Here is a 135,299-nt window from a genome sequence, read left to right as displayed (position 1 = left end):
TATTTTAGTAGTGCCTGAAGTGTAATTGTCTACAAAGCACCATGTGGTAAGAAGAAACCAAAGTGCTAAAAGGTGTATCCCCCAGGTATATGCCTTAATAAGAAAGAGGAAAGGTAATCTCATCATTCAAGAGTCTGAGACTGCATGGATGTCCCCAAAACATCCATCACATTCTCAGGGTAAAAGCTTTGTCTCACTACCACAATCCTCTGGCCTTTCCTTTTGCTGCCCTGGCACTTTCCATCTCTCCCAGCAGCTACATGGGCTCAAGTGCTATGGACAAACACTGAAACAGGTTGGAGAACCGGTCCCACTTGAAACAAACACGCAGAAAGCATCCCCCCCCCCCCCCCCCCCCCCATTTTTCTTTTCCGTGGAGTCTTTTATTTGGAGATCTGCTCTTAGACCAGACCCACAAAATCAGCACTGCCAGCACAAGGCAGCATTGTCATAGACTGGGATTGCCACCACAGTGTGGGAGACAGGAGCCCCCAGGTTTGCTGGTAATCAGCTATAGTTCCTATAGCTTATAATGGCCAAGTCTTTCACTGTTAAGAAAAGCATCCTGCCCACCTGGAGTTACTAAGGAAATGCTCTTGTCTTCCTGAAGAACAGAGGCAGGGCCTCAAGCTGGATCCCCCTGGGGTCCTGCAGAAGTGACAGAGTTGGGGAAGGGGCTGTGAAACACACAAGTCTCACCCCACACTGGGTTTGGGACATTCTGAGAATGGTCCTAATCCCTGACACTCAGAAGTACTCTTTACTCGTGAATTTATGTGCAGATAAATTGGTTGTCATCTTAGCTGAGATGCACAAGAATCTAGGAAAGAGCAAGAATGTCACCTACACCATCTAGAGCCAGCCAAGTTGGTGGTTAGAAGGTGCAGGCTCACAGAAGTTCTCCTACACTGTGCTTGCAGAGGGAGTTTTGTACCCTGGGAAACACGAAGCCCATTTGCATGATGAATGTTTAAATACAGGGCTACTTCAGGACAATGTAACTTGGGAAAAAGGATGATTTAAAAAAAGGCTTTGAAATGGACAAGATAGCTCCATAAAATCTTCCACTGCATGAGATGGAAAGCCAGCAAAAATAAGCTTCACCAACAAATACATTTCATTCCAGCTCTTGCGGTGGGAAAATAAAACAAGAGAACTGCCAGAACAGTAGGTTGCAGTCCATGGCATGAGTGCATTGGTATCATTATAGTCTTGACATGAGCAGTTACCCTTATTAAGAAGTGCATATTCAGCAGCAAAATTGTTCTGTGAAGATGGGCTGTAGCCCAAGGATGTGTTATATTCCCAGTACTTACTGCTCAGAGCAACTCAAATAGGCATGAGCAAGCAAAACTCTGACCAGCTATAGATTTTTTTGCTTCAAGTCTTGCTTAGAATTTTAATTCTGTTACAATTTAATTCTGTAATAAGTCCTGTTTGCAGAAAATCTTTCTCCTCAAGGTTTTTAAACTCTCCTTGTTTGCACTCATCACTGTTCTGGGGCAAAAGAGAAGAGCTGCTTATCAACACATTGTAATATTACCCCATGGAAAAAAAGTAAGAAAATTAATTAGAAGAAGAGAATTGCTGAGTGAGAGAGAGAACTCAGATGACAGGCATAGTTGACAAGGTCACTGGCTTTTACAATGGCATAATTTAAAAAATTTTGTGTCTACATGTTCAGAATCCAAACAAGAGACCTTAAAAAGTAGCTTCAACTAGCAGTAATTGAGAAAGAACCTGCACAAACCTGCAGTTTCACCTGTGCTGTGGATGAAGTTCACTAGATCTGTAAAAATTAGAGCAAAGTCCTAGCAAGTGTTGTCTCTATTGCTGCTTACTCTGCATAAAGACCAGAGGACACAGAGGCTCTCACACTTTAATCAGCTTCAGCATGTGTTGCAAAGAGAGGGTTTGAACGGGCCATGGGCACTGGTGTATGACACACTCCCAGGAGCACGGCTGGACACTGCCAACCCAGCACCCCTTTGTGGCCGTGGCTGAGCACAGCCATGGCCCAACTGCAGGGCAGAGCAGTGCAGTATGGAGCTCACTGCCTTGCCAAAAGTTCCTTCAGAGCAGTGATGGCTCAGGCTAAAACCAGAGAAGGACTTGCATTATCTCCTCTGGGCATGCAGGTCACATAGTCCCTGTTGGCAGGGCAGAGCCAGGTGCCAAGGGCAGGCTCTGGGAAGGATGCTGCTCCATTGCTTCCTCCATTCTCTCTAGACCTGGGGGTCTTTGCAGGCCAAGGGGATTTACAGCCCTGTGCTGAGAGATGGCTACAAGGCTACTCCAAGTGACATATCCTGATATGCTGGTGAGTTATAACTTTCAGGCTGCTCCAGGCACTCCCTTGCACCATCAAGGCACCTCAGCGGTCCCTCTGTGCATCTGAGGGGAACAGAGTGGCAAGTCCTTTCTTGTGGGGCCGCCCATTGTGCCAGGCAGACTATCATGCAGCTGTCACACTCTTCTGGCTGCCCTAGATAAGAGTTGCACATAGACCAGAGGCAGTGATAGCTCTGTCTGAGGGATTACACCCAGATTAGGAGAAATTGGTCATGTGTTTGATCAAATTAGCAAAAGTGCAAACTGGCAGCCGAGAGAGGCACATACCACGCACATGGGAACAAATTATTGCCAGGGAAGAGCATGTAGGTTATAATGCATCTGTTCCTGTGGCTGCCCAAGGCTGAGGACAGGATGCTGCCCATTTGCCATGAGCAAGAAGTGCACATGGTACAACCTTCTGAGAGCTCGCTTGTGCTCTCCTAGCTGCTCTGATGCACTGCATTAGCCACTCGTGGATTTGCCCAGCTGGCAAACTCACTCTCCAGATGTAGTCCCATACCAAAAGCCCCATCATGTCATTGTCTACATAGTACAGGAGGGAGAGAGAAACACCGCACAAAGGGGCCAGAGTTCAATGTGTGCTATTTCCAAACTCACTCAAGAGCACCTCTCCAAGAGCAACTCATTCTCTTGATATCCACCACTGATCCTGGAGTGAGGTGTCACTCTGGAAGACCCCATGTTTCCCCACTAACTTGGGCCCTGTTCAAATACTGAAACTTTTCAGTAAGCTAAAGTTAGGGGCAGTGAATTGCACAAAAACTTGTCTTGGCTCAGCTCTTTGGAAAGTTCATGGGGAAGATCTGCCCACGTTCTGATTAGGATCGCACAGTTCCAGGCAAACCTGAAAGCCCAGCCTCTGTTTAGCGGGATATCATCAGCTCTTTACCAGAATGCTGAGGCTTCTTTTCGATGTCCTTCTGGCACTGGGTGCTTTTGGGCAAATGCAGATTTCCTTTCGTGATACACATATGTCTACCAGGACCTTAACTGTTATGTTAACAGCACCTGAAATTGTGGTAAATCTGCTGACTTGGAGTTTGGGTTTTCCCCTGATGAAGTGCGAGATGTCTACCCCTGTGCTTTGCTCCAGGCGCTCTCTTGTTGTCCGCTTTGTTCTTTCCCACAGGCTGCTGAAAAAGCAGCATTCCCTGGGGCCACAGCGTTAACATCGAGCGCTCCAAGAGGCAATTACAGTGGAGACAGCAGAGCGGGGGAGCAGCTCTGAGAAGAGCATGCCCCAGGAGGACGTGCTTTGCTCCCCCCATGACACCGCTCTGCACAGCGCACAGGTATCTGCCGAGTACATGCAGTACAGCAACCCAGCTCCCCGTCCCCCGGTGTGGTTTTTGTAATGATTATGTGGTATTTAGATACATTTAGACCTTGGCTTGCCAGCACATAGCTACTGTCTGCATGGGCATGTCCTCAAGAAACGATGCAAAAAAGCCCATTATGGTTAGTGATAGACCTGGGCTGGATAATTGAGATCCACCCTTAAGCCTCAAGTTCTTCTGAACTAGTGCTTAAATCCAGCAGATTCCTCTCTTGCAGATAAGAAAAAACCAGAAAAAAAAAACCACCAAAAACACCCAAAAACCCCAAAAAACAAGAACAAAAAAAACCCCCAAACAACCCAGAACCCCAACCAAACCCAACATTTTCAAAGCTGAATTTTCTCACTTCTAAAAAGCCTGAGGAATTTATTTTAGTTTGAGGGCTGTGTCAGAGTTCAGATCTTGTTCTCATATGTATATATGAATGTTCAGATGGACTGCTGGATGCATTATCTTGTTTCAAGCCTGGTCTCCACTTAAATTGCAAATGTTTAGTGGGAGAGGATAATCGTGAGTTCAGTGAATATCTGGGAAAATTAATTTTAAGGCATGTCTGTGACAGGCTTTTTGTGCCAGGATAACAATATTGTTAAGGAACAGCTCTTTTTTTTGCTTAATCTTTTTTTTTTTCCCTTGGCAGAGAAGTTGAAATTTCCATAATGACAAGAACCTTAGTGCAATATAGTTGAATCCACTTAAAAGTCTTTTTGCTAATATGTAATCATTTTTGTTTCACTTATCGAAATCAACTAATCCAAGAGAACTCTTGTGACAGCAAAAGCAATTGTCCCGCAAGGAACCTTAGCTTGGATAGCTCTTCTAGAATACCTACGCCTGGAAATTTTAAGAGTAAGACATCACTGAAGTAAATACATAGAAATATATATATATATTGCAAAGAGGTGGTGAAGAAAACAGCCTGAGTAATCTTGAGTCGATCCCAATGGACAGATGAGAAAGTTTCCAGTTCCTACATAAAAAGAGGGAGCTTCCTGTCTCTTATTTATGCCCCAATGAGTAGGAAGACAACAGTAACAAACACTGCCAGCCTTGCCTTCATTCTTTGAAGCTTATTTCCTTACAGTGTGCACACAAACCTCTCCAAGGGTATTGCTTAACTCACCAGACAGCCTCCCCGAGGTAGGTTCTTAAGAGCTAATGCATGTCACACCCATGCAATCCTCTTTTCCTGCATCTCCAGGCAAGGGCTGCACGGCCCATAAAAATATGCAAATCATTCGCTGGGTGTTGTAACCAACACATAAAAGAAAGTATTTCCTTGCCCTGAGGAAGTCAACAGCAATAAAAAGATGGAAAAGACTGGGCAAGATCTAGAGGGGATCAGCTCTTCTCTAGCTGAATTTACAGGGATCTGACCTGGAATATTGTGTGCGGGTTTTGGTCGCTGCAATGAAGGAATAAAGGAACACTGCAATAAAGGAACACTGATCTCTTCTCTGTGGTGGGAGTGACAGGGCCGGAGGGAATGGCCTGAAGCTGAGTCAGGGGAGTTTCAGGCTGGATGGTTGGATATTTGGAAAATGTTCTTCACCCTGAGGGTGACTGAGCACTGGAATAGGCTCCCCAGGGAAGTGATCACAGCTTCAAGCCTGACAGAGTTCAAGAAGTGTTTGGACAATGCTCTTGGGCATTTGATGTGACTCTTGGGGGTGGTCCTGTGCAGGGCCTGGAGCTGGACTCCATGATCATGGTGGGTCCCTTCCCACTCAGCATATCGTGTGATTCCATGCAGCTGGGTGATGGAGAAGCCAAAACCTCCACACTGGCCAGCCAGACTGGGCAATGGGGCAGAGGGTTCCCCTCGTGTCTCAGTCCACCCCGAGCTGAGCAGCTCTGGTGGCCCTTGGAGGAGCTCAGGCTGCTGCTGACTGGCAGGACTAGGATGGCTCGGGCAGTGCACCTGCCCAGCATCTGTCCCCCAGCTTGAGCTTGTCTGGCTCTCCTGGCCATCAGGGAGAGAGCTTAGAGAAATCTATGGCTTCTGGTGGCTGATGTAGTGCCCTGGGCACTGCAGAAAAACATTCTTTCTGCTGACTGACCTAAGGGGCTGTAATGGGCATGGAGGGGATTGCTTGCAAGGGGTTGGTGCTCTGCTGCTGGCCTTTATAGGCTGGACCTATTGCAGAAAGGGCCTTTCAAATGTTACAAATACTTTAAAAATCTTGCTTGGCAGCTTGAAGAAATAGCCTTTATTCTCTTCCTTAACTTTTGAGGCAACATTTTCCAGGTAAACTTACAAACTCAAAACATAGGCTTCTTGACGTAGGTGAATGTATAGAGGAAGAAGCTGGCATTAAAAATTTAGAGCAGTGCCACCTCTCAGAGAGCCACACTAGAGAAGTTTTTGCAAACCTAATCACCTACTCCTCAAGGAAGTCACTCAACCATCTCCTCTCAAGCCAAAGCACTGAATGCTTAAACAACAAATTGAGATGTTGGCTGAAATAGGAAAAGCCTTTTAAATCTATATTGACCAATGCAGTTCAAAAGGGAGGTTTATTGTTGCAAGTGTATATACTATAAACAAGGGGGATATTTGGTGTTCTGAGAATTGCATAACATTGTTTTATGTGATCTTTCAAGCAATGATTTTAGCATGAGTGAGGTGGGTGGTTCTCTGAGGTATAGGATTTCACCAGTGTGCAAAGGCTTTTGGGAGAGCTTCCACCCTAAGAAAGATGGATTTGTCATGCTGGGGTTTTTACCTCTTCCATGAGACAGAGAACAGACATGGTGATAAAAGGGCATAACCCCCTGAGATGTAGGGGGGGACTGGGGGAGAAAAGAAAAAATTGTGAGGGTAAAAAAGGACTGAGATTTTTTTTTTTTATTGCTCTTCCAATCAGGGAGTTGTCTCTTCACTTCAGTTTTGAAAATAACTTTTTGTTAATATTGCCAACACAGGCAGCAGTGGGGGCGTCAGCTAGATTCTAGCAGCATTTCCAGAGTCCTTGACAGCAAAACACAGGTGCCTTTGTGCTCTGTGGACATCCAGCAATCCTGAAATCACCCTATAATATGGCAAGGAAGAAAAAAAAGGTCACAGGACAAGGAAGGGTGTGTGATCAGATATGGGGAGGGTGCCACCAGGCAGGGTGCCATGAGGCAGGTGTGGCAAGCTGGAATACAGTTAAAAGATGGCAGCTCCCTTTCTTCACCTGAAGCTCCTCAGGACTGCAGAGGGACCTGGCCATGACTAGTATTCAATCTTGTGCTGTTAACTCTTTACATTTCCAATCTCCTGTTATGCTATGTGGAGCCTCATTGCTCAGAAACAGGGCAGTAGGTTGCAAAATGTCTCTTGCAGATGCAATGCCATTAGGAAATGTAATGGTCAGGGAAGGCTGGGACGGAAAACAACCATGGAAGTGGATGCAGGTTACACCTCTGGTTCCTGTTGGCATGCAGTGCTTGTGTCTCTGTTGATACAGGATTATTTTCTGTTTGTCTGAGGTAGTTGGGACAGGAAAGCCAAGCTCCTTGCTGTCAGTCCATTTGAGTTAATGAGTATGGACTGGGTTTGCCTCTATAAAAGGGAATGCCTTGAAGGAACACTGTAGTGTAATAAAAAAAAAAAGGTAATCCAAGTACTGCACCTAATTTTGTGCTTAGCACTGTGTAGCTGCAATGTTACTCACTCTTACTACACTTTACACCAGCTGGATTGCAAGACTAGATTTCTGCCCAACATCTGAAAGAGAAAGAAACGTTTGATCCAAAGGGTAGGGTTTAGGCCTGAGCTGTGAAGGAGATCAAGCTGTAAACTTCACAGGCATTGCCCTGCTTTTAGCCATACTTAAGTCTCAAACACCATGTACTAATTGATGAGGATTTGTAGCCCCACATTTCTCCTCCCAAAGAAAAGCAAGGCACAATTCTTCCCAAGGATTTCTGAGATTCACATTCTCTGAACCCCAGAGAAAGGAAAAACACAATTCTTATCTCATTTGCTGCGTCTGTGTCGTGCAGAAGTAGAATGAAATATGGAGATTGTTTACCCAAAGTCATGGTGTTTTGTTTCCTTGGCCTATCAGGGCCAAGTGTGTGTGTGTGTGTGTGTGTGTGTGTCGGGACTGTTGGGGGACAGTCACGAGATTCAGTGCAGTTGGTGTGCAGTTGTGTGCAGAGTTGAGTGCTTGGCAGGTTCAGTTTTAGATGTATAGAATAATTCAATATAATAAAGTAATTAATTAGCTTTCTGATATCAGTGGAGTCCTCCTCATCATTCCTCCTTCATCGGAAGCAAAAATATCCACTATAAGGATATTCATCACAGAGCCTAAGAAACTCCAGCTATATCCTAAGTGGAAAACTGTAGTTCCCAACTGCACCATGCGCTTGCTCCTATACAAGGTTCCCTCCACATTTTCTCCTGCAGTTTAGCCCTGAGAACTCTGGCTGTTGTCACCCAGCCCCACCCAGCTGTATGAAGGGGATGCTGATTGAATGCATTCCTAAAAGCCTTCTTCCAAAAAGGCCATGGGCCATGCCCAATTGCCTCACCGATTAGCTCATGGTGATCTAAGCCTCCCATTGCTCTGAGATCCAGGATACCTCACCCTCCCTCGACTGTGGAGACAGGTTTTAAAGACCGATGGGTGGTAGCCCAGCAGCACTGACTGTGGGTACTTACTGGAAGACTAGCAATCCTTAAAAACTTGAAAATATTGCCATGTTGCTCCTCTGCCTACCATAAATCCCCTTTATTGTAAATCAAGTCAGGCCTGCCTTGCATCCACGGACACGGAGAATAATGCATCACAACTTCTACAGTTGTGCCTGGAGGAAATGATGGAGTCTACCACATCTTCCTCGGAGGTCATGTTTTCTGAGCCCTCTGCCCAGTTTGCTCATTTCTCTTAAAATTTTTGCTCACCTCCCCAAGACTTTATCCTGATATAGTGCAAACATAAGTCTGAGTCCTGGCCCCTACATAAGACTCGCTGTGGCCCTAGATGAACAATTTCCCTGGTGAGAGAATAGAAACCAAATCAAAGAGGATACTTGTCACTGGGTCATTACTTCATAGTCTTTTTCTAAAAAAGACTGAGCCAAAATCCTGCCTTTATCCATCTCTGAATTCTGGATAAACTTACACTTGAAATGCACACATGGGCCCATAAGCAGAGCCTGACCCACATTAATTCCTGAGCAAGACATTAATAATGCACAAGAATTAGAAACTTGGGACACTCAGCTTGATTTACCAAAAGGTCATGTCCACAGATTGAGTTGCAGGTCTCAGCACCAAGGCCTGCGTGACTTCTCTATGACAGCAGAGGTGGAGGAGCCTTTCCAGGTGGCATTCCTTCTCCCTATCCCACCAGCAAGGACAGCAGAAGGCACGGTGTGCATTACTGCTCTGGGTTTCAGCACATCTACCTGTGGTAACCGGAGAAGCTGTGGCAGAGCATGAAGAAGGCGAGCTGAAATTGATCCAATAAACGTCCAGCCTATCCTGTTGCAAATCCCACTGAGAGGATGTCAGTACTGCTGTGTCAGAGATTATGGAACAATGGGCCTTTCATATTTTATAATTATAAATACAAAAATAAATGCAAATGAAATAAGTTTCCATATTTTGTGTCCCTGTCATAGTAACTGAGAGCCATGTGTAAGAAAGTCACAGCAAGAGCTGAATCTCACAGGTAGCAGCTTGACCTCTGAAGTTTAGCAGCCAGGAGGAAGACACACATCTGGAGTGCCGGGTAATACACAGAGGAGGCCACTCCTGTCAAGCAGCCAGTGTGCATCTCAGCTGCCAGGAGGCTTTGCCTGGCTCGAATGCATCTGTGCCTTTATCTCTTGGGACAGGGAGGAGGGAGTTAACAGTCTTGTAGCTTCCTACCCCTGCCTGAAGGCACAGGCCATGCCCAGGCAGAGAGGAGGGGTGGGCCCTCAGGCTGCATACAGAAAGGGAGGCTTGCAGGGTGCCCCGGGGCGACCTGTGGAAGCAAAGGGCTCTCAGGCTGCACACAGCAGCCTGGTGCAGCTGCATTTTGTGCCACAGCAATAAAAGCCACCCCAAGGGTGCAGGTGAAGCAGACTGGGTTGGTGATATTTGGAAAAAGTAATATCTGCGAGGCATCCTGCTTGTCTGAGCTCTGTGTCCTTCCACCCCTGGCTGAGCTGGCAAAGGGCATGGAGCCACCGGGAGCACGTTATACCTTGCAACTGTGCACCCACTTCAGGAGCTGGGGCACTTGGTACTTCTCTCAGTGTGCAGGCGTTTGCATCGGCACTTTCCTCAGAGGGCTTCTGGCCAGCCTGCCACATCCCCAGTGCTCAGGGCTCAGCTCCATCCTCCAGAGCTGGGTGTGCCTCAAGCCTTGCACAGGACTTGTGAAATCCACATCTCTGCACTGCTCTGTCTCTCCAGCTGTGCTACGGGGCTTTCAGGAGTGCTGCCAGTGCTGGAGCTTATCTTGAATTCCCAGTGCCTCTTAGCTCTGCGCCCCTTAATCATTAAAAGCCATAGGTGCTCAGAAAGAGTCTGCTGCCAGGGCTGACCTGGGGCCCATCCCACAGTGAACTTGCTGGAGGAGAGGAAAGGGTGGACCCTAAACAGTGACCTGACACAGGGTGATGGAGTCAGGGGCTGCCCCTCATGCTTGCTAGCATTGGGGCTTCACTGAGGGGCTGCTCTGTTTGTATAATCCATCACTGGCAGAGCTGCTCTGGGAGATGTGGTTCTCCAATTGCCCATCACATGGGCTGCATCCTCTCAAAATGTGCCTCCTGTCCCCTTCACAACACACCAAAGCAATGAGGCAGGCGAGAAACAGATAAGGCTGAGACTCCTAAAGTTCCTCATCTGGGGTGCCAGATGAGGAAAGCAGGACCTAGATGGCAACTCCTGCTGCTGAGATGGGAGCTTTCTGTCTGACTTCTGTATTTGCTGCTGTTCTCCTCTGCTTTACCTGTTCTCTGCCTCTTCAAATGACAAGGGTCAGTCTCCTTGTTCTCCCTAAGTCAGGTAAATGTCCAGCTGAGCATGGAGAAGGAGAATGGAAAAGAGATTGTTAGCAGCCTTGGAATAGCATATAAATAAATCATGGGCTGTATCCATTGCTCAGCTCCCCCACGGGAATTTGGAATGGATTGACACTGTTTTCCCGCTCATAAAAGAGAGATAATCAGTCTTCCTAAAACTGTTGCTGGGAGAAAGTTTGGCTTTGCTCATTACACTCTTTGAGGTTGCTAAAGAGCAGGCTCGCTGGTCTATCACCTGGCTGGAAGGCACTCTGTGCCTTGAAATACAACAGCTCCTTGCAGGGGGGAGGATCATAAATTCCACAGGGCACCAGATAAACTGGAGGAGGTGAAAACACAAAGGAGCAGTTGAAGTTTCAAATCCCTTCCCCCCTCTACCCCATCCTCTGCCTCCTTCCTCCCACCTTTGCCATGCCAACACAACAATAACATTGACAGCCCTCTCCATCACTGCTGGGGGCTAAAGGAGCTCTGCTGCACCAGGACCTGCTGCCCATGGGTAATCCCTGTTCTTCCCCCTTGGTCAGCAGGTGGACAGCTTTAGCAGCCTCTCACCTGGGAAAAACAGAAGAGGAATGGTGATAGAGGGAAGGACAAGGCTGGAGGGAGGCAGGGGGAACAGAGGGTTGCAGCAGGGGATGGGATGGAAAATCTGGAGCTGAACAGAAGGAAAAAATAGAGGTACTGAGGTAAAAGCTGGAAGGGGAGAAAGGAGCAGACATGCTTGCAAAAGAAAGGCAGCAGGTGGAAGCATGGAGGAGAGCCTGTCAATTGGAGCTGGCGTTGTACACATTTCCTGGCAAGTGGGAAAAGATGAGAGGCCACACAGAGGCTCTTTCCCTGCACACACAGCTCCAGGCAGGTGCCTGGTAGTGCTGATGCACTCAGTTAGCAACTACCTTCACCTGGCACTGCTGGAACAGTTCTGGGACCAGGCCAGAGATCCAAACAAATAACATCCCCTTCATTTGGTGCGGACAGTGCCCACTTTGCCCAGCTCCTGACTGTTTGTCTTCCCCATGGCAGGGTGGTGATCAGTCACACAGGGGTCACCCAACTTGTTCTGCTGCTTTGGTTGGACAACACAGAACAATTGCAGGACAGTTCCCATGAGGATGAAGACAAGGAAAACAAGGCTGTATTTAAAAGTGTTACCAGTGTAATCATTTTGGAAGGGGGTTGGGAAGGGGAGGGAAGACAGCACTCAGAGCAGCAACAACTCAAGTATGGGTACAGTTATACTGCAAAGGAATACTTTTAATAGGAAAGGTTATTGCACTTTTTCAAGGAAAGCCTATTTCACTTGGAAATTCCTGTAAACAACACCAACAAGTGTTTTGTGTGGAGAACTATGAATATAAGAGCCTAGAAATGCACCCAGGTCACTGTGGATGGCAAACTCCTGCTCATCAGCTGCATGTTGCCTGAGTTCACAACACATGCAGAGTCATTGCAGATAGACAAACAAGCTGTAATCATTATTTATTGGTAGTTTGTTACCACACCTAGACAGGGTTTCTAAGCCCTAAAATGTATGCTGTGCAAGGAAAATGAGGGGGGAGGCTAAATGCAGCTTTGGGAATAGCATGCAGCTGACAGACCTCTTTGGGGAAGACAGAATCTTTGCTGGTTGTTTTTCATTGCATAGAGGAATAACTGCAGTAGCTATGCAGCAAAAGACATGTCCACATGTCTTCCCACTGCTGGGAGACTGCTCTGCTAGAGATTCCCAGGGCAGGTACAGCCACAGAAAGGGGACAAAGCCGGAGAGGCTACAACAGCAAGATTGACTGACTTCAGCCTGGCTCCTTATGCCCTTGAACTCACCTCCAAATTCTCCTTCATCCAGAAACATTAACCCCAAGCCCTCGCTGACTGCATCTATTTTTCAGCAGTGATGCACGCTCAGGCTTGGAAAAACACTGGTCATTAATGAATCCTGGATCACAGGCTACTTGCAGCCCTTGGGCTGAAAAACACATTCCTCCAAATCAAGGGTAAAAGAATTTGCCTCTTTGTTTTAAGGATTGTTCTCCCCAACCCTAAGCGCAAGCTGAATATTCATGAACCTCCTATATGAATTGGTTATCTTCTAAAAGCAAATACAAAGTCCCCATTCTGCATGAGGTGCCCAGGCACCGGACAAAGCCAAGTGTCTGCTCTAGCCGTGGGTTTCCCAGGGACTCTGTGTGCTGCTTTAAACCAGTTACTCTTGCCTATTAAAAGAGGATCAAAACGAACAAAGAGGAAAAGATCCTTCCAGAGCTGTTTGAGGCAGCTGCAGCTAGTTCAGACTTCTACATCTCTTGACCTGACATGACTCCCAGGCTGCCACATTGTCTGCATGGGAAGCCAGAAGGGAAGGTAACGTGATTTTTATTGTAAGAGCTGATCACCAGTGCAGTCAGCCTAATTTATGTTAAGAGTTCATGTTGCTAAGTAGCTTGGCAGCACAGAGGTCCAGCGTCATGCCCGAGCTGTATCTGTGGTAGGAACAAATGGGTGTGTATGAGCACAGAACTGTGTAATGGCCCACTTGCAGGTGTTTGTGGTAACTAGCACAGGGGAAATGGTCATTTGTGGGTGGGAGCACTCCTGAGGTTGTTGAGGATATCTGAGAATGGTTCATTCCTTGTATAGATGATGGAGCTGACGTGATGGCATTTAAGAACTGGGTATCACTTGGGAGACAGACCCGGGACCAAGTGAGATGGCAGGAGTGTGAAAAATAAAAATAAAAAGGTGAGCACTCGCAAGTGTGTACACAAAATACACAAGACATGTCTACTGTCTGTGCTGGGTCTGTCAGGAATGGAGTTAGGAAGGTAACTTTTTTTACAGCAGCTTGTGTAGTGCATCTACATCCCAAAGGGAAGTGGTGAATGAATTTCTTGTTTTGCTTTGCTTCCATGTGCAGCTTTTGCTTTTCTTTTTAAACTGTAATGATCTTGACCACAAGGGGATTTTTTTTCCCCCTGACCTGTTGAGGTGGGGGGAATGAGAGTGGCTGAGTGGGCAGCTGGTCGTGGTTAAGTCCACCACTGTCCTGTCATTCAGGTGGCCTGCTTCCTTCCCAAGACCTTGTGTGCAGACAGTGGAGCTTTTTAGGGACTTGTTAGGGATTTTTTAGATTATTTGGAGGTCAGTTAGCAATTCAGAGGGACTGTGTAGGGAACTGCCTGGGGCTGGGCAATAGGAAGGAGTAGCAGGGTCAGACTGACCTTGTGTCTAAATGCCTGGGAACACAGCTGTCATTGCCCCTGAAAATATCACCCAGTACTGGGTGCTATATCCCAGTACAGCAAGTGCCTCTGGCTGGCCTTGCCAGACTGGGATTTCTGAATTGCCAGGGACCACTGCCTCTGTGCAGTGAGGCGAGGGGGCTGCTGAGAGGGGGGCTGGGAGGTGCTGCTCCCAGCATGTGCTGAAGAGCAGACCTGGGGCATGTGGAGACCTGCACGGCAGCCTCCCTTGCCCACATCAGTGCAGCTCAGAGCACCAGCCTTGTGTGTCCCTTTGCCTATGCTCTGTACTATCCCAGGACACCGGGGTGCCCAGAGCTGTCTCAGCTACTGATTTCTTTCCAGCTCAGAGCAGCCAGGTCTCCTGCAACCACCAAGGGGCAGAGGGGAAATGCCCTTGATCAGCCCCCATTGTATATCTTCCACATCTGTGCAAGTGGCAGAGAGACCCAAGTTCTCCAGAGAACAGTCCTGGCAGTTGTCACCAAAATTGGCGCTTTTCTGAGCTACAAGTGCTTAGTCCCCACTCACTTCCTTTTTCCAACACCCTCAGAAGATATTGAAAGACAGCGGGACTGATAGTTCCATGGGCCAACTCCACACCCTGCAGAAGCAGCAGGCACAGGCACGGTCACAGCATGGTTTATGGGGCTCCTGGACTCAGATCCCTTCTACAGCATGAGACAGAACTTGGCACACACGCACCTGGCATGCCCCAGTGCCCCTCCCATCTTCCCCAAGGGCTGTGTGTTTTTCTCACTGCCTTTGTGCCAGAACCTACTCCACCTCCAGGCCCACTATGCCTCAAGACCTTGGCAGCCTCCTCAGCCCTGGTGAGACTGACCACCTGCAGCCCCAGGAGAAGGAGGATGAAGAGAGGAGACCACAGGTTTTTTTAGACCATGGGCTATTTCTCTCTGCACTTTGTATGCTTGTAGGGAGAGGTGGGCAGAAATGGTGGTGATCTGCTCCATGTCCACTCCTGGCTCCCTATTCTTGCACTTTTAACCTTTGACCTTCATTCTCTTTCTCCCGTGAATTGTTTCCATTTCTGTTGTTTTCCTTTATGCCCTCTCCCCCCTCCAAGAGCCATATGTTTTAGTTAGGATCAGCTGACACCCAAACTGAGGGGTAGGGTTTTCCCCAGCAGTCCTTGGCTGGTGGCCACATAATTAAAAGCAGCAGGGGAGCGGCGGCAGGAACCCAATCTGGCATTAATGAGAGAGAGAGGTTGTTGTGTGACCGGCTGAGCTGCAGGAGCCCGGCCAAACAGCGGCTCAACAAATGGCACCGTGTGTGCAGGGCTCTGTGTTAGCATAACATGCATCTCCATTACACCTGGGCTGCTCAGCCTCCCAGCTTTGCCCTGTCCTCATCATCCCTTTGGCATAAGCAAATGGTAAAGACTGGATTCTGCTTGTTTGCTGCAGGGAAAACAAAACAAAACAAAAACCAAAAAAAATAACCAACCCCCCCCCCCCAAAAAAAAAAAAAAAAAAAGAGATATCTGACATTCCTACTTTGGTGGAATTTTAGGGTTTCTGTCTTGCCCATCTCCAGAGCTATTGGGATCCTGATGGGGCTGGTCAGGCTAAGTGATGTGGCACTGGGCAGGGTGGGAGAAGACTATCTCCATTCTCTTTGCTGGGAGCCTGCTTCCCCCAGCAGGTAGTGAAGCTTGCAAGGTGTCCAGAAGCAGGAAGGAACAGGCAGGGTCCAAAGAGTTGTTTGGCTCTGCCATCATCACCGCACGGATCTGACCGCTACTTGGATTTGTGGGATGCAGTTGCTTTGGGCCTTACTGCCCTTCAGACATGCAAGCCCATGTCCTTTCTTTATGCAGACTGATTACTGGCTGCCAGCTTCAAAATTCTCTTGGCTGGCCGCTCTCTTGCCAAGTCTGTATTAAGAAACTCCTTCTCAATGTAGCTCACTGCTACATTGTACAGCAAAACTTGAGGGGCTTTACAGCACCTACCAATTGTAGTTTATTTCAGCTCCTCCATGTACAGCACAGCAGGGGCTTGCTGACACAGCTCAGTGAGCCAAAGGTCTGCTTTTACACAGCCCTAACTGGTAGCAGATGTGACGAAGGTCCTGAAGTCCCTCATGTGAACGCAATCAGATGTAATTATACAGTTTAGCTATTACTATACCCCTGCACACAGCAGTGGTCTCAAACTGGAGGTCTGGAGGCAGTCCATAACCTTTGTGCAATCTTGGGAATTGATTGCAGTCTTGAGGAAGCTACAGTTGATGCAGGCCAGAGACATCAAAACAGGGTATTGCCCACAATGAGCAATCTTTTCACAGTACTAGCTGAGGAATGACATGTCATGGGTGGTCATATCTATCATCTGTTTAGCAACACCACATAATTCACACAGTCACAGAAGTCACGTCCCTAAAATTTTCCAAGTGGACAATCCTCATCATGGTTTTCTGACATCCACATGATTTTCATGCTGCTCAAAGCAGCTAAGCAAGCACCAAACTTTCAGTGTAAGAAACCCTTTGAACAAAAGCAGCACCTTAAAGGCTAGGTCACCATCCAAGAGTTTCTCAGCCTTTTCTGGAATAAGGGGATGCATGAGCAGTTTCTGCTCTTTTAGAGTATCAATTCAGAATAAATTCAGCCAGGAGCTTCAAAATTCATCATTTGGAGCTGGGAACCTCACAAGACAGGCAGTGTTTGGTCAGTGTACATCAGGAGAGATTGTAGTGGCATCTGCATTTCTGCAATAGAGGTGTGACTCATAAGAGTCACAAAAGGACTCATACTTTTTGCACCCCATGTAGAAAGCAAACCCATCACAGGTGTTTCCACAGACCTTTGCACAGATCACTACTGGAAAACTCCCATCTCAGGGCAGGAATTCTGAGTTGTGCCCTTAACAGAAGGGATATATGAGATATTTATGATTTTGAGGATGTTTCCTTTGCATGCAGCCTGAGTGGGGACCTGTGAGGTTCAATTGACCACATCTCCAAGGTCAGTGACAGAGCTGCTCTGGGGATGGAGGTGAAGCCATTCAGTGCTGAGCGCAGTAAAGCTGAGCTGCCAGAGGCACTGCTGTGCTGGTTGGTGAGGACTGAGTGTGGCCCCCACATCAGTGAACAACCAAAAACTGCCATTGGGAGATGGCACCCAGCCACCAACATGAAGTGCACCCTGGTCTGCAGCACACACTTGCTGTGGTTGTGAAAACTGCTCACCTGCTCTCAAAAGCCTCTATGAGCCCATTCACTGGGGTGAACGACAAAGTTCTCCTGTGCAATGACAACTGCATCCCAACAAAAGCCCCAGTGCAGGGGCCTCATACTGGCTTTGTAGAGCCTTCCACAGGCAGAACCTCCCCACACCTAAAAAATGCCCCAGGCTCCAGCTCTAAGGAGAGCTGTTGAAATGTTACCTGCAAACATGTTTTTGTTTTGCTGAGTACAGCAAGACAATATTGCACTCCACTACAATATTGTTGGGGTTACCTGGGTGTAAGAGGGTTAGACAATAACACTAAAGATAGGAAGTGTGCCTGTGCAATAGGTTAGATACGGAACAATGTCCTGTCATAAACAGAGTTTGGCCTCATCTACACAGAAAGAATCAGCCTAAGTTTACCGTACCATACAGCCTTGCAGAAATCAGGGACCAAATCTTGACATTTCACTACCTTCAAGAGTGGTGCTAACTCAGAAAATAATTAAATGCAGTTCTAGTTCTCTGTGGATGAATAGGATTGGTTTTCCAGTTCCACGAGGGGAATACTGTACCTGGCTGCTTCAGGGCTGTGGTAATTGCAACAGGCATGGGACTTTGGCAGGCCAAGGAGTAGGAGGCAAGAACAAGCCATGAACTGTATATGTGAGGCCACAACAACAGATGGGGCTGGAGGAAAACCATCCAAATGAAATTTGTCCATGGGTGAAGCAAAGACTGGCTTGCAAAAACCTGTCTCTGAACATGCCCACACAGAATGGGTGTTTGGGTCTCAGTCCAAGCCTTCCTGGAAGCTCAGTGGTGTAAGAGGTTAAGAGCCAGAGCAGAAGAGATCCCAGGGTTCATATCAGCAGAGGGTTCAAACCGGGTAACAGAGTCCAAATCGAGCAGCTCCTTTGTCCAGTGACTCATGATGATGAGGGCAGTTTTGCAGAATCACACCTTCAGGCCTTTGGATGTTTTGAAGAAGGCACCTCAGTGCTGATGCATGTGAACTGCTCTCAGCTGAGCTCTGTGAGTAGAGAGCATGGATGCCATTTGACTAGTTCTGGTTTTATCCACTCCCTCTGTATCACCACCATCACAGACAGTGAAAGAATTGCACAAAGGTTTGCTCAGCTGCCCCCACTGACTGCAGTGGGAGGCGAGAAAGCATGGGCTGTGTTTTCATCCTACCTGGAGGAGACTTTGAGGAGCCACTGCAACAGGCTTCAACCAGGTGAAAGGTCACTGCAAAAGGCAAGGGGAAAAAAAGAACCTGTTCTCTTTTCCCACTGGGAAAAAAAACCAAACTCATGTGCCTTAAACACACTAAGAAGACCAACATCAATACCATTAACACATGAATCACTTCCTGAGTAGGCTGGAGGGTTGTAGGGCTGTTAAATACGAGTCAAAAAGCATCTGGCAAGAGCTAGGTTTAGTTAATCCTGCCTTGGAGAGGAGAATGAGTTAGCTGATCCCAAAGTCTCATTCTATGTTCAGTGATTTCCCCATTCCTCATGGTACCGAGGAACCAAATACAGCTATTAAAAGCGTTGTAAGTTCCCAATTGGTTTGTGTTTCTTCCATTAAAAAACCCAACAACAACAACAACAAAACAAAAACTCAAAAAACCCAAACAGACTCACCCATGGTTTATTTAGGAAGGAAATAGATATTCAGGGAAGGAAAACATCCTCTATTTATTCCGTAGTCAATGCTTAAGGGAGGACTGTGAGAGGAACCAGGTCCTGCAGTGCTTTCTAAACGGAGGCAAAACTTGTCCTGTGGGAACAAAAAGATAAACCACAGCCAGCACAGCAATCTCTCCTGTAAATGCCTCCAGTTTCTTGGACTGGTAGCTTTCAACTTCTCTGATTATAGATCTTCCCATGATTTTCTCCTTTGAAGACGCAGGCCCCATGCAGTGAATTCAAAGTGGCCAGCAAAAGGCTTGCTCTCCTTAATTACCTTTCAGAATAGAGGGTCTGCAGGCCATAGGTCAAAGGGCATTTTGCTGAAGAAATTGCAGAGTTAGGCTCTTCAAAACCAAGTGCAAAGGATCAGGCATCTGAACATGGTATTGCCTGGGGGGCTCTGCCTTGGATTACGCTCTCAGGGAGCATTTTGTATTTCGGAGCCCTTCTTTGGGACAGACCTAAAAACAAGCCGTTCAGTGTAAAGGGGGCTGTGCACCGGCAGAGGGGAAAAAAAGTCTTTTTGATTAACAGTGACAGACTGGTCTATAACCCCCTTGGGGCTTGTCAGCAACCTCATCACAGGCTGCGCTGCCATTTCTCACGCACTCAGGGAAGTAGCCGGGCCTTTGCTCAGACACGGACATGGTGTCTTCTTCGGCTGTTTGCAACCCTCACAAAGTTCCCTGACACACGCATCTCAGGACAGTGACACTGCACAGCTTTCGTGGCAGGGTAGGAGCCTTGTGGAAGTTATATGAGTTCCTCACTGCTGCACTTCCTGGGGGCTGCCAGGAGTTTCTGAGTTTCTTTTTCAGTTCATGCCCCAGAGGGATGGAACGCACCATACTGCAGCACGGAGCATTGTCAGCAGAGACTGAAATGGGTTGTGCTTGGCAAGCACAGTGGAAAGGAAAAAGAGGGTGACCTGGGAGGATTGCTGTTCTCACTTCATTTTTCCATTGCATCTGCTGGCTTGTTTTTTTTTGGTTTTTTTTTTTTTTTTTTTTTTTTAATTTTTTTCTATCAAGCCCGAAGAGGGAAACAGAACAGAAACAAAATATAAATTGGTTCTCTCTCTGTAAGTGCTACAGCAGGGGAGCATTGTTGAAAAGACGAAGGTCTGGGTTATAGTCTCCATCCTTACACTCACCTCCTTCTCTGTCTTTTCCCTCCCTGTCTCGCATTCTCTCCAGCATCCCACCACTGCCTCTCAGGGTGCTGAGCTGATGCTTTGCCGATGCTTTGACAGGTTACCAAGGAATTACATCACTCACAGGCTGGCCTTGAAGAGACATTTTTGAAAGCACCTCAGCTCTCCCCACAGCATATTGTCAACAGATGCAATGGCTCAAATATAGCAGCAGTTGAAGGTGACAAGAATATCATTGTCATCTGAGCTGCTGGGAGCAGCCTCTGGCTGCTCAGAGGGGCCAAGTGTCCTGGTGAAGTATTGACCTCAAAGCTCAAACTGTATAGAGAGTGCTGGCCTCCTGCAGCACCACCTCCAAACCACCTCTGGCAGAAGATGAATCTCATTGGCATGTCCCTCCCCTAGAGAAACCCGGCCCTTGCCACCCAGTCCAACACAGCCCCTCTCCTGGCTGGCTCGGCTGAAGGTCCAAGGAGTGAGTGGTCCAGGCAGGTCCTGTCCTGCAAAGGACCTGGCATGGGGAAGGGTTGTTCTGCCACCCTCTGGGCTGCACCCTACCTCCCCAATGCAAAGCATGCAGTGTTGGGCTCAGGGACACCAAGTGTCCCTCAGGAAATCTGCTTCACCCTTCCCTACTGGCATGTCTCCCGCACCACCTGCCTCTATCCATCCCTGGGCAGCAGGAGAGCCAGAGGACAGGGGTTATCCGTGCTCCACACCAACGGGCTGGCAACTTCAATTGCCCATTTCCATGACAGCGTCACGGGCTGCAGAGAAAGGTTTACAGAGGGCACAATGCCAAGAAAGTCCCTGGAGAAGATCTACGTAGAGAAGATTCCCTTTTAAACCACAGTCTCACCCACAGCGCCCATGACAACTGATCTGTCCCAGAACTGAATACAGGGAAAAGGTATTTCTTTTTATGCCTTTGACTTGCAATGAGCACCAGGTAGACCCCTGGACTTGGGTCTTCATTCACTGGCAGAACTGCAGTGGCTGAGGGAATAGCAGCTCCCAAAGCCTCAGAGCAATCATGTGCTTGCTTGCAAGAAAAGTTTTGAAGCTGGATGACCCTTTACTCAGACCTGGAAACAAAAAAGCCAACATTTCTTCGTTCCATAGCATGCCTCTGAGAACCATAGGTACCATGAAATGCCTTGAAACCAGACAGCAGCCAAAAGCAGGCTCCCAAAGTTAGGACATTCTTCTGAATGCCAGGGAGGGGGCTGTGTGTACACCCCCTCTGAGTGTAGCCTCAGGCAAGGCACTGCCTTGGTTGCCTACACCTCAAACCTGCTAAAAGTATCCTGGTTTTGCTTTAACTCTCCAAGAGCATGAATTCCTCTGCAAGCCTAGCACATAGCACTCTCCACATTTAGCTGGCCAAGCAGACCCTCTGGAGCTGCGGCCTGGGCCCTTTAATTGCTGCTCCTGTATTTCAAATGGCTCTTGCAAACCTCCTGTAACCTGAGCAGACAAAATTGGTGCTGGCACTGGAAAGCAGTTATGCAATATGCAGGAGGTAAAAAACCCTCCTGGCACGGGCACGTGAAAGGAGATACAAGTGGGAGGCTCCAGTTGCTGAGGTGAACACCATGTCCCATGAGGAGGCTGGGAGAGAGGAGGTATATATGTCATAAAATCATAGAATGGTTTGGATTGGAAGGGACCTTAAAGATCAGTTAGTTCCAACCCCCACTCCAGTGACTGTCTCCCTCCTTGCTGTTGTTCTCCCAGCCCATCTCTGCCGTGAAGGGTGGACAGATCTGGACACAGTGAAGACACTGCTGGAAAAAGCAGCAGTCTGAATCTGAAAAGCCAGTAGACAGGAGGCCTGTGCAGAGGCTGTTCACCCTTGTGAACATGTTTCAAGCATCACTGTTTTGTGTTTAAAGCTGTCAAGTCAGCCACATGTTGACTGAGCTGTATCTTGTCTTCCCTCTCCCAATGCTACCCTGGAGCATGCAAACACAGGAGGCTCCTGAGGCAGAGTTGGGAAGGTGCTGGGCACCGCCACAGGGTGCAGCCTGCCACCTGTTGCCCTGGTAAGTGTGCCATGCCATGCCATGCCATGCCATGCCATGCCATGCCATGCCATGCCTGGCTCCTCTGCCAGCTGGGCCCCGCTGCCTCCAAGGGCAGGGTTTGGCAGAGGCAGACTGGCTCTGGCACGTGTGAGCAGCAGGGCATGGATCCTGTTTCCTTGCACTGGCATGTGCTGCGCTGTGTGGTGGGGCTGTACAGGCTTGAGCTGTCCTGTCTGAGGCTGATCCCACACCTGCTGCCGGGGCAGCTGCTCCAACCTGTAAAGGCAGGATTTTTCCCACAGCATGTTTTTCTCCAGCCATGGAAATGAATGTGGAATTAACCAAGAAGTGGGATCTCACCAGTGCTCTGCACCACCTACCTGAGTTGGAGTTGCTGGTACTCCTCTCCTCTTTTTTTCCCTGCTGAAAACCCCCAAGTTGCCAGCTCCATGGAGCTGCCCTCAGACACCCTCAGCCAGAGGTACCTGGCTCCCAACGCTGCCAGTTCAGCTGTGAACAAATGTCCACCAGTTTCTTGCTGCATTCTCCTGCATGAGCCATGCAAAATATTTGGATTTTGGCTGCAGAAGGTCTTCTTGCACCCTGCTCCTTTCTAACCCTTGCAAGAAGCTGCCTTGCTTTCCCCTGCCTGATTAAGCACATTCCTTCCTCTCTCCCTTCTTCGCTCTGCCCTGCAGCAATTTCCAAAGAATTTTTGTGGCATCCAAGACCCGGAGACAAGTTCATGAGCTGTGGAGATGTGGTTTCTGTCATGTGCTCTTAGCTCGGAGTCCTGTGTGGGGCGGTGGGTACACAAGCATGAGGGCACTCTGCTCCTTTCCTGAGGGTCAAGGGATACTGTTCCCCAGCTGTGTCTTTCCAAGTGAAATCAAATTGCTCACTGTGAGCTGATTGGGGAAGTACTGTCTGTGCATTCTCTCCCAGGTTCCTGACTCTCAAAATAATAATAATTATGTGGCCTGGAAAAATCATTGTTAACCATAAGCCTGGGAACTGCTTCTATTATTCAGCTTTATGGGAATCCATACAGCTCCCATGGAAAGGGATTATTTACCTAGGCCCTGAGAAAAAGTGGAGGAGCCTGCATGCTCCTTCTGGCTATTGTATTGCCAAATCCCACGGCAAGGCGTCCGGAGAGCGGTTTCCTCTAGCTGTCATTAATCCTTGTGGGCTTGGCGGCCTCAGCACACGGCATCCTTTGGGTCACTGGCTGCTGGGAAGCCAGACTATTGTTTGAGGGCTTTTGTCCCAGACAGAGGAGCTGAGGAACCAGGCTTTTCAGGTGTCCCCACCACAAAGTGACTGGTTTACAGCCTGACACTTGCTCGGGCCTTTCCTGGCTGTGCTGCTGGGAAGCCAGCTGGATTTTGGACCCATTTCGATGAGGCCAAAGGAAAGAGTGGCCCAGGGATGTCCCAGTATGAGCTGTGCTCATCCTGCATGAGGGAGCTTCCCCACATACCTGTGGCTGCAAGGGGATGGCTCCACCACAGCCCCCATGGATAGGATGGAACACCCACGACCCCCAACTTCCTCCTGGTCCCTAATTCCCAGCCTGATCTTCTAATCCCTGCAGGGCAGAAGCAGGAAGGTCCAGTTTCAATTCAATGCATGAACTGGAGCAAAGGAAATGTGCTCTTTCTCTAAGAACTAAAAGAAGTCTTGCAGGGATGCTTTCTAACAGGGATGTTGTCCATGGCATGTATGTGCACAAATGCGCATGGAAGGAATTGTGGCATGGAGAGAAACCCAAACAGGCCCTTCATTCCTGCCATGGGCTTGCAGAGCCTTTCTGGTTCTTTTAATGGTGACAACCTTAGAGGAAGAAACAGAAATATGTTTTCCAAGCCAGGGTTCAAAGGGGGTTTATAGCTCTGATGGGAAAGTCTCTGTTCAAGGTTGCATCTGTCTCAGCACAAACTGCACTTTAGAGACAGCTTAGAAGGAAGTAAGCTGTGATTTCTTCCCCACTCATGCTGGCAGGCAGTGCACTGCTAAGCTTGGAAAGAGCTGCCTTTTCTTTCTCTACGTGAGGCATACAGTAATGCCTTCATGTGGGCATTTCTCCCCACTCCTGTCCCTCTCAGGGCTTCAGGAAGGCCCCAGAGCAAAGCAGTCCGCCCCTACTTCCACCACATTATGACTGGAAGCTTTCCTCTTTGGCTTGCAGCTGGAGCTTCCTCTTTCTGCCCTTTTCAGGGGTGTTGTGTGCCACCACAGCTTTGCCAGTGGCAGCAATATTATTTTGATACTGTAATCACTCCTTTTTGGTAACTCATTGCTTTGAGAGGTGCTGCTGATGGACAGGAATGAGAAAGTCACTTTTTACAGCAGCCCAATTGTGACACCATAAGTGCATCCAGGATCTGAAGAAGTTCTGTCTGGTGGCCCCCATATGCAGAGCTCTGCTATTGTGCCACCCAGTGCCACCTGGGCAAGGGACACAGGGAGAGTCTGTGGGTTTTCCGAACCCACACAGTGTGGGGCTGCCTGGCCCTGTGTGCAGTGCTGGTCTGGGGCTGGGGGCACTCCGATGTGGCTCCATACCTGGGCTCCCAGCCCACACCTCCAGTGTGGAGGTGCAAGGACCCAGCTGTGCAGCTCACCAGGCTGCCTCCATGCATTGCAGGGATCACAAAGCACCAGTGTGGCCCAAGGGACCTGCCCAAGGTTCCCCTGCGAGTCTGCAGCAGAGCAAAGGTCCAAGCTCTGTATGACCCAGCCAGTGCCGGGTGGAAGCAGAGCCACCCTAGCCCCTGCATCAGCCTTCACAGTGCATGGGGGAGTGGGGTGATGCTACTCTCAGGCATCAATCCATCCATCTTCTCCCTGATTTCGCCCAGCGAGGGGCACGCAGGGCATGGAGGGACACCCATCCCCTGCCCTGTGCTCAGCGGATGGGGACCGCGGTGGCAGCCAGACAGAGCTGCTTTCTCCAGCACAGTGCTGCCATTGTCCAGCTGGGCTCTGGGCCCTCTCACATCCCCACTAGGATGCAGGCACAGCCAGGACCTCTGCAGCCCAGCAGCACAGACAACAAAGTGAAGGGGATGGATGGAAACCTCTGGAGCAGGCAGCCCACCTTTGTGTCTCCACAATGCAGCCCCACTGCTTTTTGGACTTCTGTGCAAAGTATGATACATGGGAGCACAGTAAGGTGGCGGCTAAAAAAAGGAAAATCTGAATGAATAGGAGGGGGAAGGGAGAGCAGATGATGCTGAGATGTGAGGGGCAAGACAGAGCCAGTGAGAGAAAGCTGGGCTGCGAGCCCGAGAGGAAAAGCCATGAGCCCCGTGGGAGCTGGGCTGTGGGAAGAGACAATGCGATGGAGGGGAAGGAGCCAGCTCCCACTCTGGGACAGGCACAAGGCTGCAATTAGAGAGAGGAGACAGCGTGTCTGCCCAGGCTGGGAAGTCTCCTGCCATGGATGCAGGGTCGTGCAGGGGCTGGGGCAGAAAGCCCCTGCCTGCTCTGTGCCCCTGCACACGGCTCCCCTTCGACTGCCACCCCGAGGGGGGCAGAAGCCCCAAGAGCAGACACTGGCAGTACCTGTGGCTCCAAGTGCAGGGGCTTTGCTCCCCAGGGCTGGCACAAGATGTCTGGGTTGCTTTGTGCTTGCACTGCAGTGGCACGGTCATACCAAGCCCCCTTCCCTGGGTCAGCCCTCCTCCCCTGGCTGCCCTGGGCAGTCCCCTCCTGCCTCCTAAACCAGCTGATCAAATACCAGTGTCCTCCAGGCAAGCAGGTTGTTTGACCGTTCACCCCTCACAGCTAGCACCCTTCAGTAGGCTTTTGGAATTTTCCTGGATGAAGGATGCTATGGAAATATGCAACTCCAGAGCACAAGCTCTGGTTATAGTGTCCTCCTCTGCACTGCGATTATCTAGCTCCCAATGGAAAATTTAAGTTTGTTTGGAAACAGTCTCTGGGTTTGGCTTGAAAAGGCTCAGAAAATACCATGCAAGGGTCACAAACTTTTAGCACAAGCCATGTTTGGCTGAGGCTGTAAAAGAGGAGGGAGGTGGAGGGGGAATATGACTACACACCATTTTTGCTACTGCAAACTTGGCTGGGAAACTCTGCGCTTCGCTCCCTCTGGACATAAAGGTCCAAGAAGAGTTTGGTGCTTTTAAAAGAAAACAAACGAGTCATGCAGCCAGAGGAACTGATTTCCAAATTTGCTTTTTATGGCTCATTTTCACCACCGAGCCAAGAGGCAGATGAAGCAGAGCTCCTGCAAACTTCTGCTGAAGTGACAGCAAAGGGAGATGCTTGAAAAAAGCCATCAACTCCTGGCAGGGACAGAAGAAAGAGGAGAGCCCTGGTGAACCAACAGTGGTTTTTTTAAAATATAAAATAATATACTTCAGACTTGCAGTGGTTTTTGCTTCCTGATCAACAGTTTTAAGCCAACCCAACTGCTTTCCTCTTTTTCAGGTCATTTTAAGATCTTTTCACCGAGGTGAAATTAAATACCAGGCGCAGGAGGAGACCTGCCGGTTTTCCTGCCATTCTCACCTGCGTGGGAGCAGCAGGAGTTGCGAGTTAAGGCAGCACCGTGTATTCACTGACCAGGCAGGCACAGAGAAGTGTGGAAGATCACCACAGTGTATTTAAAGCTGTGCAGCAATAACAGCTAATTTGTTTTTGCCTAAAGAGCAGTTAGGGTTGGTTTTGTTTCATTTCAAATAAAGACATTTGGACTCCAAAGGTCATTTCCGTGGAATAACAATGCTCCTTTCAGAAAGGGGCACCGGCAGGGTCTCCGTTACTCCCAGTGCTCCCAGTCTGGTTTGAAAGCCCAGCTGCAGCTCAGCCGGGCGAGCATCCCCTGGGCTGCCCTCTACATGTTGCTGCAGCTGCTGTCCCAGTGCCCCGTCATGGGAAGTGCAGGAGCTCAGGAAGAAGGTTGGTTCCTCTGCTAGGGTGTTCCTATAGGCACCATCCTCTCCCGGTGCTTATTTGACAGTAAAATGAGGATGGTGTCCACTCCATTTCACTCCTCACGCCAACCTCAGTGGCAGCCCTGTGCCTTCTGGGAGCGCTGGCAGAGGATGGTGCATCCCCAGCAGGCAACATATGGCTGTAGGTTCTCCTCATCCTCAACAGGTATGGCATGAGGAGGAGATATGATCAAAAATTTTGATTTTAAAGTAGGTCATTTGCAGTGTGGAAAGGTTTTCCATGAGCTGCTGCCTTTAAATGGCAGGTGAACGTGTTTCACTAACTTCAGTGAAATTGGTACCATGATCTGTATCCATGCAAGTACGTCAATGCTAGGCAATACAGGAAGCATTCAGCAGAGCTGGGTGAAAAAGCAGGCAACTTGGTTCCCAGATCCTGTTACATACTTATTTTCCTACATGCTTCCTAAACAGCTACTTTCTCAGGCTTTAAGGAGGCAGAAAGCATTGGAGCTGTCAAAAAGTAAACCTGAGGCTCAGGCTATTCTCTGTCTTGCAGGCATGTATTTGCCAAAAACTTCCTCTCTGCTTCAGTGCAGCCCCCCCCAGCATCACTTCCTATCAGTCAGTCTTCAAGTTACAGGGCACTTTGCTTGAAAAATACTTTATCTTTTATTCTGTGTGGGGAAAGGATCTTCAGAAAGAAAAAGCCTTTGAGTTAAAAAGAGCTCTCCTCCTTAGTGAGCACTGCTGTTTGTCACCATCTCGGAAATTTGTAAACCCTTTTCTCTGTATTTATCTAACTCTGCTATTTTGGGATTTGCTGTAACTGTCTGCACCAATGAGGTGTGTGTGGAAGGGAGAGCGTCTCTGCTGCTTGGCTGATATTTTTGGCCAGTGCAGAGCTCATTTCTGGGAACCTGGGTACCACGGGAAGATGCAGCTCTGATCCCCTGATCTCTCTGCTTCCTCTTTCTCTTCTGAGAGCCTTGATGCCCACAGTGGCTCAGCAGTCCCCAGCATAGATGCCTCTGGGTGTGCCGAGGGATGGAGGAGAGGGGAGAAGGAGACTGGGATGGATGGCCCAACTGGCTGCAGTGGGACCTCTTCTCCCATGCCAACACTTGTAGCTACAGGAAAATTCATCATGACAGCTGAAGGAGGTCTGCACAATTTTGCCTCCCAGGGGCATGATGGGACTGTGATGCTCCATAAGGGAAGGCAGTTTACTTCCTCTGCTCTTCCCAAACTACCCTGGCAACTCCCAGACAGCCAGCTCCTGTGTGGGAAAGAGCAGCATGGGCCAAATGTGGCCAGCCAGGAACAGAAAGGAAAGGACTTCATCAGCCCACAGTCCTCCCCAGGGAGATGTGAGTGCATGCATATTGTATGCACACATATGTGTATGTACCTTAATACCCTACAGCTTACAAGACACTCGTAATTTTAAAAGGGTCTTTCCAAACCAGCTCCAGACACAGTTAACCCTGTCTGCCCTATTCTGCTCTCTTGTGCTGTCAACAGAGAGACCTATCCTAGCCTAACTGAAGTTGTGTTCAGAGCCATTGTACATCTACTGATCACACACAAAGGTCTTCCAGATTTCTTGGAAGCTTGCAGGAAAAATTTTTTTCAGTTCCAGAGTTTTGATTAGGGCTTGTCTTCCAGTAGCCAGGAGGTCACAGTGTCTGCACAGATCACAACCTGAACATCTGCATCCTATTACACAGCGTGGTGATTATTTTTCAACATTCCCTACGTCTTCTAGCAGTGACAGTGGTGATTAAAGCCTGGAGTGGATTCCTGAGTAGCATTTTAGCTTCCTTTACTTTCGCATCCTGACCGTAAACAGAAGAAGAGGGTTTTCCTTGGGCACTAGGTCAGGAAGCCCGTGTGCCTTAGGGTGATGCTGACGCACTGATGAAAGCCCGGAGATGTCAACTGGTACAAAGCAGCTGAACAAACCTGCCAAGGGATGCCAACAATAGCAGGATGTCACTGCAGCTCGCAGGGAGGAGATTTCCATTCACTGATTTGGCTCCCATGCCAAAAGCCGTCCAGTGGTCCAAGGAATAAAGCCATTGTCTCCAGGAAGTGACCTGCAGCAGACTCTGGTGGCTCAGAGCAAGTGACAGGGATTTGGTTTCCCATCTGCAGTGCCAGAGCAGCAAGAGGAGGAGAAGGAGGAGGTGTGTGAGGCAGGCTCTGGCAGGGCACCTCTGGGCAGCCCCCCTTGCACCTCTCACATGGTCTGGAGCCCTTCTTACAAGGGGCTCCATAAACTGTCTTGTAGAAGACTGGGACTTAATTGTTCTCCTTGGTGGAGGGAGGGGAGACAGGTCAGGGAGATCAAGGACGCCCAGAGGAAAAGGATTGTTCGTGTTAAGTCTATAGCAAGAGGCTGGAGCTTCCAAGCAAGTATTCCAGCCAGGAGACAGTCTCAAAATTTCCTGACTGAGAAAGGATTTTACTTTCTCTGCTCATTATGCACGGTGGCATTAATGAGCCCACATTTCTGGGCTGTTGGGTTTGGCCTTGTGCAGGTCAGCTTTCAACATTCAAGAAACTTCTTTCACTGTAATTTTCCCTACAAGTCTGTGAGGCAGCCAAGGGCAGGAAACTGTCTATAAATGAGAGCAACTGCTCTGGGTAGGGTCCCAGCACTGAAAGCAGCTGATGTCTATGGTCTAGATGCAGCCACAGAGGAGAGAGGAGAGAGATGGCCAGACTGATCCAGCTTCTCACCCCTTCTACTGGGCAGAGGGGCTGTGGCACACACTAGGGCACACGCCCTGCACAGCAGCTCCTGCTGCTTCCCCTCACCACAGGCTTCTGCAGCTCCTCCTGTCTGGTCTCTCATTACCTGCCTGGTATTTCTCTGCTTGTCTGCTCATCTGTCTCCTCCTCGGCGTGTGCCAGTGTCCTGTCCCCATGTGCCTGCCTGCACGTGCAGCCCTGTCTGCATGTCTTGCTCTCAGTAAAGGCTCAGGTTGCCCGGGGCTGCCTGCACATCTACATCCATCTGTGTTTTTCTGCTCAGTTACGCTCGTGTGCCTCTCCCTAGGTCCGCCTTCCAGTGCCTGTGTCTCTGCTTGCATCTCCCTCCACTGGCCCTTTTTATCCCGGTAAACAGGACAGGCACGTGCATCCAAACCCCGTGCACTCAAGTTGGCTGGAATTGGACCGGCTCAGAGCCAAGACAAAGGACAGGGAAGAGGAGGAGGGACAGGGGAAGTGAAGGGGAGCGAAAGAGCTATTGGAAAAGGCCTAGAGGACAGCCCAACTTCTTGTTGCCTTTGCATTGCTCTCATGGAGAAGATCCTCGGATAAGCCTGCTCACTGTGATAATGACCTAGTGCCTGCAAGCCACCAAGCTGGAGGTGAAGAGAAGCTCTCCTTTCTCCTTCATCCTCCAAGACAAGAAAGGACAAGTATGAACCAAGGCAGCTGCCTCTTGGGCTAATGGGGGTCAAGGTGGGGGGCACAGATGCACATCAGAGCTCAGGCAAAAGGGGAGGGCTGCAAGGCAGTTGGAAAAGGCACTCAAGGCAAAAATCCTCCAATTTCAGAAAAATGCAGGTTGTGCAATTCAGCCTGTTAAGGAGTAACAATGTACCCCTTCCTCAGAGAAAGGGCAGCTGGCCCTGTATGACCTAGCTTGGAAATACATGCTCAGAGCCTTGCTTAAAAATTTGTTCCCTACACACTGGCAACCACATCGCACACCAGATGAACTGCCACTTGCATGAGGAGCTTCTGTGCTGTGCCCACAGGTGTGGTGGTGCAGGGGGAGGATGCTGCAGCAAGGGCATGTTGAGACTTTCCAAAAGAGTTTGCAAGGGGCAAGGGAACTGTGGCTGATGTGGGCTTTGAAGAGTGCAGAGGACCCTGATGGAACAAACTACAAGAAGCAGAGAGGTCAGGTGAGAAACCCTGGAAGAGGAAGGACTGGCAAGGTTTCTGGAGACATAGCTGGGAGGAGGGATGGAGCAAGTTGGCTCTTGCTTCTGACATGGCACATGCCACACAAGTGGTCAGAGCCACTCTGGAGCACCAGTAATGCCAGCAGTGTACACATGTGCCGGGAGATAGATGCAGGGGTGGGGAGACAGGAAGAGGCACAGAGGCAGGCACAAGAATGAGTCAGCTGTACCAGCTGATGACTAGGGGGGGTCCTGGAAGCTATCAACATTTCTGTCTCACTTTCTGGAAAATACCCAGCCTCAATGGAAAACTACTGCAGCAGAAGTTACCAGCACAAGTCCTACTTTGAATACTGGGCCAAAACCAACACAGCAGTGCTTGCTTTCGCAAATTTTAATATGACTCCTTTAGTCCTATATGGAACCAAAGAAACCTTAATGAAGCAGTTGACACGATGGAAGCAAGGGATGCCATCCAGACAACCTGGACAGTCTTAAGATCTGGGCACATCCAAGGTCAAGTTGTTGCGTCTTGTGCGATTGTGGTCATAAACACTTAATCCAATTTCAATCTCAGCAATCTCTTCTGGGAGATCAGGACAGAAGACTCTAATTGATTGAGGAGACGCCTGACGCTTCCTTTTTCGCCTGGCCAGCCAGCAGATGACAGCAAGCAGGACCAGGGCAACTGCAGCAGTCCAAAACAGCCACCCAGAAAAGAACCGGCCTTCCTCTGCAATCGTGCTATTCTCAATCTCCTGCAGCAAATGAATCAACTCCTGGTGCAGATACACCTCACGCTCCAGCATCTGTTTGGCCGTGGCTCTGCTGATGTGGTGACACTTCTTCTGGCCAGGCTGGATGATCTCTCTGGCCACCGAAGCTAGGAGGAGAGCATTTGCTGCAGCCATGGCCTGGAGGAGGAGGGAGGAAAGGGGGCTCATCAGGTCTGCATGGGAGACAGTAGGGAGCTGGGGGCACCCAGAACATTCCCAAAGCCTCTCTAGGCACCTGCTATCTCTGGGAGCTCTGAGCCTCTCTGCCCCCAGACCCAAGGGTGGCAGTGCCTTGTCCTGAGGGGTTCAGCTCTCTCTCTGTTTCACAACCCCTGGCATCTGTCCTATCCTCCATCCACCCAGCCTTCTCCCTGCATGAGCACTCACCAATACCTAAGTCCTACATGAGTGCAGCTGTGGTGGAGCTGGGGCTGCCTACTGATGCCCCTGGTGACTTCTCTCACTGTGAGACATCCTCCATGATGTCACAGCCACCAGAGCCACATCACCCAGCCAGCAAGCCCAGGCTCCATCCCTACCACTCAGCTCAGCGAGGCCTGGCCACCGCACCAAGAGCAAACCCCACCTGCAGAAGCGAGCTCCTAGGAATGCTCTTGACAAAGAGACTCCCCTCCAAAATCATAATTGAAATGAAAATGGGGACTGCAGGTGGATGTCCCTTACATAGGGGTGCAATGTTTTCTCGGCCAGGTGGTCTGACTCCAAGTTACCTTACAAAGAAGAGCTATGAGCCCTTGGGCAGAGACAGCTCTACTCCCTCTCATCCTCTTGGCTTCCTTCTGCCAGGGCAAGGCATGTGGATAACAGTTAATTTAAGAGAAATTTTTAAAAAATCAGTGCAGCCACAGCTAAAGGTCTAGTGAGGAATGCCTGCAGCTGCCAGCGCTCTCAGGTACAGCAGCAGGAGGGGACATCTTCACTGCGATTGGGAGAAAGGTAAAAAAAAAAAAAAAAAATCTCATTACTTTTCTTTCCTTCAACTACCCATTTAACTCCCCATGCCTTCTGCTTGTTCCTTGCTATCTAATTAGATTTCCTCAGATGACCATGTTTCAGGGCAGAAGGCTGGTGGAGGGGGCGTGTGCAGGTCTCCCAGTCCTTGGCCAGCTGCAGGGAAGCAGTGGGGGTGTGTGCCCCCCCCATCCTCCCTGTGTCCAGGCTCTGTCCCTGGCTGCTTTGTAATGGAGATGTAACAAAGGAAACACTGCAATCGCCACAGCAGGTTAGGAGATAAGCAGCCCTCCCTTAATGAGGACATGATATACCTGGCAAGACTGTACCCCTTGTGGGGAACAACAGGCTCTTTCACTCCCGGCCCTGGCACAGCCAGGAGCAGCTGTGGGACAGAGGGAACAACAGCTGATAAATCAGCTCAGCACCACCAGCCATAGCAAGCCCCACATCAGCTGTTCTTGGGAAGCCCTGGGATGTCCCACATTGGATTCCACCAACAATCACAGCAGGACAGCAATTTTGAAGGGCTACAGCTTTTCTAAAATTGGCTTTTCCAGGAAGGCAGATGGGCATGGGGAATGGGCAGATGGGCATGGGCATCTCCAGCACCAAGGGAAAGCTGCATTTCTTCCACCAGTATGTGCTGAGGGCAGCCAATCCCAGAGGGAAAAGGGCAGCATTACCACACTGAGAGACTGAGCTTGTTTCTTGGGAGGTAAAATCCCCACTGAAAAGAGCCAAATTGTTACTGTATGTATCTAAAGGCACTGAATTATTAAGGAGATCTCTTAAGGTTGCAGGTGAAGCAGAGAGCTTTATGGATGGACGATACTAAATGTAATGCACCTCTAATGGGAAACCACTTGATTGCCACAGAATGTTTCTCAGCTGTGGAGCAAACCCAAGCAGCTGGAGTGAGTGTGGTAGAAACCATTATTGCCCCAGGGAATGACTGGATTTAGTAGTCCTTTGCAGCATTTTGGGGTATTACAGTGAGCCTATGATGGAGACGTACTCCCTCCCACCCTGTCCTCTGAGAATATTCACAATCCAGCCTTTGCTTTTCCTGGATGAGACCAAAACAACCTTTCCCTGTCTCACCAGCGCATACTTACACGTGATTAAGGTCATATAAGAGCTGGCTGTTGTTTCCAAGCATCTAGAATTTGCCAAAATTAGGCTGGATTTGTGGAAACTGGGTTCCCGAGACCTCGGGCACTCCCTGCTTTGAATAGCAGGCCAAACACAACACAGCAACACTTGCTGTCCCAAATTTTAATATGGCTCTTAGAAAGTCTCACATGGAGCCACAAATGACAAAATTCATTTATTGGAGTGTCAGAGAGGAACCATGAAACACCGATACTTTAGGAAGCAGCAGGGAAATACCTGTCAATCATCCCAAAGGAGTTTAGACAGGGTTCTTCCCAAAAGGTAAGGAGGGTGATAGCCCAGTTCAAGTGTCTCTACACCAATGCACACAGCATGGCAAACAAGCAAGAGGAGCTGGAAACCATGGTGCAATTAGAAAACTATTACCTAATTGCTACCCCAGAAACACAGTGGGATGAGTAGCACAACAGGAACACTACAATTGAGGGCTACAAGTTTTCCAGAAGAGACAGGCTGGGAAGGAGGGAGGGTTGTTGAGCTCTAGGTTAAGGAATGGACGGACTATGGAGAATTGCCTCTGAGAAACAGCCACAGACAGTCTGAGAACTTGAGGATGAAAATGGATTAAAAGGACAGCTTGTGGGTGGGGTCTGCTCCAGGTACCTGACAGGTTGATAAGGCTTCTTGCTTCAGTGCAGAAGCATCACACCCACACATTTTCATCCAGATGGAGGCTTTCAACCAGCCAGACATCTGCTGGGAAAGCAGTGAGGCTGATCTCCAGGGAGATTCCTGAAGTGCCTAGAGGACAACCTACTGGTCCAGATATTGGACAAACCTGGCAGAGAAGTGTTGCTGGACCTGGTGCTCACATGTGCAGATGAGCTCATCAGAGAAGTTTAGTGGAGGCTGTCCGGACTGTAGCAACTAGGCCCTGGATGAGTTCTTGATCTTGAGGAAGATGGGTCTCGTAGGGAGCAGAGTGAAATTCTTCTATCTGTTAAAAAAATTGGTGGATGAGATTCCCTGGGAAGATGCCCTTAGGGACAGAGGAGCTGACCAGAGCTTTCAGGACACTTTTCTTAGCTCTCTATCCATGTGAGTCAAGAATCAAGCACCGAGTAATTCTTTAGGTGACTTAAGGAGTAGAAAAGGCCATTACAGCTGACTACTCTGCTCTGCTGTGACAAAGACGTCCTTGCCCCAAGACCTCATAATCAAATATAAGACAAACAAGAGAGGTGGAATAACCAGGGTGGAGAGGAAGTCAAGGGCTAGAGGAAAGTGTGATGTGTACCAGAGCTGCAAGGACTGAGGCTTTTTATTCCTAATTAACAGAATCACTTGTCTTGTTTTCTGCTCTGACCACCATATGAGCCTTTAAATATAGAAGGCTCCTCCCTGGCTATATACACAGCCAGCCAGGCACCACCATCCATCTCAGCTACATGGCCACAGGTCACATTTTCAGAACCACTTGATGGGTGGATTAATGGCTGCCTTTTTATTGCCAGCTCCCCAGCTTTCGGGGCGGGGTGGAGGCGGGAAGGAGAAAAATAACTAATAAAAAAACCTCATATGTGAAGTTTTGAAGTGTCATGAAGGTGGATTAAAAAAAAGCTGAGATTTTATTTTAAAATTAATCTGTAGGGGGTTTATTTGCTGCTTAGTATGAAAAATGTGAGGCTTGTAAGCTCATTTTTCACACTTTCCCCCACACACAGCCCAGGCCTGGAAAGTTACTTTATTATTTTTAAATGAAAATATGGAGCTTTACTAGAATAACTAGTAACTGTGGGTGTTCTTCAGTGCTGCCCAGTGCAGCCACCCGCACAGAAAAATCAAGGTTTCTATTACATTTCAGAAGAGCAGGGTCTCTCATCCTCTCTTTCAGGCTTTGAGAGGTAATATTTTTTAGGAAAACCCTAGAAATTATTTACAAATAACTGTGATGGTTGATACCAGTTTGATGTACTAAACAGCTGAAATGGAAGAATTTAGGGTTGTTCTGCCTTTTTAAACTATTACTATCAAGAAGGAAACTACTCTGATTTAAGCGTTGCCCTGTATGCAATGTAAATAAAACCCCAGCAGGATGCAGAAGGAGGTCTGGGTGCAGAGTAAGGGGAAGTCAGCAAACGGCATGCACAGAGCCTGGGCTCAGAAGGGGGGCTGGGAAATAAATCCGCATGCCTCTCTGTCTCCATCGCCTATGGAACTGTGGCAAAGCAGCTCTTCGGCCAGAAATCTCCTGTCCAAGCTGACGTTTCTCACGGTGGAAATCCAACCCCCCCGAAGGATAGGGAAGGATTGTTTTAACCTCTCGGGCAGAGCCAAGTCTCCAGCCGCGCTGCAACAGGCAGCACGCTGCTCTGATGCTGTTCCTGCTGCGGCACAGCTCCAGCCCCTGCTCCTGCTCCCAGCCAGCCCACGGCCGGCCAGAGGGATTTGACTGCAGCAGCGCTCCTGCTGCCAATGGACCTGAGATGGCCTGCTGCACTTTGCATGCAGCTGCTCTGCCCACAATGATTCAGCCTCACCCTGGCTGCCCAATGCTGCCTGTTATTCTTCAGCAAACCACAGTGACATCAGTCCTCTGGTCACACCAGGACAAGGCCAAACACTTCAGGCTCCCCACATCTGGCTCAGCTGCAGGACTATCCTCAGCCCTCTGGCTGCGATGGGCCATGCTTATCCTCTGTGGTCCTCAGGGCTGCAGCCAAAAGCACCTGTCCATGACATGGGGACACATAGAATCATAGAATGGTTTGGGCTGGAAGGCACCCTTGGCGCTGGAAGGTCATTTTGTTCCAAGCTCCCTGCCATGGCCAGGGACACCTTCCACACCTTCCACTAGTTTACTCAAAACCCTGTCCAGCCTTGAACATTTGCAGGGGTGGGGCATCCACAATATTTCTGGGCCACCTGTTCCAGTGCCCTACCAGCATCAGAGTAAAGAATTTCTTCTAATATCTAATCTCAGCCTACCCTGTTTCAGTTTGAAGCTGTTCCCCCTTGTCCTATCAATATGTGCCCTTGCAAATACTTCTCTTCCTCTTTCCTGTAGGCTCCCTTTAGGTACTGGAAATCTGCCTCATGGGACAGAAGATGTGTACCAGGGGCACGCTATCAAGCTTACAAGAGGTCCTCTCCAAAGCAGGGAGACATGATTTTTACTGTGACTCTTGTCTGGGAGGCACATGGAGGGGCCAGGCCCCCTTGGCATCCTATTTCCCACACCCCATCCCCTTACACACTGGGCAGGGCTGGCTGCTGCACTGCGAGGGTGCACAGGAGGAGGGCTATTCCTGCTGGGGCCACCCCTTTCCAGCTGCACCCAGGGGCTGCTGCAGGTTTGGGGATGGTGGCAGGGAGGGGGAGTGCTAACAGGGCACAGGTGCTGTCCCCAGGCTGAGCCAAGCTGCACTGAGTGCCAGCAGGGAGTCACACCAACAGCCCAATGCTCTTTGTGCCCTGGCTGCCTGTCCCAGGAAGCGCTGTCTTGAAAAATCACATAACCCAGGGTAGGGCTGACTTGCTGACACAGGGCAGGCCCTTGCCCAGCAATTAATTTGGATGCAAGTAGTATTTGCATAACTACTCTGCCTAAACAACACCATGTGTGGTATGAAGTGTGAGTGCTTTTCCTCTACTCTGAAATAACTTAATCTAGAGACAAGCTTTCCGAGATGCATGAAGCTCAAAGCAGATCCAAGGTACTGCCTACAGTTTCCACACAGCCTCATCCTGACTTTCTTGGGCTGCTGTGTGTGACCAGGGGAGTCATGACGTGCCCCAAATCAGAGTGGGAGAGTAGAAGCATCATGCTAAGCAATTAAAGGACACCCTCATCCCCCCACACCAGCTACCCACGTGCCTGGACTTTCCATCAGGCTGGCACAGCACCCACTGCCTTCCTGAGCTGGTATCTCAGCGGGTGGGAAGGAATTTGGACCCAGTGGATCTGACTGCCAGCACTGTTAAGGAGGCACATGCCGTCTTCACAGGCTGAAAGTCTAGCTTTAGGACTAGCGACCGCATCCCAAGTGCCTGGCTACATCTAGACCCCATGCTGCCTGAGGGCACCTTGATGCCAGCAAGGGGGGCTGCTGTGCTCAGCAGCCTGGAGTCTGCACCGTGGTCTGATGCAGCAGGGGGCAGCGAGTGGTCTCAATTCATCTGAGAGTTTAAAAGCCCTTCCAGAGAGAAGGAACATGAGGGAGCTGTGTAGCAGTGTAAAGGGCTGATGAGAAATATTTAAATATTTCAGTTCCCAGTGTAACTTGAGTCATTTGGAATGGAAAGTTTCCATTACTCAATAAATCTAGTGCATTCATTTAAAAGGAAAAAAAAAAAAAGAAATGAAAATGGACAACTTTTGGTGTTGGCTTGAGGAACATAACAGTGCAGCAGAGTCACAGACAAGCACCACCCACCAGCAGGTACATAATGTTCTTGGCCCAGGCTAAGGCAAAGAAGGGACACAGGGCAGACATGGAGCAATGGGCACATTTGCTGCCCAGGGAAGGCCTGCTCAGTCGTGCTGGCATAGAAAATGCAGAGAAAAATTTAGGCTTGGATCAGAGCAGGTGAAAACAAAAACCCCAAACCTGTGCAGCTTCAGATGAAATTAAATTGCATGAGAAACTTTTTAGGAAAATTTAAAAGGAGGTGCCCATGTCTGAAGCAATGCTCTGCACTACCTGACTGTGAGAACAAACTCAGGGGTACAGACATGATCACCCCTGGCTTCTGCCTAGGAAGGGCAAATACCTACTGCCTTGCCAGGCATGGCTCTGGTGCTGGACTGTCCCAAATCCCGGAGCCCCCTGCTTACATCGGCTTGGAGGATTAGCTGTACCTGCCCCAGCTCCTTCTGCCACTGCCCACCAGTGGGGCTCGTTCCTGAGGCATGCTTCACAGAGGACCACGCTCCCCACATCCCGTTTTGGGGAGAGGGAAGAGGCTTGTATGTGCCTGGACTGCTGAGTCAAGCAGCCCTCGGCCACCTCGATGGCTTCAGAGCGCGGACCCGAGCCGGGACCGAGTGGGGACCAGAGGGTGCCGGATGGCGGGGCTGCACTGCACTCCAGCGGCCGCCCAGCTCCCGCCAGCAGAATGCCTGGTGGGGAAAGGCATCCCTCGGGCTCCCTCTACATCCCTCAGACCATCCTCAGCCTTCCCACTGCGACAGCTCCTCGCCCTCCCCGGCGCTCTCTGTCACGAAGACGATTTCAGTATTACAGCCACGCTAGTGCCTCCCGTTATCCTGCTTCCCCTCGGTCCCAGTCTTTCTCCAGCAACACTGCAGCCAGAGGAAAAGCTCGCACAAGGACTGTGGCACAGGGTTTGGGGTGCTGGAGGCTGCTTGCAGCAGATACAGGAACACACGAGTAAAATGAGTAAACAGAGCAGGACCCTCGGCAGCACGTTCTTCCCTAACACACCAAAGAGGCACGGAGCACAAGGGAGAACATAACCAAGGCAACCTGGAGCCTCCCAGCCCCTTCTCCCCAGTGCTCGCAGCTCTTCCAGGGGAATAGGCAGGGGGATGGCACTGTGACACTCTAGAAGGGACCAGCTGGCATGCCGTGGATGTGAGGCATGAGCTGTGCCCTCGCCAGCTTGCACACACAAGACCCTACAAGCTCAGGAGAAGGGGAGGAGGGAAAGAAGGGCTCTCCCTGGAAGACTGTGAACAGAGCTAGAAGCTGAGCTTCCACCGTCACCCTGATGGGCACCAGAGCACCCAGCTGCCAGCAGCAGGGACAGAGTGATGCCCTACCCCTGTTGGTGGCAAAATAAATGCCCCCTTCACCTGGAGGTGCAGCTGCAGTGCAGAAACTGTTCCCAAATACAGCTGGAGTTGTTGTGGAGCTGAGGCACAGACAACCCATGGCAAGGCTCCCACCTGAGCTGGCTGGATCAGGCAGCAGAAAGGAGGGCAGAGAAGTGTCACCTCCCTGCAGCAGGATACTGCAATAGCAGAGAGCATCCACTCACAGCCCGTCCCTGTGTTTCTGGGCAGACACTGACAGTAGTCCAGATACTCGTACAGCTTCCTGCCCAAGCCAGAGGAACAGAATTACTGCAGACACTGCTTATTTCTGGTCAGTCTGAGGAATACAACCTTGCCAGTCAGTCCTGCCCTGTTGCAGGGACCATTTTTGAAACAGAGGCCAAGGCAGTGGCATAAAAAATGCTGTCCTCATGACAAATCCTGCATTTACTATTGTAAATAATATTTACATCCAAGGCACAAAAAATGTGCAGACGGAACACTGCAATTTGGCAAGAGATGGCTCTATAATCACCAAGAAGGATTTAAACAAGCAAACAAACAGAAAGGAAACCACACCATTAATGATATGAAATATCAACAGAGGGAAAACCACCACAGCGTCGCTAGCAGCAGCAGCAGCAGAAGCAGCTTTTCCACCTACAGAGCAGCCAGGCAGCCACAGATGACTTTCACAGCTCAGTACAAGTTAAGTCAGTACAAGGAGTCAGGCCAGAAGGCTGGGAGAGCTGGGTCCGGATCTGTGTACCACCCTTTGCTGCATCACTTTGGACAAGTCACAGGCCATCCTTTTGCCCTATGCACCAATACAAGTAAGGAGAAGCCTGGAATATGCAGCACCACAATCACACCTCCCTCTCTCTTCCCAAAATGGTGCACAGTTCTACCCGTGCCAAATGTCATACTTGAAAGTATGAAAAACTTCAGATCCCTCACCTAAAAAATCCTGCTAAATCCAGCTCAAGTTTTACCCAGTTCTTCCAGGTTCTCAAGATGTCCTAATGCAGGTTCATGTCTTGCCTAGGCCAGGGAGAGGGTCTGAAGATACTTTTGAGGATGTTGTAGGAATAAATTGAAGGAAGAAAAAGAGGGAGTCCTGTTGATTTTAATGGTCATCTTTCAAAGCACTACCATGTGTCTTTCTTACAAGGGTATCAAAGTAGATGCCAGCACCTGCACTTCATTTGACCAGGCTTTTCCAGCATCTAAGAACAGACCACTGGAAAAAAAAAATCAATAAAAGCTAAGCTTGAACTGCAGCCTCTAATAGAATGAGGTTTAGATTGAGCTGTTGTCCAATGTATGTAGGTAAGAATCACTGTACTGTTCCCACATAACCCTGCTGTCAGCATTACAAGATGCTTGCTAGGCTGACATTGGTGCTTCTCCCTGCTAAGCCCTAGACTTAGGCACATATTACAGTTTTCCTTTATTATTGGTCACAGATCAGAGCAGATCAGTCTCTGTGTGAACTAAGGGATGCCCCTGCTCACACCCACGAGTTTTGTGTGAAATTTCAGTGAAGGTTTAGCACAGCAAGTTTGTGGATACCTGACCAGCCTCCCAAGGAGCTATGCTTGAAGTGCCCTGGCTAAAACAGAAATTAGTATTAGGGCTCTCCCAGACTGCCTTAGGCTGTATTTCAACAACTGCTAAGTATTGCCAAGACTTCTAATTGTTTTCTAATAAGTCCCCTGTTTAGAAAAACACCCCAAGCCCCCAGTGCCCTTCTATTCACTAACCAGGTGCTACACAGAGCTCAAGCATTGGGTTTGGATGCTAGCATGTTTTTAATAAATTACATATATTTTTGATGTAAACAGTGACTATTTGTTGAAACGTCATTTTCTATTTTCTTGTTTTGACTGTAGGTTGAAGGTTCAAAGAGATTAAATTTTAGAACACCAAAAGTAGCCTTTGCTGCGGTTTCCTAAGCAAAAGGGGAATGTTACGTACTGGAACACAAATAGGGAAATGGTCCTCCACTTTAAATATAAGAACTTTCCTCTTGTTTAATCGTAGCAGATGAAAGCAACCAGTTGCTACAAGCCTCTCTGTGCTGGGATCACAGTAAGGAGTTTTGCCCAGGCTGCATGATAAGGCTGCTGCCACCTCCAAATCCCAGCCATCCCCACATCCTGACCTCTGTCACATCCCAACCTCCATCAGTCCAGTTTGCCATGTGGCTGTTTCACATGCAGCAGGAAGAAGAGTGATCATCTTAGGTCTGTGATCATGTTTTGAGGTTTCTTTAACAGCTCTTGAAGTATTTCATTTTGCCAGAGGGTTAGTACACATGTTTTTAGGTGTTACCTTGCTATAGTCCCAAATCCATGTGTATCGCGTGGTTTGACTTTGTCAGCTCTGATGTCTCACCATTGTGCTTCAGATTCCCCTCTCTCAGTGCCTGGAGGAGCCTAATTGAAAACACTTCCAAATCAGTTCCTATGTTACAGCAGCTCCAAGAGGCACAATGAGGACCAGGGCCTTCCTGCATGGGGCTCAAGCAGGACTGCTGCATTTAGGAGCCTGTAGCACAAGGACAGCGTCTGAGCACAGGCTACAGAGCTCAGAGTCACCAGGGTGACAGGCGGACAACATTTGACCAGTCTGCTCCTCTGGGCAGCTTATTTTGCACTGTACTTACAGAGGCAGTTGCCTTCAGTTCCAGCTGGAGGCACAGAGCTTGGGCTCTGTCCCAAATTAAAGGTGCCCATGTACCTCTAGAGAGTGACGAAGGAAAATACCGCCCAGGTCTGGCTAAATTGGTGCATATATTATAGAATATCTGTTGTATGCATATTGCATATGATTATCACCACTTATTAAAATCTTCATCAAGACTCGAGGTGCCTTTGCTGGAAGCAGCCTTTGTCATCACCAGGAATGCTTTTGGGAGTGTGTGGAGCCAGAGGGGGAGCAGCTTCTGGGGGCACACAGCTGCTGCCATCCTGTACAACATCGTCTCAAGCTGCCACTACACCCAAGGTGTGCTTGGCCAGCCAGGGTAGGATTTCTGCCCCTGCCCACTCCCACCACGGCTGTAGGCTGAGCAGAAAACCTCCAAGTGTTGTCAAAAGGCTCTGGCTCCTGAGCAGCTTCCCTGGCTCCTCATGGGTCCAGGCACTTGTCCAAAGTCACCATGCTGTGCAGAAGTCCTAGGAACAGCCCAGGACTATGTCTGGCCCGGAGGAAGCAGAGTCACTCCACCTCCACGCTGCTGCAAGGCTGAGGAGTGTCAAGCTAGGTGTGTGCTTTCCCTCCGTGCGAGTGCCCTTCTGCAGTCTCTATCAGGCACCAGGAGGGAAAGACAGTCTGCTGCAGTGTTTTTTTGGTTGTTAATATCGGGTGTGAGTTGCCCGAAGCCATACACGGAGCATCTGGCACTGCCATCCCCTGAATGCTGCCACTTCATCATCCTAAACCAGGGGATGTCATTAGCGATCTGCATGGCTGTGGCACTGCAAGGAGCACTCATCCATCTGCTCCTCCCCAAGTACCTCCTTATCACTCCAGGAGTTATCTTGGGTGGCTGGAAAGGCTCTGTTGTCTTTCCAGCTGTTCAGATCAGCACCTCCTTTGTTACTCTGAGGTTTTGCTAAGGGTTTGCATTGTGTTAAGTTTCAGAAAGCACAAAGAAACCCAAGATCTTTGTATGCCAGGCTCCTGCCCTAAAGTACTTAAGTCTCCAGGGACTAGAGGGCAGACAAAAGAGAAGAAAGAGGGTACAATATCAGAGCAAAAGATCAAGCCAGTGAAAGAATATATTATTCATTAAGTATATCTCCAGAACAAGTAACAGAGGGAGTGCAGGAACAGAACTTACAATGGTCTTAGGTACAGTTGTAAAAAATTTATATACCCAGTTTTATCTCCTCTTTTTTGACATCCGTTTACTTCATTTGGGATAGGACTAGGCCTAGCCACCAATTTTGAAAATGAGTGTATTTATATGTTCCCACTGTTTTCACTGTTCCTGATGGGATGTGCATGGGATCACGTGAGTAGATAATGTCCACGGAGAGAGCTGCAGAGCTCTGAGTTTGATTCTAAAGCTGGTGGTATCTGCAGTCTTTCCTGAGACTTGTCTGTTAAATGGGCTCACAACAGAGACCAAGATGCTCTGACCTGTGGTCATTTCTCTCTGGTGACACAGATGCCAGAAATCCATCTATGCTGTCTTTCTTTTCTCTTACTGCTACTTCTAATACTAGCCAAACCAGCTCAGAGGTGATCACAAGAAGACCTCCTAGATGTATATTCCCACTGTGGGGCTCCTGCTGACTTTTGGAGGGTGCCTCCTGTCCCCAGATTGCTAAAGGACTCATAGGATGCTGTTCTAAATGCACTGGAACAGGAAGGACCCAGGGAACAGCAGTTCAAGTCAAGGACCTGGGCTCCAGCACAGAGATAATGACAACTAAGTGGCTATTGCCAAGGGCAACCCCCTCCCAGAGGTACCATGCTTCAGTGCACATGCAGCTTTGGCTTCTGACATCATTTACACCTGCTGAGCCTTCCTCTCCCATGCAAGACCCCTCTTCAGGCCCTCATTTGAGAAAGGAAAGCAGTGAGGGGCTGGTGGCTGCAGAGCTACTCCCTATTTCAAAGTCAGTGCTAAAACCCTTCTGCTCAAAACTGAGCAGGGACAGTCAAAACAAATCTCCTCAGGCTGGAGCCCCCACAATCACTTTTAACCCTCCTTACCACCTCAAGCAGAGGCAACTCTGCACTGTCACACAAAATTAAACTTGCTCTTCATTCTCCAGTCTAATCTCTGTCTCCACAATATGATCCTGGGGTTTAATCTGATTATGATCCTTCATATCACACTCTAACAAATGGCCCCAGCTGCCAGGCTAAGCGGTTTAATGAGATACTGTGTCGGTTATCAAACGAAAGGCAGAAGAGACACTGCAGACAAAGGCATTGCTTGCTCAGTCCCATCCCCAGGATGCTGGGCATGGGCTACAAGGAAACACTCGTGCAACTAAAGTTGTGGCTCTTCTGTAAGAGAAGAGCTGCCCTTGTGCAAGAGTTTTGATGGAGAACCATGCTCTATCAGGCAGGGTGGCAGATGCTCTGTGACTGGCAGCTGTGAGATGTGACCACAATGTTGTCTGGCCATGAGGGTCTGAATACAAGATAGAGAAATACAGTTTGTCTTTGGTCAGATGTTATTACATCTGATCCAAACATAAAAGCCCAAGATGTGTCACATGGCAAATCAACATAGTTGTTTGTTAATCCAAATGCCATCAGACACTTTTTTTCTTCCTGCCTAGATAAGACCCACCCTTCTCCCTCAGAACTGCAGCCAGAACATAATTCCCTCTCAGTGGCTAATGGCATTCATAAATTACACTCGAGATCCATTGTTCATTTAATCCTTTTTGCTGCTATTAGCTCTGGTCACTGATTTGTTACCTCCAGTCTATGGTATTTTAATGACACAGCTAGAAAACAGCCAGACTCTTCAGCTTAGTGGTAAAAGCTGGATATGTGCTACAAAGAGGAATGGTGTCTACCACTAACTCAAGGGGAAGAAGTGTGGGAGAACTACAGGCTAGAGCTGGTTGTTGCTTGGGGAAGGCAGAGAGGAACAGGCTGGAGCAGACTCATTGATTCTGGCCTGAGCTCAGGTCTTATGGAGATGATGAAGCTGTTGGCCCATGGCCTCAGGAATATGGTTCACTTCCAAGACAACCAGACCACGGCAAGCCTTTCAACCAGCCTAACCTAGTTTGCCAAGGAAATCATTGATGATAGTCACTCTTCCTTTGAAGTTGCAGTTGTTTTTTAAGTTGTTAAACTTGACCTCTGTGTGTTCTTTCCTCTTCAGCACAGGGGTTATACTGCATGGATTAATATTATCAATGTGACATGCCATTACAGGAGATACTGATGAGACTCCATCTGGAAGGCTGCAAACCAGCCTGGTTATCTGTGCAGAGATGAATTACACTCAGTGTAGAACAAGACTGGAACAGAGGTTTTATCAGAGAGAAAGAGACCACAGAGTCTGGCACATCTAGTCATGCTCAGCTGAAGGCAAGGGAGCTTATGATTACCCTTGTGATGGTTGCACAGACAGCAAATCCCATGGAGGGTGAATAGCAGCTTGATCTGTACTGGTACAAACCAGACTGCACTGGCTGTGAACACATCTAGGCTGAAAGTTCAAAGAAAGCTCCTAATGATCTGTGTGGGTCTGAAATAATCTGCCTGCCTCAGGAGCCAGGGGCAAAGTATCTACCTACCTTTGAAACTGCTCTTGGTTAATCTGGGGGAAAAGACCAGGAAGAGCAGCAGATGGGTTTGGTGGCTGATGACATTCCTCCCAGTCCTCACACTTTTAAAATGGGATCCCAGGAATTCAACATTGATGTTCATTTCCTTAGTAATTTTTACCATGGTTTTTTAAAGTTTCCTCTGAGCTGCATTTTTGTTTCGGTTCACTACTAGCTTGAAACTGGACTTTCCTTCAGCTCTCCTGAATTAACCAAACTTTTCCCCTGGAATGCATTAGGCTAGCCTCCTGGAGTTGCCGTGCATGCACCCTTGCCCTTCAGGTCCCCCCGTTGTGTTGGTGACAATACTGTCACCAGAAGGGGCTATGGCCTGCCCTCTGCTGCTGGGATGTGCTGCAGAAGCAGATGGGTATAAGGCTGGCTGCAGCTGCGGCAGAAGAGGTTTGGCTGTTCAAGTTGCTGGAAAACAAATGGTACCCATCTCCTCGAAGGCAACAGGAAGAATGTGCTGGGCCAGATACAACTGAGCCACGGCTTGGAATCAGGCTCTGGACCACCCTGCCCGTAAAGTGGTGCCCTCCCTGGCTGAAGCAGGCTCAGTTCATGCTTCTCGGAGCTGCTGGCTTGTGTTGCTGCCTGATTCCAAGAGTGGCTTTTCTAAGAATGGAAACAAAAAGATATTAAGATTTTTAGTCCAGAAATCTTGAAGTGGTGTAGGCCACAGTTGTGCAGCTGGTAATTACCACGACCCAGGGGAGCCTAGGAAGATGCCATTCTTTTTTCTAATTACTACAAAGCCTTTCAATTTGATTAATTCTTTCCTTAATGCATTTCCTTGTAATTTGTATTTGTGAAGATGCTAATGGTAAATCAGACAGTCTTTCCTGTGAAAAATACATTCTGTACTCTCCATAAGCTTGGTCTCTGGTGGCATCTGTGCATTCTTTATCACCCATCCAGGCAATGCTTTCAAAGCCAGGTGCTGATCCTGTCCTTCCTTTCAGTTCAAAGATATTGCATGAAGCAGAACTGCCAAGTACCTGTAACACAGGTACAATGGACGAAAGTGCCGTCCATTTCTCTGTGCTGCAATGGTTTGGGTCAGAACAGACTAAAACACATTTGCTACCTGGAGCTCTTTAATTTCCTTTGAAATTGTGCATATTATTCCAGCCAGAGAAGTCAGATGCCAAGGAGGTCAAGGGCACCACAGCCTCCTACAGTAATGGCACAAGTTGGCCTGATAGGGTGAGTGGGATCTCTTACCATTACTTGAGCACTGGCTGCTGTGTCAGTATCTCACGTGACATTGCAAGACCCTCAGATGAGTGTTGGGGGTCGGGTATAACATTAAAAATATGTTTCTCCTCAAAACCAGAAATCCTAGCATTGGTAAGCAGAAAAATATTTAGTGTGAAGGCAGAATTATCCTGCCTATCATTGTCCATGTCCCAGCTTTGCTCAGAGAAGCCAGGCTGCTCCCACTGGGAACATAGCTTGCAAGGCGACCTAACTTCATTGCTGGGCACCATTTCAAACTAAAGATGGAGTGTAAGTGAGGGTGAGTAGATAGTCTGTAATGGCCTCTGTGTACACCTGAGTGTGGGGTTTCACCCCCGGATTGGGATGACCCCGAAAGATGGAAAAGTCCCTCCTCCAACCCGTGCCTTCGAAGAAAGAATCAGTAGTCTTCTGTTGTCTGTTCTCAAGGTTGTTTATTGTTGGTTATCTACAAGATTCTTCTCCCTGAACTGCTGTGGCCTGTTCAGCAGCTCAGACAAAGGCACTCTGCCCTCCCAGGGGGCTGGTGCTATCTTTTATATCATATATTACGTACTACATGTTTATGCTTTTTCTCCAATACCTACTATCTATATTGAATGGTGACTTTCTACTCTAAACCAATCTATGAGTGCCAACATCACCAAAGACATGGAGGCTGGGAAGGAGAAAGAAGGAGGACAGGGCACACCCAAGTCCCTCCATCTTAGAACCCCTGACCCCCATGTACAAAACTTGGACCCCTGTGTACAAGGCTTAAAACCCCCCTGTACAGCACTCAGAAATCCTACCCTTTACTTCGTGACTACTTCTACTATACTATCTAAACTTGTGTGTGTGTGGCTTGTAATTCTTCATACAGAGTTAGTAATTTGCTCCACGGGCTAAGATCAAAACCCCACGTGTGTCTTTGGCTGCATGCCAGGGTCTCAGAGCCCCCTGCCAGCGGCTCTGGCCATCCAGGACACCCAGAGGAGAATCCTGGGTTCCGACACCTGAGTCCCATGAATTAAAAGAGCTTTGATGTGCACTTAAAAATAACCATTCCCACCAGAGCCAAAGGGGTGGCATCAGAAAACTTGTTCCGAGAATTTTTATTTTTTTTTTTTCTGGAGGAGGGAGAAAACAAGAGGGAGGCAGAGGAGCCTAAGGGGTAGGCACACATGGGAGTCATGGCCTAGCCCCATGGAGAGAGGGCAGGACCCTAATGGAGCAGGGCAGTGGCTATTCCTGCAAGTTCCCTCCTTCCCAGAACCCGGCCTGCACTTTGCTTGTTGGTGCTTTCCCAATCAAAGGCTGTGGGGAATTACTGCAAGACCATCAGAAACAATAAATCCATATTCTGGCTCTTAGAGTGGCTTCCAGAATTTAGAGACTTTTTACCCGTGTCTTGCTATTTATTAGAAAGCTCCCCCATGGCCTCTTCTTTTTGGCAACAGATTTCAGCATTAAATCAATCAAGCTCATTTGTCTCAGCTCGATAATAACAAGATACTGATTTTAAGAGCAAGATCCTGGATCGGTGTTTGTGCTTCAGAGAGACATTGCCCTCTAGTGACTGGAAGGCAGGCTGTGTAAAAAGACAAAACATCAAGAGTTTTGTACAGTTTTATTTGTCAGAGCAACACATTCAATTGAAACTTCTGACAGATGGAGCAATGCTGACTGTGGCAAGGGCTGAGAATGCAGCAAATACTCACAAAAGCAATGAAAAAGAGAGGGAGAGAAAATGGTCATCACATTCCTTCCAGACATTCTGAACAAAGAACTTTTGATTAAACTTACTGCAAAAAAATCTATATTTGTCCAGATGCTCACTTTTAAAAAAGAAAAATTATAAATATGAAAAACATAAAACTTATTCTGTAGCCAAAACACAATGTGGTATCTCTTTTTGGAGGAAAATCTTGGGATGAGGCCATGATTTTGCAGTCAGACTTGGTGTGTAAGTGAAAAGCTATTTGCAGAAAGTTTACTGTGGTAAGAAATGTGATAAATATATTTGGCAACTTTGGTTTGTTTAATAAGAGACCTCCTGCACAACTCTCTCACAACCACAAAAAACTGCCTTACAAGCAAACCCCACACACTCAAGCAGACAGGCATGAGACAATGTGAGATTGTATCTCAAAGATACCTCTGAAAGGAATTAATTATTGTATTCAACTGCTTACATGAACACATTAGTCCTTTCCTCAAAGCCTTTTCCCTTTGCCAGTGGCCAGCTGTATTACATTTTGCAGTTGTGGAGAAAAAGCTGCAGGACTGTTCCTGTGTCTTTGTGGTTAGTAGTAATGTACCTTCCATGTTTCAGTGGTGGCAAGGATACTTCCTGCAGCAGCATATGCTAGCTGATGCATTTGCTTGTGTAAACAAGAAGAAAACAGAGCAAAAACTGATCAGACTTGGCTCAAAGCAAGGGTCCATCATTCTGTGCTTGTTTCCTGGCTTTGCTGAGTCATTCCTGGCTGTAAGAGGCTGCCACTCTGGCAGAGCAGCGGAACATTCCATGTCATGGCTGTGCAGCACACGGTGCATGCCCATGGTTTTGCTTCACAGCAGGCTGTGAACCCCTGCAGCTGAGGACTCTGACACACAGCTGCATCCAAGTTAAGGTATAACCACTGAAACACTTTTTTTCACACAGCTATAAAGGGAGAGAAATTCTTCAACAGCCACAACTAAATCCCACAAGAACCATACTTCAGAGCAGTAAAATATTAAATTTGGGATTAACAGCTCTGAATGTTTTGCACTGTCCTCAAACAGTTTGAATTGGTTTTGCCCTCCTCTAACTTCAGAAGCCAGCCCTTTAACCACGAGACAAAATCAAGATGAAACAGGAGACATTACTTCATTGCCACAGCTGTCTGACTCTGCCTGGCAGACTGGCATCTCCTTGCGCGTCACTGGAACAGCTCAGCTCACAGGAAACAGGAAAGCCACACTTGAACAGGAGGTGTCATCATGAAACTGACTCTTGAGTCCCATTTAGGGGGCCTGGAGAACAAAGGTTTAGCAAGAGAAGTTAACTGTTCGAAACAGTTCCACACAACGCAGTTACCCATGCGGGAAGGCGAGGTGACTTGCAGAGTATTCCGAGGTTGAAGCAAGGCGGGTGCGGGTTTACACGGTGGGATCAGGTCTATACACGGTGAGATCTGATGCAGGACACAGGACCACAACCAGACCAGGACCACACAGCTGGGATCCTTCCTGACCCGTATGTGCTCTTCTCAAAAAACTGTAGAAGATAGCCTGCTCCAGAGGCGGAGGCTGTGCTGGAGAACCGTGGCTGTACCGCACTCTGCCACGACGGGGAGATGCTGTGCCGCGGATGCGCCTCATGCAGCTCCCTGGAGCACGGGATGCAAATCCCACCTCTGCCAGCCCCCTTGGCAAAGGACTTGTTTACTTTCCTGCACAGATGTGACCAAAAAACCCCACCAAACCAAATCCCAAATCCCCCCAATCTTGGTTTAGTTTCAGGGATTTAATAACATTAAACCCAGCATCCTTTATATTAATTCTAAAGCTCTGTACTTTTGAAATACTAAAATCCATTTTGTTTTGAAACATCCACAAAAATAAAAGCACTGGGAGTCTTGGAGCTAACAGCCTTTGAAAAATACTCTCCTTCTGCACTGCAACCAAAAATACGTGGGTGTTAAGAAGTAGGGAAAGACCTGCTCCTCGTCCAGACTGCTGGGTAGAGCCAGGGATGGGAGTGAAATCTGCCCTGCCAAAGCCCCCTATTGTATGGCACTAACACAGCTGGCAAAGGCAAACATGGAAAAGACATATTTGAAGCAACTGGAAGAAAAATATAAGTGGAGGAGAGAAAAATGAAGAGGCAAAACCCACTGTTCCTCTTCTTGCTTCCATTGAGCTCTTTAACACTAGCAGCATGGTTAAATTCCTACTGGATTCCTACTGGAGCAGGATCTCACTGAATTGAATTTCTTCTGAGAAAGCTTCCAGCTTCCAGAACACTTTGGAAATGTTCCTCTGCCCCTCTGCAGAGCTGGCCTGTGAGGTAAGCAGGGAATTAAACCCGCTGTCCTTGTGAGAAAGGGGACTGCAGCAACAATACATGTGCTAGGTTACAGAGGCAGCAGAGCGAGACTCCTTCGCGCTGCCTTTCAGCTTAGGTGCCACAAGACTGGAGACACAGAACAAGGCAGTTGCCTGCTCTGACTGAGACACAAAGTCGGGTTTCACTGGCTGTAGCTTCCAAGCAGGCTGTCACTGTTGAAAGCAAATTAGATCAGCTGGGCATCAAGTGATACCTCCCATCAGTTTTCACCGCCCACCGCTGCCAGCTCGACACTTCTCTTTAGCACTGCATGTGCCAACTGTCTCACAGAGCCAGCTGCAGCATCTACTGGAAGGACACAGGGAGCAACCACAGGTGGGGAGAGGAGCTGGGGGATCCACTCGGGCTTGGGGTGAGACCTTTGCCTGCCTTAGTCCGGGCAGAAAACAGGGTTCTCCAAGAAGACTGCCAGCTTGCTGGCCACCAGGTCCAGGTCACTGGTGTTGGCATATTTGAGCAGATTGGTGTTCTTGAGAAAGTAATGCTTGAGGAAGTGCTGGCTTACACACTTGTGCAGTTTCTGTACCAGCCTCAGAAAGGCTTCAGGGAAGCAGCGCCAATCCTTGGTGCGTGGGTATTTTTCACACGTCCAGAATAGCACTGTCTGCAAGAAGCAGATGGGAGAGAAGATGTGTTAGAGGTTCTGTCGAGGGCTCACACAGCTTACTAAGGCACTTTTAGTGCTGGTAAATGGCTGGCAGCCTTGGAAATCACAGAGACTCATGCTGCAACCTCCCTGTGTTAACGTTTCTGCAGTGGAGGGATCCCAACTGACCAGGAAGAGCAGCTTTGAGGTGCCTGGTTGGGATCTCTCCCCAGAGGAGCCAGTCTCTACTGACTGAGCCAGGAGTGCAAGGAAAATGATCTCACTAAAATAATCTTGGCCTATTTGCCATCCTCCAGCAGGAGGCTCGGTAGAAATGCCAGGCATTTTAAGCTGTAGAAAATGGCCTATTATGCAAGGGTAGAAGCCAGTAGATGCAAGGAGGGACAGAGCATAATGAGATCAACATAATTATTTGTTAGCTTCAGCTGTATTTGTGCTGAAGATACACAAAGATCTGCATCCTAAACAGACTGAGATTCCAAGAAGCCATTGCAGGTGCAAGGCTTGCTTTCTGGTCAAATGCTGCCTGTTTTTTCTGACATGTGATAGTTCATGTCTAATGTTCTATTCCTCTAAAATTATTTTATGCAGTTTAACATTTGAGAAATACATAGTTAAAATAACAGAATGCATATGATTATTGCTCTTATAGTTATTTTTACACTGCCTATGTTGCATTTTCTCAGACTTTCCCTTGACTGAGAAGAATTTTCTTAAGCAACTTACTGTGCCAAAAGAGCCATACTGACTGCCTTGGTCAGCCTGAAATAACTTTAAAAAGTACAAAATCACCTATTCTGTGTTCAATAATTCTGCTAAGTCCCTTAACTGTCCTCTGAATCCCAATTTCATTTTGCAAATTCAGCTGCACAAAAAGAGACGCACAGACATTATGAGAGGTGGCAGAACCACAGCCTTCAACTTGGCTTTTTTTTCTACAGAGGTAGAATTTCATCTGTAGTTGTACTGCTGACAAATTTCTTCTCAAGCAGTTTTTCAAATGTGAAATTTTTTTTTGTTCACAGCTGCAATAACCACAGAGCCTTTTCTTGAATGTCACCAGGGAACAAAGACATAGTGAGGAATTCAAGCTATAACTCTATGAGAGCTGCTCCTTGAACACTTGCAGAGCAGTTACCCTCTGACACACTAAAACTACTTCAGCAGGCAGCAGTTGCAATGAAGTTTCTGGAGACAATGAAAACAGTGCTGCTTTTTCAGTCAGGAGCCCAAATAAGTGATTTATCCCCAGCATTTATGTCCCTAACCGTCAGCTCTCTACCAACAACATAGAGTTGGCTTTCAGAATGTACCTAGATCTTTTTGAAATTCCAGATCTCAAACTTCAATCCTATGCAGGTGAGCAAAAGAAAGGCAAATACATGGTTCTCTCTGGCTTTCAGAGCTCCTGGTATGCAGATTTCCTCTGTCATAGAGGATCTTTTTTAATCCTAATTGTTGGATACCTCTGACAGGGGGAGCCTGAGAATGTGAAGAAACTTAACACTAAGCCTCTGCTCAACTGCTGGTCTAACCACTGACTGTTTCTCTCATTTTTCTTTTCTTTTTTTCCTGTTTTTTTTAATGTGAATAACTTCGAAAAATTCTTGCTGTCTGGTAAACCACTCCTCTCTTGCCGTAGTTAAGTTGGAACTATAGTTACAGTAAAGAACTGAAGAGCTTCTGAATAGTTTCTTACTTATTCAAGAGTCCATGCAACAGCACTTCCTGCACATCTGCTCCTTCATCCGGGGAAAAACATTGTTCCTAATGGCTAAATGGTTTTCCACTTAGTCTTACATTTGACAGTTTCTCACCAGGTTGTTTTTACAGGCACTGAGGAGTTTGGCATTCAGCTAAGCTATAATCAGCCCCATCAATTATTTTTTTACTCCATCTTCACTTAGAGTAGTGCCATGACTGTAACAGCATTTGATGGTCACCAGCTATTTTTTTAGGAGGAATCCTAGCATTGCATCTGGTTTTGGACACCAAAAGACCAGTAACTACTGTAGGAAGCTAATGGTTTGAGGCTTCAAGGTGGGAAAAGTACAGCCTCTCCCTGGCAACTCCAGGAGGAAGAAGTCCCAGAAAACAGGATTTTTAATCTAAAATCTAACAAATGGTGCTGTCTGTGGCCCATTGGTGTCTGCAGCTGGGGACACAGTCATAGCACAGTCTTCTCTCTCTTCTTCACAAATCTTGTTTGAAGCCATCTTGGACCCTGAAATAGGTGCAGGGAGGATGCCACCATCCTTTAACTCTTCCTTCCTACCCCAAGTGAAACACCACTGGAACTGTAGTTTGCACCTAATTCATTAATAATGCTCACCTAAGACAGTTTTGTTTGGTGCATATCCACAAAGAAAAAAATCAATATCTTCCACCAGAGAGAGAGATGGATATAGGTGGCTGGGATAGTCAAGAAGCAGAAGTAAGTGTGCAGTTACAGACAACAGTACAACATGAAGTCAAAACAGAGCAGAGGCCTCGACTCTATTTATGCTGTTGCAATCATAATGTTCCTACAGGCCTTAGTTTCTTATTGAAGTTTATATGAATTGGAATACATATTTAGTGAACTCCTTGTCACCATAAAGCAATGAAAAGGTAAAGCATTTTTGACAGTTACCTTAGAAGTTACACAGATGCTACCCTGACTTACACCACAACATTCTGCCGTTACTGGATGGAAGCCACTGCAACAGATCCCGTGACTGCAGGTAGGTATCAGGGTGATGCCTACCTGAAGGTGATAAGCTGTGATGACGGGCTTATTCCCAGCACACCAGACATCTTCCTTCATCTGCCTCATGACCCTGAAGCACTTCCTGCGACAACCACCATCTTCATCAAGTCCCTCCATGAGGATGTGCTCAGCACGGGAGAAGCACAGCTGCCAGTGATAATTAGAGCGGGCTAGGAGGTCGAAACCCAGCGACTGTGGAACGACAGGGAAGTTTGACAGCAGATCAGAGGCAGATCAGAGGCAAACTTCTCCCAGCAATGCAGACTGAGGTTGCAAAACCACGTGTGACATCTCTCGAAGCCTATTCTAAACAGGGTTAGCAGAGGCAGCAAACATGAGGCACGCTCCCATCTTAATTCCTGGTTGAATAAACATGCATTTCGCATTGTTTCCTTGTGTGCTGGTATCAGTTACTGCAGGGAGATCCTGTTCTAGAGCCATCAGGCACAGTACCAGCAGTGCCAGTAAAGCAGAGGTGAAGCTCTGCATGCAAATTGCTGTGGAGCAGGAGGTTGTGCATAAGAGGGAGCAGGACTGGAAGGTGGAATGGGACCTGCAGGAACTTGGCAGCTGGGGCTGAACTGAAGTGCCAGAATCCAGCCATGAGTGTTGTAGGTAAAGATGGGATTGAGCTGAAAGGAAAACTGCAAGACACCAGCCTATTTGCTGAAGTCTTACATGAGGCAGAGCAAGAATGATGTACATCAGAGTTGCGTGATGCAGGCAGAGCTGTTTGCTACAGACTCACACAATAAAAAGTTAACTCAGATTTTTTCTATAGTACCACTGTAGGGGGGGGGGGGAAACAAAATCCAAATAAATTCTGACAGAATATTCTGAAACATTGCTTCTCTCTTTAGAGAATACATCTTCTAACCCTACTGCCAGCACCATGCAGTTCTTCCTTTTGTAAAACACTGTCAGACACCTGAGAGGTAAGTTCCATCCCAGAGTTAAGGGTGTTTTTTACACTGTTTACCTTGATGCATTGCACTTTTTCCTGAGAAGGCCAACGCTTAAGGCAACGAGGCCACCGGGCTTTCTCGGGCCAGCATGTTGGAATCTCCACAGCAGGGACCAGCTCCACCTCAACCTGAGATTCTGATGTCTCCACAGCCACCCGGACCACTGAGCTGAAGCTCTCCAGCACTGTCACTTTACCTGTGAAAGAACAACAAGAGAAGAAAACATAGACAAAAAGGTCCTTTTCCACAAGCCAAGCAAGAGGCTGTCTAGGATCTTGCAGTTCTATTGGTCTGTCTTAACATTTTCTCTTCAATAACACATGAAGAATATAAGAAAAACCTAAATCTGTGTAAGTCTATCCTGGGGAATGAGAACAGGAAGATGAAAGAGCAAAGTTCTTAACTTTACACTCAATTATCATGCCTTTTTTTTCCTTTGTGGGTCCTTTTAAACCCTAAGATCAGCTTCTTAAAAACAAAGCTAGACAAGTGCTGCAGCCTAACATTTGTAATGGTACACTACAAGGAGATCACTGCAGGTTAGAGAGGACCAGATGAACACTTTCTATCTAAAGATATTCTTCTTCCTTCAGAGAAACTGAGATCAGACCCTTGCCAGATCATACTTAGCACTGCCAGTCATTCAGAATGTTTTGTGGGGTATCTGTAAGGTTTGTTTCTGGAGGTGCACTTGCACGGAAGACAATACCAGAATTTATGGTCTGTTGTGCAGAGCAGTCACACAGAAAAGGCTAAATGCTACATCACTGCAAGTGCTGAGTGTTAAGAGGAGTTAGTTCCAAGGTGATTTGCAAGAAAGAAGTTTCCTCAGTGTGAGAGTGGCTCGTCTCCAGGAAAAACACAATCTAAGAGTACAGAAAAGAAAGTAGGCTGCAACTACTTTCCTGCAATGGACTTTGTGGGATGTTTCCTGTTGGTCCAGTTGAGTTCATGGAAGAAGTTTTCTGTCCTCGTTACTGTGGCAGGATCACTGTCCCTTCAGCTCTGCCATCTGAGCCAATTGCATGTTCATCCTCTAACCCAATGAAGTGAAAGCCTGAGCAGATGAACATAAGCAGTTTAAAGAGCAGAGTGTTATCCCACCTCATTTTGACTGGCATGGGCTAAGGAGCAATTCATGGGGTGAATTACCTTGCAAAGAGTAGAGTCTATCCCAAACAGAACCTCATAAACCTCAGAAAATCTCTATGCTATTTCCCTGCTGAGCCAAGCCTAGCATCAAAACAGGAACTGTTCTGTTCCCAAGCTTTCAACAAGGACCCCTAGCAACTGAAAAGTGTTAGAGCAACCACTGTGGCAGCATGTAAATATGTTCATGGCATTTCCAAAAGCATTGCAATGCTTATACCTATTTTCCCACTAATGAAAAATGAGACACCTCAAAAACTGATTTTGTTGGTACTGAAAGAATAAAAGAACAGGGAAGCAAAGAAATCAGTGAAGTTCTTCTGTAACTTTAGCCATACTGTGGGATGAAGGAAGTCCATTCTTCACAGAAACAAACAAAAATGGTAATTGCTTTTCCTGACCTCATCTTAGCTCATCTTCTCCCAATGGACCTTACAAAAAAGGCATCAGAATCATCAACCCAAACACCACTCTCTGGGGTCCTTGCAAGTAGCTTTCCTGCAACACTCAACTTTCACTCAAGAACTTGATGTGACTGTGAATGTGACTGCTGCCCAACACAAAAACTTTCACGTAAGTAAAGGCTCAGAAGCAAGCCTGTTCCAGCTGGTCCTTCCAGCCTCAACAGTGAAATTTCATTCCTATCCACCTTTCCATTCCTGTGATAACAAGTATTTCCCTAAAAAATGCCATTATCTAGCAGAGCTTGACTTTAACTTTTTTTTTTCCCTGTGACTACAATTCAGAGTGCGATCAGATGAGTGGAAATAGCTTCTGTTGCTCTGAAATACAGAAGACTCATTAGGCTACTGATGAATAAAGTCATTCTGGAAACATGCTATGGGAAGAGGTACCACAGGAGTAGCTTGGACACTGGGGAAAAGAACACTTGTCCAACATACTTTGCTTCTACTTAGTTCCCACCATTCCATGCTGGAAAGCTGTGGGCAGCTAAGGTTTCCCCAGAGCATTATCTGCCCTATAAATGCCTTCAAACATGTTCTTCTCAGATGTACATCTTTCCAGTATCCAATTTTCCTATACTACCTTCCTTAATAATTTAAATATATTGCAGGTGCTGCTGTAGAGAAAGATTTTTTTTCCCCAAACTCCTAAATGTTCTAAAAATTTGGGCTGCCTCTCAATTGAACTGCGAGGGTGAAGTGGCTGGATACTCCACCCAAATTCCTAAGAAAGGAGTAACATCTTGGGTACAAAGAGCCCAAGAACTACTGAATTCTATCTTCAATGCAGGTCTGTGTCTGTCACTGCAATCGCTTGAAGGCTTCCTGGTTTGGGAGAGTTTTGCTCAGCTTCTGACCAGGCAAGCCAAACACTCTGTGTGTGTGATGGTTTCCCTCAAACCTGTCCCCACCAAACTCACTGGAGAGGTTACAGGAGACAATCGACTTCTCCACCAGCTCCCGGAAGACGATAAGGACTTTGGCTGGAACCAGATCACCTTCGATGTTCACATCCTCTTCATGCCACTGCTGAAGGCTTTTTGAGAACTGCTCCACCTCCAGCCACTGATGCAATTCCTCAGGGTCCCGCACGGAGGAGAGGAGCTTGGCTCCATGCACGGTGTAATAGCGCCAGTGCCGTACCTGGCATTCCCTGTAACCGGTCAGGCCACGCAAAGGAACTGTGATGAGGAACTGGCTGGGTGCTAAGACCTAGGAGAGTTCAGAGAGATTGAGAGAGGAAACAAGGGCAGATCCATGAGCTAAAGTAAGGAAAACAGTACTTCCTACTTGAGGAAGTACTAGGTAAAAGTGGGGGCTTGGAAAAAAAGGACAAACCATGGTATGATGGGACTAACTGAACACAGCCAGGACTGGTCTAAGGGTTACCTTGGAGGCATGCAGACTAAAAGGAAGTTGTCTTAGAAGGCATCTGATGTGAAGCTCTTAGAAGATAAGAGCTCACTGGCTGATTTGCCACCACGCGTGCCATGCTTTCACCCTTTTCTTGTTATTTCTAGTCTGCAATAACATGAGATGTAATAACCAGCAGTTTCCAAGGAGCAGGAAGGCATGAGAGAATATGTTTTGAGATTCAGCCAAGGGAAACCCAAATAGTGCTAGTTATTATCTCAGAATTGTTACTTGAGATAAGCCCAGAGTCCAATACTAGTAATAACTATGGCAGAAAGTGCACCTTTCTGATCTCTTTCAAAGTCCACTATAGACATTAGCAAAATAAGGCTATGGCCCGTTAATTTTACAAGTGTTTCACTCTGTTTGACTGACATTTTAAGGGACAGAAACATAAGGCAAGTGACATGCCTGAGCCTACAGAGGCAGTGTCACTCTCAGAAACAAGTCCAGGTCTTGGCCAGCTGTAATGTATGGAACTGCATCTCCTGATGGGCATGACAGAAACAGTGTAAGGATGGAGGCAGCAACCAATGGACATGAAAGCCTTAAACAGGCTTGTTTGCAAGCCAGTTCATTTGCCTCACTTGGGGAACAACCACTTTCCAACAAAAACCAGTTCTGAGACCGTATTTGCAAGGAAAGAATGAGGTGACTCAAATACCACAAAACATCATCTGTCTGGCCCAGGGCATAGCCAGACATGTCCAAGTGCTACTTTGGAAGCATCAGTGGTTCCAGTAGGTGTGTTCAAATTCCTTCAGATTTTTACCATGTTGGCTTAGGAGCTTTTCAAGCCCACTTGCTACCAAGCCTAACTTACACTGGCATAAGTAAAGTGAAGCTGCTGCATGAGCAGGATGTGAAGTGACAGCCACTGCTGTGAGGTGGTTACACCCACGGTGAACGAAACTTGCTTGTCACTCTCCTGTAACAATCCAAAACACTCTGGTAGCCTTCCTCAGCTCAGCTCAGCTGATTTAAAGTATTACCACAGAGGTGCCAGGGCCCTGAGGGCACTAACAAGCTTTATTGTCCCTAAGCAGCCTTTCTGGGACTTTGATCCACACCTTCTGCCCATGGGTCTGGGACCCCCATTTCAGGTTAGCCCTGGGTCCAGTGAGTGGGAGAGTGGCTTGACCTCAGACCGGACTTACCAGCAGACTTTCCTGATGATCCAGACTGTTGGCTGGCCCAGCTGCCCTCCTTGTGTCTGTCCCACTCAGGGACCATAGGGCAGGAGTTACCTTGCTACACTCACCTCCTGCCTCTCTCTCTCTCTCTCTCTCTCTCTCTCTCTCTTTCTCTTGCAGGGAGCAGCTGGTCTTCTCTGCTCCCTGGCAAGACACTTGGAAAATAAAAGATGGCCAGCCAGAAGCACAGAAATAGCAAGGAAAACACCAGGATGCTGCTCTTTTGTCAAATATAAACCATAAAGGCAGGAGGATGACACTGAAGATCAAGCTAACCTGCACACATCAGGTTTGGTGGGGCTGAGAAATCCTGTGGGCAGCTCAGAAACAGAGCAATAGGCTCCATAAGGAAAAAATACAATGGCTGTCATGCAGTTACTGCTCCTCTCACTGCCTCAGCCACATTTGCAGGTAAACAACCATTGCCCCCCCAAACAAAATGCTGTCTTATACGCACTGGCACCCAATAGATTGCGAAGGGAAGAGCTGCACATGTTATGTGAGTGCCTACAAATGCAAGTCACAAGCGTCCTCCACCTGGGGCTTACCAGAAAACAACAGAATGCACAAGACTGGGATTAGCACTGTAAAGATGGGCAGTTGGTATATTCTTGGCCTGAACAAATCCCAGTCCCACACCTATGCTCTGTCACACAATGGTCTCACACGCTATGTGCAGGCCACGGGCCCCAGAAAGTCACAGGCTCAAGCAGGAGTCTCCACTTCTGGGGTGTGTAACTTGTGGCCAGTTCTGCTGTATTAAAATCCTGTCTAGAGTATGCTGGGCAAATTAAATACAACCGCATTCTTGTGAACCTGACCAGGCTGTTCCAGGGAGACAGAAACAGTAGGTTAGAAAGAATATAATTATGCTTTGAGGGGAAAAAAACCAGCAAGTCTTTTGTGCAGAGGACAAAACTGTCATGGAAGGATCAGTTTGGTGGGTGAAGTTGTGTGGAGAAGAGGATGTGTGAGGAGGAAGCAAGCACAGGGATTGTCAGGCACCAGGAAGGTTTGTACCTGGATGGATGGGTGGAATGGGCGCTTCCTCCGAAGCATAGCTGACCACTTGGCCAGTAAAGCTGGCTGATCCTGAGAGAAGCAGAAAGGAAGACAAGTACACAGAACAGAGAGAAAGCATGTGCTAGGTCATTCACTCACAGAGCAAAGCTGCAAGCTTCCCTGGATGCTTGGAGTTTGCTAAAGGAAAATCCCTTCATTGCCCCCACCTTGATTAAACACTTGGCAATGCCATTGGGCAGTGCAGTACCACTTAGTCTGGACCTCTTCATTACAACTTTACTGAAGCCTCCACAGCTTTTGCATCAGCCCTGCACAGTTGACAGCTCCAAAAATGGTGGGCCACAACAAAAACAAATACTTAGAACTTTTAAAAATTAAATAATCTGGTTTATTCTTCTGATTTTTAATTAAAGCACATTAAAGCACAACTTTTTGTTACATGGGTCTCAGGAAAACACTCAGTACCTAAAGACTTTTCTTAACTATTCTCCACTCAGCCCTTCATATTTAGAAGGGAGCTTGAGGCTTCTCAACAAATCAAGATGTCTCACCATGTTAAATTGACTCCTTTTACCCAGAAGCTGAAAGTTCTGAAAAATCCCGTAGACTGAGCCGACAGAAAAAAAGTGTTGCAAAATTAAACACGGAATAATGAATACATTGACTTTCCCTGGACAAGTCTCCTCTATGTTGAAGTATGTCAGCAACAGTATTAAAGTTTCCAATTTTTGGAGGTAGACAGACCAAACCAAAGTAATTTTTCATCAACTCATTCTTTGCTGCCCCATACATACAGAACAGTTAGTCAGGTCCTCTGAGTGTTACCTCCACAGATTTGTAACACTGGGTTCAGTTTAGCATGAACAACAGATCTGCCACTTTTAAGGAAACAGATTTTGAGGATTTCTTTCAAGCAGAATTTGTTCAGATTTGCATACTGTAATACCAAGTTACTGCTCATAATAGATTGCCTTGGTGGTTTTGTTCTGCTTTGCTTTCCAGAACAACAATTTTACCCTGACTCTGGTCCTGTCAGATCTCATTAGCCAAGCAGGTTTGTTCCAGCACAAGAGGTGGCTGGCAGAGTCTGGCACTCAGGAACTTGTGGACCAGGATGTGGCACTGTTTTACGTCACTGTGGCCATACTTACTGACAAGACCACATGCTCTGGGATACATGAAATCCCAGAAAAGCTATGAATCTGAATGTCTTCGTCCCAAGGCAATAGCCACATTTCAGACTGGGTGATTATATTTTGCCTCTACCTCCATACCCTTCCAGCAGCTTCATACAAAGACTTCTTCCCTTTCAGTTCCAGAGAGCTGCAAAAGTTGCCTCGTGCTTTTATGCATTTGCTGTGTTTTGATCTGTAAATGGCTGTGGTTTAGTATAATGGTTGACATTAGCATTTCAACTAGTTCAGATGAAAAAATTGTTTTCATCTGAAGTTGCCATGGCTGTGATTGTTTCTTGTGTCTTTACTAGTTACTTTTGTGTAATGGAGTCACAAGAAATAAGCAGCCTTCTGTCACAGCTGGGACAGGGCGTTATTATTTTCATGTCTGAAGGTCTGAAACAGGGAGGCATTTCACTTCTCCCACTAATAAGCATTTTTTTCCCAATAAAAAAGAAATTCCAATCCATGACAAGGAAAAAACATATTTTTCAGAAGAAGCTTTCTAATGTTCATAGCAGAAGAAGGACTTTTAATTTTTCTTTCTTTTGTTTTAGTGAGTTGACAGCATTTCCATCTGTGAAAAATACAGGTCATAGCTCATGAAGGTATGAACATTTTTTCTTACGTTACTGCTGGGTAACTTTTTCTTTCTGTCTCCCAAAGAGCTTTGGCTTCTGTTTGTGGATTGACAGCTCTGGCAATAGATGCTGTTTGTAAACACAGCAGCTGTAAGAGGCTCTGCTTGATTTACCCATCCCTCTCCGATGCTCCTCCGGCTGTGAGATGTCCATGAGTGAGTGCCAATGACCCAGCCACTAGAACTCCACAGTGAAGTGTCAGCACATCATCTGTGGTGTTTTGGGTGAGGTACCTGCCCATACAAACACTTACATAATGGAGAAATCACTTTCTGGTTGCCTACAGGCTGCCAGAGAGTGCATTAGAGCTCTTGTTCATACCTTAATGTTCTCATTGTGAATGCCAGAGTTGGAGATAGCCTGGAATCGCACAGCCTTGTAGCTGATTTCTGCGGTCAGCTGCTGGATGATTTTCTGTACCTCCTCCACTGCTTTGGAAACCAGGTAGTGCCGCCTTTCCACCTGTCAGTTCCAGGAAAGACACTTCATGTTACAGGTAATTGCAGTCTTTGTCTCCAGTGGGAAGCAGACAAATCAGCTTAAAGCATCCTGAAACATTTGTGCTTGTGCTGCATTGGGAATAAAAATTGTTCCCCTGTATATTGGAACCAATTTACTATTTGAGACAGAGCTGTGAACACCAAAAGGTCAATATTCAAGACTATTAAGCATTAATTGATATTTCCATGTCAACACCATTGGATGGAAGGAAAGGAGTTAATTACACAGATAAATTTGTTATCAACTACAGCTACAGTCTCAATTCTTTATCCATTTGATGCGGAATACCAGTTACACCCCTGCACATGGTAACCATTCTCAAAGTCAGGATATGTTCCAGTCCAAGAACTGACAGGACATCGAGAGTTACAGATCTGTCCATTCGTCAGGTGGCAGATGTATGTGGCATCATTTAGATGCCTTATACACTGAAAGTATCCACACTGTCTTTATGGCTGAAGTACAGATGAGACTCTACTCCTAGATAGTGTAATATCTTTCCAAAGCTGGTCCCATTGGGAACTAGGTGTTTGTGTGGCTTAAAGGGTAGTTCTTCAATTCAAGAAGTAGTAGCATAATGAATTATTGAAGACTATTTCAGTGAAATGTCTTAGTCTTGGGAGAACTGAGGTGAGGGGTGGACAACTCAGAAAAAATATAAGATGAACCTGAACCTTCACTTATGACTAAAAATGAAGGGAGCATAGGGGGACTGTCACAATCTGAACAAGGAGATTCAACAGGAGAAACATGAAGGAACCATGTTAGTAAAGGGCATTTTATTTCCCAAATATCCTTACACATTTACCAAAGTGAGGAGATTCAGCTGTTAATGAAGTTCATGAACATATTTGTCATTACTTATGCAACCAGAATTACTCATGCAGAGTGAAATATTAAGACTGTTTACTGTTGTTTTTTGGATCCTATGCTTCATCTCATTTGGTTGCAGCTTTTGCTTTTTTCTGGATTCTTCTTTTTCCTCACCATATTCTACTAAACCTTATTGTTTGCAGGCAAAAAAAAAAATCAGAAAACAGAGTTCATCACCTGACTAAAGTGAATGATAAAGCATAATTCCCAGTCAAACATAATTGCAACAGTCTTTTGTTATTATCAAAGACCAAAAGTAAGCAAAAGCCTAAGTAAAAAATTCTGTGCTGTGCGGGTGGTGAGGCCCTGGCACAGGCTGTCCTGAGAAGCTGTGGATGCCCCATCCCTGGAAGTGTTCAAGGCCAGGCTGGATGGGGCTTTGAGCCCTGGTCCAGTGGAAGGCGTCACAGTCTACAGCAAGGAAATTGCACTATATGATCTTTAAAGATGCCTTCCAACCCAAACCAGCCTATGGCTTTCTAAAATTCCAGTGTCCTGTTTACTCAGCATCTTCTTCAGCACCTAAACAACTCTCTTTTCTCTTTTAAAAATATCATTGACAAGTACTTCTTTAGAACTCCTTTTGGACACCTTTATGTCAAATGTTGAACTAACAGCCACAAACACACAAGTGTGTTGAAATGTGTCCCCAGGGCCTGGAAGGGGACAAAGATATTCACAAAAAGGGACCATTCAGTGGACTAAAGTGGACTAACAGCAACTGACTGATACTGAACTTGAAGATGAGCGGAGTTTGAATACTTGCCTCCCTCAGACAACAAAGTTAACAGTATTTTTTACTAAGCTGAATAGCTTTTGGAAGTGGGAAATACATCAGACAACAGCACCATATTTCCCTTGACTGGGCTCTCATCCACCCTTGACATCCTGCTTCTTTGCTATCTTAACAGAATGTAGTCCTTTATATAATGCCCTTTAATTTCCCTAGTAATTCACCCTCTCCCTCATTCCAATTCATTCTTTTCTCTAAGAGCAGTTTTAGCTACTTACATGTACTTAAAAAAAAAAAAAACCACTAAAAGATTTTAGCCCATATTCATTTTCACCTCCTCATCCCAGCTTTCATTCATGGCACTTCTCCATCTGTATCTATACTGTATCTATTTTCTCCACCTTATTTTTGTTCATCCAGAACAACTCCTTAGAGCAATCCAAGAAGCTTGACAAGATACCTAATGGTTTCCCCAGCAAGTGAATGGTGAGTGGCAAAGAAAGTGGTCCATGTCTAAGAGCTTTTAGACAAAAAATAGACTTTTTTTTAAACTGAAGAGTATAAAAAGTATACACAGTAGTTCAGCTCAAACTGAGACCTAGAGTGCCATCTGTATGCATTGCTCATGCTCTGTTCTCTCTAAGGGGCACCTGCAGGAAACATTTTTTGCCACCTCCAATATCCAGGGAGGAGTCATTCAACCCAGGCGGGCCTCATTTAATTCTGCCTTCATCACCTACTGGCTAGGCTACAGCAGTTGTCATGAATTCGTTATAAGAGTATACACTCAAAAAAACAGTTGAGGGAGTACCACTACACACCTCCATCACTGGGGCAGGGATAAAAGAACAATGGGCATGTGACTGACAGAGGGTGCTCACTATAATTAGCTAACCATAATTAGCTCCTTTATCATCCTGTTGGAAAATATAACCTTCCTACAGAAGGGAAGGTAGAAAATCAGAAAACAGAACTGAGTCTGAAGAGCCAAGGCATTTATCTCAGATACTTCTAGTACCAGCACAGACACATTGGGAGAAAAGACATTGTAAAGTCTTTGCTGGACAGCCACTTCTGTGACTTACTGGTATTCCCCTTACCAGGTCTTAACTCAGGGAATTGTACTAAAACAAATGCACAAAACCTGAATAACAAGGTCAATTAAGGCTTTATTAAGGGGGAAGGAAGCAGGATTGGGATTTATTATGAACTGTTAAGAACACTTGGGTTTTCCCTTATTTACCCAGGCACATCCACTCCATATGCATTCGAATTTTTCCTTTGATGAGTGGCTTAAGGATGAAATCTCTGGTATTACAGAGATTCATTGTACCAGGTGGTTGACCTGTTTCCAAAAACAGGCAGCATTTGACAAGCTGAACTGCCGAAGTTGGACAAGAGACTCAGTAGCAGGCAGAAACTAAGAATCCATCAGAGCTGGAGGGCTGCTAGAAAACAGACTTCCAGTATAACCTAAAATATTGGCAACTATGAGCCTCACTTAACTACAGTCTGCTTCTGTTCCTCGTACTTATGGCTGTCATATGAGCATTTTCCGGTGCATGGCTTCCCTCTGTTCCCTCCTTTGTAGCTCTTCTTTTTAAATCTTCAGAGAAGCATTCACTATTACAGCTCACTGAACCGATTCTCATGGAATGATTTTCCTGTGCACAAGACTGCATGCCTGAAGAAGGTATATTTCTGGGAGAACTTTCATACTTGCCACCGAAACATTTCCATAGAGAAAACAAATCTTTCTTACCAGCCCCTTCATTGTACCAGAATATGTGATCCTTTACAGAAAATAAAGCCTTACACTTTCTGATTTTGAAATTTGGTATCTTGCATTTTGTTGGGGAAAGCAGACTATAAAACAGGATCTAGCTAAGTACTGTCATGAAACATGTCAGCTTTAAAAAATGTTATGGCTCACTTAGAGCTTTTATTAAACAGTGTTGTTTCACAGAAGATTTTATTCAGTTTTATTTCATTTCATAATGGGGGAAAAATTGAGTGCTGGAATATCTTATAAAATAGAAAATGAGATTCCAGTCTGCATGTGCTAATGAGACATGTTATTTTAATCATGGTATATAGAGAAGTATCCTAAGCTGAGGTGACAGACTGATGACTGAATTCTAACAATATTGGTCTGTCTCTGCAGTTCCTACATCAATCTCTCTTAGAGGCAATGCCTGGTGTTGGTCTTGTTTCAGTCAAGCCAAGACCACCAGACAGGGAGAGAAGCAAGGACATTTCCTTAGATTTAAATCCTGGCAATTACAGCTAGTCTCACATCTGGAATTCCAGATCAGGAGCAAAAATCTCAGGGTACCTAGAAGAAGAGGACAAGCACCTTGAAAAATTAGGCTACCAGCAGATAAGATTCTGCAACAGAAACCTAGAAATCTCATTAGAAATACAGTTCTCATGAAACTTCACCCAATCTTGTCTCAGAAATGAAGACAGCAGGCAAGCTACTAACTGTCAAATTTGGCACCCTTCAGAATCAACACCTAGTGTGGGAGACAGAAAATCTGGTCAGATAAAGTCTTACCTTGCTCTGGATGTAGATTTCTACATCTTCATCTGTGAATGGTTTCATGGCAAGATGGTCTTCGCTGCTCTTTAAAGTGTGAATTCACTCTTCACTTGTTCACCTGCCTCTGGAAGTAGAGGAACACTCAGAGAGAGTTGCTCAGAGCCTTCTTGCCCTGTGAAGCTCAAGTCACCTAATATCTCTGTGCTGTGGATGCGTAAGAGAAGAGATAAGCAAGGAAGCATGCCTATTTTTAATAATTTTCTTTTTCTAGTCTGAGCTGCAATGGTGACATCCAGCTCATTCAGAAAACTATATCCAAATATTATTCTCTAAGTTCAATGGTTATTATTCATCCTATTACTTTTAAATGGTGGATCTTGCATGCAGGCATACACAAAAATATCCCAGCAACTGCTCTGTCTCAGGGCAGATCTGGAAGAGCTTTTCAGATTGCAGTGCAGCTTCAGTACATTCATGCACAGCATTATTACTCTGCATGCCACTAGTACGTCCCTGCCTCGCTAGACCTTCATTACACCCTTTCTTAAATGCTCTCAGTTATTCCTTTTTGACTAATCCACTCTTCATCTGAAAATGCATGGGTATTTTTACACTCAGATCATTCACTGGGGTTGCAGTCTGCAACCCCTGCTCCCCTCTCCTCCCCTCTCCTTATATCTCCTCTCTCTCTCTGGCTGTATTGACAGTAAATATTGTGCAGCCTGTCCCCTCCTGTAGCTTGCTTCGCTTTCTTTACAGTAAACAGATAGAAAGCTGCCTCTCGTTTTCTGCCAGCAGCTCAGCTAACAACCCCATATGGATGATTCAGAGGCAAAAACAATTGATCAGGCCTCATTGATCCAGTGAAGCTTGGTGGCTTTTAGAAAGAAGGGTACATCAGCACATGGAAGGGAGCGACAGAGTATAGAGATGAGATCCCATGCTGTTAAGCATTCCTTATTACGGAAGGCACACTCCACTTTTGGGTAAGATCACTATTTCCCCCTGAAAAATGACCTTTGACATCCCTTGACCAATTTACTGCCTCTGCAGCAGCTGGCAAAAGGCAGCACCTGTGTGGGCACTGGGTGCTACCTCAGGAGAGGCACTGTTGTTGGTAGTTATCCTTCATTATGTCCTTCATTAAGTCAAATACGAAGTACAATAATTTAAGTAATTAATTGGAGCACAAATACCTGCAGGACATCTGCTTCTCCAGCACCTACAAAGCAAACCTTTTTATACCAGACAGCTGCCACTGTCTTTTTGCTGAGGGACTCGAGGACTCCTTCACAAAGACACGTAGGCATTTACTTCCCAAACCAGCTTCCACTAGAGTTGGGCACTGAAAAAGATCTTCCTGGTTCCCCAATGTTTAGGGACTCATACCACGTTCTTGCTCACTTCAAGACTTACTGGCTATCTTTCCTCTGAGGGGCCAGCAGTTTATGTAGGCTCTGCTAGGGAAGCCAGATAAAAGGCAGGGTCTGAAAGAAGGCAAGTGAAATAACAGGTTGGAACAGAACTTGTAGGGGCAGGTTGGATGGGATTATATCCAAGTAGAGTGAACAAGAGAGGAGAATAAGCCTTTTAAATGGTCAGATTCCATTATTAGCATGCCCCTAAAACATTAAGTCCCTTGTGCCCCCTCAGATAGTCAGCTGCACATACAGCAGACAACTTCCTTAACACTCTTGACACCACCACACATTAATACTCAGAACCTCAGACATGTATTATGAAGCAAGGAGAGATTCAAGGGTCTCTTTCTTGCACCTGTAAGGTCTCTCCTCATGACAGCTGTCCAGAGACATGGTGCTGGCAGAGAGATGAAGTTGTTTTGGTCATTTTTCTTTCATATAATAACATACCTTATGTTCATAATCATTATTATTATAATCCATCCATTATTTCCATCCTATAAGTAGTACATGTTATGCTACTATTTGGCTGACAGTAAATACTATAACTGATAAAGGCCTTTACACCACCAGCAAAATACAGGTTAGAGTGGTATGGGAGGCAGCAGCCAGTCTTGACCTCACAAGAACTCGTGTTTGTCACATGAGGACCAGATAGCACAGAATGCAGCAGAAAAGTAGAGGCAGATGGCCATGTGTGAAGAGGGAATGTTACTGTGGGAAAAGCCTGCATCAGAAAGAAAGAGTAAAGAGAAAGGACAGAGCAGAAATCAGAACATCTGCATAGATAAAAGATGTAGACACAAAGTGGGAAGAATCCAGCCTTCTCTAGTGAGCTGATGTAGTGGTACTGCAGAGAAATCTCCATCAGATGGGTCCTCCTCAGGAACCTTCTACCATGACAGTGCTTGTATAAAGTAAGACTAAGGTGGAGAAAACCTGAGATGGATCCAAGCTCCAAAGGCTGATAAACAAAATCTCCTGAGAAAATATTTCCTCTGAGCCTACAACAACTTAATTCCCCAGGCACACCAGCAGAGGGAGAGAAGAATGGCTATTACTTTTTCTTTGCTCTTCAAAAGCACAGAAGGAAAGAAGGAGAGCATCAAGAGGATAAAGCCAGGCTCTTCTCAGTGGTTTCAAGCATCAGGACAAGAGACAATGGGCAGAAACCGATGCACAGGAAGTTCTACCTGAATATGAGAAAGAACTTCTTGAATGTGGGGCTGATCGAGCACTGGAACAGGTTGTGGAGAGGTTGTTGCCCAGAGAGGTTGTGGAGTCTCCCTCACTAGAAATATTCCAGAATTGTCTCTATGCAATCCTGTGCCATGTGCTCTGGAATGACCCTGCCTGAGCAGGGAGGTTGAACCAGATGACCGATTCTTTTGTGAAAAGCTCACAACAGCTTCATGGAGATAAAAAGCACTCTGCCGAAGCCAGACAACCATGTAAGACAAAACCACAAACGGTCTCTTCAGTTCTAGTTAGCTCACAATCCATCAGATATCATGGACATGAGCACTACTGAGAGCTTTTGAACTTGATTAATTTGGCAAATTAAACTCCCAAGTATACTTGTTTCTAAGGAGATTCCCGTCCACACGAAGAATGGCTATCTTTTTGACACCTCTGAATCCCTTTCTTTTCCAGTGATTGTTAGAAGTGCCTTAAGCCCCTGCTAGGGTCTGGGCATATTTTTGAGAGACAGTTTCTCTGGACAATGCTTCAGTTCTTGCTGAAGCACTGCAGCCTTCCTTCCCTCTTTGGTGGTGTCTGTTGAGGAGATTTTCAGCATCACATATCTAATTAGCCAAAACCAGACACCCAAATTCTGTTTGATGACCATCCATTGATTTACACAGTTTCTCTCAAATATTTTCAAGCCATACTTCAATACTTTGGTTTTCTCAAGTCACAGTTCCCTGCCTGCCGATCTGCATAAGATCATCACATGGAATGACTCAGCTATATTACATCACCCCATTTATATTATTTCAGCTCCAATTTCATAGTACCTTGCAATGAAGTTCAGATGGTGGCTAATTTCATTTGTACCTGCATCTTCATTTACTTAGCAGTACTCTTTTAAGAGGACTCAGAAATTTCCTAGTATCTGCAAAAACACTGAATCTGTGGTATATAATTTTCATTCATGCTGCTGGCAATGTGCAGAACTGAATATGATTTTGGATCTGCGAAACCCTTGTGAAAGTATTCTGTGAATATATGCCTTGAATGGTATTAGACTGGCTCTTGTACGTTCTGAAGATGCCAATTACTGATGCTTTCCATGCTTGCTTGGCTTTCCTTTCTTCACTCTTCAGTTTCACAGATATGACAAAGACATTTCAAACCTACAATCAAAAGTAATATGAACTGTGAACTGCACAACAATAAAGAAATCACTAACATCTTGTAAATAAGAGCAGCAGTATTAACTGCACAGGATTGTCCAATGTTGTGCCTTTTTCTGTTGGGCAACTATTTAGAAAAACTATTCATACGGAACAGTGAGCATGCATTAAAAAGCCTCTGCTAAATCACACAAATGAGTCAGACCAATGTACCACTTGTGACTCACAGATGATCTGCAGTGGCAACAAATAAGCCCTGTTGAAGATGCTGCCTTCCAGATGAAATACAGCCCTGAATTTCTAGTTGCTAATGATGACCCATCTCTTCTTGCACTAATTACCGGAGGCATGAAGTCTGTTGCATTAGCTGAAGCATGTACTTGGGTCAAGACAGACTACTAAACTAAATGATCCCAACAGATTTAATAATCTCTGACAGTTCTCTTGCCTTCTTAAACTGTTGTCCCATTTCTCCCCATTAGTGGATTAAGTGACTGTGCAAAATGAGTAATTGTAGCTTGAATCCCCTATAACATTTATGCTGTGACAGTCGTTAGAACTGTTCAGCCTCCATCCAGAGGATAGCAGCATAACATAATCAGGCTTTTTGGGGGCAAAAGTTCTGGGAATTTATTTGGGTTTTTTCCCACTTTGTCTTTTAACAAGTTGATATGAGCAAAGGGGATACTTCAATGACAAAAGCCTGGGATGGACTAGAGGGAAAAGAAAGTCCTGCTAATTCACTGTGACAGCACCAGAATCACATATTAGTGCCAAATTGAAATGCTTCTCCACTCATTCCCTCCCATTACCAATCGATACTTGGCAGGCTTAAAAATGCTCCAAATGCTTATGCTGCTTGTTCTCACTGCCACACGTTCTCACATTAGCCTTGGGCCTGCACTTCATATCATGCAGGTTAAAGGTTTATATCCTTTCCAAACTAAGCACAGGATTGTATCAGGTCCAGTCATTAATGAAACCTGGTACCTTTTTTCCATTCATGGTCATACCAGACACGTCAGAAAAAGGCAGACAGCTTTTGCTAGAAATGAGTTCTCTTAATCTGGGAAGAGATTTTAAACCCCAAATTATTTACAACCTGAATGTTTTCACGCTGCAGTGTAGTATTTCCAAAGAAAGTGATCACTCCAGGATCACCAGCTGAGGATGTGGGAAATTCTGAAAAATGCTGAGATTATAATGCTGCTACTCACCACCAACCAGCTTCAACTAGGAAATTCATCAGAATCCAGTCCATTTTGCAGCTGCTGTTAAGCATCAAGCCACTGGGCAACAAATATAAATCACACAGCAGTGCTTCTACTATTGCCAACATCACTGGGACCAAGTGTGGCGATGTGTCCAGGGTCTGGAAATTTCCAAGTTTAAAATGGTCAGCTCAGAAGAAGATGGCAGGAGAGGCAGGAAGCTGGGAGCCCTGGCTGCATCAGCTCTGAGGCTTCCAGGAGAGTTTACTGAGATGTGAGACAGGAAAACTGGCATTTTGAGTTCTGAATCAATGTACTGTCCTCTGAAAGTTCACTGAAATAGTCTAAGTTCAGTGCATCCTAATTTAAACATAAAATATTCCACTAGGCCATTCCAAGGATATTTTTCCTCTGTTTTATCCATCACTAAACTACAACTACTGTTCTACTGTTTCAATCAGGATGTCCCACCATCTTGAAAACCTACCTGCAGCCAACATCCACAAAAATGAGAGCCTTCTAGCACTTTGATTTATATGCCTAGGTAAATAGCCTGCATGCTAAAAAGGAAATACTTGATACCACTGATTTAAACACATGGTTAGAAAAACAGCATCTGGAAAAAACATGTTTGGCAGAGCACAGTGCAACTGGGAAAACTTTTAGCACTGGAAGTCTTCTTAGGTGAGAAAAAGCTGCCTCACTTTTGATGTCAGCATAGGTTTGTTGGTTATTTTCAGGTCTCAAAAAAAGGATTTTAAATTTAGGGGCACAGTAACTTGGGACAGAGAGACCAAGTCCAAGATTTAAAAGAGCCAAACTAAGAATCATGCTTGCAATGACGCTCTTTCAACAAGAGGGGCTGAATGAGACAGGATCACTGCATTTCCAGGAGCTGGTATTTTTTTTCATGACTGCTCTCAGAGCACAATGTTAGCTTGTATTATTTTTACACTTTGCTGTTGTGTCCAAATTGACCTGATTCAGAACGTATTGCTTGAGTCCACAGCAGTTTGAAGTAAATTGAGTAAATTACCAGAGCTAAGTGAGAACAGTCACTCCAACACGAACTCACTTGGGAGAGAGAAGACTCAGACTGGCATCCCTGTTTATGTGCTTCATCCAGTCACTGACTAATAAAAAATGTACAAGAGCTCACTGGAGCCAGAGCAAGAAACTAGGTCTCATGTATCACACACCAGTAATGGCTACACACTCGTAAGATCTATTGCCTTCTCTTGATCAAAATACAATTACTGCAGAACAAACAGGCCAGCTTGAGCAAGGAAACTGAGAAGGGTCTCCAGGCCCAAAAAAGCCTGGTCCCTGGGAGGGGAGTGAGATTAAAAAAAGTGGGAGGAGAGTGAGATTAAAAAAAAAAGCTAAACCAAACAAATAAAACAACAAAAAACCCACCAAAAACCCAACAACAGTGAAGCAAAAAACCCCCATCCTCTCCCACCCAAAACAAACAAAAACCCACAAAAAGCCCCCAACAGAGTGAAGACAGCTGACAACTACATTCTGTCTGAACCACATGAAAAGCAGATGTGTTTTTGTATGATCTTGGTTAGCACTATTGCCAATCTCCTATAAAAGCTGTCTGATCAAACTACTCAGCTTGCCAACCTATACAAAAGGTCAAAGATACCAAACTTCCCAGGTGATCCTTAGGATGTGTCAACTTGGAGACTGTGTTGTCTCCTGGGGCTAACGTGGCACTGTGGAGAGGATGGAAAGGAGAAGCTGAAGAAGCAGTCAGGATTAAAGGAAGATTTTGCCAATATACCTGTAGAAGTATCTCAAGAAAAGCACAGGGGAAGGCCCAGACAACTACATGCTTTGTGTGGGAAGAAAGCAGGGGAGGAGAGTCACTGGGACTCTGCAATGCATGGGCCCAGAGGGTAACAACTGCCATGAGGGAACAATTACTGTACAATGAAAACACCAGCAGAAGTGAGAAATAATTTGCTTTTTATTAGAAGTGTGATGTACGTACCACAAAGCAGACCAAGAGAATCAGCAAACTAGTGAGAACAAGACTTGTCAGAATCTCTACAGAGGCTTCAGTCGGGTATTTTCAGCGAATTTCTAGACAGATCAGATAATGACCTGCATAGCTACATACTCCAGCTTCAGTCACTGGAAGATGAGCTAACAGCCTCCAGTCCAAGCTATGTCTGGCTAATACATATGCTATTCTTTTAGTCTATAACTTCTGAAAATTTGTCATCTGAAGAGCAGGTAGCAGGAGAAAGCAAGCATGCAATTAATTTAATTCTCAAGCAAACACTTCCTCCTTTATGTCAGACCAATAAAACTATACAGCATCAAGCTCATTCCCATAATCAGCAGCCTAGCCCTTTCCCCTTTATTGGCTGTTTTGTGCAGTCAAAGCCAAACTGCCAAAGGGAGAGGGTCAATCGTTTGTGCTGTATCTGCTCCAGGCGGTGACAGGCCACGGGACAGATATTCAGAGCTAGAACTAGTTAAATGCAGATTAAGGGCACTGAAAACAGGAGTGGGGGAGGAGAAATAACAGTGGAATAAAACCAGAGCAAGTTGCTTGGCCAGGCTTGAGCATGAAGGAGCAAGCCATCTCTGCTCCTTGGGTTTTCATGGAGGGAGGAAAATGTGCCTCAAATGGAAAATTAGGTGAATAATGCTACTAGTCATCTGGTGGGAGAGGGACAGTTTGGGGCAGGAGGGAAGAACAGCATTCACAGGAGCACAGAGCTTTTCAGTTTCTGCTGCCAGGGACTCCATGAACTGCACTCTAACAAAGCAAAGGCTGGCAGAGAAAACAATCAAATGGCAGTTTAGAACAGAGCACTGATCCCTATTCCCCTACAGCCACTTTTTCCAGGTTCTGACAATATTTTCTTTGCTACTGGACAGGGGACAGGAAAGTCAGTCAAGCTATTTATCACCTCATTGCCAGGTAATGAAGACAAATGTTCAAATTTTGCCATTCCCTTACAAGATGTTTTGGCAGGAGCACTGAGGACAGGAACTATGGCCTTGTGCATTTGCATCCACTTTAAGAAGGGGTGTTTAAGAGACAGCTAGAGCTCATGGGAACTCCCCCAGTACATGTTAGAAACACCACCACAGACGTTTCGCTACGCTAAACCCCCCAAAGTGTTTCCAGTCTTTCAACATCAATCAGCACAACTGAAGCCAGTAGTAAATTGATTCTCACATTCCACTGGTGCCAGTTTTTGTTAGAAATGATTTGTGATAGATATGGTGGAATATATTGATTAGTACTGACAGTCCCAGTTTCCCAGGCGCTTTGTAGCACTGTCTTTCCAAAATGACCTGCTTTCCACCTTGTCAATTTTCTTCTGCAGAGTCCATTAGAAATATCTATTCTATTCTGAGAGCTTCGTGTCCCTCCAGAAAACAAAACAAAAGGGTCAGGCAAGTAAAAAAAATCAGTACAATAAAATAGGTTTGTGGTGTTGCAAAAGAACTTGTTTTTATTGAGACATTTTGTGTCAGGGGAAGAAAAGGCACAAAATAAGTTACAAAGACATTGGATGAACTGTACGAGTCAGAGGCAGTATCAGAGCTGTTACAAATAACCTGAAAGTTGGCATACTAACATAGGTGAGGTCTACAAAATTCTTAAAAGAAAAGATGTATTTAAAATTATTGAAATAATTCAGAAATTAAAAGAGAAAGTAAAGACAACCAATATTAACTTTCTGACTAAATTCACCTGGGCTTACCCACCATCACCCTCTCTTAGTAGACAGAGATCACTGGAAAATATTTAGTATTACAGAATTATTTTAAAAACTCATTAACACATTGTAAATTAAGAACTTGATATTGACTTTTCGTACCTCCAGTGAAGTACAATACATACATGTAAGGCAGTGTGTATATGAAGTACATTAAGAAAACAGAATAGATAAGTGCAATTATTCTGAATATTTCAACATTTGTTATGGCCCCTCACCTATGGCAAAGAACATCTAAAAAGATGGATCCAACAGCTGTTCACAGAACATATGAATATATCACCATAAAAGGTCTACTGTGGAAAAGCTTATGCTGTCTTCAGTTGTGCCTTCTCAGATGAAGTATTCTACAAACAGACTTTCCAGCAGTACAGCTCGGAGTTAACAACAGCACACTAATACACTTAAAGTAGAGAAATACTTCTGAAATATTATCAGTCCTCATTTTAACATGGGAATGCTCGTAACACTCAGTATTCCATTAATCCAAATTAAATATTTCACAGTACACACATCAACTATATACAACTTCATTTTTGAACTGGATCTGCTCCCCCTGCCCCTGTTACCAATTTCCTGTTACTCAGCTCTCAGCTGGCAAGGACTTTTGATTGTTAGTTCAAATTAAGCAGGAATGAGAAAACAATGCCGAAGTCTACAGGATATAAAGACTACACAAAGATTTGTTTTCATGATGATGAAAGGTGGAGCAGCAAAAAAAGTAGTTTACCCCTCTGGTCAAGAGAAGGTCTAAGTTCTGTCTTCTGAAATCAGCAAGGATGTAAATGCATACAGACAGAGCCTGGCTATAAATGTCTGTTTATGTCCTTAGGAGTTTCAGTTACTTGACCTAAGACAACAGCAACACATAAAGGCAAGACAGTACCAGCCACCTGTCAGCCCAGGCCAAGGACTTGACATGCAAGAAAACCCTGTGGAGTGGTGCATGAGCACAGCTGTCAGGGCTTGGGCAGCGAGGGGGTGCCGGGTGTCCTGTGAGGGAAGATGCCAGGGACCGCCTGTGCTGGTCCCAGACAGCTCAGCAGCAGCCAGCACAGGAATCACAGAGCAGCTGAGGATGGAAGGCACCTCTGGAGGTGGCACCTCTGGAGGTGCCTTCCAACCTCAGAGGACGGAAGGCACCTCCTCTGGAGGTCACCTGGCCCAACCTCCCTGCTCAAGCACAGCCAACTACTAAAGCAGACTGCCTAGGACCATGTTCCGATGACTCCTGAGTATCTGCACACATGGAGACTCCACAACCTCCTCCAGGCAAGCTGTGCCAGTGCTCCATCTCCCTGACATTAAAAAAGGTGTTCAGATGGATCCTCCTGTGTTTCAGGTAGTGCCCACTGCCTCTCAGGCCCAGTGAGCACTGACCCACTGCACACCAACACTGCCAGAGGAGCTGATGGCACTTGGACAAAAGCATGCTTAAGACAGGGATGTAAATGCCAAGAAAAAGAGATTGCAGTGCTACAACAGGACGAGAAAAAAGGATAAGCCCACACCAGCACAAGACAAATGGAGAGACAGCTGAGCAGGAGAAATGCCAAAGGAAAATCAGCTTGAGCAAAGGCTTAGAGTAGACTCAAAAGGAGCTACAACTCTAAATGGACCGTGGCTGGTGATGGAACCCACAAGAGAGCAGCAGAACAAGAAACAAAGAGCGGTGAATAAAGAGAAGCACAACAGACTGATCCCAGTCTCCTGTGCTGCCTGTTGCCTTACTGAAGGGAATGAGCATGACAAGCAGCCAAGGAATTGGAGGATGGCATGGGTAGAGAGAAGAAGACTAGTGTCTGGAGAAAAGCAGCAGTATTTTCCTTAGGTGTTTTCATTAATTTTAATTCCAATACCAAAGCAGTAACAAAAAAAAACCCCTCTAATTGGCAATAAATTAAATTGATTAAAGGCCCCCGACTCGAAACTCACTGCCCCTGAAAAGTCATGCCTTCAGCTGACATTAGTATAAAATTAAGGGCTTTCTGTCCCTTTTAAAGGCAATCAATATATATGGAAAAGTCATGTTCTAACTATGTAATTATGAAGTTCCTTGGAAGTTTTAAGTCTTTTAACTAAATTTAAAAAGCCTTTGACAAAACCTTTGAAAGGGAAGGATGACTTGAGGACTAAGTCATGGATTCCCACACAAATAAAAAAGGAAATATTTCGTTGTTTCCCCAAAATCAATTAAATACAAAAGTGACGACAAAAGCTCAACATAAAAAAGGTAGCTTAAAAAATTCAAAATACTATTTGATTCAGGAAGCAAAGGTAGTGCAATAAAAGTATCCACATGAAAAACATACTTCCCATTTCCACATTACTCAAGTTTTAACAGGAACAAATAAAATTTGGGTTGGATTTTGAGAAGCAAAAGGGATCAAATACTAGAAACCAGTATTTTAGAGGCATACTGGAAATCAAAGCATACACAACTCTCACCACAAATCACCTAGCACTTGTTTGCTCTGCAACAGTTTTCATCAGTATCTGCAAAACTGATTTTTTCTACAGACTAACATCAGAAATGTCTGTCTCCCAATCAGGCTTCCATAATTTAAAAACATTTTGTTTGAAAACAGATGTACCAGATACCTCTCCCAGGATATTTTTAAGTAAATACAACTTCCAATACTGGTAAAGGTTTTCTTACCACCATACTTTTTGCCTGGCTCCTGACAAAGTAGATACAAAATGAGCACCTCAGATGTGTTGGTGGGAAGCAGAAACATGCATGACAAAGACGGATTTCCTCTAGAAACCTTTAGTGAATGAGGGCAGGCAAGTATTTAAACATTCTCCATCCTATAATCTTACTGTATACACCCCACGGTCCCCCTTTATTCTGTACATATAGCAGAGAATGGCTTGAAAGAGATAATCTTTCTTCTGGGCCTAATCAGCCCTTGCTGCAGAAAGCTATATCCACCTGCTTTTTTGCTGACAAACATGCAGCCATGACAAGGCTGACTTGCAGTGACTATTAGTTGTAGTAGGGACTTAAAATCCATACATTATTATTTAGCAATGCCTCAAACAGAGTGTGTGCATTTTATAAAAACCTGCTAGGATCCCATGAAGCTCCAGGCAAATTGTTTACTAGTAATGCTAATTTGTAAGATTGATAAATGAACTAACAAATTCCAGTGTGCAGTTTTTAACCAGGTTTTAGCAGTCTTGGAGAGTAAACTTTGGCACTTGCAACTCAGAATCAAAACAGGCTCTGCAGATTTCTTTGTAATGGCTACATGGTATAAACTCTGAATGTTCTACAAAAAGAACACTTTAATCCTTCATTTAATTTCTTTGGTTTCTCAGAAACAACAGCTACTTAAGTGAACTAAGCAATGAAAGACAAGCAAACAAGCAAACTCTGTCCCTATAGTTTCAGGGATGGTTGTAAATACCAGTTCTCCGGACCAGTTCTGCATGGATAAAGTCTAAATAAAGGCAGCTAGAACTAGTTTTGGACTATTGCTTTCCAGTAAAAACTGTCTTTGGCACTCATATAATCCAATTCTATGATGCTACTTTACACATAGTCCCATATAAAATTGATGGAGGAAATTAAAGACTACTTTCACAAAACAGGCACTTCAAATTAGAACAAAAAAATCTGTTCCCTATTAGGCAATACAGAAGTATTTTTTAGAATGCCAGAAACAGAGAATAGTACCAAAATTAGGATGAGAAAGTTCAGCAAATTCAGACTACCCGGGTAAAAGTTTTACCCAGCTCTCCTAGCCTTAAAAAACAGTAGCACCTGGAAAATCTGAAGGCTACAACAGACTAGACATAATTAAAATACATTAAAATACACAGCATGGAAAAATTATGTATAAATTTGTTCGCCCTCCAGTTCCACATTTAGATCTGCCAGAGAGGTTTTCTTACGTAGGTGTCTTTCTACCACATATCTTGCAGTAAGATACAACAAATGAGACTCAAAATACAGCTATACCCTAAGTCTCCTCTTTGGTAAACAGCTGAATATAGACATTTCTGATACAAGCATTCTGTCAGGCCAGACTAACTTCCACCATCAAATGACAGCACTGCTCTTGGGCTTTTCTGTAAGGCTCACAGTTTGCAGTCACAGAATCAGCTGTGTCAAAGAGCATGACCAGAGAAGCGCTCATGGGGTGGGAAAATGGATAAACAGCACACAACCTTCAGCTAAAACAAAATACTGCTCACCCAATCTGCACTCAGTGATTATCATCTGCATTCAGAAGACTCAAGAACAAGAGTTTTACTTCTAATGTTCCCTTTAACACACTCCAGGAAAAATTCCTCACTTTCCCCTTTTCCTGAGTACAAGGAAAACATTCTCTTGCAAACTACTTTTATATGCTTAGGTGAAATACACTGTAAAATGTATGGCTCAACTGCATACCCCATGGCTCTGTAAATTATATCCTACTAACCACAGAACATCCACACAGTTTGGAAAAGCTGGCATGGATTGCACACTTTGAGCTAATGAACGTGTGGCTCCCATCCTTAAAGCCTTGACTGTAACTATGGTGGAAACAAGCTGCAACCTGCTCCATGTTAGCTGGGTGTCTCTGGAGGGGTTCCCTTACTCAGCATCCTGACTTGAACACAGAGTCACCTCTGGCTCTCCTTTAACACAGAGCTTCTACGTTTCTGGTATGTCAGGGGTCTCTGAACTTTCCCAATTCCTAGTTAAAGAGGACTAGCTTTGTTTTCAGGAGAAATTTAAAACTGTACCATATTAAAGGGTATTTCTATCCAACAGCTGCTGTTTTGTGTTTTCACTTACCCTTGCCCTAAAGTGTTTCAGTTGAATCCTCCATTTTTTTTTCACTTCTTCCAGCTCATTCTCCTCCATGCTGCCTCACATGACCTGTCACTCTCCTTCACTCTTAAGTGTATTCACTTATCACTTGTGAGCTCCTCAGGTAGGTGAGGTGTGTTTGGGATTCTGCTGAGACCTGACTAATCAGCACCATGGGAAAAGCACTCTTCTCTCTAGCATAATCCCACTAAGTGAGCTACCTGAAAAAAAGAAAGAAAAAGAAAAAAAAAATCACAGCCAAAGGAATCCAGAGAAGAAATTCCATCTTGGGAAAAGTGATATCTTAGTGCCTCCACAACAAGAAAATAGCTAACAGTACTGGCTACTCTAGCAAAAAACATGGCAGAAGATTATCATACTGCACTAAACTACAGCAAGAACCTTGGTCTCAGACTCCTAGCACTACAACATGTAGTAAACTGATGTACCCAGTGTTCTACTTTCCAATAGCTCCTCATGGCAAACTTATTACCCAGAGACAACTATCTCAATGTTGCAAAGCATTACATATCATGGCTAACAAGAAAAATGATCCTACAGGTTCCTGTACCAGAGGGCCAGCTCACACTAAAAATGAGCAGCCTCCGAAAAGAAACTTAATGCACCTAATGGATCTGAACTCCAGAACACAAAGCTGGAGAGCAAAGTCTGATGCTACACAGCTGAGTTCCTCCTGCAGGGATTCTCTCCTCTAAACTTTCTGAATTAACTGATAGGGGAAAGTGACAATGGAAGATTTAAAATTCCTTTTAAAATACTCCCTTTAAAATTCCAAAGGTGAAAACATGGGACAGATTTAGGTTAAAAAAAGAGCAGCAATTCCTATGCAAAAAATTGCTAATTTTGTCTTCGCTCTTGTTTCTGCAGTTTTACATATGTATACCAATGATATAAAAGTGCATGAGTGGAAAGGAAAATTTAATTTTTAGCTGAAGACTCGCAAAATCTACCTCAGGTCCTGCAAAGAGCAATCTTCTCCACCTGAACCATTAGAGCATCCTACTGTTGATGAAAACTCTATTGAGGGTCTTGTGGCATTACACAGGGTTGCCAGGAGCAGATAATGACAGTTCCTGACTTATTCCACCCAACACCCAAAGAGGGACAAAGGCAACAAACACCTAAAAACAATTTGGCTCTTGGCAGCATGTTATTACTGCCAGGCTTACTGCTGTTTGCCACCAGCAATAAGCAATCATTTTCCCAGCGGTCCATAAATTAAAGTGTGAGTAAAAAAATTAAAACTATTTGAATAGCTCAAACTTTTCCTAACTGAGCACCTTATTTGGTGAAATTTTCTTATACACAAAAGGGCCAAATAAGGCAGAAAGACTACCCACCTGGGTTAAAAACTGCCACATCTACAACAACTACTCAACTGTCTGGGGCGGGGAAAAAGTAAAGACCATGAGTGAGAATTCTTCCAGTGAAGAATAACACAGGCAAAAATCACAACAATATTGATAGACAGTTCATAGGGACTGAAGTTCCCAACTTTGCTCACAGTCAACACCTGGATCAAGTTCAGACCCAACTGGAATGCTGCATGTGTCAGACTGCAGACTCTGGGCTGCTCTCTGAACCAGTCAGGGCAGTTGCACTTTGCTCTGCATTACAGTTGCCAGTGAACAAAGTTCAAGCTAGCTGCAAACTTCAGATGCTTGTTACTTTCACTTCCTTGCAGAGTAAAGAACTTCCCACTTCAACCAGGAAATATTCAGCAGACAGCTTTTTGATATTTTTAGACCCACCTTTTTTAATTCTAAGATCTGCAAAAATGACTCATGAGCCTGAAAATATATTTACTGCCATTGTGTGCCACTTTGCTAGGAACTCAAAGTAGGAAGACTAGCATTTTATGGAAACCAATCTTAACAAAAATAAAGGCACAGGTTAGAGGATGAAGATGACAACGTCATAAAGAAAACTGAATCTTTGTAAGGCCTCATTTTTGTAGCTGGAACATTCCACATGTTCATGTTTCATACTTCAGGATTCCATACCCCTCTAATGAAGCACTTACAGAAAGTTCAGTGAAAGAGGAAAGTGAAGCTGTTTTCCTTAACAAGGTCAAGTAACCAAGTGCTTGAGCAAGCATTGGTTAAAAAACATCAAGTAACCAAAAAGGTCCAAAGAAGTTTGCTGTCTTTTTAAATGAAAACCTTAGCTACACACAAGATTTTAAAATAAACACTAGAAGCTTCCTGATAATTGAGCCCAAAGTATAACAGCACCCCACAGTTCCTCTTACCATTTCAGAGTTAAGCCTTTTCCAGAAACAAAGAGCCACAGGTCCACAAAAGTGAGCTATACATTCTATCACACAACACACACAGTATGTGATAAATACCTCACCTTTGTCACACCCAGGAAATGATACCCGTCACAGAATTAATTCACTCCACAGAGAAGGTGCTGAGCTTCAACAGTTATGGCAAAGTGAGGACAAGGTAAAAGTAAGCAAAGCTATAAACAGCCATGCTGAGATGTGGGGAACATGTGGCAAACATATGCACAAGACCAAGATAAAGCTTTGTGTGTGAAAAGAAGGAAAAAAGTCAGTAACTTTCCTTATGTTGGCAGGCTTTGTGGCTGCTCTTTTGTGTAGTCCTTCCTCCCAGCCTTCCATTATCACTAAGTTAAAGCCCAGCTCATGACTAACCACCTGCACCTGTAACTCTGCACAATTACCTTTTGTTCACAGCTGCCTCTCCTCTACTGAATATGCAAAAGCCATTTTAATAAACAATTTCAGCAATTTGTTTCCATTGGAGTAGCACACAGCACATTCTCTGACCACTTTCACCCTTATAGAAAAATACAGTGGTTGTTTCCAAGTTTACCAGTTTGTACTGAAATAAAATCCACCACCTTGAAAGTAAAATTCTAACATGTGCCCTGATGATCTGTCTAAATCTGTCTAAGCCTAGGTTATTCTCTGGGCTTCTGAAATACATCATCCCACTCTTGCTATCTCACCTGGCTTCAAATGCAGACCATGCACTGTATTCTGAACCACAAGAATTGGAATGGCTGCCTCGTATGGAGAGCAACAGTGAAGTCATCAGTCTGAACAGTACTCAAATCCCTCTCCAAGTAAGAAAAAACAGAGGCACTTGCCCAATTACATTGCCTGGCAAGCAAGGTCCCCAGCACTTGTCATGCAGCTGGACTGACTGGGCAAGAAGAGGCATAAAATAGGCCAGTGTTTCTTCTTTTCATTACTTGATCATGTGAGTCTCTTCATCAGCATCATAGAACTCCTCATCTTCACTTTCACTCCCTGTAGAGCTGTCTTTGTCACCAGACTAGAAGTAAAAACGAAGTCATTAGTTAGACTGAAGCCACTAAATCAATCTCAACATACTTGAGCATGAACCATTACACTTCTATGGAATGCTGGTATGGAAAAGGTAAGAAAACACAGGTCAAACCACTGTATTAAAACCATGTAAAAGACATGTGAATTCAGGTTCAAATCCTTGGTTCCCCCAAGTATCTTTAAAAGACATGCGGTTGTAGTGGATGGACTTTCCCTTACACTAGAGAACATACACAGGAGAGACTGGCTGGAGTGGTTCTGAAGTGGTAATCTACTAAGCTTCCTTAAATTTAGTCTAAGGTGCCTTCTCTGTGGAGAGTCACTGGAAACATAGTAGCTCACCACAGCTCAGAATACATATTACTTGTTCAGGTAAACCTCCATCCACAATTAATACTTTTCCTTGGGTAGCACAACTGAATTAAAAAGATCCCCCTGCAATACTAAATCAAATTATTATGGAAAAGGGAAGACCATTACCACACTGTATGTTCAGAAGGTAAAATCCCTATTATAAGCATACATACTCTAGTAAGAGTCCTTTTCACAACATAATTTATACCACATACCCAAAATAAAGTCAGCTATTACAGCTAAATGATTTTTATTTGGCCAGTGTAGCATTTTTCCATGGAACTGACACAAATGATACCAGTTAAAAAGGTTCTCCTGCTAATATAAATTCCATCTAGTTTGATTATTTAGGATTTTTTCCCCAGTATGCTTGCATCCATCCTAAGACCTCTGCCTGCCTAGTCCTATGCTAAGGAGGGTGAGAGAGAGGGTGAAAAATAGAGAAATGGAAATAGTGCTCCTGACTGACAGTACCATGCAAGCAAAATCTGTAGCTTTAGATCTCTCTTCAGAGGAGCTTTGCTACAGCAATGTGCGTTAACTGCAAAGGAATTTCAAACAGTTTGAGCACTACGACCTGACAGAAGATGTAAAGGGAATCATGTTAGGCTTTTTTTTTCTAGACTTCTCTAACTATTTGAGGCAAGTCAGGCTATCACTGGATGCTGTCCAACTTGAATATCACATTCATGTATGTTAACAGGAACAAAACCTCCGTTCTGGGCAATCAGAACACATGTTATCTTGAAAATGGTACAAAAGGACAATGGATTCCACAGGGGGAATTCAGGGTATGCCAAATAAATTCTAAATCCTTCTCACACAGCTTCATAAGACCTCTCATGGCCTTGTCAAATAGGGTTAATGTTTAACAGCTTTCCATTTTATCAGCACTTTCTTTGTGAGCTTTAAAATAAATCCCTAATACATTCCAGATATAACTTCACTGAAGTTACAGGATTAGTTAAGGCCTGAACTAATGACTTTTTCATTCAAATTCAGTAATTTTAATCCATCTGGGCAAAATGTTCCTGAAAACCATTCAGAACAACACCCCCTTTTGTGGGTCCTGTTCAGGTTGGGATTTTTAAGCATACAGAAGGACAAGCAAAGAAGATTTAAACTTGAGAGGACTGACTGACATAAGCTAACCAATTTGTGGGAATACTAACAGACAGTACTTATCACCTCAAAGAGTACTGACTGTACTTGGTTAAAGAAGAAATGAAAAATGTGACTTTCCACCTGTAAGCTGGAACACCTGCACTGCTTACAAAAATTGCTTTCGTTGGTAAACCATCTGCACAATTAAGACGTAATAATCATGTAATTACCAAAATAACAGCTGATGTAAACATATATGATGGATTTGTGTAGTCAGCAAGAACATGGTGCCATAACACATTATCCAGTATGGTTGAAAATGTTTATAAAATAAGCATGTAAAGTAGCTAAAGTATAAAATTAAGGGTTACAGGGCTGCCTTTTTCAGCCTTCCTTCAAGGGTGCTTTTGTCACTAAACTGTGCTGTCCTATCAAGAACTATTACAGCTAAACTTGGCAAACAAAGCAATGCACTGAAGCTTCTGATAGGAAGCAAATGTCCCTATTCTAGAAGTACGTGATTTCTGTGAAATTAATTATGACTATCTGTGAATGTCAGAGTGCTTGACCAACAACTATTCAAATGAAACTAAAGGTGTTAAAATGATCCTGTCTCATCTCAGCCTAATGGGGCAACTAACATTGTTTGTTACGAGTTTCCCTTCAAGTCTTCTGACCACTTATTCTATTTCTGTAAGTCCCTTCATACTTCAACTTTTAGGACCAGGATTTAAATTTTAAAACTTTACTCAGATTCAAACACCCACTCCCAGCTCTCTAGCTACTTCTTTCTAATCCCACTTCATTCACAGAAAATTAACTATGTCAAAAAACCTCCACGTGAGTGGAAGATACAGACAACCAGAGAGGCGTCCAGGAGTTTAACAAAATAAAGTGATCTGAAAATCACAATTCACAATTCAAGGAAACCTCATTGAAAAAACATCCTGCTGCCACATTTATTTGTGCTTATACCTGGGAGTTTTGTAGTTCCAGTGTTTTCAATGAATCTCATTTCCCAGAGTCAGTAGTGGGAGAGATCTCAGCGGTAAGTCTGGCTTTAACTCATTCAGAGCCTGTGTAGGACAGACCTGTTGACTGGCACTGCAGAATAGCTGGGGCAGGTCAGAAGTAGTGTGCTGCCTTTGAGAGCAGCCCTTCACAAACAGGCTTCTGGTTTTGTTAATATCTAAGGCTTCTCAAGCTTCAGCGTCCAGCTTTGGCTGAAGCACACTGTAGCAATCAGTCTCAGAGGTTAGAAATGCACAGACATCACTTTATCCCAAAAGGAAACATCGTAAGCTTGTGGCCTTGAAGGGATGAATTAATCCAGCTACATTTCAGCCTGCATTTCCAGAAAACATTTCAGACATGATGGTAGGGCTGCTACACTACCTTCTCCTTGGGGCCTATCCTCCACAGGCCAAGAATCACTACCCTAATCTTTTCAGAGTGGCAGATTCAAGCTGACAGCTGAAATAAACACAACAGAAAAGTACTAGGAAAAAAATTAGTATACCTGTGAGCCATCTAGGGCTTGCAGTGACATGGCTTCATCACCCAGCCTCCAGTAGGAGCACACCTGCAGGTCTGAAATAGTTTCTAGCAAAGGGCTGTTTAAGGTCTCTGGCAACAACAAGCTTAAGAGCCCAGACAACAGACCAGTTGCTCCAAACACAATGTAAGGCAGAGACCACTGTACAGATTTCTGGAAAAAATAACAGATTTAGGTTGAGATTGGTTCCTTGTAGTTCATGTTGTGTTATTAAAGGACCTAGCCTTTACAACCATTACCTCTGGCAGTGTTTGTGTTCCTATTTAGCACAAAAGTCACCAATCCTTTTGTCATGGGTTTTTTTGTTTGCTTGGTTGGCTTTTTCACCAGAATTGCAAATTGTATTTTGTCAATACTATTAGAACCCTACAGATTTTGTCATGAGCTTTAAAAGAAACGCCTGCTGAATTTGAATTCAATTCTTGCCTCTAATGTATGTACTTTTAAACAAATGTAACATTCCTCTGTAGAAAAGAATAGATACCCCAGAAACACAGACATAGTGCTTGGAGATCTCTTGAGGTCATCTAGGCCACCCACCTACTCTAAGCACAGCCACAGCTACAGCCTCAATTAGATAAGGTCAATCACTGCTTCACATAATCAAATAGTGAAAAATCTCCAAGGATGGAGATTTCCCCTCCAAGTAGATTGTTCCAGGTTGCATTAAGCCTTTCAAAAACATTATTTTCCAAATTTCTGATCTAACCCCCAAGCCAAAACTTGTGATAAACATATGCTAGCAATGTGGGATAGTGTCAAAAGCCTTCCCTGCTGTCCTCCCTTTCCTCATCCATACTGCCCTCCGTGATGAAATGGCTGACTATCAAATCAAGCTGGCTGAAAAGGAATTCTCCTTAATAAATCCATGTTCACTGATCCCAGTTACCTTCCTTGCCTTCACATGCTTATAAACAGATTCTGGGAGGTCATATCTCAATCACTTTCTGATATTGAAGACACACAAAGGATGAGCCTCTTTCCTCCCACAGGTACCAGTGATCCTTCACTACAATAGTGGTTTACCACGACTGATGAACACTTGCCTCACTATCACAACCATTCTTATGGAATCTTACCCCATGGAATGGAAAGCTTTCAGCTGTAAGTGTTCTTGAACCTACTGCTCCTCCTACTGTTTGCTGGCCTTCTGCTTCCTCAACTGTGCTGACAGGCAGAGTGTTGGAGAGAAGCTTTGTCTCTCAAGACTGAAGCACAAGTATTTCAGCTTATTCCATGTCACCCACCAACGGGATGCCTCTCCCATTCAGCAGCAAGCATGTTTCCTTCAGCTGACAGAATCCCTATTTATGGTCCTTGCTAGTTTTAGCTTCAACTGAGCTTTGGCATTCCTGGCATCACCTGTGACAGCCCAAGCAATGTTCATACTCCTCTTCTGATGCCTGTCCCTGTTTCCACAGTAAAGAAGGCTTATTTTAAAACAGGGAAAGAGTTTAGCTGTTTGTTTCAAGAACTCACATTGCTGAGAGCAATTGTAAATTGATGAAAATAACAGGCTGTGATCAAATAAAAGACCAACATTTCATCTCTTATCTCAGCAGTTAACTTCTATTTTTACTATTATGAGATCTCCAAAAAAAAGACACTGAAAATTCTTCAAAATACTGCAAGAAATTATGAAACACAAAAATTATTGATTATTTTCTCAAATCAGGGTTCATTTGTTATGTAACCAGAATTACTTTTCTTTTCATGGACCCCTTTCAAACATTATGATCCAAGATTTGTATCTCATGCAGTATCAAATCTACGGCAGACACAATATAATGAATGCCCCAACTGCCACATAAAAGCTGCCTATTAAATCCACCTGGCAGACTGGCAGCAGTCTTGGCTTTGCCTGTTGCTCCCCAGAGGTGCTCATGCTCTCACCTGCCCAGTGCTTCGTTCTGGAGATTAAAGGGCTCCCTGTGCTCACCTGCCCTTTTGCTAACCTTCTGCCTCACATGTAAAATGGCAAATGGCAGAGAGGAAAATTACCTGAGATGAAATCTGTCACATTAAAGGAATTGTCACTGCGCCTCAGCAAACAGCTGGGAAAAATTGGCACACTTTTTCCTGCATACACATAACACACTAAGCACAGGAAAGTAATGGTATCATTCCCATGTTTTGTTCTTTAGAATCTTTCTTTGCCTTGCCAGTGTATCAGCTCTCCACATCAACTTCATTTACTGAAAGGCAAACTGATTTGCTGATATTTATAACCCATGGATATTTAATGAAGTGTACTGACACTAAACCAAACTTTTTCTCAAAAATATGAGTTATTGAGCCCATATGCTTAATTTTGATGCAGTAGTTCTTTTAACCACATGGGTATTTTGCTATTGCTTGTGCAGGGTTTAAAATTTGGTATCAACATCTTGGTGATTTGAAATAATTATATTTTAAGGTCCACTAGATAGGTCCCAAAATTCTTACAGAGCTAAAATACCTTCTAACTTAAATAATGCTGAGGTTTTGTCTAATCACACAGAATATACTAAGCCTTTGGCTTACCATGATACTGTTAAGATAGGCAATTTATGTATCTTAATTTATAAATGAAATTTATCCCAAACATTCCCATCTCTGTAAGCTTCTGATACACCAGAACCACAAAACAAAAATATACGTAACAGAAGTTCCGACAAACCAATGAAGGGACGAAAGGCGCAATGATTCCACCAACACGGGAAAACATGGAGCAGGCACCCATTCCAACATTCCTATGAAAAAAAACAAAAATAATTAATCTTTTGAAAAGTGTTACTGAGCAAGGAAAAAGACTCATCAGTCATGACCCTGAGCACATTAACTGGCAAAGAAAAGTCAAATGTAACTGAAAGCATCCCAAGAACAGGAATGAAACATGTTTTTTGAAGCAAAAAATGAAGCAAAAATCCCTCTTATATTCAGAATTTTTACATACAGACATAGGCAAAACAAGTGTGATTTCAGTTCATGCATCTTGTCTGTGTCTGAAACTGGCTGAATTAATTCATTCAAATCCTACTCATCATCAGATTTACCCACTCATGAAAAAGACCACAGTATGGTTTCACTGGTGGCTGACCATCATGTGCACCCATATGGCAGAAGCTTCTGTCTTCTCTGTCAGCAGAAGCAGTGGGTGCTTTTGCCCCTACTGTTCCTCACACTCAACCTGTGAAGCACCAAGTTACTTTTACAAAGTTTATTGACCAGTCATCTTCAATGTTCCTGGTTAAGCACGTATGATGGTATTTTTGTCTGGTTTTATAAAGCACTCAGTAAAAGAAATATCTGCAGTGTTATAGTTATCCTCATTAGTAGAAGGGGAGTTGCAAGCAGGTCAAGCAGCTAAGGGTCTATTTTACTGTTACATAAAATTACAGTTAGTCTGAAGAGAACACTGCAAACTTGATGGAAGAGGGAGTGAGAAGATGATAAGGGAAGAAATTTCAGATGTAAAACTACATCTAACCATTACACGTAACTGACAAAATCAAATTGAAAACTATAGTTAATAGAAAAATAAAATAAAATAAATACAAGATTATTATGTAAAAGAACAATGAAGACATAAAATTAACTTGTGTTACCTTATGACTGTGGGATAAAGTTCTGATGTGTAGATGTAGACAATATTAAAAGCAGCACTGATTGTCAGTTTTCCCAGCAAAGACAGAGAGCGACTATTTACCACTGCAAACACTCCAGTATCTGAGAGAGAAAATGTAAGGCTTTTGAGCACTCCAATACATCTCTAATAATCTCAATCACACAATAGTATGGTGTGAAAAGGAATCTAGTGAAGAATCTAAAAGCTGAAGCTACAACTCAGTATTTTCAGTCTACCACTAATTAAATACTATATGAGTTCTATCAGAAAGTTGAAGAAGAGTATAACAGATATATTTTCTAAAAGTGAGAACATTTTTTTAAACAAGAGTCCTATTCATTGTCATTTCTATAGTATGATAATATTCTTCTAACATTATTACTTTGAAAGGAAGATGCTGTGAAGAATCACACTAAATTTCCCATCCAGCTTAGTTTGTCAGAACAGCCAGTGCTAACTGGCTTTTAACAGGCAAATCAGAGCTCATGCCCAGTGAAGACAGGTGCTGGCTTCTGGCCAGTGAGCCCTTTCACTTCCCAAGGCACAGCACCCTTGCCTGACTTGGGCAGTTCAGTACACAGCTGATTTCCTGGGGTCTCACAGTTCTGTCTTCTCTTTTCACATCTTATGTTTGGAATGACATGAAAAAAATACTTGGTGACTGGTATATAAATTTACAAGTGTCCATGCTCAAGCACCTGGAATAATTCTGAAAACTTGAGTTGCATCCCTTTAAAAAAGCTTTACCTATTAGACCCACTATCATCTAGAGCAAATGCTGTACTCTGTCATAGATGTTTAACTTCTTGAATCACTCTTCATTCTGTTACTTTATGAAAGGTAATATACATGCATAGAGCAAGATGAATTTTTCTATCTCGTTTTAAAAAGAAAAATTGCTATGTAATCTGAAAATTAACATTAGTGCATCTTTACACAAAAGATGTTTAATTTCACATTTTTTAAAGACTCCCCAATTCAGAAGTTTATCAGAATGCTCTCCTGAGCTGTAATTTATGTGGCCACATTACTATTACCACAAGCACACTACTTTTGAATACGACAGTGCAGTGTGGGAAAGATGGAAACTTGCTCCATCACTCGGTTCTTCAGATCTTCTGACATTGATCTTCCACTTGGAGAGATATATCCAAGCTACATGGTTACTACTTACACTAACCTGTCATCTAGCTATTGGGAGATAACCCAAATGAATATTTCTTGTGGTGTGTCAAAACACTGGAAAGGAGCAACTGATGTGAACAGAAGTAAAGGGCAGAATCCAAAGGCAAAAATTCAAATCCAAACGTTACTAACAAGTTTTCTCTAAGGTCTTAGGGAGGTTAATGCTTATTCTTTTTTTCTAATGAGTTGGCTTCTCTGGCTTCAAAAATTGAGACTCACACGTGGTATAAGCCCAAACTTCCAGCAGTCGTCAAATTGTTATGCTAGAGGATGCTGCTTTTATCAGTTCTTATCACATACTTCAGAAACAAAAAACTACTTACCTCTTTTCTTAGGCAGAAACATGACAATAAGACAAGCCAATCCTCCCAGGAACAGAAATGCACTCAATGTTCGCTTCCGACCAAACCTGATACACAAAGATAACAAAGGTTTATATTCTGCATTAGGTTTGTGGGCTGCAGAGTAATGAATCCTCTGAATTCACACTGACTCTTTCTTTGCAGTTGGGAATTCTGAATTCCATCTTCCACCAACACTTCCTCTCACACCGTTTTTAAACAAGCTTCTACTGCACACTTAACAAAATGAGTGCCAACTTTATACAGCGACTGACAATTTCTAGGATTTGTGTGTGACATCTGTAAACCTCCTCAGGAGACACAGAGCAGAGACTGGGAGGAAATTCTACAAAAACTGGGAGGTATTGTCCAGAATATTGTGATTAAGGAAAAGGCAGAATATCTGCTCTGCTCTCACAGTAGCTCACAGAGGTACTGCTATGCACGAGACCCCAGGACAGGCCGAGCAGAGCGGAGTCGGGGTTGCTGTGTCCCAGCAGCGAGGAGGCGATCACGGGGCAGCGGTGGGAAGGATGCTCTCTAGTGCTAGCCCGCAGGCAGCGCAGGCTCCCCCGAGCTACATCAACCCCACCCAAGCCAGAGGGATGGCTCACCGCGAGGTAAGCAACTGAAAACAAGTTAAACTATTTGAAATAGACATAAATTAATGGCACTTTCACATTGAAGGGGGAAGCCTCACACAACAGATACAAGCTACGAGGTGTGATACACAGAAAACCTATATTTGAGAAAAGTTATAAGGAAATCCTGAATGGGTTAATAAATTCCATGCTTACCATTTCTGGTTGATCAAGTAAATACAGATTGGGTACGCTGGGATTTCTATCAGGCCTGACAAGGCTAAATTGGCATAAATACTTCCACCTAAGTCACCCACATTAAGGGTAAGACCGTAGTAAACCAAGCTGCACACAAACCTGCAAAAGAGAGGAGAAAAAAAAAAGCGAAATCAGAGCTGACACTGCCTGCCAAATCGAAGCACTGATCTGGCACAATACACTATAAACTATATCTAGTGTTTCAGCAGATAAGTCTAAAATGTTTCTCTGTAAGTGTATGATGCCTACTAGGGAAAGAAACCATTTTGTCCCAGCAAAGACCCAATTCCTGACTTACTACTGAGTAAAACTTAAAACTACACTTACGAACAATGTGCATAAACCAGTATAAAGTTAAAATACAATAATGACTCCATTATTTAACTTCAGAAATGTCTTTGTCCCCTTTTTAAATCAGGTTACACTCTGATCCACACTTTTTCCAATTGTGTGTAAACCAAATTTCTCAAGCAGTTCAAACAACACTTTAACCTTCTTTTAATTTCTACACCCTAGTCCAGTTTTATTCATTCATTCTCCAACTCTGTTTAACTTCTCTTTTGTAACCCTATTGTCATGTTAACCCTTGTAAAGGGAGTTGTTTTTACAGAGAGGAAAGAAACTGGTAACTAATTCATTCTGCAGCAAATCAGCCATTCTCATTTAAGGAACAAAATAATTATTTTTTCTGTAGGAAGCACTTGGAAAAACAACACGAAAACTGTGCTGTATGCTGACAAAACCATTTGTTTTATTCTTAATTGATACATCTTTCCCAAATATATGCACTATAAAAGCAACTATATGAGCAGTTATGCCCAAGGACCTGCATACCATGTCACACATCAGGTTTTTTAAAGAAGCAGCGAAAGACCTCAGGGCTAGTGAGGTGTCCGAAAAAAAAAGGCACTTTTGGAGTTAAACTTCTGCTAGTAACTGGAGGGAGCATCATGGGCTCCTGCTCCTCACTGCAGCAACAGCAAGCACTTTCTCTTAAGAACTGTTGCTGACGATGTCTACTCATTAGACAAGGTAGGCCACCCACCTGCTAATGGGCTCCTTACACACAAAACAAGCAATAATCCATGTGAAGAAATACTGACAGCTCTGGGCCTAAGAGGAGGACGCTGTGATTAATCTCAGCAGCCTTGTGGGTCAGAACAGAAGGGGTAGTTCTCAAATATTTTGAGACTCAAAACACAAGACAGAAATGCAGAGATAAAACACCTCAGAACTGGACTAAAAATAGCTTTGTGCTAGAAATGCACTAAGGAAATACTGTAATAATAGATTCTTAAATACTATAAAAGATCCTTTTTAGGTACAGTGTCCCTAACAATCTGTAGGATGAGGCAATTCTCAGCACCATATTCTCTCAAAGACTTTTAAAGAGGTTTCAGTAGCACAGCTGGGCCTACAAAGCACTTCCAGTACCAGGTGAACATCATGATCAAGGTGCGTCCCAGGAGAATCCTGTATCGGAACAGGTCCAGAAAGCTGCCAGCCTCTCTGGAGCTCCTCTCTGCTGGGAGTTTTAATGAAAAAGTGCATTTCTGCTTGCGGTTCCTCTTTGCAATGAGGTAGAGGGCATCTTCTGCCTCGTTCAGACGGCCCTGGGAATAGAGCCAGCGGGGGGACTCGGGAATGAATCTGAAACACACATACACACAGACACCTTTAGGGGTTTTCTTCTCTATGAGGCTGGACTTGTCTAAAGGAATAAGGCTGAAATGCACTTCAGTACAATAAAGAGTTTTCAAACAACCCTTCAGGTATAAAATTCATGTACTGAAACAGAAACAAAGCATGTTGAAAGGAAACGTAAGCCAAAATTACACCGAGTGTATACATATACACACGCACAGAAAGAACAACATTACAAGTCTGGTTTTATATATCTATATATATATACACACATATACACACAAGTATGATTAGGATCCTGTCCTTGGAGAATTCAGAATTAAGGAGGCACACATTTCTACAAGTAACACAGGATGATTTTGTAAGAGCCACTAGTTCTATTTCTCATTTTCCACAAGACCAACTTCCACTTTCCAGTTTTCAGCTTTTTACCAAATTCTCTCCTGTAGACAAGAAGGCAGAAACTGTGCAAAGGTCATGCTCCTCATGTGCACTCTTCACTTGACAGGTCTGTAACTCCAACAATGTCTACTACATACATCTTTTATTATTTTCAGGCTTCCAGAACTAATTTAAACTTTAGCCTTTGGCCAGAAGCTTTTTAAGATTTTTGCCCCAGACCAAAAAAATTTGTCCTCTAAGTTTAAAAGAATGTGGTTCTGTGTTTTCACCAAAAAAGAGCTTAGAAAGGAACATATTTTCTTACCCAGGATAAAAATCTGATAGTATTTTCTACATTGAGTAATTTTTAAGCAATGTGGCAGGGAGGCAGTGTGAAATTTGGAATTAAAAAAAATACCTTTTCTTACAGGAAAGACAGGCTTCTGAGCACAGCTCTGAAGTTACAAGTCACTTCAAAAAGTTGTATCTATCAATCTGAAAGTTAATTTTTTTCCCAAGGGTACCTATCTCCACAAGGTTTTGAAATATCCAAAGTGTCATCTCTGCCTGTCACCTCATGAACAGCCTCAAGGACCCTTCCCTGAGTTCTGATGCTTCCTTTCAAAGGGTTGTGTGGATTTTTATTCAAAGAGTTACCGAAGTGAAATAGGCGTTGGAAAGGAAAAGACCTCTATTTTAAACAGCAGCTAAAGTAATTTTGCTCTTAGTTACTGAGATTTAGATGTCAGAAAGCAAGAAAGAAAAGAAGACCACACTGCATCGCAGAGCTTTCAGTGCTGAAATTCACAAAGCCCCTACTATCTCCAAAAAGATCACATTTGAAAAATTAAAGGGAGCTGCCCATTTTTTCTTTTTTCTGCATGTCACTTTTAAGACTGGACAGGCAAGCAATTTTGATGCTGTTCCCTCTGTGTAAACACAGGAGAAGCATCATGTTATCACATAAATATGAAACCATTCCTCTATCTTTTAACATGCATTTATAGTGCCTCGTAGCACACCAGTAGAGGTCATCTACATGCACCAGCTAAAGAACAGGATGTGCTTCTCTTCCACCCTAGAGACAGTTCCCATCTACTGTAATACTGCACACACAGTACAGTGTAGACTTACAGGCTCAGATATTGCAGCACTACTATTTGAAGAAACCACAGACCATGACAGGGGGAGGGGGTGTGTACAAATTGAGAGAAATACCTTATTTACACCATTTCAGGCCATCCTAGAAAGGTAACTTGACTTAATAGTTTGGGTACTCTGATTTTTTTTTTGACATCTTTCTTTATGAAACTCGGTTTAAATAACTTACAGAGAGAGAAGAAAGACGACTGTTCCTTCCAGATTAACCACAACAGCCAGAGTCCTCCAGGAACGAATGAAATACCCTAATAAAGCATACTGGGCAATTCCAACAGCAAAGAACAAGCCACCAATAGAACCTAACACACAATTAAAAACAAAACAAAACATTATCACTTCTGTAAGAAATACTAGTAAATCTCAACAAATGGGATCAGACAAGAACTAACTCTTCACTAGCAAAAATTCATTCATCAAGTCAGGCAGAACCACAGCTCTTTGACCAAAGAACACCCTCTCCTTCATTCATGCAGAGCAGAAGTATTACATCTAATTGCAAAGATCAATAAAAGTCCCCTCTACAACCTCCACACCCAACAAAGCCTTGTGAATGAAGTCGTCTAATTCCAAATGTAAGTATGTGCATGTATGCAGCATAAGTATGCACCTTTCTATGTGTAAAAATAAATACTACAAAACATTGAAAAACTGGTAGTTTTAGAAATATGTAGTAATCATTTATAGCTTCCATGATTAAGAAGACAACCTATTTTAAAACAGGCTCAGCATAGCACTTCTTGGGCTTTGCAAGTCAGGCCCTGGAGCTCCAGTGATGCCTTAGGTTTCAGCTTTCATATTTTTCAGATTCTGAACTGCTTTGGTGTGTAGTTCTGAACTTCATATTAAGGGATGGTAAGCTCTCTTCACAGTACAGCTAGACAAAACAATTCCTTTTCTAGCTTAGGACTGAGGACCACTGATCCAAATTTCAGGCCCAAGAGCATAAAAACCAGTGGACTGAAGAGAGGAAAAAAAAGAAAGATGGGACTTATAACCTAGAGCTAGAGTTGGACAATTAACTCCAATATGCAAATGGATCAGAACTTATAAAAGTGAGAGACCCTCTGACTGATCGTCCATTTTTGTGACCATTTTGGTTCATCCTGGGTGTACTGCCCAAGGTGCATCCATTGAGGCCTTTTCATAAATACCTGCTTTATTCTTTAACTCCATCTAGCCTCTGTTCTAGGTCAGCCTTCACAAGGCGTCAGTAGCAGTACAGGTTACACACATTTCTGAAGGACAGGTCCAACACAAGCAATCAAGGGTGTCTGTATCTTCTGAATTCTAAGGGTAATTACTACATGGTACAACTTTTTTTCAATAACATATAAGCAACAGTTTTCTCATCCTCCTATGACATAAAAACACTTTTGATTTCTTTTTAAGAACTGCCAGGAAGGAAAGAATTGATATTTAGCATACAAACACTTGGCTCTATTTAGCAGAGTCCAACCTTCTGATTAGTAGAGCTCAGTTGTGACAAACCTTGGATTAGTATTTAGCTGGTAACACTCATGGGAGATGTTTCAGCTGGATCTTTGTCAATTTGAGTGATGCAGAGATCTGAATGGCCCCAAGTCATCTACCCTGCTTGTCCATGGTTCATATTAAACAAGCAGAGTTCAAAGACAGTGATCACAGATATGCTCAAGTGGAGCTAAATTTACAACTGCTTTGTGTGCCTCAAGTGCTGTGTGAGATTGAAATCTATGAATTCTGACAATAAAGGCAGTTTACCTGCTAATGCCCAGTAGGCTGTACCCACACACTCATTCAGTAGAACAAAGGCTACCAGTGACATCCCACCATTCATCATCCCTACCAAGAATCGGGAAACGGCAAAGAATTCATACGAGGGTGAGAATCCATTTGCAATGGCAAACAAGATGTCAAGAGCAAAACCTGGAAAATAAAGCAAAAAGTTTCATTTTAGAAGGGTACCTAAAGAAACAGAAGCACTTACTGCTATCTTTACTTGATGCCCACTGGCATCTGTCCTAAGCCATCATAGTAAACACCACCACCACAGGTTTGGAAAGAAATTTAAAAACCTAGAGTCAATATCAAAAAGGATGGGATACAGAGGGAGTGGTTTTTTGATACATAGTTTGCAGTTTGAACCTTTAAATTCAGTTCACAGCAGACAGTTTTTTATACAGTCAGAACCATTGTCTGACTCCTGTTAAAGGCTTTATATTTATCCCTGATACAGAAGCCACAGGTTAAATATATGACCAAATATCTCTCCTCATTTTTAGAGAGCAGTGTATAGAAACCAGAGAAGAGAAACATCGCCGGGGACAATACATGATGGGTTTGCACGCAGAGCAGGCCCACCTTTTTGTGCTTTGAACGAGTGCTGTTCCGTCAAAGAAAAACGAAAAACGTAAAACATTTCTTTAAACTGTACATGCTCATGCATTGACACACAAATTTATACATACACAAAACATGCAGTTTCAAATGTTGTTTGATCCACGGACAGTAAGAAAGCTTATGAGCTTCAAAACACCACGACGATCACAAATACGCAAAAACTATATCATGCAGGCAGGGGATAAGATGTGCAAAAAATTCCCAACTGCTTACACAGGTAAGAATGCTGTTACCAAACTACTAAAAAATACTAATTGCAACTTGCAGAGATCCCATGAGCACAACGTTGCACGAATGAAAGCCTTTTACAGCGTGACTCACAAACCCAGAGCACGTCGCAGAAATCCAAATGGTGACTGAACAGTGAAATATGGATTTGTCGTCTCAACTTCTATGGCACAAGTAGATTGGAATACCAAAACAAACAAAATCACAGCACATGATTTACAGCTACATATCAAGCTTTCAGCAGAAACTGGGCTGTTGCCACTGATCTTCAGGGACACGACACCTTCATGTCATTCATTTCGTTGAGGGGTTGGTTACCTGTGAGATAGACTTTCTTCCTCCCAAAACGATCAGACAGCTGGCCAAAGGAGATGGCTCCAACAAACACACCACTGAAGTAGAAAGAACTGGCAGCACTGACTTTGTATGATGCATTGCCAATTAAAAACCACTGGACGGAGGGGGAACAAAAAAAGAAACAACAAACCAGCAAAAAAGCAAATTAATCAGAATCTGAACAGTTCACCAACAGCTAATAGCTGGAGGGGATGTTACAAATATTAAAGAAGATCTAACTCTTCATAAATCTCCTAAGCATATTCAGTAAATCACCAGTCCCCATTGCTGTCTCCCAAACTCCTCGCAAGATACTAATAATCACAGTTCTCCCAAATCAAATGCAGTCTTTGGTTCTGAAATCAAGAACACATTCCTCACAATACTCTAATTTTTGCAGCTTTCTCCCACTTTCCTTTCTTCTGCCTTCTTTCACATAAAGCTGTTTACCTAAATCGATTCAGCTCTACCTATTGACATGTGTCACTGCAGCGTGTAGAACACACATAGTGAAAAAATAGTTGTGGTTTATGTCTGAAGATACTCCTGCACATGCACATGCTCCTCTTTATGAACTGTCTTGTCCCTGAGCAATACTTTGGTAGCATTAGACAGGCTAGTCTGGTTTTCTGCACACATTCATCTTTTTTACAGTGTACTTCATCATTTCCAGTTCTCTTCAATTCCAATACAAACACATATTGAAATGGTTGATTCTTACAGACTTAATGCCTCAAGTTGAACCTGACAAAATTCTTTGCCCCACAGAAGTGCAGAATGAAACTATGTCATGCTTTCAGTGTTCAAAAGTTATTTCATTTTGTATTCTAAACACTCCACATCTTCTGTTCTTTTCTTTTACTATTCCTCTTGCACCTTGAGATAATGTTTCCTTTTAGTGAAAACCAACTCTTCTTCCTGCGCTGGTAAACTGGTGATTATGTCATTATCCCTGCAATAACTCTCTAATCTTCTCCTCATAATCTCCTCTTCCTCTACCAAAATCTCATTAAATATCCTCTCTAGCAAAGCTTATATTATTTCAAAGCTCAGTTATAAACTACCTCATCATGAGAACACAGCCATGCAATTAAACCTCACAAAGATTAGGATGCTAACAAAACATCATTCATAAGCTCCTAGAAAATAACTTGCTTACGTTTTATATCTGCTTCATTTTGAATTGTTACTTTAACACGAAGGTAGTTACTGATAATAGTAGGAAATGCATCCATAAAGTGCCAAGACTGACAAAATTCAACTGAAACCAACCACATGACCAGAAATCAGCTTTTGAAGCTTCTGCAGACTTCAAAAACAATTGCCAGAAAAATGCATTTGTAAAACAACTGCATATGAGATTAATTTATCCTGGAATAACATGGTCAGCTTGTTTTATAAGAGCCACAAGAATCATGCCCTAACTTTTGGTATAAAAATCAAAAAAGCTGCCAACATGAAAATTGTTGACATGAGACACTTTCTGAATCATTCAGGGATTAAGGGATAATTTGGTTGCAAAGCAAAATTTTTTCTCAAGATTTATCTCAATGTCTAAGCCCTTTAGACAGCTCAAGACTTTTCTAAATAAAAATATGCTACATATATGCTTATTCAGAAATCAAGCTTTTTACATCAGAATATTTTTCAGTGTAAATTTGTAATGGTCATGTTATCAATGATGCCACAAGGTTGAGCATTGATACATCCTCTTTAAATGTAGGAAAAAACTTCTTTACAATCAATCATGAAATTAGATTAATAATGGTGGTGAAATATTCTCCAGATGCCTATGTTCTCTCTCAAAATGTTTGTGCTTAGCACATAACCTCCAAATATACCAAATAGTCAGCTAAAAATTAACAAAAATTGTACTTTAATAGAGGGAAACAGAAGAGCTATGAAGATTTTATTCAAATGGGCCTCTACTGAAACATATGCTAAAGAATTAGAAAGCAGACTCTACACAAGTTGCCTTGGGGTTGGGGTTTTTTTTATTTTTGGTTGGGGAGTTTTTTGGGTTTTTTTCTTGCTCAAGCAGGCTTTGTTCTTTACCTGCATTTATTATTTATGCAACTAAAATGTATAAAGATCTGTATCAAATCTATGTCATATGCTAGGCTCTACAAGCATGTCTGACTTGTCAAGTTTAAGAGAGTAAAAGATTCTTGGGCAAGTTAAAAAAACAAAAAAGAAAAACCCCAGAGAAAATTCAAAAACCTTACTGAGTTTTAAATAATGCTTAAGAAATCCACCATCCATTAAACTTTTAATTTAAATGGTATCACAAGTACTCATATCCTCTTTACTGTGAGAATAAAAAGCAATGCCTTTTGTACACAAAGACTTGGTACTATTCCAAAGCTGGCCATTTTTATTAATATGCTTCTAACCAATAAACTGCTTTACAGGAGTAATTTGGATAGCATTAATACCTCAGGACAATAGCCACAAACTATCAAACGGTACTACACTTGACTCCACAGCTCAGCTCTACATTCAGGCCTTGTAACCAATGCACTCAGGGCTCTTGTAAAGAGAAATTTGACATTAACAGATACTGACAGACCCAGGAAGGGCAGGTGTTGCACACATCAATGCAGAGTCTGGAATCATTCCTGTAGGGACTGTGGCTAGACCATGAAAGAAATCACTTAAAAAAAACAGAGGTTGTGCCAAGGAAGCCAAAACTTGTTTTGGAATATAATGTGAGGGAGCTGCTTTGTCCACCTGACTCCCCACTGCCCATGTTCTTGAATGTGGAGCAGCAAAAACTGCAGGAGCCACTTCCTCTCCAGTTCCTCCAGTGCTTGCTAACTGCATGATGGATGCACTACATGCACTGGAGCTCAGCAAGGGGATGGCCAGAAAGAGATCAGAGGCCATAAAGGTTTTTGAGTGAATTAGTGAAATGAATGTCATGATTCCAGCTCAAATGTGGCACCAGACTGCAGGATGCAATATGTAACCTCCACATAGAAAAGGCGGGAAGCTTTGGAGCAGAACATTGATCATGATCTGCATAGCAATATAAAGCTAGCTTTTGTAGTGAGTAAAGACATGAGCACATTACCTGGGCTCTAACTGGACGTAGCACATTTCATTTGCTAATCTAAACATGCATTTGTATGCAAGAAAAAAGCAGTACAAAGAGACCCCCAAAGCCACCTCAGTAACATTTACTATTCACACACGAGGCTGCAAAACAGATCTCGGACTTACCTCAGAGACTATGGACGTGAAGCTGCTGCCGAAGTGTACGTGCTTACGCACCTCGCTGCCGTTGGCAGTCAGAAGCCATTCCCCAAATGCCCCCTGCTCGCTCACTGAATGGTTGCCATGGCTCTGATTAGCTGAGAGCCCTTGGAGATCCCAGTGGTAGGGAGGAGTTGCACCCACCAATGCGATGAGAATGGCTTCAGTGGCCACATAGAGCTGGCATGAAAGACAAAAAACAACAGAGATGCTCAGCTTTGAATCCAAGCAATGTCACCTCCACAGCCGGATCGAATCAGTATTAAAAACATTCCTATCTTTGTATTTGCCTTCTACCACTATGAGATGTCGTGTATAGCCCCGTCTACCAAACAGCACACACAGAAGAACCACAGCTTTAACAAAGTGGCTACTGCACTTTTTATGGGTGGGATATTTGAGAGAAAAGAAGTTCCCCTCCTGACACCTTTCCCACAGTCAGACAGCCCCAAACTCCCACCCACAGCAGGTACAGACCATGGATGGAAGAAAAGCTATTAGACGGGCTAAGGAGGAGAAAACCCCTATTCTTTAGTGCAATATATTTCTCTTCTAGCCTCTCCTTCCACCTGTTTTGTTCACTCCTCTAATTTGGTATTTGTGCTAGATCTCCTCCTCATGGTTTCATATCTAATCCTTCCCAGTTTTGACAAAATTAATTCTTTGCTGGCTTTCTACCTTGTGTGGACCTGTTTTACTCTCAGAAGAGACAGAGACCATGTAAACCATGTAAACACACACATGAATTTTTTATATACCTACATATTTACAGACACACACAAAGTCTAAACAGTGATCAACAGTCGCTTTTGCGTAGGAAATAATAAATAAGACTGCTGGAAACCCAGACAGAAAACCCCATAGTTTGAGACCTGTTTGAAGATAGAAGTGGGACAAATTCTGCAAGAAAAGATGGATCATGAAGTCTTCAGAGAGACAAAAGGCATTGCTAGTAACAGTCCCACACACTCTCCAAACAAAACTGCTTCATCTCAAGCCCTCATTGAGGAACTGAACTCGGCACAGTGGTTCCTGACAAAACAAACAAACCCCTTCTTCCAGAAAAAAACCTCATTCATGCCTCTCCATTCTTCAAGCCCTACTTAGGTACCTCCTGAACAGTCCTTGCCCTGCTTCCAGCATCTCCTCCCCATGTTCTTGGGAACAATGTACCCACAGGATGCATGTTCTTTCAGAAGGCTGCTTCACAAATAATTCACAAAACTGAGAGAACCATAGGTACAAAAAAGCAGCCTGAGGACCTCTGAATTCTGATGCAAGCAACATCACATAATACTGCTCTGTTCTGTACAACAGCTGAGCAGCTGGACTCACATCCAGATCTAAATGAAAATTATTACTAAACTAAAACAGAGCCCCGTGTTATTACCTGAAAGCAATTTTTCACATCAGCTTCCCTTTGTACTCTACTTGATAAACTGCCACTTTAGTGGCAGGAGGTAGATACATTTTTAAAAAATAATTCTCTTTCAATTCTCCATTAAAATTATCAAATATCAGAAGAAACTTGGAGAAAAATCAGTTAACTGTTATTATTTAAGTTTAAGAACAACTTCTAGATCGACAGTAATGAAAGGTAAAAGAATTCATCTGGGAAAGAAGACAATGATTAAGATCACATGGGAAAAGAGGTTTTAAAAAGCTGAGTGACCATGTTGCTAGGGATGTGTGGATACAGTACTCTCAAGAACAGCTTGAAATTATTGAGAAATGAGAATTACAGGTCATGATTTGTGGTGCATCCCCCTACACCGACTCGCTCAGACAATTATATGCCAGCACTAAGTGATAACATCCTTGCTTTTGTCTTGTGAAATAATAAACATATTTTTGAAGTAGATCAAGAAACAAAATCCTCAAGGCATTCGGTTTCAAGAAGAAAAACATAACATTTTTCATTTCTGCACAAGGTGAAACCAGCTACAGAAAACTGAATAGAAAAATAAGTGATTGCAGGCACATGCAGAAACACTACAGGGTTTTTTCAATTAAAAAACCCCAACAATCAGCCTTTGACATCCTAGTGGGTGCAGCAACTAAGGATATCACAAAGATAGAAACACTTTCAATTGATTTGTGCAATCAGCACACCATATGAAGATGGAGATTTGTTTCAGTATTATCAAATAGTATTGTTTTATACTCAAGTTCACTGAATCACTGCTGACACAAAACTCTCCTTCCTAGTGGGCACCTGCCTTGTATTCTGGGTAAGAGGTACAGTAACCCTATTAATTTCATTGTGGAAACAAAACAAAGCCCACAAAACACCTCCAAAAATTCACTGACAATTCTGAAGGTCAGAAACATTTTCTAGAAGTGATTTTAAAAACATGATGAAGGAAACTCTAGATTTAATTACAAAATAAAGTTTTCTTTTAAGTAAGAATTGTGTTAATGAATCTGAAGATTTCTCCCTTAAGAATTCTAAATGCTTGCATTTAGTATTAGCAACATACCTGTGCAGACTGGTGAACAACACAAAACAGTAACAAATCAAACAAAAATGTTATATAGCAACTCTGTAAAATATAAAATGACTACATTATATGCATTGTGGCAAACAAAGCCTTTGATTTTTCATTTGTTCTATGACCCAAATCAAGTCATATATATGTCATTTAGTGCATAGTTCCTGTTCATAAAATGTTTTAATTGGCTCCATATGGATATTAACAGTTTCCTACCAAATTCCCTGCACTGATCTGTATTAATCAAGATGAATACCAAGTACAGGGGGAAAGGCACCAGCTCCCAGTCACTGATGATGTGATGCTTAAGAGTTCTGTTAGTTGAAGTTTCTCCTATTTGTTAATATTCTATTTAGGTTAAAATTTTATAGTCTGCCTAAATTAGAAGACTGTGGTGTAAGGGAATTTATTAAAAGGCAATGCCCTATTAACCTATAAACTTTCACGTTCTCTGCTAAGTAAAAGGGATTTTAGTTAGCCAGTTAAAGCTATTTCACTAAGAGATTTTGAAATTAACTTAAAATTAATATTAATAGAAGTGACCTGTTTTCCAGATATTCGTTTTCATAATGAATTACATCCAAGGCAGATGTAGAACCTCCAATAAGACTAGCAAGGAAGGGGAGAATGAATTTAAAGTTTCATTTGTGCATACTGAAATGAGCACAAAAATAAATTAAGAAACTCTTTTAGACCTCATAATTTACCCATTATGAAGCACAAATGAAAAAACAAAAGCAAGACTTCAATTCTACGAACAGGAGCTTTCAACATTTTTTAGTCAGCTCATCAGCAATTCTCAACTAGCCTGGTCATTCTAGACATCTATCAGCAGAAGCATTCATTGCTGAACAAAATAATGAGTAAGACAGTAACTTCTGACCTTTTGAATACAGAAACATTAAAACTGTGCCCTGAGGAAAGACAGAAATTAAGGAAGAACAATGAATGACCTTGCTCTGGCAGAAGCTTTTGATAAAGAGATGGTTACAGTTCAGGATTAGAGTAATTTCTTCTGAACCCATGACAAGCAGCTGAAAAGCTGGAGGGCAACCTAATTTTTGAAAATCTGATGATCTCATCTGCTCCAACTCATCTCCAAAGGGTGATATGGGTTTAAAACCACATTATATTTTCTCCTCAATAACTCCTATGTAGAAAAGCCCTACAACATCTTCTTGCTGCAAAATTATTCTTTGCTGCTGACAACACATTCCTCCATGAAAGTATCCTTCCCTTCCTGGTGTCATGGTAAGAGGGAGAACACCATAAGACAGAAGGAAAAGCTGTCGAAGTTAAAGCGAAGAATCACCACATGCAGAAGAACATGACATCTCAGTTCCTTACCAAGCCCAGACCCACTCCGACAGGAATACTTCCCATGCAGAATGTAACCATTGTTGGTTATTACCTGTGACTTACCAATGACAGAGCGGACACATATTTTGAAAGAACTTAGGGTTTCTGCAGACAAACAGAGAAAACCTACACAGTTTAGAGCTTTTAAGCCTGAAACTTCTGGCCTCCAGAATCCATAGCAAGAAGTCCAAAGTCTGTCCGAAACCTTACATAACTTCATCCTAGAAATTCTTTTAACATCCACAATGGAGACAAACACTGCACAGCAGACCACAACTCTTAGAGCCTCACCTCCTACAGGTTTGTGGAAAATGCCCATCTAGTTTCCCCCTCCTGTTACAAATATCCAAGCATACCCCTCTCAGCTCTGTTTCATTCTCAGTGTTATTTTGGTATGCAGTGGCAGCAGCAGGGCTTTGTTGCTCCTGCTCAGCCTGGGTGCCCATGAGCCAGGTGACTGCTGCCATACACAGACAAAGGCTGCTTTACTTTCCACGGGCAAACACTGGTGTCTGAAGAGCAAATACCATCATTGTACAAGCTTTCTGCAACATCTCCTGTGTACACACCTTTGTCTGACAGGGCCACGGGAACACGGCACCCTCACTCACATCACAGGCTGACACAACTCTGAACATGAGTAATGAAGTCCAAAGTGTTCATTTTCCTGCCTTTAGAAACACAAGGCAAAAAGAAAGCTCATGGACTGGTAAGTTAAAAAACCAAGGCAATACACATGAACCAAAATTACAAAAAGCACTATCAATACTACCTCTGCTTCAATAGGAATAATTCAAGGAAGGCAAACTACATTAATGTGCAATCAAGTGCCACAACTCCTCAGTCAAGTACCAGCTGCATAGTTTCACCAGTATCACATCAAAAGTGCCACTCCACTCTTCTTATCTGGAAAAGGACTTAGAAAAGAATAAAGCAAAGAAGTGCTGTAAGTTCCTATTCCAGTTTATGAATACAATGCAAAGCAGCTGAAGAGTGGACCATCCCAGTGGTATTATAGGGTAACATGAAAAAAAGTCAGCAACTGCTGGCAAAAAAAAGCAGGAACTGTGGGCTGACAAGTAGCAGGCAGGGTTTAGTGCTGCTTCCACAAGCATGATTATACTTTTGTCTGCATTTAATGTTTGCCCCTCTTTCTCTCCGTACTTTCCAGCCTGTGTTGGCTATAAACTTATCTGAGTCACAGGCAGTATTTTAAGAGATCAAAGTCCTCACCTTTGCATGACATTTTGAGACGCTGCCAAGGAATACTGGGTGAGCATCCTGGTGTCAGAGAGGCAGTTCTGCTAATACTATAAGAAAAGCATATTCTTGGCTAAAGCATTTAACTTGGTAATTTAGTGATTACTTCCAAAGTTTTTGTTTAAGTATCCAGACTAAAAGACAATGCTCACATGTGTATAAGCTACTTTCATTTATTTATTCAATTTAAGGACCTGTCTGAGGGCAAGCAATTAGATCTACTTGTGTTTTGTTTATGGGTTTTTTTAAACAGAAAAACGTCTTCTGTTTACTACTATTTCAGAGCAACATGATGATCCAGAACTGAAAAAATATGTTTTTCCACTTTCATTGTGGAACTTGCTAAACCACTGATTTTCAGCTTACAGCCTACAGGCCTCAGAATTCCCTGAATTACTTCTTAAAAGTGCTCAGAAAAATAATTAAGAATTACAAAACTGTTTCAGCACTCTTTAAATTTACAGTAAAAGGGCATAACCTCTTTGGGAAGAAGTCTGTCAAGGGTCTACAAATTGAAAGATATTAAGGAACTCTGGTATTTATATACTTTAAGACACCAGTAACTAAACATCACACTACAAAGTTCTGTAAGCTATACACACAACTTGCTCCATCTTTCCTTATATGAGGATCTCAAAACCTTCATCGAGCCTTCCAAGGCAAATTCTTAACACCCTTTCACCCTGAGCCCACCATGACTGGGAAAATGACCAGGTAAACACAACGTTTAACCAGGTTAAACTGCAAACTTAGTCAGAGATCATATTGTAAACAGACAAGACCTAGAAAACAGATGTTATTTGCTCCAGAGGGACTCCAGTCCCACTGGGCTAACACATGGAAAAAGCAAACAGGTTTTGCTTAATGTAAACAATCCACAAGAAGCACTGTCTTAAAGAAGTAGTTACATTGACTACTCCAGTTAAAATAACAAAGACATTTGAGAACACAAAACTTTATCAGAAATAAATAGCAACTATCTCATGCAAGTGGGAAACAACTATTCTGAGTTCAATTACACACCTTCTAATTCTCTCACCCAAGAGGAAAGGAATTTAGAGCCTCTAAAATGGAGGCATGTCAGTGAGGAGTGCCTTGATATTGCTAGTGGAAAAACATGGGTAATTTATTGCCTACAAAACATGGCAAGTTAGAGACTGTGTGTACAAAGAGGCAGAAAAAAAGGAAGGGGAGATAATGTGTCATAATACAAATATTTTGAACCCACAGTGTTTGCTACTCAGTAGAATTATGCCTGTTAACTCCCAGGCTGCTCTTCCAAGGGTGCTTAGAGGACAGATTGGCTAGATGGATTGTAGTTTGCCAGACTGAAAGGCAAATAGCAGAAGATGGGATGGCTTCAGCACCCACTGAGTCCAAATACAATCCCATTGCACCAAAGATTCTATGCAATAACAACTTTATTAATAATCTGAAAACATCTCCCCGTATGTTCTACCCACAGCCCATGCAAAGATGTCAGTCACTATTGACACTGTGCCTGCAGGCACCTTCCACTTCCTATTGTTAAAGACTTTGCAAAAATCAAGGCATTCAGCCACAGCTACAGCAAAGAGCCCCAGAGCAAGTTAGTTCCTTCTTCTGACAACTTCACTCTACACACCATGTAGCCACCTTTCTTCTTTTTTTAAAAAAAAGAAAGTTGGATTTTGGTTTGCTTTTAGGGTTGCCTTTTTTTTTTTTTTTTTTTAACAGGAAGAACAGTCTACTACATTCCCTCTCTTAGTAAGCCTTCAGAATGTCTGCTCTGTGCCTCTCCCAAAACTCATGCTTCCTGCTATGCCCATCAGCAGTAGTTCTGTTAAGGTCTTCACAACAGGCATTGAACAGGCATCTTCTTGGACTGAAGAGCCAAAGTCAGCCTTGTAAGTTAAATTGCAGAAGCTGAGAAGAGGTGTTTATACAGACACACATGCACAGAATGTGTGGTTTAGTGTCAGAGAGAATGTTGTGATCATTAGAAGAGCAAAAACATTCAGCAACTGGCACTTAAAAACACCTAAATATGAGCTCAATTGCGTGTACTTTGCAGTTCAGAAACTGCTAAAGAAGGGAACGTCTTGAAATTACAGCTCACAATTCTTCTCTACCTCAAGCTTGCTCTGGCCATACTCTTGCAGATAAATGTAAAGCACATAAATGTATGTGAATGATGCACTGGTTTGATTAAGACACAATATAACTTTAAGGGAAGATGAAGGCGTAGGCAGCTGATTACATATTCCTGACTTCCCTCCACTAGGGATTCTTTAAAGAAAAAACAAAACAAACAAAAGCAAGTTAGCTTTTTAAATTTAATCAGTAACGAGACAACTGTTAGCATCCAGACTTCTGCACTCTATCTGAGAGTTAAAGACCCCACTGCTAATAAGGTATGTAACAGCCCAGCATTGTTATTCCAGATTTTCTGCATCAGCTGCATTCATATTTTTAAGGTTATAAATGTAGTAGCATTAAAGGCAGGTGGTAACATTAACTTCCTCTTTAGGAAGTTAGTTATAGATCTGAAAGAAAGAAAAAGAGACCAAGGATTGTTGGTTAGCACCTCTGAAATCAAACGTCACATGTGAACCAAGAACTACCTTTTTTCTTGAAAGATTCCCCCCACTCAATTGAAGTAAATGGCTTCACTTAGCAGTTCCATCAACTTTCAGATGGAAATATTCTTAGCTAAATGAGTAGCAGCACATCTTTATGCATCAATAGCTTACATACTCACACCCACCTCATTTACTTGTCCTCCCAAACAGGAGTATGCCGTACCAGAACAAGGATTTATATTCAGTGATGCAAGTACTCTAAAAGCCTTCATCATATTTACACAGAAAGCAACCCTAACCTTCAGCATAAGCATGTTCTGAGTAGGATACAATGCACAAAAAGATGTGGAAATACAAAGCTTTCCTCAAGAAAAACATTTGGGTCCCTACTTTTTATGTTTGTATTCACGCCACATTTGAAACCTCTCCTCCACGGAAGTGGCTGCACATGTCTGACACACATTCTGCAACTGCTTTATTGAGAATCAGAGAGACTTAAAACTCATACTTCTCCCACATACAGAAAACAAAACAAACATTGAGGAAATCAAACTCAAACAAGATTACACAGAAATTCTGAAGTCCTTTTGATATCTGCCACCTAGCTCACTTACCTTACCGATGCTTGTACTTGAATCGTGTCTAAGTTACAGCGCAAGTGATTTTGGGTAAACACTGTACCTGTCATGATGCCCCTGGAACAACTGCAGCACACTATACCAGAGTTGTAATGAAATTTGTGAAATATCCCTCTCCCTTCTTAATTTTAAATTGTTCATTACATTTCCAATTTGTTTTGCTCTTCCTATTTAGATGAAGTCCAAATAACATACATCTTTAAGGACTGGGAATAAGTTGTTCAATGTACAACCAATTCTGGCTGGTTCAAAGAAAAGTTTAAAAGATTCAAGCAAATGTAAGTATTAAAAGAAGATTCACTGACCAAGTATTTCATTACTGTCATTGCAACTACAGAGTGATGTCTCATGCCATTAAAAGAGGTAGAGTATGTACAGGGCATAGATAAGAAATGTCAAGAAACAGTTAAGCAAGGCTACATAGAGGATCACATCTGCATCCTGTCTGAAGACAGACACTATTTCTTCTGAATTATTTCTAGAGATTTGGAATGTACTTAAGCCACATGCCCCAGAATGCACTTTCCCTCAAAACATTTGTGCAGATGGGCTGATTAAAGACCATCTTTCTGCACTGGGATATTGTAATGACATAAGTCATACATGATATTGTTGTCAACAGTAAAGTGATGTTAGCAACGCCACTCATTACAGCGGCACTGCATCACAAACAGTTTAAGGCAAAGGTATAATTCAAGCAACTTGATGTAACTATCTTAACTGTTTTTACATCCTTCTTTCAGTTAGTAAGGAGTTCCCAAGATGGATGGGAACAACCGCCCTTGGTAATTATCCATATTACTGTGCAAAGCACATTACTCAACTTAAGGCAAAGCCTTTTTCAGCTGTGCAGACAGGAACTCCTTTCTGAATTTTAACATGTCTTTTAAAGCCTTTTAGTAGAGATACAGTAAGAACACATTTCCATTCTGTTTGGGCTCGGGCAATCCTGTAGCTCAGATTCACTGGCACAGGCCAGACTTGTTCAAACAGATATGTTGAACCAAAAGAGACAAAGAAACTTTTTATTTTTAAGTATGTTTGTGTGCTCTCAAGGATCTGATCGTGGTGTAGGATCTTTTCTCACGTTGCTACACAAACAACACCAAAATACTATTCTTTAATAATACTTCAGTATAATTTCTTCAAAACATTGCAACAACCCTTCCAGTAATCACTAGGTATCAAGTACTTACTTTATGCTCAAAATAAAGTCCTAAGTATTTTAAGAGTTATCAGCTCCCTTTGTTTCTTCCTCGCTTTCTTAAAGATATACTACAAATGCAAGACTAATCCAGCCTTAATTTCACATCATTAGTCAATCTGAACACTCTTCAGGTAAGTCTGGTCTTTCTGTAATTCCATGTCATTTGGAAAAACATTTCTCCATCGTCAGTCAGCTGCTGTCAGTCCATTGTAGGCTAGCAACTATTGCTACAGAATACGCCTAAAAATCTTCCAAATTTCTATTAAACTGGTAGTGAATAAGCCAGACATACCTTGATATAAAAACAGCTCAGCAGGTTAATGAGTAAGAGCAGCAGGTAGCAGAGGAATAATAGAGAAATCAAGGAAGATGAAAGGAGCCCACAAGACTCACACTTAATCTAGTTTTACACTGATAACATAGAAAAATATTTTTCTAATTAGAAGCAACCTGGAGGTTTTTGCCAGAATGTCAGTAAGCTCATTCCACATATCAAGTACCAGCTCACTCAAGCTCACCTGAAAATTGACTCATGTAGAAAGTCTCACCCCTATAGACAGAAGTGTTTGGTAGAGCTTGACTCAAAGAAGTTCTGTGAACTAAACTATGTAATTAGAATTCAGAGACTAGATACACTGGTATATCACTAAGACTACCTGGTGGAAGCAGCTTAGTGTAGTAATTTATATTTAAAAAACCCACTAAAATGAAGGAAAATACTTATAAAGTATGAAATTCAAAGAGATTAATAACATGCAGAGATGAAAAAGCATAAAAGCCTACAAGGAAAGCAAGTGCACCTGCTGGGAATCTTACTGGGAAGAGAAAGCACAGAGTCTAAGCTCTGGATACTGACTACAAAGATGAAGGGACTTGACACAGAAGACAAATATTTTCACACATTGGGTATTCTTACCTTTAAGAACGTAGGAATATTTTTTATACCAACAGGCCAACATAAAAATATAGGCCAGCTGAGGGAGCACATGGAAAGGGACAGGGAAACTAGCAACAAAATGGAATCACCATGGCACAGCCAGCGATATAGGCTACCAAGAATTCTCATTCTGCTGCCATATGCTGCATCTAATCCACTACAGGAGCCCACAATTATCTAGATCTACATTCTACATCACACACACCAGATACATTACTTACCTTTGGGTCCATCCTCCAAAGGCTGATGATAAACCAGACAAAAGATTAACACCAGTTGTGGAACCTGCCTTCAGTCTGGCTCTTGCACTTCCCAGTGACACATTATGTAACTTGGCACCAATGAAGGAACACAAAGAGCAATCAACCACTCAAGCAGGAACCAGACGAATAAGTCCAAATCTACTCATGAACTGAAAGACAACAAGCTTCACATCTAAACTCCTTACAGACTCCTGTGCCTGCATGATCTGAAGTAAAGAAAAAGTAAAGAAAGCTTACGAGTCAGAGGATGATACTCATTAGTACATTTCAAGAATTAAAGATAATACGAGAAGAAAAAAGCAGACCTGCAAACCTGCTATCCTTCTTTATTTATTCTGAATTAGTTCCAGGATTTGCAAAGACTCTTCTGTTTACTTCTCTCATGAGAAATGCAAGTTAATCCATTAAAAACAAAACAAACTAACACAAACATTATGGAACAGATGACCCATAATAAAAATTCTGGAAACACAGAGCACTTGTCATGGTTTGCAGTTCATTCCAGAACATGACCAGCACTGGAAGAAGTAACTATTACTTCCTTAATTCTTAATATTCAGTGAACGTATACATTTTCTAGCCAGCTGGCCAGCAGAATAAACAATGTCTAATTTTAAGGAATTAATCAGCTAAATCAGTATAAATGAAAGAAAGAAAAAAATAGTACAAGGAAATGGAAACCTACAAAGCTTTTGCTGTTTATCATCAAAACTTTGCAACCAAGTATAGATATCCCATCCAACAGGATCGGGCATCTTAATCTTCTTCTGTCATCTCATAAAGCTTCTTAATATTTTGGTCAGTCTAGGGGAAGTAGGGGTTGCCACGATAAGACATCTTCAGTGTCACAGCTCATGACTGAAGTTCTTGATTAGTACAAAATACAGGTCAGCAGAGGAGGGAATACATTTACGTTCCCCTCTTCCTTCCTGCAACTATTAAAATTTCCACAGTGGAAGTAACCCAGCACTTGTCAGCCTAGCTGAATTCATGACAATGAAGTTTTTGATGCTAAAATAGGGTAAACCAGACTTCCATCAGATTCAAACCACACTTCAGTCCTATGCCTGACTGTGACAGGACACGTATTATTCTTGTCTTCCTTCCCTGTCCTCACAGGAATATGCACAAAGATGAAGCAAAATTGAAAGGTGACAAGCATGGCTGCAGAGCACATCACTTGTACACGCAGACTCTGAAACTCTGTCTCCAGTGAGCCTGTGTCTTCTAGAGCACTAGAAGAGTGTTCTCCTCTAGCACTCTACTGTTATTTTGGACTCCACTTTTATCACAAAACTTAAGAGAGTTCCAGCTTTGTATCTCACAAACCTGACTACCCAAAATGCAGGGCCTCATCCAATACCTAGGGGAGAGACACTGCCCCTGTACTCTAAGAGTTAAGTCGGGGCAAATCGAAGCACCATAAGCAATCGTCACCTGTCCGCAGTTACACAAGAGCTTCTGCACACAGAGGTATCAGTGGCCACCTGTCACTTTATCAGTGACAATCAAGCCACATGCAACCTAGAAATTCCCAGTCTAGCCCCATTAACTCCAGGCTGCACAGGATTCCCAGCAGAGCCTCTCACAGAAGTCCACGTCTTCAAGTCCAGGTCACGGAAACCTCCGTTCAACCTCAGCCAGCCCTTCACCTGACCAGCTCCTAATGTGCTCCACGAGTGGCACTGGGTGTAACCGCCCAGGAAATGCGGCACAGAGAGCATCAGCTGCCTGCCCCAAATTCACTCTGCAGAACTGAGCGCTGCCTTTGGGCAGAGGTCACCTGTGTCCCAGGAGCGCAGCACGCTGCTGCAGAACAGACCAGAGTGGAAGACGTGTTAGTACCACCAGCAGCCCTCAGCAGAAGCCCTCCCACGCCAGCCTTCGCACCAGGCAGCACTCCCCGCAGGGACATCCACCCAACACTTTGGGAACAGCTGTCCACCACACCCAGAGCATCCCCCTCCCGGCACTGCTTCCCTCTCGGGACAGGAGTGGGCGGGAAGGACGGCCTCTCACCTGGAGGAGCACGGCCAGCAGGACGCACAGGTACACCTGGTAAGGGCCCATCTGCCCGACCAGCGGGAACGCCTCCTCCACCTCCATCCCGCTCCCCGCCCGCCGCGCAGCTCCTACGAGCGGCCGCCGAGCAGCGCATTCCCGGGGCGGGGCGAGGCGCGGAGCGGCGGCCGGGCCCTCGCGGAGCGGGAGCAGAAGGAGACGGAGGAGGAGGAGGAGGAGGAGGAGGAGGAGGGAAAGGAGGGAAGGGCGGGAGGCGCGATGCGGCGCTCATGCGCAGGCTCCGGGGAGAGCAGCCGGGATGCGGCCGCCTCCCTCCTTCCCGGGCGCCCGGCGGGGAAGCGGAAACGCGCGCGGCCTCAGCGCAGGCGCGCGGGCCGGGATGCAGTGGTTTGGGCTGGGGGCGTGAGGGGCGCCGGGCGGGAGCAGCGGCTGTGCGGGAGCGCCGTCGGGGGACAGCGCCGAGGGGCCTTGGGCCGGGGCCCCCACAGTGAGCTCGGCACTGGGGAGATGTGCCTCCTGCAGTCACACCTGGCACAGCTCTTGGGAAGGGGAAAGGGCACAGAGGTGTTGCCTCTGCACCCTTGGTTAGACCAGGGCAGCACGCTGGTCCTGTGGGCTGGGTGAGAAGACTGCACTGGGTCCGTGCTGGCGAAGTGTTCCCGGTTTTGTGGCGTTATCCATGCAGCCGCTGGGCTCCCGCCGTCCAGTTTCATCCGGCAAAGCACAGTGGAGTCACCGTGTGCGCTCAGCGGGTTTGCACCGTGGGAGGCTGTACCGCCAGAGTTAAGTTCTGTCAGTTCACAGCGGACCCCAAAATGCTGACACACCTCAGCTGTGGAATATTCTGTAATGATACTTCATAGCCTACCTGCCGATAGTTGGGAAAAAAAAAAAAAGGAAAAAAAAAAAAGCCGAATCTGACATTCTGACATGAGGCTATTGTGTAGGTGCCACTAGAGGTCAGTTCGGCACCCACGCAAATCTTACTGTTCTTGATTTAATGCCTGGTGAGGACGTGCCTCTCTCCGTTACGCCAGTTTCCACAAAACTGTAGTTGTAGTGTATTTTATGAAAAAAATTTTCAGCACCTACATGGGGTAGAAGTTCTCACTTAGAAGTAATGGGACTGCTTTGGGAAGGAGCATGAACTCTACTGCATGGAGAAGGGAAGGGAAATAAATACAAGTGAAATAGGCATCCTGCAAAATGGCAGTGATCTTTTCATGGTCCATTTTCATTACACCTTTACAATAAAGCTCCAGGAACACGAAACAACTTATATTGTTGAGACTTTTTTTACCTAGCTGTACCGAGAAGCAGCAGCAACATCTTTATGCTTGTAGCTTTTATTGTATGAACAATAGAAAGGAAGAGAGTTGTCATGAGCTGTGACCTTTAGGACCATGCCAGGAGCCTGGGAAATAATACCATTTCTGTGCTGAAAAAATCTTGGCAAATCGACAATCATCAAAGCAATTTACTCTTAAAATGAAATTCACCTTTGCCCTAAGCACTTCTTTTCATATTTGAGGCTTAGTACAGATTGATTAAAGGCAAAACAGCAAAGGATTTCTGAAATGTCAGGACCTTTCTGCTGTTCACCCAACTGCACTTGTCTCATTTTATTGCTCAGCTAAGATGTGGAGGACATGTCCTTGTGTTTGGGAGCTCTGCACTCATCTCCCCTGCATCCTTCCCGCTCTTGCCAGTTCGGCCACACTTTGTGGCAACCAGAGCTTTACTCCAGCTTGTCCAGTAACAGGGAGCTTTACCATCAACACCCAGCTCCTCCCTGACTCTTGAGCCAAAGTAAACAGACCCTAGGGAAGGAGGTGGTATGTGTCTCCCTGTCAGGATTGTACTGCCCCCCGAATTGCTTTGTGCACCCTGCATTCCCCAGGACTTCTGATCTCTGTCTCACTTGGGACCTTCAGCACTCCTGCCTGGAGGTTTTGCTCCCTATGCTCCCCATGCTGGCTCACAGCCACCCAAGCTCCAGGCTCTGCCTGCTATAGGGGCAGCAATTAAGAACTGTCAGTTTTCTGTATTCACCTCCATGGGGTGCTGCCTTCCAAATGATGCCTCTGCTTTGCTGCTGCCACACCTCTGCTGAGATAACACCTCTGATTCAGCTTCCAGTCCCGACCATAATGAAGTTACAGCGTTGGCCTTACAGGTATCAACACTGTGCAACAATGCCTGTGCCTGGGGAAAACGGCTGTCCGGGAGCTGTCTCCTCTTGTGCTGCTGCTTCCCAAACTGAGTCCAGCAGAGAACCATGAAGGTGATTAAGGGACTGGAGCATCTGTCATGTGAGGAAAGGCTAAAAGCTGGGAATGTCTAGCCTAAAGCTAAGAAGGCTCAGGGAATGTGTGTAAATGACCTGATGGAAAGGAATGAAGAGGAGGAGCCCAGACTCTTCTCAGTGCTGCCTTCCAACAGGACAAGAGCCAATAGGGACAAGTTAAAAAAGCCTCACTGGCAATGAAAGGCCACTGCCACATGAGGCCAGTGGTTTTGGAGAGGATTGGATACAATGTTTAGAGATTTCAGTCAACAATAGCACTGCACTCCACTTTGCCAATGATCTGTCCTTGCTGGAGCCCTCAGATCTTCCCAGAGAATTATTGTCTGTGAAGTTCATTAATGTACAATTTGCTCCCTCCTCCTCCTCATTAATAACCATGTCAAATAAGAATACTCTTAATAATCCTGTCTGTAGGGAATTTTTCTTTTAATGAGAGCAAATCAGGCTTCTTACTCAGCCATAAATGTGGTGCCCTCTAGGTTTTTCCACATTGCTCCCAACCCTCTCTCTGTTACTACTGCTTCATGGATTTGTTGCCATTAGAGGCTTAAACATCAAATTCGTCTGGGCAACCTAAAACTGAGACAGCTGCATGGCTTCTTTTTCAGCCTTTCTGAAATAATTGTTCCAGATACATTCTGCCCTTTTCTGTCTCTATGTAATGATGACCCAGAGCATTCAAAGTACTAGATATATGTAAGTGCAAAGGCATAACCCTAAGCTATGTTCCTCTCTGGGAAACAAACAAACAAAAATTAAAAAAAAACACAACAAAAACAAAAAAAAAACCCCAAACAAACCCTCCCCCCAACAAACTAAATTAGTTATCTTAGAGTTTTAGAGCTAAAACCTCATTCTGGTTCACTGATGTTGTGTTTCCAGATTTGCTGTATTCATTTGTAGTAGATTCTGATAATGGCCAGTAATTTTTCTTTGGAAACACAAGCAATAGTAGTTTTAAAAAAGACCTTAAAAGAACTTTTGATGTTCCCATCTTCTGGCTGGGGATTTCTTACCCATTCAAAGGTGTCCACACAAATTATTCATTCAGCAGTCGGCACAGATGAGATCTAAAGGAGTTCAGTCCCTAAAGGAGGAAGTTTCAGGTCATCCATGAGTGGATAGTGTGAGTTAGATATGACACTCTGTAGCCAGGCTGCTGTAGATGACAGAAGATAAGTGGGTTCAAGTGAAGGATCAAAAGTACTAAACAGTACAAAATTCCTCTGAGGTTTGTCTAAAAAAGGAAACATCTCTGACTCTGAAAAGTCCCCAGGAGACAAATTGTTCAAAGCTGGTATCTGAAGGAAACATTTACCTTCTCTTGTGATACTCCTGTGTAGGCATTAGCTTTTGGCTAGAGCAAGAGATGGAATTTGGGCCAGAAAGGACATTTGCAGTCCTGTTGCCACTTTTGCGATCTTGCACTTCATCAGGTTCCCATCTCCTCATGGTCTCCATCCCCCACCTCACAGGAAGTTTCCACCACATCGGCTGTGCTGAGTGCTGAACACTGAACGGCAAAAGACTGAGGTCTGACTGCTGCAGTGAGAATGGCAGCTGTGGGAAGAGTGGTGGAAATCTCTTCCACAAGAATATAAAAGGGTTGTGGTTCATAAAACCTGTTACTATTAAACAAGTCCAGGGCTAAGAAGGGGTCCCTCCTTTAGGATGAAAATAAAGCAGAGTTTCTCTTGATCTCCTAACTTCATTTAGTCCACAGCACAATGACAGGAGCAGTCAGAGGGTTGACAGTATCTGCCAGAATGCTTGCCTTTGCTGGCCCCCTGTTACGCAAAATTAAGATTTTTTTTCCAAGCAGACTAATCAGCTGCTCGTTGCAGCTGGCTTACCCCATAATACTATGCAAAGCTAGCATATGGCTCATTACAATATACCCTGACTAAGTGTGCAGCCAAACAATCCACCAAGGCATTTTTGCTTCTCTGATGTGTTGTTTGCACTTTTTGCAAACAAAGCAACAAACAATTCCTTTGGAGGCACTTTTCAATTTTAGATGAGGCTTGGGGATACTGAATTTCTGTCTGAACTGCGAATGATGTTAAATGCTGATTCCCTGTCCCTTCCTAGATGGACAGTTGTCTGTTGCAAAACAGATCCAGTTCAGGTTCCTGAGAAATCTGAGCTTGCTCACATATCATGTATGTCTGGCAGTGAAGAGTTGCTCTCAGGGTGTCTCCTCTGGTCACACCCCGAAGTGCACAGCTGTGACCAACACCTTCTTGGCCAGAAGCCTCTGTAACTCTCGATCCTGCTCAGTTTCCCATCACTTAGACATTGCCCACAATGTGGGAGCTCTGCTTTCATCACAAACACTGACAGGTGTTTGAGGTTGAGCAAAGGAGTTTATGAAGCACACCTCTGTGCTTAAACATACTAAAATCTTAGACATTAAAAAAAAACAAAAAACAACAGGGTAGTCTTAAGAAGCAGGATTGGCCTCTGTGGCCTCCCAGCAGTGACTGGGACAGAGATAACAATGTTGAACATAAAGGTGAATGCTTGTACCTCTAAATGGCTCTCTTGAACAGTTGAGCCACACTGCCTTTGAGAGAACTCTGTAGGTTCTTTTCTTTCCAAGCAGTCATCAATTGGCTGCAGTACTGCTCATAATCTTAATCTTGACATTTACACCATTCATTCTCTGCCATATCACCAGCATGCAAAAGACTTGTTTGGACCATGCCTCGCTCTGGAGACTGATGAAGATCCCACAGAAGTAAGCAGAAGCACTTACAGGTGGTTTGTCTGGCAGAGGCAACAGCACTCTGGATTTGGAGGCAGAGAGGGCATTCGGCAAATGATAGCTTTTTCACAATTGCCTCAAAATGCAAAAAATAAGGATAACCTCATGGATTTCAGCAGCTATTTCTCTCCCAGATGTGCCATGTAGTGCAGTACTGGTATTCTGCTCAGTATGTTTGACCCCCCCCCCCCCCCCCAGTTAAATTTCTTAATCATCTCTGCTGCAGGTTATCACATCTTTCAACAGCAACTCCAAGCTGAAAAAATAAGGCTTTTCTTCCTGTCCTGCTCTTACAAAATAAGTGTGATAATATAGGAGCACCCCTCAAAAAGGAAGGTGTAAAGACAGCCAGACACCAGGCAAGTGTTGCTGAGTATAAGGTAGAAGCTCATAGTCAAAATTATCAGAAGTTTGGAGACCTAGGAGCACTGTGGCAGCACCATGGAAAGTCTAATGAGGACCTGCTTGTTGGACCTGATGAGCAGGCACAGGCTGGGTTATATGGACTGCCAGGCTCTGGCTGGCACTAGCTCAGGACTATCCAAAGTATGATTTAAGGAACCACATAGATGTACCTTAGGTTTCTGCACGAAGCAGAGAAAGCATGCATGGATGATGTGATTCTGTATATTTAGCTCTAGACATGGGAGGTGAGGGATACTCATTATATGAATAAACAGAATTCCACAAAGAGGTTTTTTATTGGTAGTAGTAGGGCATTTCTCCAGCAAACAGATTTGCACATTGGGAAAGTTCCAAAGATACAGCGGTCTTGTGCACTTTGTTTCTTCAAAGAACTATAGTTCTCAAAGTGATCTTGTAGAGAATCGACAAACAATGTCTGCAAGGGAAGACTCTCACTCAAAAATACCAGGAAGGGACAGTAACGCAATCTGAGTTTTGCAGCAAAGAACTCTTTTGAAACTTATGCAGCTAGGCAGTGGAAGAAGATAATCCCAGGTGCTTCCCTTGCTACCCAAGGAAAAAGGAGGTTTCAAGTCATCTTTGTGTTCCGACATCACAGTTCATTTATGGGTTAAAAAAGACACACAGGGCACAGTTTCATAGCATCATAGAATTGCTAAGGTTGGAAAAGATCTCTAAGATCATTGAGTCCAACCATTAGGCCAGCACTGCCATCTTCACCACAAGGCCATGTCCCTAAGTGCCACTTCTAGATGGTTTTGTACACTTCCAGGTCCCTGCACAGCCAGTTGCAATGCCCGACCACGCTTCCAGTGAAGAAATTTTTTCCTAATATCCAATCCAAACCTACCCTGGCGCCACGTTTCTCATGTTTCTGCTCGGCACCCTCAGCAATTGGCAGTTAGGGTAAAAGAGCAGGGTGGGAAGGAGGCAAAAGCGAGCCCCTCTGTGGTCAGAGGCTCCCTCCCGGCCCCCAGCTCTGGTCCGACGGGGGTGGAACAAACGGGGGGGGCGGAACCCTTCCACCCAACAGAAGGCAGGAGCCGGGGAAGATGCCTAAATCTCTTTTCAGGACGGGACAAAACCCATCAATAAATGACCAGCTGGCGCCGGGAACAAAGAGCGGCTGCGGCGCCGGCGGGGGCCCGCAGGGGGCGGCCGAGCGCTGCCGCGGCGGGCGAGGCGGCGGAGGGGCGCGGAGGGGCCGCGGTGCGCTGCGCGGGGCTTGGCAGCGCCGCTAATTAGTTCTCTGCAAGCCGCTTATGCGGGGCGGCACTCGAGCATCAGCCCTCTTGGCGTGTCTCCTGAAGCATAGGGCATGACAGCAACTTGCACATCTTGCTGCTTAAATGTGCTATTTAAATAAGGCACGGCTGAAATCTGGCGTTGGATGCTGTAGCCGGGATTAATCTTTGACAGAATATGAAAGCGGTCTCGTCGGATGTTTCTGGCAAAATATATGCAAATTTGCCATTCAGACTTGTAAAGATCTAGTTCTTAATTGCTATGACTATTAGTCACTGTGCCCATCACTACATCACACTATTCCAGCGTGGAGCTGTGATATACAACAAAAGCCAAGGAACATTTTTCTACCAGAAGTGAGAGCACCAGTGGCTCTGCAAAGGGTTGACTTCCACAACATGGCGATGATAAGTACCAGTCTTACCAGTATATTGTCTCTTGGCCATGATGGTCATGTTTTCCAGACTGCCGGGGTGTTTTAAACTGCCATAACAGGTACAGAGTACCTGCAAAATTTGTTTATGTTGGCAAAACCTAGGAGAAGGGCAGAATGCGACCCTTCCCAACTCTAAATCGCATAGCTGAAATTCCTGAAAGTAAATGCATATGGCAGTTTTATACATTTTTAAGACTCTGGGCTACTGCACAGAAGCAATTTTGTCTTGAGTTAGTGTAGGTTGAATGGGAGAAATCGTTTTAGAAAACTGAAATGGTAGAATCCAAGTCTTACATGGCAAACTCAAAGACTTTTTAGAAAATCTGGATGATGCTAAAGTCTGAGAGCATCCTTGTCCTCCAAATAGAGGATTTCTCCACATTAAAAATACTTGATCTTCTGAATCAACATGTTCTAGAGGAATTCAAAATACATTCAGCAAGAGACAAACACATTTCTGGTCTTTCTGGATTTGTATGATAAATAAAAGGGAGATCTTATTTCCACTAGTATTTCTATAGTGTAAAATTGTGGGTGATTCCCTGAACGAACTTGATGACTCTGCTGCATCTAGTAGGTCTGGATTGGTTCTCTTCCGTTGTCCAGTCCCCTTTGAAAGTCCTGCCCACTCTTTTGTTCACTGTGTCTTGTAGCAAGGATTTCCACTGTGTAACTGCATGTTCTTTGAAAGAGGACCTCCTGTTGTTTTCCTGACAGCCACCACCTGCCAGTGCCTTGTTCTTCATTTGGTGAAATTGGAGGAGATTTTGCATCTTCCATGCCACTTGTTGTTCTGTAAACTTTCACAGAATCATAGAATGCTTTGGGTTGAAAAGGATCTTCGAGATCACCCAGTTCCAAACCCCCTCACCATGGTCTTCAACTAGACCAGGGTGCTAAGAGCTTCACCCAGCTCGACCTTGAAAACTTCCATGGATGTGGCATCCACAACTTCTCTGGGCAAGCTGTTCCTGTGCCTCACCATCCTGAGAGTAAAGAATTTCTTCCTAATATGCAATCTAAATCTCTTTTCTTTCACTCTAAAGCCATTCTCCCTTGGCTTTTCACTACATGCTCTTGTGAAAAGTCCCTCTCCAGCTCTCTTTTTGGCCCCCTTCATCAGGTACTGGAAGGTGCTCTAAGGTCTCCCCAAAGTGTTTTCCTCTCCAGGCTGAAGAACCACAACTCTGAGATTGTCTACTTTGTTACATCTGCTATTCTTTTGGGACAGTGCACAGAGGAAGGATTACCTGGGAAAGCTCCTCAGCTGGAAATGCAGGAAGAAAGTGCATAAAAGGTTCTCAGATGTGTGATTTTCTGTAACCAGGTCCAGGCCGTTTGGAGCAATCTGGTTTAGGACTGTTGATATAAATGAAGTAAAAGCTGGAGAGCACTTTTGCTGCCAAAGGTGGCGGTAGTGCTGAATTCAAGCTATGCAGAACCTTCGTATCTACAGATTCCTCAGAAGAGGTTGCAGACAATGTTCCTGCTTGATTTCCTCCTTCTGTGGGAGCAATCTGTGGGAACAATCCATCCAGCCAAGTTTGGTCTCCCAGTCTAATTCTTTCTGGTAGTAACAAGCAGGCAGATAGCGTAGGATACGCATTTCTTCTCCCCAAAATCTGGTTATCCACAAGCTGTACTCGTCAGTTGGCCTCAGACCCTGCAATTTTTGATGGGATTGCTCTGCTGATCCACCCCTAGACTGATCTCCAGGAGACCTGTGTGGAGCCAAGGAAAGAAGTTTCCTGAGCAGGGGACAGTTCACACAAGCAACTATATTAGATTCTGGTGACAAACAGCATCAGTAGGAACTGACATCAACTCCAAGCCCCAGTAGGGAGCAGCAATAGAGAAATTCCCTTCTTCAGTTTCCACTGCTGGCATTCAGGGCCTGAGGCCTCCTGTTGGAGACTGGGGTCATTCTCCATCACTTAGCTCCTCATTGACTCAAACTGCCCAGGAGGACATCTGGTAGCAAAGAGAGGTGGTGCTTTTTCTGAGGTGGAAATACAGTGTCTTTATTAGCTGCTGCATTTAGACTTCTAACTAATTTCATCTAGGCCACTGAACAGTTGGAGAATGACAGCAACTCCACTGAGTTTTGAGGGTACAAGTGTACCTAAAGTCTTCAGCTGTATTAACACGTTTGGCTACTGTGTGACAGATCTGCCGTGGGGTATGAATTCAGGGATGGCATTCTAAGAGGAGCTGGCATTTTTGATCGGTTCGTTGGTCATGACACCTGAGGCAGGAGTTTGCATAAGTCTCAAACCCTATTTCCAACGCCTTTAATGATTGCAGTCACTGAAGTGCATTGTGTCGTGGGGGCAAAGGCTCCATTTGGAGGGATAAAGGAAGCACAAGTGTGAACAGCTGCGTTACTCTTCAGTGAGGCTGGGATATCCATCCTAACCCCAGGGTGGGCAAGAGAAGGGGCTCTGAGCTTCTCAGCAGAGATAAACTTCCTCCCAGTTTATTTTTCAAATCCTCATGTGTGAGTATGGGGAACTGAATCCCACCCTAAATTACCAGATGTCCTAGGGGCTAGAGTGGAGCAAGAATTCAAAAGTCAGTTTTAGAAGTCTTAGGGAAATGGAGGCCAGAAGCAAAGCTGATTTTTGTAAGTTCTGTGAGATGCACAGAGAGTCAGCAACAGTGCTGGAAGATGTTATGAGATCTTTTTCCAGATCTTTTGCCAGCTGTGAAGTGGACTGCCACTATCCCAGGTCTTTTTGCAAAGACTGGGCTGGCAACCTTCCTGCAAGGAGGGGACCAAAGGTAGAAAACTCACAGGATAGACATATTGGGACAACAGATATCTAGGAAGATAAAATAAAGTCCCTGTAGGGATTTTAAATCATTTGTGAGATGCACAGGGAGCCAGATGGGTTTTAAACAAGGATTGTAGGGACAAGCTCATTTCTCAGTCAAAGACTATCCTGATCCTGTTGATGCTTCAGATGTGTGCCACGTTTTTTATACCAAGTGGAAAAAGAAACCCGACTTCTTGGACTTGACTTGCTTTGCTTCCTGTGAGATGTGTTTCTAAGAATCAGTTTCTGGAGCTGAAAGAGATGCATGGGACATGAATGGAACATGGTGCAGTGAAGCTAACACACCGTAACATTTCCAGTACTCTGAATTGAGTATCTCTGCATGGCACAGTGTGGACCTGGCAGTTCATTCAAAGCCAGCTTACAACTCTTAGACTTGATATGCACTTGCATACCAGACTCAGCCATTCTGGCCTTGCTAACCGGGACTTTGATTGTTGTTTCTTCACTGAACATTTTTTTCTCAGTCAAAAACTTCATGTCAGTTCATCTCTGTTCCACTCAAGTTACAGTGTTGGGAGAGGGAAAGCTACCAATGTTTGCTTTCTGTACCAAGAACAATAATGTTGGAAGCACTAATGAAGGGAAGGAAGGGTGTTTTCATAGAAAACATGTTGCCTACGTTCCATCTGAGAATGCGAAAAAACTGTGGTTGCCAGCTCTAAACTTGACAGGTTGCTGCCAAAACAGAAGCATTGCCAATAAAAGCAAGGAGAGATTTGCTAAGAATACAGGCAGAGCTGATTTTGCTCTTCATGAGTGGAGAACAGTTGGGAAGTGATTAGTCCACAGTGCCACTTGAAACAACTTTATCATATGTGCCATATGGACTTCAATACAAACTTCTCTATAGTTTAATACTTGCTAATAAAGAAATCAACAGAAAGAAGCTAAGTGAGAAAAGTTACATCTATGTCTATGTAGACTGAAAGAGAAAAAGCAAAAATGGTTCTTTTTTTGGCAGAGATGCACTGCTAAACCTACAAGCAAATAGTCAAGAGGTGAGAACCACAGATCTGCCCAAGGGGAGGACAGGAAAAGTAAGAATCAGCCAGCATGGATGAAACACCTCCCAGGAAAGGGAATGCAACACTTGAGGTAAAATACAACAACCCCTTCTTCAAAACGTGCTGTAACTTTAGTCATCTGACCAGAGTCCTATGTTCTCCCCTGTCATTTTCTGGCCCATCATGACCACGTAAATTACATTACCAGTTACAGTATATATGATCAGTTATGTTATATTTCTAATACCAAAAGAAAGAACCACACTTCATAATTCAGACAAGGTTCTGTATTTTCAGCTATTTGAAAGTCAATAAAGACTTGTCAAGCGAATCAATTGAGCGCTGTGATCAGAGGCAGGTCAATCTTCTAGTAAACAATTGAGAAAGTCAGCTCCTAGATTTTAGGTCTGGGGATTTAGTTTTTCTCTAAACCAGGAAGATCTGAGGCCAGATCTAGAGAATCTAAGGTATTTTCACCCCACATGTCAGCATGTACCTTTTGGCCCCTCCATCCATCCATCCATCCATCCATCCATCCATCCATCCATCCATCCACCCATCCATCATTAATGCCTCTAAGCCAGACTTTTTTAAATACACTTATGAATTGCTGATTTCTTTAGAGTTCCAGTTAGGATCATTTATGTTCCATTTCCAGTTATCTGTAAATAAATGTAACAGCTACAAAGACACTAAAGGAGGGGAAAGGCAGAAATGGAAGAGAGAATAGTCAAGAGAGCTTTTTAGATTCATTTAAAATAAGTTTTTCCTTAATTCATGCTATACTAAACCATATGACACTTTGGGATTTTTTTAGATTGAAAAGTTTCTTGAAGCAATTTGAGTTTTCATTTTGAGGTTTATCCCATTTCATATCAACTGAACATCCTCACACCATGCTCAGTACTTATAACATCTATGCATTTACCTAGTGTCAGTCTCAGATCATCCAAGCAGCACCAGACAAGCCATTTCACCTCTGTGCCTCCATTCCTTCCCATACCCTCCAAGAGGAAGCAGAGTTTTCTTCTCGCCTACATGCTAGGATTTTCCAGAACCTGTATATTTCCTTATTTTGTCACTGATCCAAAAGCTACTTAAGGTCAATGCAAAGATTTCAACTGATTTCCCTGAGCTTTACCTTAGTTTATAAATATACTCACTCTGAAGCCTTTGGACAAACAGCACTGTAAAAATGCACTGTTGGTACTACTGCATCTTACACTGTCTTCCGTCCCTTAGTTAGCTGGCAATAGTCCCACAGAAGACAGACTGAGTGAAAGCCAAGTGTCAAGCTCCAGATTTCACCCATTGTCTTCTAAAACAACTGAGTTGTAATGCAAATTGTTCTGCTTTGTTAGGAATGAAGTGCAGCAACTCAACAGAAGTGTTTATTCTCAGGGATATTTCTTGATAGACAAGCTGCATTGCACCCAGGCAGGGAGATTTAGCTTTTTGTTACATCCTAGGCAGTGCAAGCCAAAAGGGAGCTTCCCTAGTGAGCAGAAGTATCCATATTTCCTAAGCAGGGAAGGCAATGACAGTTTAAAGCCAAACTCCTGTCAGACAACAGGAAACCTCCCGTTAGCCTCAGAAGTGCCCAGATTTATCTTATGAATCAGCAGCACAGGCAGGGAACTGACCCAGAGCTCACATGAGCAAGAATAGCTCTGCAGATTGGCCCCATGACTCTGCTCCTTCTTTCAGCATTGTCTAAACTCCTTGCATTCATTTAGCCATGTTGATGAATGGTTGTCGACTTTCGCCATTCATCAGTGCTGAGGCCGGGAACCGGCACGGAGGCGCTTCTGGCCTTTTCGGTCCCATTTGGTTTAACACTGATTGCTGAGGTCTCTGTTTAGTGCTTAAGGCCCTGACAGGAATCTTTCTGTGGTGGAGATCCAGCACTAGTTAATACTGAAAGGAATCCCGCCAGACAGAGAAATCCTGCAATGCTTCCTCGGTGTCTCCCAGGCTATAAGGGTTTACCTCTTAACAAGATCGCCGAGATGAACAGATGTGCCCTGACCCGAAAATTCTCAGCGTTTTGATCAGTGTATTAACACACAACACTTGAATTGTCAAAATCATTTACACCTCCAAACACATTCCTTTTGCCAGGCAGTTGGAAGAAGTGTGTTGAATGTTTAAACAAAGGCGCTGACCTGTGTGTGAGACTCAGCAAGCTCTTTGGATCGCTCACCCTGTAATATTGCTTGTCAAAGCAAGACAGAGGTAGGAGTTCCCAAGTCTGAATTGCCACTCTGGAGTCACACAATACACAACAGACATTTCTTTCTGGCCTAGAAGTGGTGTCACGTGCAGAGAATCCTCTCTAAGCTCATGCAAGTGCACCATGTCAGGTGGATAAGCAGGGAAGGTCAATAATGCTGCTCCTCAAGGTGTTTCCCGGGGCTGGGCAAGAGGGGCAGCATTTATGGGTCAGATAAAGGTCAGAAATCAATAGGGTTTAGGGCACATTTCTGTGATCTGTTAATAAGCAAGATCATCTTCAGATCCTTTTACAATAGTGTGTTGCATCATTCTTCATTGAGGATTGAACGGCAGAGATTGAAGATTTCAGTTTCTGTAGCCTGGAATATTTTGTAGAAGCTACCAATGTCTTATTTCTGTCTATCAATTGATCTACCAAAGCCATCGGTTCATCTTGGAGAGAATCCAGGGAATAAGAAAGAAATGGGTAACAATAACTCATTATTAAACCTGGGTTGTTGACTCCTTCCACCGGTGCGTGGTTTAGATATCAGGGATCAAAGGCATTACTTCCAGCAGGAGGCATTTGCACACACATCTGTTTGGCACTAATAAAATAGCTGCTAGACAAAGTGGAGACTCCAGCCTTTGAAACCTATCCATCTGTTGTTTGGGGCTGAGGGCTCACAGTTCCTTGGGCAGCATTTGGAGTGATTTTGAGGATCCAGCAAAAGACATATTTTCTGATGTAGCAGTCTGTGTCAAAGTGGGAAGGAAGTATTGGAGGAACTGCTAAGTCAGTTTGCACATGTATTTTAATGCTATTTGTAAAAAGATGTCATCATCCCTAAGGAGTCTTCTTCTCTTTTATAGCTGGAACCTTTCTGATTCTTACCCAGTGATCACGTGGCAATATAGAAGAGGATGACTGCCTGCAATCCTGTGAGATCTACAGCAAGAATGAGACTACATGGAAAGAAAGCAGCTTGCAGAAATGGTGGAGGGGTAGTCTGCTTGAAGTCTCAAAATTATGTGCCCTAGCCTGCAAGGAAGTGTTCCTGCTTTGATTTTTTATCATCATTGGTTATGGAGCGCATGAACACAGAAGTCAAAGCTATCCCTTTCACATCTCACCGTAGTAAAATGTTAAGTAGTGAGTAAGATACAATTGTTGTGGGTAAACACACCCTTACCCCCATGATATAGGGAAGACTGCAATATATTTGGTGAGTACAGTAGCCCCAGTGCAATAAGAACTGAGAGAGCTTCTTTTAGGGAAGTTACAATGTATTGGTGCTTATACAAACATACCACACAGAATAAACATAGGCAGAGGAAGAAACATCAACAACAAAACTCTCAGTGAGCCTCACTAAAGATCCTGCAGGTGATCCTACCTGTGAACTGAGAGAATTCCAGCCTGCCTAAAGACACAAACCCAGAGAAAACTCAGGGAAAGAGTAACATGGGCTGCTTAACTGAACAAAAAGCAGCATCAAAACAATGGCTGATGTGGAAGAACATGTGTATTTTCCAGAGCTAGTTTTCATTAAGCAGGAAAGCCAAATAATAAATCATAATCCAGGCCACATCCCACAGAAACAATTCAAGAGACAAGGTGGATAACATACAGGTCATGAGCAGGTGTGGAAGATGCTGCAGAAACAGCACCATTTCACTTCCCATTGGGATCTCTTCTGCAGAGGGAAAGCACTGCTGTATAATGGATGGTAAGGTACATGACACAGACTTCCAGTGCAAAGGATTTCTGTCGTGTGACAACAGAGCCAGGGAGATTCACATATGTGAGGCACATCTCTGAAGGCTGCCATTCAGTTACCATTGTAGTAACTCTGCTCTAAGGTCAATGACCAATGCGATTTCTGCGGGACTGCTGATCCAACTGCCATGCAATACTAAGAAAAATGATAAGCAGGAAAATGAGCTGGGAGAAATACATCTGTGTGCTGATTGTGCATTGGCCAGTGGAAGGTAAATGCAATTCACAGTAGAAAATGCATTATTCTGTACAGCAACCTATTATGTGCCTGAAACAGCTAAATATCCTGATCTCAGGAAAGATTCAAAGAAAGCAACATGCTTTAGAAGAGTCAAGAGCAGACCGACAACAGCAGGCAGAATTTCAGTATTGATGTATGCAGTGTACTAAAGCAAGGTTACCTGGGTGCCAACATTTCCCTGAAGGTTATAGACATGATGACTTAATTGTCTCTCTAGATCTACTGCAACAGCATTGGGCCATTTCTCCTGATAAGTTGGCTCCTTCCATTCTCCTGGAAAGCTGGCTGCTTTTTATTGCTATGGAGTTGACCAAACAGGATGTGCCTGACAGTACCAACACAATACGTGTCCAGGAGCAACATGATAAGGGCTGCTCTGCTAAGGAGGGCAGGCAGGAAGCTGAGTGTGACCTCAACATAGGCAGAACAGCACCTTTACCCACATGGTCTCAAAGGAGCAGGGCAGAGCAATGACAGTCCACTGGCTGTCCTAAACAAGATGAAGGGAAGTCCAAGAGCTTAATCAGAAGCTCTAAGAGATGGGGTCAGAGCTCGGGCAAAGCTGGTTACAACAGGTCTGGAAAACCAGCCAGTAAGGCAGGATAAGGCAGAGGTACAGCTCAGTCTAGATCTGGGCATCTGTGCCCTGAGCTTACCTTGGGGTCTGTGGTAGACAGCCTAACAAAGGCTGTGTGAGATGCTGGCACTCAGTTTATTGTATGGTATCTTGGGGGAATGCCAGAACATCCTTGTCATATGTGAAGATGAAGAGATTATTGTACATCTTATCCAGCTCTGTACCAAAATATTTCAAGAAGGTGAAAGCCCTTCAAGACTAAGATGAAGTTAGGTAGTAACCCCTTTGTGCCATCTGTGAGACTAATGAAGCTGAGAGTTTTGCTGGCCTTGGCTATAAAGCCAGAAAATAATGAAGAACATCTATAGATGTTTTCTGACAACATGAAGAGAAAAAGACAGTGGCAAGAAGATTCCTGGCTGTATGACAAAAATGAAGTATCCAGTCTGTTGCAATTCATGTTCATACACAGCATTAAAATTATAATTTCTGCAAATGGTTGGACTATTAGAAACTGAGATACATTAAGGATGTGATGGAAATCAAGAACCTTATGAGAAGATGCAAGAATCAGACCTCACACTCGGTTTCAAGTGCAAATCTAGGTCTATAATTAAATCAAATATACTTCATGTCATCAGTACAGACCTAAGTCTGCCTTCACTGTGGGCAATGGGAGACACACAGTTACCAGCCTGAGGCTGCCACCATGATTCACATGTACCATCACAGTGACCCTGCATGAACAGTGTTGGGCAGAAAAGACCTCTGTTTGGTCCTCACAGTGCCACACACCACAAGGGTCCCTGGTAACTGTGATCAGAGAAATCATAGTGTGATGGTGGACATGGAACAGGGTGAAAGGAATGCACCACTTTGCAAAAACCTTTCAGTTTTTGCTCATTTCCCAAAACAGAATATACCACCAAAGGGAATGCAAGAGAACCAGCAGACAGCACACCTAAAGAGACAAGAGCCATGTCCAGAAATGGGTGCACTTGTAAGTAGCCTCTGCCATCAGCTTACTTGGTTGGGAGTTGGGGAGAAAAAGCTGTGGGAGCAGCAAGAAGGATCAGCTAAATGGATGCAGCAAGAGGAAGGAAAACATCCATATGAGAACAGGAATAGTGCAAACAATGAGTAGGAGAGAGATCCAAAGTCTGGCAGATTTGAAAGGCAGCAATAAATGTTCTTCTAGATGGGTCTGTGTGTTGGTAACTGCAGGGTTTGGCAAGGCAGCAAACATTCAAACAAAACAGACCAACAAAAGCAGCTAAAAAGCAAGAAACAGCAAGTTGTGTGGGCCGTGGAGCTGTGAGTGCAGGCTTGGAGCAGGCTGGGCGTTGGAGAATTCACTAGGAGGTCTGTCCAGCCAGATGCAGACACAATGACTGTTGTTGCTGCAATGCCTCTAAAACAGCTGGTGTTGGTGAAGCACAGGTTTAGTCTTAGAAACATTGCACTTTTCTTTGCTGTGGTTCCTACTAAGCAGTGCATGAAGCCATATCTAAAGCTACAGTCCAAGCTGAACACACTGCCAGTGCCCCAGAGACATTTAAGGCTCTTTTCCTGCCTTGTAGGAAAAGACTCCATCAGCTCCAGAAGAGCGCATGTGTCTAGAAGAACCCCAGGTCCAAACCATACCAGGATCCCTGATTTTCCAATTGTTTTGGTGGTTAGGCTGCTGAGGGTGAGCAAAGAGTGTGATAAGACACAGTGGAACATCTGACATGAAGCCCGTCTCCAATTCTTTCAAAACAAATAGCATGCAAAAAAGGAGCAGGTTTTTACCAGCCTTGGTTTGCAGCCAATATGGGCACATGGTTAGCTTTAGCAGGACTGGACAGCATATGGCACAGCGACCTGGCTTGTTGTGAATAATGGAGTATAATAAAACCTGTCAAACTGCTATTGGCAGCTAGGGTGAGGAAAAGTCTCAGTGCACAAACAATTTGAGAAAACCTACTTGTCACTGCCATGCAAAATATTTTATGGCAGTAAATATACATCATAAAGCGCCTCTCAGACCTGGGTGTTTTATCCTCAGTCCCTGAAGTTCTGCAGGAATCCAGCACAACCGTGGGCATAGCAAAGTGAGGAATGCTAACAGCTGGGAGAAACAAAAAGCAGGTGCACAAGAAGGTGAAGAAGATAAAGAGCCAAGGTCTAGAAGCAAGAACAGCACGAGGAGTTAGAAGCGGCAGTAGGAACACAGAGGAGTGTTATGGCCACCAGCAAGTGTGTTGGCTGAGAAACACAAGGGGGCTGCCTGTTGGCCAGGATGGCAGAGAAGGAAATGGTGTGTACTCAAGGCAGGCAAAGGGAGGAGGAGGCAGGATCCTGTTGGAGAGGGCAGCACTGTCTGGCTCTAGGTTGGAGAAGGACTTTGTGGCTGATGGGAGGGCTGCATTTTGTGTGCTAAAGCTTGAAGCCAAGGAATCAACAGGGGAATTTCTTTGTTGTTCCATCCACACAACAAGAAGGGAAATGTGGGATGGGGAAAACGCAGCTCTTTACCTATAAATGTTCAGCCAGTGCCTCGCCCCCACAGCATCTCTGCAGAGCATGTGGGGCCATGAGCTAGGCTTGCAAGGACAAATCCAGGTGACATGCAAGGACTCCAAGCCCCAATTCCATCCCCGACCTTGGAGGACTGAACAGAATTCTGCCAGAGCAATGCAGGTCAGAATTAACCTTGAATTTTTGTGTCTTGAGTCATCAGCCTGAGCTTAATTTTAGGCTGCATCTCTGGAGAAAAGTGAGTATTGCAAGGCTTAAGGGCAGCTCAGTCTGGGCTTCTTTGTGCCCTGCAGTGCTGTTCTCCCTCTAGCCTTGGATTTGTCTGGTTTCTGGAATTGTACTGCTCTGCAAGAGCATAATGGGGAAGTAGAAGCACTGCTTAGTCATTATATCCTGCCATTTCAAGAATCAGTCTTGCTTTGTTTGTTTGTTTTTTTAAAAGAAAACACTAAAAGTAATTCCCTTATAGACTTAAATTCCTTAAAATATTGCTACTGCTGCTTGGGGTGCCTTGTTTGTAGTATCAATGGCCTGCCTTCGCTGCACTAAATGCACTTACGTGGGAGCAATAGCAACAATCTGGAATCCAGAAAGTCTACAAACAGGCAGGCCTGTTTTAATTAGTTGAGTACAGAGACTAATTAATATGCAAATGAGGAGCTTACCAATATTAATCATCTGTTTTACTAGGCTGCTTTACCAAAGAGTTCTAACGAATTTGCAGATGAAGTTTCCATGACATTAAAAATCAGCTAAACGCTTACCTGAGAAATAGTCTCCCACAATAAAGGGGAAAGAGAGAAGGGGAAAGTGATGCTTTGGTTTTTTGGAAGGAAAACTTCAATGACTGAAACTAATTTTGTCTTTGGCAAGTGTCACATAGGCTGACTGAGTCAACTGCTTCCAAACCCTAATTGAAAGCATTTCAGCAAGCGAGACACCAAAAGGCGCTTGGACAGTAGCAGCACACACATGTCCATGTGTGCATATTTCCTTCTGAGAATTGACTAAAAAATTGCATGATTGACTAAAAAATTACTGTCTACCTTTGACATCTCTCAATAGCTGTCAACACTGTGGAGCATAACCCCAAAGTAAGATCACACTGGGTTGTACCTTCTGTGTATTTTCCTATCTCTGTTCTTGTTACCAACGCCTTAGAACATGGTAACTGAAATCCTGCCCCTGAGCTACACCACTCTTTCCTCTGTTACCTTTACATTTTGCACTTCACTGAGCTTCTGGGTGGGTTTGGTGGAGCTTCTTGTCAAATTCACTCTCTGATTTTCATACTTTAGTTCAATGCAATTGCATATGGGTTCCCCTCACTGCCCCGGGGAATGCAGAAATCAAATAAAGAATGTTTTCATCTCTAACAAATCTGTCAAAGCATTTCTGTACCTCCTGGTTTTCTTTTCATATACCTTTACTCCTGTGTTTCCTCTATTGAAAGCAGAACCTAAATTCTTAGTGTGATGTGCCCCTTTAAGTGGCTGAAAATGTGAGAAAGAGATTTGCAAATCTCTTCTTGAGTCACAGGTGAGACCAAAAATCCGCCAGCAAGATACTTCAAAAAAATTAAAGACAGCCTTAAAAATGAATCCAAATCCACTGGCTGATCTTCAGGGCCAGTGAATGGAGCTTGGCGGGTGGTTTGGATTAAAGAGGTTCCTGAGGTTGCAGAGCTGGAAAATGGAAATAGCTCAGCAGCACCTGCCATCACTCCTGAGATAGCCTTCTCCCTCCCAGCTGA

General features: G+C 44.4%; 2 protein-coding genes and 1 long non-coding RNA gene across 9 annotated transcripts; 1 reads left to right on the top strand and 2 right to left on the bottom strand.

Moving 5' to 3' along the window:
• Positions 1-48,658: 48,658 nt before the first annotated feature.
• Positions 48,659-83,870, bottom strand: MAB21L3 (mab-21 like 3). 4 transcript variants are annotated; one of them, XM_038134877.1, is made up of 8 exons: positions 83,738-83,870; positions 67,208-67,316; positions 62,865-63,005; positions 60,725-60,796; positions 58,019-58,310; positions 55,500-55,681; positions 54,518-54,712; positions 48,659-51,768 (listed from the first exon to the last, which is right to left on the bottom strand). In XM_038134877.1, exons 2-8 carry the CDS (start codon positions 67,253-67,255, stop codon positions 51,535-51,537), a joined length of 1,164 nt encoding a protein of 387 aa, XP_037990805.1. In that variant the 5' UTR covers positions 67,256-67,316; positions 83,738-83,870; the 3' UTR covers positions 48,659-51,534. The 4 variants fall into 4 exon arrangements, with proteins under 4 accessions (XP_037990805.1, XP_037990784.1, XP_037990812.1 ...); XM_038134856.1 differs by lacking the exon at positions 83,738-83,870 and adding an exon at positions 80,723-80,854; XM_038134884.1 differs by lacking the exons at positions 60,725-60,796; positions 83,738-83,870 and adding an exon at positions 80,723-80,854.
• Positions 83,871-83,946: 76 nt separating this feature from the next.
• SLC22A15 (solute carrier family 22 member 15) lies at positions 83,947-115,405 on the bottom strand. 4 transcript variants are annotated; one of them, XM_038134828.1, is made up of 13 exons: positions 115,186-115,322; positions 113,125-113,372; positions 102,417-102,629; positions 99,177-99,309; positions 97,992-98,156; positions 96,421-96,550; positions 94,500-94,715; positions 93,024-93,164; positions 92,209-92,294; positions 90,681-90,801; positions 89,753-89,825; positions 87,058-87,246; positions 83,974-84,066 (listed from the first exon to the last, which is right to left on the bottom strand). In XM_038134828.1, exons 2-13 carry the CDS (start codon positions 113,134-113,136, stop codon positions 83,980-83,982), a joined length of 1,566 nt encoding a protein of 521 aa, XP_037990756.1. In that variant the 5' UTR covers positions 113,137-113,372; positions 115,186-115,322; the 3' UTR covers positions 83,974-83,979. The 4 variants fall into 4 exon arrangements, 3 of the variants coding, with proteins under 3 accessions (XP_037990771.1, XP_037990756.1, XP_037990746.1); XM_038134818.1 differs by lacking the exon at positions 113,125-113,372 and having other exon boundaries at positions 115,186-115,405; XM_038134843.1 differs by lacking the exons at positions 87,058-87,246; positions 113,125-113,372 and having other exon boundaries at positions 83,947-84,066; positions 115,186-115,405.
• LOC119700218 lies at positions 113,391-134,879 on the top strand. Its single transcript, XR_005256709.1, has 3 exons — positions 113,391-115,224; positions 126,172-126,305; positions 129,302-134,879. It is a non-coding gene; the product is annotated as an uncharacterized LOC119700218 (long non-coding RNA).
• The last annotated feature ends 420 nt before the right edge of the window (positions 134,880-135,299 follow it).

The sequence above is a fragment of the Motacilla alba genome, chromosome 1, assembly GCF_015832195.1.
Source record: "Motacilla alba alba isolate MOTALB_02 chromosome 1, Motacilla_alba_V1.0_pri, whole genome shotgun sequence".
NCBI classification, from domain to species: domain Eukaryota; kingdom Metazoa; phylum Chordata; class Aves; order Passeriformes; family Motacillidae; genus Motacilla; species Motacilla alba.
Note: the sequence above shows the minus strand (reverse complement) of the source record. Positions and strands in the feature narration are given on the sequence as shown.

Excerpts from the sequence above, each read along its gene's own strand:
- SLC22A15 (XM_038134818.1), bottom strand. The coding sequence starts at position 115,272 with ATGGAGGTGGAGGAGGCGTTCCCGCTGGTCGGGCAGATGGGCCCTTAC. Across the intron at positions 89,826-90,680 it reads CTTTATCCCACAGTCATAAG|GAATGTTGGAATGGGTGCCT; the intron begins GTAACACAAGTT and ends TTTTTTTCATAG. Across the intron at positions 84,067-87,057 it reads AAGCCCTAGATGGCTCACAG|TCTGGTGACAAAGACAGCTC; the intron begins GTATACTAATTT and ends TTTTACTTCTAG.
- MAB21L3 (XM_038134877.1), bottom strand. The coding sequence starts at position 67,255 with ATGAAACCATTCACAGATGAAGATGTAGAAATCTACATCCAGAGCAAG. Across the intron at positions 58,311-60,724 it reads CATTCCACCCATCCATCCAG|GTCTTAGCACCCAGCCAGTT; the intron begins GTACAAACCTTC and ends GAACTCTCCTAG. Across the intron at positions 51,769-54,517 it reads TCACAGCTTATCACCTTCAG|ACAGTGCTATTCTGGACGTG; the intron begins GTAGGCATCACC and ends TGCTTCTTGCAG.